Source organism: Curcuma longa, chromosome 4, assembly GCF_044706935.1.
Source record: "Curcuma longa cultivar G26 ecotype Majalengka, Jawa Barat chromosome 4, ITB_CL_G26_1.1, whole genome shotgun sequence".
NCBI lineage: Eukaryota > Viridiplantae > Streptophyta > Magnoliopsida > Zingiberales > Zingiberaceae > Curcuma > Curcuma longa.
Genome location: NC_133864.1, coordinates 14,048,367 through 14,187,098, shown reverse-complemented (window position 1 = coordinate 14,187,098; position 138,732 = coordinate 14,048,367). Strand labels below are relative to the sequence as shown.

Genomic DNA, 138,732 nt, shown 5'->3' with positions numbered 1-138,732 from the left:
ATGCACCTGAAACTACTCTATCTAATATCAAATTAGCCTTAAAACTCAAATTACAACCACTAAATCAGCTTTTTACACATCTGATTCAGCTGTAAAAATATCAAATTAATCTTGTTAAATTCCAATTATCCTAAATTGCATCCATTAAAATATTATTAAATTTTCTGGATCTAACATATATTGTTCTAGTTCATTCTGTTGCTAATTCTGCTGTAGATAAATCTTGAGTCCCAATGCAATTTTGCATGAGTTTGATCTTGTCAGTCTGATGTACTGTAATTTATCCTTCACTATGCGGCTTCCTTGTATTTCATGCTCTATCAAATTGCTGAATGCATATTTGTCCTCCTAGTTGGTTTGTTCTGTTTAATAAAAAATACTGCAGTGTACCGATGGGAAAAATATTCATATAGCTTCCAACTTTATTGATATGGTGTTTTTGACTCGCCAATATATCTTTGAAGGGGCTCTCGTTCATTCTTTCATATGCATTCATGTTTCTTGATCTTCATTATTTCTACTGTTTTCTACATTCATATTCTTTCTTTTGTTCCTTGAATTGCGCTCGTACACATGGATAATCAAGTTGGACATTTGACATTATATTTTAATGTTGCAGTTTGGTGGTACATTGGATCCTGATCTTCCCGGTCACCTCTTGTTGGAACAGTATCAGGTACATCAATCATATTTATTTTCTTAGTAAGAACAATCATTTATTCATGTTTTGTAAGCATAATTTCAGAACAAACTGGAAATTTTATATCCTTGGTTTTGCAACAGTTGACATATAATAGTTGGATAAATGATTAAAGCTACAGCTATGCATTTCATGATTATTGTGCTGCATTTGACTTGCTCTTTTCTGTGCAGGCTCAATTAGTCTCTGCTGTTCGAACTTCAATAAGCACATCTTCTAGTCCTCTTCTCTTGGAATATGGTCTAGAACTAGCAACGAAGGTGCAAAAGTTACAACTCTTGTATCAATCTCATTTACTTGTTTGCTACTTTAAGGTGTTAGAAAACATTGCACCTGAAATTTCAGATCCTGACTAGCGGAATCATTAGTGAAGATCAGATTGCTCTTAATCGCATGTATGCTCTGATTTCTCGTCCACTCGATGATATTAAAGACTTGTACTATCCATCATTTGCTGAATGGGTTGCATGCAAGGTGCTTTGTTCTCTACCACCATGAAGTTTTTTTACTGTTGTTTTATAGTTTGAATTCTCGAAGCTAGACCTAAATTAGAGTGATGACTTGCTAACTAGTTTTTACTGGTCTTCCTTGTAACAAATAATAATAATAGTAATGATTTGGTTCTTGTATTATTAATTTTAATATTTTTATCCATGATTTTGGCTTTCCTAATAGATTAAGATTAGACTTCTGGCTGCCCATGCTTCCATAAAGAATTATGTCTATCAGTTATTGAAGGAGAAGAAAGATATTCCTAATGGGTACCTGCAGTTGGTACCATTATTTTCTTCCAGCTCAACAATTTTGGGGAAATACTGGATTAGCGTTCTTAAAGATTTTATGTATATATCTTTTGGCTTGCATTCAAAATTTTATGTAAGTATACATTTCTTTTGTTTTCTTTTTATTACAAAGGCTGATTGAAACACTTAAGTTCTCATTTATAGTTATTTTCTTGCAGTATAAACCATTCCTAGACGGGATTCAATTTGCGGTGGTTTCTTTCGAGGTGAAAAAGTGTCTAAATGAAGTTTGGGCACTAATTCTGCAGGCAATTGCTCTTGATGTTGTACCTATGAAGTTCAAAACAGAAAATTCATCAGAATCAAATACTAGAGTTTCGGATAAACATCTGTCCTTATCTGGTTACAGCATGGTTGGCTTGGAAAATGAGGAGTTTCATTTTATGTGGGGACTATCACAGCTGATTATGTTTCAAGGACAGCAACCTGTATCAGATATGGAAGTGACATTGTTCCCTCCTGATGAAAAGAAAATTCGTGGTTCTGTGTTGCAAGGGGGGTCTCATTTTATGTTGCCTTCCTATGAGATTGCTCTATCTGTATTTCATTCTCTTTCAACTGAAGCTTTTTTCCAACATGATTTTGTTTCACCAGGTCTCTGCACCGACATCTTTCAGGTAAATTGTTATCTTCTTACATGGTTCATGGTGGGAACAAATTTATTGGATTTGAATTCACTTAGATTGATGTTGGCCATTGCATTATGTTAAAGAATATCTATCAACAGTATCTTGTTAATTTTATTTAATTTCTTTGTATATATGTTGGTATATGTGTTTACTAATGTACATATCTGATTGCCCACATATGCATTTGAATGTGAAAGTACATGGATACCTGTATGACTAATTATGTGCTTGTGTGGTGTCTTTAGGTGGTTGTGTACGATTAATAGGATAATATTCTCTCACAGTCATTAAGCAGTTTACAATCTTCATGAGAAAAAAAAGGGCAGCCTTGTACACAAAACTCCCATCAATGCGAGTTCTGGGGAAGGGTCTATTGTGTGCAGCCTTATTCTGCTTTGCAATAGGTTATTTTTGAGACTCAAACCCGTAACTTCTAGGTCACACAACAACAACTTTACCATTGCACCAAAGCTCCCTTGAGAATAATTAATATATTTTGATGGGGTTTTGCATTAATTGTGCCATAACATCTTTTGGTAACTATTGGACCTATGTCTAAATATTTATCAAAAGAGCGTCCCACCCATAATATGATAATCGAAATACCCCTTTGTGCTCCACCTTTGACCAAAAATTTGGAGCATGCCATGTTTTGACTAAAGATTTGGTAATTCAACTTAGCTCTTCTTCAGCATGACATGATTAGGAGCTCGACAATATCATCATCATTGGTGATGACTATAGGGATTATATAATTGAAGGCTTATCTTCATCAGCACTTCTAGACTAAAGATATAGAGGGCCTTAAGTATTTTCTTGACATAAAGATGACTTGCTTGAAAGAAGGTATCTATATCCCTCAGCGAAGTATGTATTTGAGATGCTCTATATGTGTTTCTTTGACATCATGTTACTGTATCCTCTTAGGATGTAATCTTATTTTTCTTTGTTGAAAAAGAAGCAAACACTGGTGGTGGTGGCTAGGTTAAGTGTAGAGTGAGAATATAGGACTACGGCCTTAGCAAGGTATGAGCTCATTTGGGTTAAGCATTTGTTAACTAAGCTAGAGTACATCCTTACTGCCTATGAAACTTTACTGTGATATTCAAACGACAACACACCCAGCCTCAAATCTAAAGTTAAGGACAAAGCACGTAAAGAGATTATCACTTCTTGAGATGAAGTGATACAATCTAATGAGATTGTGGCATTGTTATTTCTGATGATTGTTTGGCACATTGCTAAATAAATGGTTAAGAGGGCCTAAAGTTGAACATGTCCATAACAAGTTGGGTTCTACAATATATTCAAAAAGCTTGGGGGAGTGTTGGGACCTATGTGTAAATATGTATCTCATAGGAATATACTCGTAATGTTTCATGATATCAATAGCATCTATAAGTAGTGGGGGCTACTTAATGGTTATTCTTTAGAAATACTCCCCCAAAACAACAACTAGCAGTTAGCAATGAGGCATTTATATGTCAGTATTTGACTCCATTAACCTAAATTGTCATGGGAACTGATACTATATATCAATTATTGTCATTTGCCGAGTCTTGTCTATGTTGCCTATCACACTTGAGTGGTATGTGGTCCCTTTTGCCTATCAGCTACAGTAATTTCTAATTCTATGTTCCTCTAAACATAGGTCACAATGATTTCTGGGATTGAGGGTATAAAATGAATTTGTGTGCGATATTGGTTTCTCTTTAGTTTTCACACTCTCAGTCTCCAATTATTTAATCCTCTATTATTATTTTTCCGGTATTTTACCAAAGGGCTTACCTAGATTTCAAAAATTATCAAAGGGTGCACCACACTTTGAAATTTACCAAAGGGTGCACTTCTCTCCCCAAATACCCCTTTCATTAAAACAAACTTCTCCCCATGCGGACCTTTGGCCGCACAGCTAGGGGCCTGATTGTGTGGCTGAATGTCCTTGGCTGTGTGGCCGCCACAGGGAGAAGTTTTTTTATACAACTTTTTATTGAAAGGGATATTTTGGGGAAAAAGTGTGCCCTTTGGTAATTTCCAAAGTCTAGGTTCACCCTTTGGTAAAATGCCCTTATTCTTTTGCATTCATCCAAGTCTATCTTTGTTATTCAGTAACTATTTGTCCTCTGGTGATCTTTTGGTATCATGTTAACCAACGGAGTAAATATTAAAACTATGGCAACACGTACACTGCACTTTCAAGACTCAATGTGTGTGTTTGTATAGATAGATATATGCATATATATGGACACAAATATATGTACATGTATACATGTACACAAAAATATAGAGCAAGAGAGACTGCGACTAATGGCTTACTTTTTAAAATCTTCCTTATCATAATTTGACTGATGGAAGGTAATACTCTCTAATTCTTCATGTTTTTTCTCGAGTGCAGATTCTTGTGTATGCTCAGATACCTTACTCTAGGGGTGGCCTTGTCATATCTTTACTGTCACAGGTAAGTAGAATTGATGCTCTGATTCCAATAGATTAACTACTAGTTGTATACTCGCAATGCTGGCATGAATCAGGTCCATGAAATCTATGGAAATCAAAATTCACAGTAGGCATTGGGTCCTCCAAACTCTAATCTAATTTGCATCTTTTATTGGGAAAAAAAACTGCATAGTGGCAACTAATTGGTGAATAGATATTTACGTCAGCCATATAAAGGGAAGAAACATGTCTCAGTTTTCAATTCAATGGTGTATGTTCACTGCCATTGATTCATTTGTCCAATTGGTGGTTTTATTAATTTCCTCCAAACTTAAATTTTGTCTATTTCTAGTGAACTATTGTTATCTCTTATGAACATGTAAATTACATATACATGATCACAGACAAGGTTAGTTTTGCCTCCTGGGAACACATATGTCCTTTTGCCATTGCTTTCTGAGCTTGTGGAGAAAGTATGTATGGCATATTTAGTTCATTGATGATCTTCCTTTTGCCATTGCTTTCTGAACTTGTGGAGAAAGTATGATGACATATTTAGTTCATTGATGATTTTCATACTCTTGGCAGTGCAAGTATGCATATTTTTTGCTAAAATGTATTTACATATCTCAAAAATATATTATATTTCTCTTAATATAATTTTGCTAGCACAAACATTCAATTTTACAATGATTAATATTTTGAACAGATAGTCCAGTTCTGTCCTGATGCCTTTTTTGAGCTGGAAAATTTTACTACGTCAACAACAGAGCTTTTTCTCAAGTACCTTGTAATAACATTTCAAAGGTAGTTAAGCAACATAGAGCTCAAACTTTTACTATTTCAAGAAAAAGATTGTTAACTTTTCTATCATATTTTCGTAATATCAGATTATGTTCTGTCATCCTTATGACTGAATTTTCATCTTAACTATCTACTTAATTCCAGAAGCAAGAATGCAATTTTTCAGTCCAGCGGCCAGGATCTGCTTGCTGCCTTGTCCACTGTTTTTAAAACAGTAGCAAATAGGACAAAGCAAAAGGTATGTTAAAGTATATAATATTCAATCACTACCATGCTTACTTTTGAGAAGTTCCCATCACCCTGTAGAATTGAACGTATATTTTAGTGTTTCTTTATATATATGTCAAGGTACTCCTTACTTTATTTTTTGTACTAATTGGTGTCATTTCTTTTTACCAGATAAGGTGGAAATTGATAGTGGCAGTTATGTCACTCTTCTATCAATGGTTTATTGAGGCTTCAGATGGCCTAGGATTGTCAAAATTTGCCTATTTTCTTCAATATATGGTGCCTACAATTAAAGATTTGCTAAGATGTATGTGCTATTTGACTTGGTCACGGCCCTTCCATGCACATTAGATCCATGACTTTCCTTTCCTTGACTGCATGCTAGCTTGATGTATAATGTTGTTATTTTAAAACTGAAAATGTTTGTCCAAAACCATTCATTCAATTGGGACTTGGGACGAAATATCCTGTTTTATATTGTTCTATAATGTCTGAGACACAGCATTCTATTTAAGGATGAGACTTAATTGCAAAGAAAAGAGGAAAATTTCAATTGTAGTTTGTGTTAAATTATGCCTGAGCCTTATCTTCCATGGTTATCTGTAATGTAATCTAATGTGATATTGTCGTTTATCTAATATTAAAATAATTTTTTATTTACTCTGGAGGAGGCCAAGTTCCAGCTACTGGAATCTTCCCTACAGGCTAGATGATACAGTAAATTAATCTTATGATCCCTTAAGTGTAGAACTGACTTTGCAGTAGTAACTAAGTAATTCCCAAACTTCAATAGATTGTCATCACCAAGTGTTGATCCTTAGACTGGGACTGCAATAGTACTAATAATTGAAAATATTTTGTTCGTCACCCAACTTCAATGGATTTTCATCACCAAACATGGATGCCTGGGCATTACGGAGGGCCCAAGAAGTAATATGAAGCTAATGGCAGCACCAACTTGAATAGGCCAATGAAACTTTATTTTTTGACGATGGTGATGGTGAACACCAAAAGGCAATTGAGGGATAATAATCCTGCAAGCTAGTTCTTCTCTTCTACTCTTCCCAGATCGCACAAGGGTATTATGTTAATCGAAAACATTGAAAGACATGACACATGTGTCAACCAGTAAACTAGGGACAAACATTTTATTGGAAGCATCTTTATTCTTTATCCAAAGTGTTTCTATTCTCTCAAATAGATTTCCTTAACGTTGGCATTGATTGGATTTGTATTGTGAGACTCATTTGCATTAAGTAAAGGAAACCAATAAAACTTTGCTTTTTGAACAATCTCTGTATAGAATTTAAACTCATGAAGATAGCCTGTTTCTGTTGCCGTAGAATGTGTTCTCTCTCTCCTAGTTGATATAGTGGGTGGTCTAACATCTACTATCAAATTCTTGCTCATTTATTGTATTGGCATAGGTATTGATCCATGTTAAATCAGTTAATTTACTTGATGTGCATACTCAGGTTGTAATTTACTAATTTCTATGAGCTGCAGGCCTGGGTTTTGACATATTTCATTTCTATTGCTTATGAAAATTTGTGATTTACTATTCTCTCATTCTGTGCTTTTGTTTATTCGATGATAATTTCAATTGGATGTTGCATGCAAAAATGGCCATATATTTTACAGGTTGCCTCCTTATTTGCAGTTGATGCTGGAAACTACGATGAGGAAAACAGCCTTCAAAAAACTGTCTTAGGATCCTGGGCTGATGTCCTCTTATTTTTATCTGGTGAATGCATTAAAAGGATTTTGATTGTGGACGACAGGATAAATGAGTCTTCTAAACTTCTAGCCATGATACTTGTGTTCTGTTTAGAAGAAACTGTAGCTTTGGCTAGACTAGTACATGAAGCTCAACACCTCTCAGAAAATAGTGCAATTGATGGTATGCTCTTTTATAGCATCGTGAACAACTGCACCAACTACATCAGCAATATTATCTTTACCAACAATATGCAGGTAATGGTACTTGCTAATCTTTGCTGCCTAAAACATGATAGTTTTAGGGGAAAATTTAGTGGGAGTTAATTGACAGGTTCAGGCTTTAGGATTTCATATACTGAAAACTATTGCACAAAGAGAACTTGCTGAGGACTCGCGTCGGAGGGACCATTCATTTATTCAACTCTTATCTGGAGAATTACTGGGGAATCTTTTTCTTTTCCTTGACAAAACACTCAAGGTAGCTGTTGAACAATTATGGACAAGTAACATACCACTTGCTCATGCCTGACTGAATTATTTGTTATGAAGGAGCCAGTAAAAAGGGAAACTCTAGCTGTCACAGAGGAGTGCTTGAAACTGCTTTTCATCTTTCACACACTTGCACAAGGAAGTGAACATCAGCATCATTTCACACTGCTGCTTCTGGAAGCCTTATATCTTGTTTTCTACCGATCCAATGAATCCCATGCAGAGGTAATTCAGCTAATGATTTGGCTTGACTTAATTACAGGTGATATTGAGCTAGATATGGTTCGTGTAGCCACCCAGATAGCTAGGTCAAACTCAATTTGATGATGATAATGATGATTCTAGTGTTAATACTGATATGTGGGTGTAAAAGTTAATATTTTATTATTCAATTTTGTATTTTTGAAGCTAATGCCCATGTGTGTACTGCCCAATATCTGGCACCGTACCATCTTCTACATCTCAATACATGTGTACACAAGGTGTACCACACCATACCGTGTTATAGACCACCTGCGTTGTAAGTTCCAATTGTCATTCACTTGTTGAACTGGAATCTATGTATCATTCATCCAATACGATGCAATTACTAAATTTTTAATTCCATCATGGTCTGTTCTTCAAATGTCTTTTTCAGTGACAGCTAAACAACTCCTTATGAATTGAACTGATTCTTTCGTTGGGAAGTATAGATTATCAGAGCATCCTGGCTGATCTCTGATCCTTAGGACCTTAGCACAGTTAGACTCTTTACTCATATAGTCATTTACAGATTTAAAGAAGAAAAGGAAAAGCTTTAGGTCTCATCTAATGTTTGGTGTTCTACTGACTCCTTTAAACAATGAAGTTGGGGACAGATGCAGGCTTCAAGTCAAGCAGACTAGAAGTATATCATCACCAAATTATTGGGAGAACAAATTTTAAATTGTTCAAGATACTCTACCCCTTTTCAGACTACATACATATCCCTAGTAACAAGTTCTAATTAAAAAATTATTGGCATATAGACAGGTTGCTATAGTTACTATAGTGGTTTCATCAAGTAGTGCCAGGTTCATATGTTGGGGATTAGGAGGACAACAATCTACCAGTTTTAAGTGTTTAATGATACAGTCTAAAAAAGGGAAAACTTTCATCATTCTGCACAAGTAGAAGTGTTGTCTTATTGTCTTCATGCTTTCTCATTGCACACATGTTGTTTAGGTACTGAGTGGCATTAATAATACTACAAGAAGGATGGTTTCCCATCTTGTTCAGATTCCCACAGCTGCAGCCCATATCAAAGATGCGATGTTAGAAATGCCTGTTCTGCAAAGACAACAACTTCAGGTTCAGTTATTGAGTTAAATTTTTGTTTTTGTTGCTTGCAAATAATCAAAGCTCTGTGTATTCTCTTTCTTGTGGGTTGGTGTTGCATTCTCTTCTCTGCTTACTTGAATGTAACTACTGAGATACTGTTATTTGCATCTTCAGGAGATGATTAGGGCTTCCATTAATCCACAAGGTCAGGTGACAATGCAGGTCAAATTACCCGACAGTAAGGTGCAGACTTTTGATACTATACAAGCACAATCTGAAAAGCAAGAGGTAAATGAAGAACATACTTATGATGGTGACACTAAAGATGAAGATGAAAATGAAGATGGAGATGACGATTGGGATAACTTCCAATCTTTTCCTGCTGATACTGCACCTGCTTCTGCTGTTGAATCACATGATAGCAGAGCAAGTTCAGAGCTAGCTTCACTTGATGATCCAGCCATCAAGAGTCTGCCGCTGGATCAAAATAGAGGTCTTGTCCATGATCACTTGCAGCTTAATATTTCTGAAGAGGTCAGTGATGCACCAAATGCCTCACCTGGTGAAGACAAAGACATTAATGATACACACGATGCATCACCTGTCAAAGTCAAAGAAACCACAAGCCTTGTCATCGACAAACTTAAGGAAGACTCAAGTGTTTCACAAACAGAAATGGTCATACAAGATAGTTGTAAAAGCAGTTATCAGGATCTCCACCAGAGTGCCGAGATAAATGAAGATGGATTTCAAAATATAGGACATAATTCACTGCAACTATCAACTCAAAATCATCTATATGAGGAAGTGAGCAAGCAACAAAGTGAACTCGTCAATGATGATGAAGCTACAAAAGATAGTGAAGCTTACATTGAAAAAAATAGTGGTGATATGCTTTCTGCTTCCGTAGACACTGAAAAGGACAATTACAAGCATCATCAATTCCATGATGGTAAGGTTCAATCGATAGATTCAACCAATGGAGACAACTCCAACCATTCACATGGTGTACCAATAGCTGAAATGGATAAGCAAGATGACGTTGGTGGCACGTCCAATGATGGAACTGGATTCGAAACCAATGCCAAAGCGGAATTGAAAGAGTTATCAGCTGGCTCATTGCAACTTTCTGAGGACATCAAAGAACCAGCCAATGACACGAAAGTGGAAAACACCTAAATTATGGATATAGTCATTTGCTATTCAATTCTTTGTCGTTGCCAATGTGCTAGAATTTTTATATAGTGATTTAATTCTGCAAGAGAAATTATTTTTGTAGCTCCTTATGTATGTATGTATGTATCCTCATAACTGGAATTACAAGGCTACGTAAGGCCAGAGTGACACGAAAGTGTATTTTTGTTTCTCTAAAGCATTTATTGGTTCTTGTAAATAAAGGATGAAATTTCATGTGTATCGGCCAAGGGGAAAAGAGAAGTAATCAAATTTGTATTTAATGCATTTTGTTTCATTTTTTTCTCTCTTTTCAAGGTGAAGGAACGGGTAATGAATGGTACCGAACGCACATCCTTTTGATTTACCTAGCAAAGTAAACACGGTTATACCGAACAAAAGACGATACAATTGTCATGTCTACCAATTTCAGGCAGTTAAAGAATAATGCCATCAATTATGTCAATTATTCAAAAGAGTGTTAGTCAAACTTAAACGTGTTTAAATCTGTTGTTATCTCTAAATGCTTGTAAGTTTAATCAAACTTGAACATGACTCAAATTAATGTCTTTGTATGATTTGATTCAGAATCAGTTATTAGATAATCCAACCCAAATTACAAGCAAGTAGAATGGATGAGTGTACTGGAGTTGATGAATGTATAATTATTATCATTGGCAATTCTATTAGCCGTGGTTAATATGTAATTTGATCATCTGCCGAGCCAAATGCCCCAATTGATTGTTGCCTTATTGTAGATGAGGTGTAACTAACAACATTCCGTGTAAATCAATTCCGATCTTCTAAGATCGAGTCCTTTCTTTGTTGCGGTATTTTGTTCAATTATGAGAAGTGGACAATATTTTCAATCAAATACGAAATTAGAAAATATTAATAAATTTATCTTTCTGGGGAATGCACCTTATGAGAGTGATTCATTACATTAGAACATTTGGTAATAAGTTTTTATGCCATTGCATTTTAAACTCGGCATAATATGTATCTTGCCTCTACAAATTTTTTTCCTTTTTTTATTTCACTGCCAAAAATCTTTCAAGGCAATAAATTTTCCTTTTTTATGGAGAAAATTTCAATCTGATTAAATATATTTTACATTTATTTTTTAAACTAATTATAGTATTTCCCTTCATAATCTTAACAAATATAGCAATCAATGAAGAATAAGATATGAAGTTATATATTTTTTCCGTAATAAAATCCAATAAAAACTTTAAACTATATAAGAGTATCTTTAAAAATTTTAAGCTCCAATTGCTTTTTCCCTATAACTATTAACATCGTTCCATTTATATGATGAGAAAATAAACAACAATTTCTATGCCCAAGTAATTAATTTTCATTCAAGTTTAATTATCTTAGTCCGATCCCGTGGCAGTAAGCAAACTACAACCACGTCTTGGATGCAGTTATCATTTCATTTGATAGATTTTAATTCATTCATTTGGAAAAGAAAAAAAATCTCCATTTGATAGATCTTCACTCAAAATTCAAATTAACTTCAAATTTAAAAAGAAAGTACTTAATCTCATATTATCTTTTATGGTGAGTCAATTTGTACTATTAACCATCTTAATTTGGTCTTATTTTAATTCTAATTTAGTTATTGCAAATTTAGTTTATATTTTTATAATTATTATTTGTAGAAAAAGAAGATTAACAAGCAGACTTATTAAATCTTTTCACCGGAAAAAAATTAAACGAGGGAAAATATTGGCGAAATAATTTTTTTCAGTCAAATATTGTGGATGGTCAAATCATCAATAAACGAATGATCCAACATGTACATTCTCCAAAGGTCATCGATAAGGATGATGCAAAGGACTGAAAAGCACTTCAAAAGAGAATTAAAATAACATCAGAAAGGTCTCGAGAGACTACTCCGACGCTTATATTAGGATTCGCCCTAGGTATCAAAGTAGGAAAAAAAAGATAAAAGAGAGAGCTTAGTAGAATACCTTTGAGCCTCCCCCCTGGCATTTATTTTTTCTAGGGTTTATATAACTGTAAGAAGAACATCTTCACGTCAGACACTAGATTTTCTTTCATCATCCTTGTATGAGCCAATGAAGGAACCAGATTTGACAGTCATTAGTAACCTCTACATTCACCAATCGCTGCATGTTTGATGGAGGGCATCAAGGAAATTAGATTTGATAACCGTGTAACCGCTTTATCATTCACATAATGTTGTGTATTTCAGAATATTCATAGTCATTGTTTGCACCTAGATGACTTCATCAATAAGGCTATTATGTCACTTTCTTGTCTGCACTCCTCTCACATATTCTCAGTGGACTATGTAGAATGTGGGTTTGATCTGAGAAGGGATGAAGATATGAGATCAATGTTTAGTGGCTATAGGATAGATGATGTCAACAATTAAGGTCGGAACAGAGAGGATGTCGACAACTGAAATCAAGACAGTGAGGATGCTGACAGCTGAGGCCCAGACAATTGATGATGTCGGAAGTTGAAATTGAGGTATGTGTCGGCGATTGGAGCCGAGATAGTGATGATGTCAGAGTGAGGCTGATTGAGATATGATGTCGAAGAAGACTGAAACCAAGATGATAGAGATGTCGACAATAATTGTCTGGCCTCCAGACAAGTCCTATTGTTTAGGACGTCGGGAGTAGATTTGATCGAACTTGAATCTCATATGGACGGTTCGATTCTCTTCGGACAATATTTGACTACCCCTTATGATGGACAGATAGTCTGATTTTTAATCATTACGAGTGGGGGCAGCAGCATTCCGCGACCGCTATTTTGGTGAAAGTAACGAAGCAGCCATTAATGCCGCCACGCACACCATCGTGCTAGCCCGCTTCTGCGTTGACTTTTTAGCCCCGAGAACGCGTGGATTAGACGAGTCAACGTTCAACCAAGGAGAACCATCTGTAGCCGACAAAAGCAATTGGGTCGTCTTCCTCTCATCGGCACGTTTTTTTTCCCCCTTTCCTACTAAAATCTTGCGATATATATATATATATACCTCTCCACCTGCGGGGGCGGAGGAGCGCGCTCCGCCATGGGAAGCGAATGAACTAGCACAACGAAAAAGACAGAGTTTTGACAAATTCTAACATAATTCAAAAACAATGAATATAATTCTAAAAAGGAAATATTAGAGATATTTATAAAGAGAATGACACACACTGTATGGAAATAGGAGATATAATGTATTATGTTGAAATTTCATATTGCATTTTTATAAAAAATTTCACTATATAAAATCCTTATCACGACCTGCAGTCTATTATTTCTCTACTATAAAATCCTTGTCGCGACCACGTATCCTATTTTTCTGTCGGATTATATAAGTTTTCAATTGAGTTTCATTATAACTTATATAATTTAACAATTATTGAATATTCATTAAACACAAATAAATGAGCATAACATATTAAGAAATAGTTAGTTATAAAATCTACATTTTTATAAAGATAATAACAAGGAAAAATAGTATTATTATATCAGAAGAATAATAGGTTTAAAAAACATTTGAGATAATTACAATTATTTTTGCACATAATTTTAGAAAATGACTCTCAATGAGAGTATTAAAGCCATTGCGGTTTTTCCAACCAAAATTATTCCGGTATTTTGCTGATATTAAATTAATTACATATTTACAAACAAATTTAAACCTAATTTAATAATATTCTAACCATTTAAAGACACGGATCTTGATGGAGTCGAACCATCATCCTCCCGTGTCATGTGACCTCACGGGGTCATGTGACCGAGCGCTCTACCATTTTGAGCTTAAAGATCCAACGTAAGTTGACTAATGTTATTGGAAGGGAAAGAGGCCTCCTTACCATTCCGTCCAAAGACTAAAAGTTGCCTCATCGCCAGACTCCATCTGAGTTCCTTAATCGCCACATTTTCAAAACACACGAACACTAAAAATTTAGAAAATAATACAATCATAAGCACTTCCATTAAACAGATAAATACATCCTCACTATATTGGACCTAATTATATGTTTAAAAAAACCCGCCCGAATTTAACTACGACAAAAATATTATCAAAATGAATGACAATTGTATACAAAAAATTTGATAAAAATATTAAAAACGATTCACAATTATAATTGGCAAATTGTTTTTAAAAAATAAGCGACTTTTATAAACGAATACCGCCATCAATAACATCGTAAATCAGCCACCCGATAGACACTTCACTTATTTGGTAGGTAGATTGAATTCCAAAAAAATCTAATTTCAAATTCAATTTTATTTTAAAAAAAAAGACAATTATAAAAGTATATCAATAACAGATTGAATCAGCTACTCAATAGTTAAACCGAAATATCTGTTCCGTCATAATACAAGTCAACGAAATTTGCAAAACAACCGTCTCCCACAATCTCCAATTTTACCGAACCATATTCTAAATTGAACAGCGTTGAATCATCAAAAAATACACTTTAAAACATGTTAAATTAAAATATTAAAATAATTTAATTTGAACCGTCAGTTCATCAAATTTATGACAGGAAATATATCCCAACCGACCTAGCGACGCAACAATCTCCAGGAAGAATAGTATGAATCATAATAAATCAACTTGATAAAATATTGAATATATAGCATTACGTCCGCTACCCATTACAGAGACGGGAAGAGCCTAGTCATAATAAAACCAGGAAAGCAATTTATTGTTCCAAGGTTAATAAAGCTCCGTAAGAAAAAAACGACCAAAACGTGCAGTTAAAGAAGATCAAGTCCAATAAATAAAATCAGCCGCAGTTATACAAAATGTAATCAGGGTTAAAACGCCCAGGAATCACTGAATAAAATTTAACATGAAAAATAACATAGCTTGGGCAAAATTGAAAATAAAAAAACGGTATCCGACGTTGAGCAAGAGATATAAAGACTTCGCATTCCTCGAAATTTGATCATAACGCAAATGAATCTGAATCAGGGCCCCAGGTGAAACTTGGATGACTACAACTCGTGAAATTTATCTATAGCACGTCATGATGTTTCTCAAGGTGTTCAATATCCTCATTTCTAAGGACCCAATAACAACTAAAACATATCCCCTCTTAATAGGATCAACTACAATTAGAGAACTAATACATGTTCATAGTAACAATTACATCTAGCTTAACACAAATCATTATGAAAAGTACATACTAGCGGTACGATCAGCAGATGCAGGTACAAACCATATGATGACTGAGCAAGGAAAAATACTGAGGCCAATTACTTGCACAAAACAAATCCAAAATCAAGAAAATGAACAATAAGGAAATGGGAGTCATAGAAACGATAATTAACAAATAGATTGGAACTACTGCATTTGAACAGCGAATAAATTTATACCCTCAGCGATTGCACTGTACCTCGGGGAAATGATAAGCTTTGTTGCCGATTGATATTGTTGGTTAAATCTGGTTGCAGATGGAGCAGAAACCGATAATTGTAGATTTCATCATGTGACATGGGCAGAGAGATAACTTGGCCAGAGGCAATGCGCCAACACTAGGACTCGGATGAGCCTTCCATACAATTCTTCAATATCACTGATCAACTTCATTAGATTCAATTTTCTTGATCTTCAAATCCTTTGACGGCAAGGATGGGGGGCAAACAGAAGCAGCGAGCCAACCCTAGAACTGAATCACAGTTGAGCCATTGTCGAAGCTCTCCCATATCACCCATTGTTTTAACCTTCAATCTCCAAATCCTTCTACGGGCAGTGTACAATCTACAAATACATGTACGACAAGCAAGCAAGCGTGTCCAAATACACACTTCCTAATAACACCATTATCTAGACTTACAAAGCTAAATAAATGTCTCTTTGCAATAACAGTTACATACCAAATTCAAACTTCGTAACTGTGCACATGGATCTCTAAAAAAACAATCATTAATCTGAGGAAAATTATATGCAAAGATTTGGTAAATGTAATATAGATCATATTATTCTTTACTATAAACAAAACACGCATGTCAATGACACTTCTATTGTGGAAATGAACGACGTAGGAACGTTTGGTAAACAAAATTAAGATGACGGAATTGACATTTGCGCTGCTATTTCATTTAATCATAAGCGAAAAGCTATACCTCGATGAATAGATAGATAAAATTGTTTTATACCTTGGGGAATTGACCATGGTTCCCTTGGATATGGATTTGCTGCTATTTCTTTTGACCAAAACCAATAAATTAATACCTTGTTGAATTGGAAGATCGTATTGCTTTGTACCTTGAGGAATCGATCCAGTTTCGTCGCTGATGCATTTGTAGGCGCTGATGCATTTGTAGGTAAAGCCGGTGTACAATGGATCGAGTAGAGAAGTCCAACAACGCAAGGCACACAGGGGGAACCCGGGGCTCAAAACCGCCCCATGCGAGCCCCCACAAAACAAATAAATGTTTTTATTATGATTTTTTTGACCTGCCAAGCGAGCGCACCCAACTTGGCAAAGGTCGTGGTAACAGAGTAGGAAGCAACTAACAAATATCCTAAAATTTACCTTCCATCCATGCAGATCCATAGTTCCCAACGGCACTCACAACATCAGAAAGAATCTCATATTAACATCTCAAGTTCTAAGTTCTTAAAACGAGAGACGTCATGAAATCCGTTCATCCACAACCTCGTGAACCTTCATTCCCTGGACTTGCTGCTCGTAACAGATGGACAACCTCTGCAAGTAGATACCACCAGACGGCCATCCACGCCGTGACCTTACGAGGGTAAGATGCAATACCAACTTGAAAAATCAAAAGCTCGTGTTTTCCAAGGCAACCAACAGATCTGCAGATTTATTATATCCAAAACAGGAATCCTACAAAACAAGCACGAATCAAGATAAACCAAACAAACTTACTCGATCTAGCGAATAGCCGGGAGAAAATCGCCAAAACAGAAGAACAAACGATCCGAATCACCGACGAAACAAGAGAGTACACGATCGAAACACATAGCAGGAAGAAATCGCCGGACTACTCATCAGCGACACAAACGCAAGGAATTGAAGAAACCCTAAAGATGAACGAAGCAACTGCAAAGAAAGGCGTGCCGTCCCGTGGTTATTTATTGACCTGGGATAAGAAGTAGACGGTTGGATGCTAGATCTGTTTTGAGAAACGGTCGAGATGGTTACACGTGGCCGATTGTTATTGGTTGTGCCAGCGGAGGACTTTATTCGCGTGAATTGTACGCCGACTTACTCGCGGGACCACTTCGCGCAATTGCGTCATTGCTTACGCACATCGGATGCCAGGATGCAGTGCGATGGCAATATACCAATTCTCCTTTCGACCGAGGGTTAGGCGTGATCTCAGATGACCGTTCGCAATTTCGTCGAATGTGATAAGCGAGCAAGCTGTTTTGTGTTTATAAACGATGCTAACATCAGACGAATATAGTGGTTGCTTGCATCTACCGTCCATAATTTTTCTTTGTCCCCACGGCAAAGAAAGCTATTTCCTTTTTGCATCCGCAACCAGCGCGGACCCAACAATTAAGACTAATTCAATCCAAAAGAAAACGACCAAAATAATTAAAATTACCATAAATCTAAATAAAAAGTATTAAATATAATTTAATAATATTATTGTAAAAAAATGAAAATAAAAATAAAAGGGGGCGCTGCGAACTACGATATTGGTTAGTTATTAACTTAATTTAAGAATTTGATATACTTATTTAAAAACTTAATTTCGATGGCATGGCAATATATTAAAATTGATTAAATAAAATTGCATAAGATGCGCACAACAAATAAATTGAATATTTTAAATACTCGGAAAAGCATTTCTACGTTCCCTATAAGTCAAAATTGGTGTGTTTTATACCAGTTCGATTATCCATTACCTAGAATACCAATTGCACTCATTGTTAACGAGAAAGAACTACGATGATGGTGGTCCTTAACGGTTAAGATTTAGTTGGAGAGCTTTCAAAAGACAACGAAGCCGAAACTATTGCACTCAATTTTTATCTTCACGGCATAGCTGAGTTAGTTATGACAGAGCAGAAGGGTTCTAATCTCGACGAAAGCCGAGATAATATCTTTCTCGGTCGTAGTTAATTACAGTTTCTCAATTTATCTCTTCACAGATGGTCATAAGGTCAATCGTGTGAAATTGTTGGGATGTCAAATTTCATTTTTTTTTTTTTACAGAAGAGTGAAGAACTTTTTTTGCTCTTGGAGGTGTTGGTTAGGGGAATCAGGTACTGATCTTGAAGGGAGAGTTATGTTAAAAGGATTAATTCGACAAGATTCTTTCCAACAACCCACAGGTGGCCAGCATTTGACCATTACAGATCGATATCAAACATGACAAGGTAATCAATGTGTGGCGAGAATTTAATTACCAATGCAATTTCATAACAACATTGAGAAAAATATAGAGATTGATCTCCTTAGCAATGAGATTTGAGTATAAAGCTATGCAAGACTCTCAAAATTAATATGAACTGTAGTTTCATAAGGAAACTTAAACTTCCAAAAGAATTTTTTAAGTTTCAGCATGAAAGTATATGCAAAGTCAGCAAGATGCGCCTATAGCTAGGAAAAGTATCAAGGTGTATGCCATGGATTAGGGACGATAGCCTAAAGATACTGCCAAGTCTACAGGGAGATAAGATTATTGAAAATTAATTTTCATAACCAATTGATTGAATAGGATATAGATATCCAGTTTATCCTAAAGTGTTTGAATGATTAGGATTTTTTTTTACTACATGTATTCAGTTCTTCTAACTGATTAATTAATTTTCATAATTAATTGATTGAATAGGATATGCAAATTGCTTTTCCCACCCCCCATAACACCGCACCCCCCTTCCCCTCCTCTCTCTCTCCTATTCAAATGACTTTTATACCCCTTTTTCTTTGTTTTTTATTTTATTTTACTTATATATATATATATATATATATTAATTTTAATTAATTTTTATTTAGTTTTATTTTTTAAATTAAATTTGTTTATTATTTTTTCATTAATACTTATATATATATTTTTAATTTTATTTAATTTTTATTTAGTTATATTTTTAAATTAATTTTGTTTATTATTTTTTAAATTTTATTTAAATTTTATTTAGCTTTATTTCTTTATAAATTAATTAAATTTTTTTATAAATAATAACTCCTAAAATTTATAACTAAAAATAAACAAAAGATTATAAATATATAAAAAAATTATTAAAAAAATAAAACTGATAAAAAAATTGAAAAAAAACTAATTAACAAAAAAATAAAATTAATAAAAAAATAAAATTAAAAAAAATAAATTGAAAAAAATACAAGTATTATGAAAAAAATAATAAATAAAATTAATTAAAAATAAAATTTATATAAAATTGAAAAAATATAATAAAAAAATTGATTAAAAATAAAACTAAATAAAATTTATATAAAATTCTAAAAATAAAGTATTGATAAAAAATAATAAATAAAATTGATTAAAAAATAAAATTAAATAAAAATTAAATAAAATTGGAAAAAATATCATATTGATGAAAAAAATAATAAATTAAATTAATTAAAAATAAAACTAAAAAAATAAAAATATATATGAGAGCTATTTTTAAATAAAATTAATTAAAAAAATAAAATTAAATTAAAAATTAAAAAATGAAAAACAAATAAATATAAAGAAAAGGATAAAAAGGTCATTAGAAGAGGAGAGAGAGGAAGTGGGAGGGGGGGGCGTGCGGTGTTGGGGGTGGGAAAAACAGTGCTCATAGGATATAGATGTCTATTTTCTCCCGAAGTATTTGAACGATTAGGATTTTTTTAATACAGGCATTCAATTTTTCGAACTGATTAATTCTAATAATAGGAATGGAGCCAAGAATTTTATATTAAAGGGTGAAAAATATGTATTTACGTTAGAGGAGAAAGCAGTCGTGTAATCACTCTCCATATGGATCTTTGTTTTTATATTCATGCATCTCTTGTATTAAAAAAAATCAAGGGGAGAGTCATCATCGCCCCTACATTTGCTCTCCTTGATCTTAGAGGTAACCAATCCAATCCTACAGAAGTTTCTCATCGATCATTAGACTAAATTCGAGAAGCACAAATGGGTCAATGATCGAGCATCACGAGTGATTCAAGCACCGAACGATATGAAGTATCTTGAGTGGGAATCAAACTTCATTGCATGGAAGCCCCACTTTTTACCATGCATTATGCTTTAATACTTATTTGTTTGATTAGATGATAATATAAGCTTGTCAAATCATACATAAGTATCATCCATGAATATGAACGCATGATCCCTCGGGACTACAGTGTAGCAGTCAGATTTTTTAAGGATAATCAGACATCTAAGGTTCGATACTCAAATGAGCCACCGTGAATGCTTACCCTAACGGCTAATAAAATTTTTTTTATAAAATCAATTGATTCATAGAGTTGAATATTTTAAATTATTAAATAAATACAAGCCCATCAATGAAAAATTTTGAAAGTTACAAAGTCTCAAGAATAATAATAAATTATAATTTTATACTAAAAATTAGCATTATTTAAGTATATACTTAAAGATTGTTTTATTATTTTTGGAGGTGAAAAAACAGTTGCTCCTCCTCCCACCATAAAAAATAACCTAAGTCACCTTAGCGGCAAGTGCTAGCCTTGAATTAGGCTGAAACCAACACAAGCTACCCAGGAGTTCATCAAAACATCAGCCATATAAAACAGTAAATAGTATGTTTTTTTTCCCCAACTTAATTTTTGTTTCACACTACAAGATATGTATCATCCGCCTACAACTATTCACTGTACAATACACACACAATATCAGATTAATCAGCAACATTGATCATTTTTCCAAAGTTTGAAGCCTCACTTGGTGCATTCATCAGCAATGACTTTAGTACCCGCCGGCTTCGTTAAAATCAAATATGCAATATAGTGTTGAGTATGTATTTTGTCCAGTAAATTCGTTTTTCATTGGAATCCTCAGATATTGGGGTAGACTTTTATGGGGAGTCCTCTCGGGAATTCGACGAAGGGGAATGCCAGTGGCTGATCCGGCTCGGCCAATTCCCACCTGTAGCTCAACACGAGGTGGTGCAAGAAGACCGCCAGCTCCAACTTCGCCAGCTCCGAGCCCGCACATAGACGGGGGCCGCCTCCGTAAGGCATGAAGTTGTTCGTCGTCGCCGATGTCACGCCGTTCTTCTGCACGCAAAGTGTTCGTCGCATTGTTTGTTAGACTGACAAGTGCAAAGCACAAGGATAACGACGCTTGGAAAAAATGTCTGCACTTGGTTGTCATTGGTGTGCCTGACTCCCTTTTATTCTCTCAAAAAGCTCAATTAGTAATTGGTACCTCTACGTGGGATGTGCACGTGTACAGGTGGTACCAAAATCTGGCAACTGTGTCATCTTTGATTACAGTTTAGACCATAAGATAAAAACAATCCATTCCTTGGGCAGGTCAACGAGCCACTGGGTTGTAGTATCAAATTTGCTAAATACTCACTCTTTGTTATGTTTCTCCTTGGCAGTTTATGGAGACATTATGTGCTTTGCAAAAACCATGGAAATAAACAATGAGGAATTAGGACTCACCTGCCACCTCCATGGGTTGAATTGGTGAGGATCATCATACAGTGAAGGATCCAAATGAACTGTAGCGAAAACAGGTAGAATTTTCCATCCACATGGAATCTTGTACCCTTAATTTGCAAGTGATGCAAAACACTTGTTAATCTCATCAACTCATGCATGAACATAAACTTATGGATAATCTCTCTATCTAGATGTCGTACCTTTATATTCTACATCTTGAAGAACTTTTCTATGCACGAACCTTACAACATTGCCCAGTCGTAGGGTCTCATTTATCACCTTCATTTATGAACAAAATTAGCTCAAAGGAGAATACTATTAATGAGGTTTAGTTACTGAAAGAGCTTACACATTGAGTGAATTCCATCTCTTTGTAGTCCTCCCAATTTAAACTTGTTTCTGCTCTTTGTAGCTTCTTACGTTCTATTTCTTTGTGCTCCTCCTAACAACATTTAGGTATGTAAATCTATTATACAAGTAATAAGACAGACATTTATATTATATATCATTCGATGACTCCTTAATTACCTGGAGTTTTTTAACAGCTTTGGGACAACTCTCCAAGAAGAATATGGCTAAAGCCAAGGCGACTGATGAGGTTTCATGGCTAGCAAAGAGTAGGCTGAGCAAAAGGTCGAGGATCTGCTCTTTTGACAACTTTGAGTGCTTTAGAACCCAACTAAGTAGATCATCCACTTCCTCATCCCTCTCTTGCTCTCTCATCTCTTGCATCCTTTCTTGCATTTTTTGTTCAATCACATCGAGGATGTTTGATCGCGACTGCAGATCAAAGAGAGCAACTAGTATTTTTGTCAAGGAAAACGAACTGGTTAAATGACGGAAAATTAATACACAGGATGGCCGATCTGCCAATGAAAGTGACCATTGACTTGTTAGCTTCCAAGGAAATGAAAGATATATATACCTTACATTGAATCTTCACAGTCATGTCTAATTATAAGTAGGTCACTGTAGCTTTCCATGTATTAATTATAACAAAAAATTAATTAATTTCAGATAATGTGTTGGCAATTTTAAAAACAGGTGATCATGGCAATGGATGATATGCATGCCTTCAAGGCCTTCCAGTATGGAGTCCCCGGGAAATTCAGAGGTGCAGAAATGACTCCTTTCATGAAGGTTATGTACTCCAATCTCAGCTTCTCTGTCTTTGCTTCGTATGGCTCCATGCTCATAATATTCTTGGCCATCAAATTGAAGGTGAACTGAAGATAAACCCCAATCAAATTAACGAGCACTGCTCAATTCGTGTTAAAGAAGACGAACAGAGGAATCATAAGTACCCTTTTAGCCTCTTCTAGTGCTGAAAAAGGGGAGCCGTGAATCCAAGAGCGAAGCACAAGAAGGGAGTGGCGCTCGACCTCCGGCAAGAGGTGCGATCGAAGCCTGACGCTGCTCATGAAGTTGAGGGAGATAATTCGCATTTCGCGGTGCATGTCGCCGACTAGAACCAGCATGGACCACTTTCCCAGGATGCCGCCGATGCTGCTCGGGTAGCTGCACTCGAACAGCTTCCCCTCGTTCTGCAGTATGAACCTGTTCAGCCCTGCGTCCGCCGACACGATCGTCGGCTCGCCGAAGAGATTCGACCGGTAGATCTTCCCGTACCTGGAAGCTCAGCGCGCGCCTCGTCATCAGCTGCATTCACTTTACGCTTCAGGAACTCGCATTAGCAAGCAATAATACCTCGACAGATGTTTCTCCATGAAGTGGCCGACGGAAGTAGCGGGATGAGGCTTGAGATATCCGAAGGTTTCGCCGACGAAAGGCCATCCTTGGCGACCAGGCGGGAGCTTTAGCTGCTTTCTCTTCCATTTGATGAGTTTAATAGAGAGAAAGAGGGCCAAAGTTAGGAGGATGAGTAGGAATTCTACTGAGAAGTTGAGCATGGACATGGCTAGCTTGGCTCTCACTGAATCTTTGATCGATGTATAAGAAGGACACTAGCGTTGGAGTGGGGAGGGGTCAGATGTCCACTTTATAGAACAAAAATAACCGAGCTCCTTATTGGAATTAGCTGGAAAGTCTCGCGTTTATTTGCTAATTATAATCCAGTAGTTGAGGAAAGGCTTGGCCAGTGTTCCACGGAGGAACAGTTCAAGCTGTGAAGAAGAATCAATCAATAACAACTATAATTGAAGAAGGATTTGTTAGATCACCTGAAAGAATCCGCTCTAAATTTTCTGCTAACAAACTTGTCCATATAAATTCTGCATCAATATTTTATTGGCAAAATCTAGTAAACGATCTATTGAAATTAAATGGAACGTATGTGTCAATTATAATACATGAAAATAATAGCAAAAAATGTATTTCAAATTCTTTTCTCTCTACTTGTTTGATCAGAACCACCTTGCTATATATCATCCTCTCCTAATATACCTCTCAGGCTGTCTATAACAATCGGACTAATCAATCCATATTTTGTTATATATCTCACAGGATGTTGAATGCCTAGCTAGAGTTCATTACAAGACTATGAAATATTTATTTGATATCCAATCTTAAAACAAAACTAGATCATGAATTTATTGAGTCTTGTATTGTGGCAAAGAGATATACTCATATAAAAAAGATTTTGAAGAAACCTTGCTGGCCTTGTCTTTCTCATTATTATCATCATACATATTGATATGAAATGATGAAGTCTCATATCAATGTAAACCAAACATCTTCACCAATTATATATATATACTATATGATTAAAAATCTATTTCAATTAATAAATTCTTTTATTCCAAGATCATTTATTAATTAAGGTGTACATGTTGCCTTCTCATCTGGCAGACGTAATTTGTTTTAAGTATAACTTAATTAACCATTTCCAAATGAACCTTTCAAGATGGACTACTGCTTCATCATCAAAAGCAGCTGACACAGAAGGGGGAAGAATCGATGCCATTCTTTCTTTCCACCTGCTGCCCCACTCCAATCAACAACTTTGCTTAATTATACTTTTAAAAAAAGATTATCGCCGTGTAACAATGATTAAGAGGAAGATAAGAATAATAATGTCCTCTCAGTTTTCACTTTATCCATCCAGTGTCGACAGGTATTAGGTATTTGCCGATCCAGATGAAGGAGCCTCATCATGAGACGGGGAAGTAACTTTGAAATCCACTCCCCATTAATTTGTCTCTTTCTTTCTCCATGGAACAGAGGACCCAGCATGTAATTGCTCCGTTTAGTTTTCTTCAGTTAATTACTTTGGGGAGAGAGGCCAGGGGGGCGCATATCAGCAACCAGCGAGCGAGCTCAGCTCATGCATGCGGCAAACTAAACGTGCCCACTGCGCGCACTGATTGCCTCGTGCCCCTGCGTCGTCCCCACCTACGTGACCGCACGTGCTCCACACATCCCTTTCTTTTTCGCCCTCTTCTCTTCTTTTCTTTATGCTCTTGTTGTGGCTCCAGCAGGTGGCCTGGCCAGCCTCCGCTAGCTCCGCACCTTAGATTCTGAGGTGGGATGCATGTTGACCAACGAATTAAGAATAACAACCATCCCACTAATGAATATTATAGTTATATACAGCATTGTAATTTGAATCATGATGAAATAGCAACTACATTTCTCGATTTACCTCCTATTATTCTACCTTTATACAGAAAAATATATAATAATATTTAATTTAATATTTAAAATTAGTAAAATTAATTAATAATTATGTAGCAGCATATAATAATTTTTAAAACTATGTTGTAGTTATAATAACTTCAACAACTCTTTTAAAATGATTTAGAACCATTTAAAATAATTTTAATTAAATTGATAAATAATATTTTAATATAATAATATTTAAGAATTAAAATTTAGAGCTCAAAATTTTAGAATTTAAGATTAAAATAATTTTAATCAATTTAAAATAATTTTGATAAATTTTAAATTTTTTATTAAATTAATAAAGAATATTTTAATATGATAATATTTTATATATAATAATTTTGATTAAAATAAAATAATAATAATAACTATTTTAATAATTAATCATAATTAAAAGTAAAGATATGATGCTCTTTAATTAATTTATTTAAAGAGAGGCTCATATGTAGATTTAATAAATCTGGCCGTCTTTTTTATGTTTATCTTAGAGTAGATCGAATTTCATCCTCATTTCTGATATATATATTCATCTCCATTTTCATTTCCATCCCCATTTTATATTCAATTTTCATCTCTTTCTCCGTATCCTTCGTCGGCGTCGGAGGATTGAGGCTCACATATATGCACGTCGACATTCCGTCTGCCTGATTTGAAGTATCGGATCCATGAAAGAGACCTGTCATCAATTCAAATGCGATACATGAATTAGTTTCGTCTGCTAGTTTTTGGTGATTAGCTGCGAGCGTACGTTCACGTAGGGCACGAGCCTGCAGGCTTGGCTTTTAGTTTACAATTATTTGTTTTTCCTGCCTTCAATCATGGCAGTCAAGGCAGAAGAGGAAGACCACACACACATACACAGGCCATGCGTGCATGAGAGAAAGTGAAGGCTCTCCCTGAATCACGGCCATGCCATTGAATTAATGAGTGTTCCAGAGACATGGTAATCGTATCATCGCCCATGCCCACCTGAGGCCAACTTTTGCAGTTTTCTTTTCCTCCTTTCAAGAGTAAAAGTTGATACGGTTTCTGCAGCAGTTCGGCTCCTTGGAGAAATCAAGAGATTTGAAACCTGCAATCGTATCTTTGAACAAGCTACCGCATCTTTCTTTGACTGACTGAGGTTTTAATTAAGAATGGGGTTTGGTACTCATGGAAATGGCAAATGGGCAGTTTGGTGAAGATGTGACCTTGTTTCAGAAACTTATCAGTTTACTGTGATTAAGACAAGAAAGAATAATGAAAAAGTTGGTCCTCCAAATAATGACAATTGACAGGACACAATTAGTCAGTGATTAGTGAATGTTTGATAAGTAGTTTTTGTCCACAAATCCCGACGGATCCTGTTACTGCATAGGAAATCTTCATAGAGAATTTCGGTGTGGGCTCTTATGTGTTTGTTTTCCAATGCAACAATAAGAAAGAATCCTGAGCTTCAGATTATAGACAGTTTCTGTTCTTTCTCCTACATGGAGCTTCCAAAGTGCTTGCAAATGACGTGAAGAATAGGACTCACTATTCAGAGTGAGCTTTTCAATTATTTTCCTGATTATTGTGGACTTGCTAAAGTAGCATGCCTTAATTTTTCTGCCACATGTATTTTTATATGGCCTTTTACTCTCAAATCACCCACACACTTTTCCTTCTTAAATACATTAATTTTATTATTCATTCAGTATGTTTTGAGCCTTCATATTTATCTTTAAAATGCTTTTAGTATGATATTGATTCACAATTAGTTATAATGCATATGCTATAAAGAACATTTGCACGTAAATTGAGAGAGAAGGAATGCGTACAAAATACTAAATTTAAGCTCAATGTTCATGGAGAGTTTCTTAGATAGGATTTGGATTTCAGCATGACAACAAAAAGATATATTTGCTTTAGGTAGCTAGAACAAAAAGATATATTTGACTCTGGAAAAAAAACAGTAATTTCTTGTTCTCCTATCGAAACCATGTGACTACTATGTCAACGCATGTTAGCTATTTGCTTGAGAGATTCTCGCGATATATAAAACTTTCGGCTAAGTCTTTCACCTGAGTCAAGATTCTGTTATAGGTACGATTAGCAAATGCAAATAGCATTTCAGGCCTATTGTGTACTCAAGATTGGATGGGTGGACTGAGAAGGAGAAGAAAGAAGATGACCAATCGGCAAAGGACCTAACCACGATTAACAAAATACATATTTTTCGCTTTTCTTGATGTTAATGTTCTTTTAAAGAATTTAAAACAATTATCAGGATGCAATCAATGCTCTTATCACTACAAGAGATTCATGAAATAGCGACGGAATTAGAGACGGAATTTATTTCCGTCGCTATAATTAGAGACGGAATATTTATTTCCGTCGCTAATTAGCGACGGAAATAAATTCCGTCTCTAATTAGAGACGGATATATATTTCCGTCTCTAATTAGCGACGGATTTATATTTCCGTCTCTAATTAGAGACGGAAATTAATATTCCGTCGCTAATTATAGCGACGGAAATTAATATTCCGTCTCTAATCACTATAAAAATAATATGAAATAACGACGGAATTATATTTCCGTCGCTATTTTAGAGACGGAAATAATTTCCGTCGCTATTTTAGCCCCTTCCCCCGGTTTTTTCCCTCCACACGGGTCGGCAAAATTTAATTAATTGACGACGGAATTAAAATTCCGTCGCTAAAATCGCAATTTTAGGGCTTCTTCCGGCCCTTTTCTTCTCCCTCTCCCTCTGCGCTTTCTCTCTCGATTGCCGGCGTTCTCCTCTGCCCTCTCTCTCCCTCGGCTCTCCTCTCCGGCTCTCTCCCTCTCTCCCCCTCGGTTCTCCTCTCCGGCTCTCTGCCCTCTCTCCCCCTCCGGCTCTCTGCCCTCTCTCCCCCACAGTTCTCCTCTCCTCTCCGGCGTTCTTAGCTCCAGCTCCGGCCTCCTCTTCCCGGCGTGCGCGGCTCCAGCTCCGGCCTTCTATTCCCGGCGTTCTCCTCTCCAAATCCGGCGTTCTCAGCTCCGGCCGCTCGCTTTATGGTAAATATTTATGTGGCACTATGATAGTTATATATTTTCATTTTTGCATGTATCTAATAGATTTTATGGATTCCTTTTATGGTAAACTGTTGAGGTTCTCTCTGTTTTTTTTGTTGGGTGCTAGAGTAAATGATACAAACCTCCGTATAGAAAACACCATCCACTATGTGCTCCAACATTCGAGGCCCAGCAATATCTCCTGATTTTGTCACATGCCCAGTCTGAAACAAACAAATATTTCTAAGACCATGGAAACAGCTTACAAATAGCAGTTTTAGAGAAGGTTAGCTTACAAAAAGATTGGGGAAATGTTATGCAAGTAGGAGTTTCTGATATATGATAAAGAGAAAAAATCATTTCTGTCCAAGGGGAATATTGCATTATATCTTTATTTTTTGCTAACAAAATGCATAAGAGCAGTTATATTAAAAAGCCTCTGCACAAGCCACTTATGTGGATGCATTTGGTTATGCAGTAAGGAATTTATAGTGTCTACTTACGGCTATATAAGGATTAGGCAAGTTGTTAATTGGGAATCACATTGAAATTGATGTTGATTTGATTAAACTATTTTTGTAAATAGACAAACAAGAACCGTATTCTATGTATTATTTAGGTTAACTTGTAAATTTTCTTTTATATGGAATGTGCTAGTTGGATCAATAAAATGCATTATAAATGTTATGTGCTTTGCATTATATCTATTTCTTAGATTTTATATGGAATGTGCTAGTTGGATGATTATATCAACTTCGGATTCCATGTTAAGTTATTTGCCCTTTAAAATATGACTATCTTTTTTCTACTTCTGTTGAACTTATAAGCCTATAATTATCATTGTCTGCATCATTAATTTTTCATTTTTTAAGAAAGTTTAGAATTATATATTTTGGTCATCATTACCAGCAGGCTTTGGAATTATCTATCACTTCAAACTAATGGAATTATCTATTGATGTTTTATGCAGGTATTGCTTATTCATCTATTAATATTTCATCTTTCAGAAAGACTTATATAACTGCTGTATATAAATTTAATGGTCGACATTGCAGTATATAAATTTAATGTTTGATGTGGATCAATAGCTGTCTGCAAGGTATGTTATAACTGCTGGGCTCGTTTTTGTAAGATTTTATATTTAGATATTGTATTCAGATATTGTATTCAAATGCGCATTTTTCAAATAGGTTGTTATAATTAAATTATTACTAACCTATTTTTATTGTCTTTTTGTAGGATCTTCTCTTTTGGTTGGGCTTGTTTAGATAAGTTTTTGATATATTATTGTATTTTGTAGGATCAGTGTATCTAAAGATTTGTGTTGTATTCAGATATTATTGTATTCAGATTGTATTAATATTGTATTCAGATATATTGACATGTCGTGTATTCAAATATTGTATTAGTATTTTGTTTTATTATTATTGGGTTATTAATGTATTACTGTTATACAAACAGGAAATTCAAAAACAAAATTAAAATATATAAAAAAATAAATTATTAGCGACGGAATGATAAATTATTAGGTTTTTTTTTAATTTTTTTTAAATAAATTATTAGGATCGGAAATAAATTTATTTCCGTTTTTTAAAAATGATTTTTTAATTTTTTTTTTTTTTTTTTTTAAATAAATTATTAGCGACGGAATTAAAATTATTAGGCTAAAAATATTTTTTTTTAATTTTTTTTTCTTTAAATTAGCGACGGAATTAAAATTCCGTCGCTAAAAATATTTTTTTTAAATTTTTTTTTCTTTAAATTAGCGACGGAATTAAAATTCCGTCGCTAAAAATATTTTTTTAATTTTTTTTTTTCTTTAAATTAGCGACGGAATTAAAATTCCGTCGCTAAAAATGATTTTTTTTTTTTTTTTTTTATTTTTTCCCTTTAAATTAGAGACGGAATTTAAAATTCCGTCGCTAATTAGCGACGGAATTTAAATTCCGTCGCTAAATTTAGAGACGGAATTTTAATTCCGTAGCTAATATTTAGAGACGGAATTTTAAATTCCGTCGCTATTAACTAGCGACGGAAATTAATTCCGTCTCTAAATTTAGCGACGGAATTTTAATTCCGTCGCTAATTAGCGACGGAATTTTAAATTCCGTCGCTAAGATGACGTCAGCGACCGAATTTTTTGCGACGGTCGATTTCCGTCGCTAATCGGTCGTTAACCTCGGTTAGCGACCGAATAGCGACGGAATTGGTCCGTCGCTATTTCCGTTAATTTTTGTAGTGAATTATTAAAATAAAAAGATATACCTAGATAATATTTCAACATTAACTTTCTTATCCATCTATTCGATCTTGCACACTTTATCTCCCATAAATTCTTCTTTATCAATTGACGAATGACCCATGAATAATAGGGGTATAAAAATGGCCAAAATTTAAAAGGTTACTTTTTTATTGGAATGAACGTCTCTTTTTTATTTATTATCAAACAGATCAAATGGATTAATTTATGATGGGACAAATTAATCCGTCAAAAATTTATTATATGGTGGAGCGAAATGGGCTAACTTGCCAACTTAGCGGATTAAAAAACCTCCAATTCAATTCAATACGACTTATCAATTAGGTCAGTCAATGCACGGGTCTGTCAAAAAATATTAAAATTTTAAATTTGAATTATAGTTTAAATGAGTCAAGTTGAAAATTTTAAATTTGGATTACGATTTACACAGATTAGATCCACTAGTTTATTAAGTTTTCTACTTTAATTTTAAATTTTATAAAAAATATAAAATTTTTCACTCCAAATCCACCACGACCGACCCATGTGGATTGCGGATTTAAGTAGGTCAGCCTACCTGAATACAATTTAAAATGGATTGATAAAATTTAACTCAATCTACTTAAATTAGTTGATGGGATGGATCAATTCGACGAACTTAATCCAAATTGACATTGAATGTGATATATATGCAACTGATTTGACCAGTTCTAAATTATTGTTAGACTTTTGAATATACTTGTGATGCCCTTTTTCCTCTCTTTTTTCATATGATTGTGAGAGGCTTCTTGTTGGCCAAACAACAGCCACAAATCTAGCAACTAATAGTGGTGCTGAAAATGAGAGCTTTAACCTCTACTGCATTTTCTATTGTATTAGTTCACAAGTCAGTTAAACTCTTCAAAACTAACCTATCAAAAGAAGAACATCTGACTATTCTTATGTGGAAAATTAAGCATGATGTACCATCATATTTATAAATACATTGAATAACGTATGTGAATATCAAGAGTCAATAAGGAAATCAACTTCCGTGTGGAATTCACTATTTATTTGATGGAAACAATACTGATTGTACAGACTTTCTTTTATTAGGAGAAGACTTATTTTTATAATGATAATAATTTACAGTGGAGGTATGGAGCAAGTGTGAAAATGATATCTAAATTGAATATGCTCCAAATATAATATATATAATTAACTTTAGCAACATTTATAGTTCTAAGTCAGTCATCTCTATAAAACAAGCCTCTCAAAATAACATTGAAGTATTCTTTTATGAAAAAATGAAAAATATATGACTGAAATTCCACTGTTATGCACATTGAATTGTACATGAAGCGTATAATTAAGATTGAACTAACATATATGACATGATAAGACTAAAATAATGATTTGACGGAAGGAAAAAAAATTCTATAGAATTGTATATTAATTTCTTTAATTGTAACGACAGCGATCATTTTACATACCTTTGAACTTAATTTTGATAATATATTATTATTTCATTTGCCATAAAATGCATAATTCTTATTCCGTGGCCAATATGAATTCTATGGATATATCGAGCACAAGCTAGACTCTCTCTATATAAAGAACCTATATCACACAGGATGATTGTGCTTTGGTTAGAGAAACAAAAGGCCTTAAAGAAAGCAAACATGAAAGCTTTTGATGGCAACAACATTTTCTGAATTGTATTACTTTATAAGTCAGTCAACTCTACAACTCTATAAGTCAGTCAACTCTAAAAATTAACTCATTTTCTAAATTGCATAATTCTTATTCCGTGGCCAATATGAATTCTATGGAGCACAAGACTCTCTCTATATAAAGAACCTATATCTCACAGGATGATTGTGCTTTGGTTAGAGAAGAAAAGAGAGCCTTAATCAACCAAGTGACTTGGCTGCCAAGTTTGATATCTAAAATAGCAGAGGTTAGTACTTTCTCCTTCCTCCTCAGTGTCTTAACCAATAAATATTTATTTGCTTTAAGACTGTCTTTAGTACATGTAAATAGAATCAAATCAAAATGGCTTATTCCTTTAATAAGTTTGTTTAGCTGTTTGGAGATATTTTGAATGGGTAGTTTGAAAAAAAAAAGTGATTTAAAAGTATTTAAAAGTAGTTGAAAAAATAATGTGAATTAAATAACTTATGAATTAGTGAGAAGATGAGATAAACTTATTATTTGGTTCTAAAAAAAATAAAAACAACTTTTTTTTTCTAATTTCTCAAACATTCATTGCATTTTCCAATTCTTGATTTTTTTTCTAAAATGTTTTCCAACCAAATTAATTAAATTCATCACAAGAGCACGGGTACTCCGTTTTTGGAAGAAGAGAATAAACATATTGCAACCTCATGATCAATTATGTACAATCAACTAGGTACAAGATTATCCTTGTACATGAATTATGTGTTTTCTTTTGGAGCACTTGGTTTACATATTATATATTATCAATCGTTTAATTCTATTAATTCATTATATATGTACTTTTATTGATAGCTGTTTTGTAGGACAATAAAATGGGATTCGCCGACATATTGCTGCTACTAACTACATTATTGATATCATTGGAGGGTAGTTCCACTAGTTGGACAATGGAAAATCAGAATTTTACTCTTCCTTCCAACTGTTCTGAAACATGCGGTGATATAAAGATTGAGTATCCTTTTGGCATTAGCCATGGTTGTTTCTATGCTGTTGGATTTAATCTTACATGTGCATCTAACTTTGATCCTCCAAGGTTACTCTTAGGGGATGACACTATTCAAGTACGGAATTTTGACATAGAGAAGGGCGTAGTTTACATAGAATCACCATATGTCACGTTGAATGCGGATTCACACAGCAATACAACATTGATCAATCTTAAGAATTTGCCTCTCTCTTTTAACTTACGTTCTATTTACTTTGAAAGACCATATGAATATGTGAGCTATAACAATTTGTATGTGGCCGGTTGTAATGCTACTGCCAATATTGTTGATGTTGTTTCCACTGGTGATATAGATGTTTGTTCTACAATATGCTCCACTACCAATACTTCAACTATAGACCATGGATATAAGTCCGGCAATGGATATTGCAGAATGAATTTGCGTAATGTGAAATCTAACCAGATTTCATGGGCTATTAACTTAACTCGACTTGATGAGAATGAGAATGAGCATACTATGATGGACAATAGTACCTCTAGCGTCATAGCTTTCATATACGATGGGGAGTCTTATAATTATGATGACCTCCACAACTTTGCAAATTACAAGAATAGAACTGGAATGATGGCCTCCCTCGCTTGGTACATCAATGATAATTCCACATGCAAAGAGGCTATGAAGAGCAAAGACACTTATGCATGTCGTAGTCCAAAAAGTGAATGCTACAATGTCATTCTTGAAGATTCATTCTACTTGAATGAAACCGTTGGTTATATTTGTCGATGTTCTTTAAATTATGTTGGCAATCCCTATCTACTTAACGGCTGCCAATTAGGTATGTTTTATTTTCTTGCAAAGTATACATGTTAATTAATTGAATTGAATTGAATAATTTAATGGTGCATAATGTTATAAAATTCATAGACATTAGAGCTAATCATCACTTGTGTGTGTCTGACAGGTAAAAATTTTACATTAGATCCAGACAAAAATTGTAAAACAAAATGTGGAAACGTTACAATTTTCTTTCCCTTTGGGATAGAAAAGGGTTGTTACCGGGGCGAAGGCTTTGCTCTAACATGCAACGAGACCTCCCACCCTCCAACTCTCCTATTCGAAGACTATTATATAGTGAGCAAAATTTCAGTGCAGGAAGGGCAACTAGAGTATAATATTCCGCCTGATAATTATTATGGTTACTACTATTTCTATAGACATTCACCTTTCACTTCCTTGAAAGAGAATAGGATCATGAATTGGGTAGTAGACCACAAATCCTGCAATGATGCTACAAGAGAAATCGACACTTACGCATGTTTCCATGAACACACCATATGTTTGGATGTGAATGATACTGGAAATAATGAAGATATGGGTTATCGATGCAACTGCTCAAATGGCTACATTGGAAATCCTTACCTCCATGATGGATGCCAAGGTATTAATTGAAAGCATCCTTTTCAACTATTTCTAAGACACGCATGCATGTTATGTGAATTTTAGGTACGTGAAAGAACAAAATATAGATATTAAATAACATACATAATATTTAATTACACAAGGATAATACTTTAGAATTGATCATTGTCCCTGCTCTTTTAAAATATTTATAGTTTTCAGTAATATTTGAATTTTTTACTTATGTATTAGCCTTTCTTGCATAAAATTTTGAACTATTCTTTTATATGTGCAAATTTAGTAATACATCATATATAACTTAGATGTGAGAATTGACACTTTTTATGCTTGGTACCATCAGAAGATCATAAACCATACTCGGGGAGGAGCAAGAAGATTCTTTTATTAGGTAAGACCTCAACTTATAAGTAGAATGCATTAATTTTTTTATTAATATTTTATGTCATTATATGATAAAATAAATTAAAATAAAATACAACACAAAAATGAAATGAATACATAGATATATGTGATTATACATCAATAGAAAAAGGCTATTCTGGTTGACATAGAAATTATGAAGTTTATATTGATATATATATATATCATGCAGGGGTTCTCCTTGGTGCAAGCATTGGAACAGGCCTCTTGTTTTTATGCATAACATGGGTCATCCTGAGCAGAAAATGGAAGTCCCATATTGAAAAAAAAATAAGACAAAGGAACTTTCATGAGAATCATGGTTTATTGCTTCAACAACTAATCTTGACAAGTGAGCATGCTAATGAGAAAATAAATATATTTTCTTTAGAAGAAATGGAAAAGGCAACAAATAATTTTGATGAAACTAGAATACTTGGAAGGGGAGGGCATGGAACGGTCTACAAAGGAATTCTATCAGATCAACAGGTGGTTGCCATAAAAAAATCAAAAATTATTAAAAGAAGTGAGATTGATCAATTCATAAATGAGGTTGCAGTTCTTTCTCAGATTAGCCATAGAAATGTGGTCAAGCTATTAGGATGTTGCCTGGAAACTGATGTTCCTTTATTGATTTATGAATTTATCTCCAATGGTACTCTTTCAGAACATCTTCATGTTTCAGAAGGTGAATCTAAATTATCATGGGATGATCGTCTCAGAATTGCCACAGAATCTGCAGGAGCACTTGCTTATCTACACTCAGCTGCCTCTATATCTATTTTTCATAGAGACGTCAAGTCATCAAATATCCTTTTAGATGATACTTTTAGGGCAAAAGTATCAGATTTTGGAGCATCAAGATTTATTCCTTTGGATCAAACACACGTTGTTACTGCAGTACATGGTACCTTTGGATACTTAGATCCAGAGTATTATCAAACTAGTCAATTGACAGAGAAGAGTGATGTCTATAGTTTTGGAGTTATCCTTCTTGAGATGTTAACCGGAAAGAAACCTTCTTACTTGACTGAAAGTGGTTTGCGACAAAATCTAACAATGAATTTCCTTCAAGCAACAAGAGAGAACATGTTATTTGATCTTGTAGAAGATCATGTTTTGCAAGAAGTAACAGAGCAAGAGCTTCTTGCAATCAGTAACTTGATAAAAATATGTTTGAGTTTAAAAGGTGTGGAAAGACCTACGATGAAGGAAGTTGAGTATAAATTACAAGGTATGAGAAAGGCTAAAATGAAAAATAAAAGAGTCTGTATTCCAGAAGGTATTGAGGAAACTGAAAATTTACTTTCTATGTCATCTTACTCATCTTCAGAACAAGTGAATAAGGTAAATCATGACAATTCTAGAAATTATAGCTTTGAGAAGGAACTCATGTGGTCACAAAATTGTCCTCGCTAATTTGTTTTATGTATATGCAATTATTCAATTTGCCTATGTTTGGTATCATCTTTAACTTGGTACAAATAAGTTTGTAAAGATTGATGTATATATAATGTTTCATCTACAATTTATCTTGTCTCTATATATTTATATGAATTTATAAGTTTATCAAACTAGAATACTAGTTTGAAGGTATATTAATACCTACAAGATTTTAGTTTCATTATTTTTGCACTGTGTTGATAACATTTTATCATGTCAATAATATCAATTTCTTTTAAAAAATATATGAAATGCTTTTTGGAACTTTGCTTAGAATATTCTATCACATAAGTATCAAGTTCGCATGTATTTGGAACTACTGTATCTTGATAAGATGATTAGGGATTGGCAATTCATATGATCAGATTTGTCATGATTAAGTATTGAATTTTATTTATTGCAACATTATCCCCCAAAAATTGTAGTTAGATGGGAAAAGAGAGCGTATAACTTGAATGACACAAGGGAAAATAATATTACCTCAACTTAGCTAGCCGATTCTTACAACTTGCAGCAGCATGAGAACTATGATCTCTTAGGAGAACATAATCATCCTTTATATAGACATAAATAAGACGAGCAAACATTCTGTTACACCGAATAAATCTACCTCGTCGAACGAAAATTCGATTAGATTATTTTAAAATTTCAATTATTTTAAAAAAAAATTAATTAATTCGAGTTAATTCCATCCAATTTCGATTTTAAAATTTTTATTCAATTAAATTAAATAAATTAAATTATTAAAAAATAATTTATAAATTCTTAATAAGTAAATTTATAAATCTTCATTAATTAATTAATTATAATATTTAAAATTTAATTATTTTGATTAATTTGATCAAAAATTAAATTAATTGATATTTTATCAATTCGATTTGTTCAATTAAAAAGTTCCAAAATCAAAGTATCATAGTATCAATCCAAATAATATTAAGAAGAGAGATTGATCAGATGCATAATTCATTCACTTTTCAAAGCCTATGACATGCTTGTATAGATCTCCCAGAGCAAAACTTTTAAACTAGGTATTGCATTTAAAAAAAGGTCATTATTAGAGAAATTGTTCATGTCAATTTTCAGAGTAATTACATTGTTATAGAAATCTGCACATCAAAAAATTCCAAACAAGTATCATTAGCTCATGTTGAGTGTCTTCAAATTTAGCACCATATTCAAGTTGCCCAATTGACTTTTCACTAAATGTATGTCCAGCGTCATGTCATAGGTACACTTCATGACCAACACTAACAAACATAACAAACTTTCCATTAATCCTACCAAATTAAAGGGAAAGACAAGAACCTGTGGAGGAACGCCCATTTCAATAAATAAGGGTCCTAATATGAACCCCCCTCCAAGCCCAAGAAGGCCTCCAACAATTCCAGCTATTATTCCCCAGAAACAACAAAAGATGAGGTGGTAGCATCTCCAGTTCATGTCTTGTTTGCCTGTAGAGGCAATTGTTTTCTTTCCTTTGTAAAGACAGATGGCTTCATAAAGTGTCAATGAAGCAGCAATTGGCACCTTCACATAAAAATAAAATAAAATAAAATAAAAACAACCTTAGCACCTAGCAAAATCATTTTAAACGAAACAAAAAAATATTGTAAAATCAGCTCTTTTACTTTGAGTTCATATTTCCAGCATAAACCTCTCAATATTCTGAAATTTGTGTGTTTATTCTATTAAAGGATTGAAAATACGAATTTCTCAAAACCTATATCATATAGGTTTTTCATATAGGCTATATGAATTATGCTGATGTAAAGTCCACAGCCTAGTAATGCTTGTCATTCCCCTATTTTCTTACGTTTCAGAATGTATCTGATAGTATTCTATTTTGTCATGGAATTCTTTTTCCCTGAGAAAAGGAACAGCAAAGACTATCTAAAACCCTTTCATTTTTGCACTGTGACATGGCTAAATATTCAATCTTTAAATTCCTCAACAAAGGATATCATGAAGCTTCTCAAACAATGTCATGAATGTCTGTTTGCCAACAAGATGCAAGTCACCAAAACCAGATAAGAGATCATACTCATCTGACTAAAGATAAGGATCTTATTCTTACCTGCATAATATTAAGTATCCAATATTCAGCAGAGCATATTTTGGTATGGTCCTGCATGGAGACACAAACCTCATGATTATTCAAAAGTGGAAGGGAAAACAAAGGAAAAGGGATGCATATAATATCAAGAGAAAAAAGAATTAAAATTGATATTTTGCTCCAAATGAACATTTTCACTCTTTCAATTTGAAGTTCATTTAAATCTAATCTAAATTCCTTACCTTGATTATATGAATGATGAGAAATCCAAGCCACACAACCAAAAGCATCAAATATTCTTTTAAGTATATATTTTCTCCAATTGGAACCTGGAAGGTCAAAGTTAGATTGACTTTGATTGTTATGCTACTTGAACAGCCAATAAAAATAAATAGCATACACTTGAAACGCCTCCATTTGATGAGGTAGTTGGCTTTTCATTCTCAAGCTGTACCCCAGGGAGAGGTTGATATTCCAATTCTGGTCCATCTGTTAGTGCAAAATATACTTCATGATTTCACTTCGTATTAGGCACCTCATACCCGGTTTATGGCATACCCAGTTTTACAATAAGACATATTACTGAAAACAAACTAATGCTTTGAGAAAGTGTCACTCACCTCTTTGTTTGTTTGATGATGCCATAGGCCAATCTGCTTCCTGAGGAATTTGCAGCTTTCACAATGTCCATAACAATTTCAGCAGTTAGAAAAGCTAGTAAAAGTTAAATTTACCTTCAATAGCACTGATTCCTTTCTCCAGGTCTCTATTCCCTTTAGAAATGCCTTGGTTGATGTACCTCCAAGTAGAACAAACGCGAGATAGGTAAATATTGAGTTCAAGAAAATGAGTGCTTGGGGAGTATGAACATCAAAACATCTTCATAAAGTAAGATGAATTTTTGCAACATAGCAACTTTGATCGAAAAATTAATAATGTGAAAAAAAATTCAGTTTCCAAGTTCAGCAATTCAACAATTCATATAAATCTTTACCAAGGAATAGGATGATGAGGATCATTGTGATCATCCATTCTGCAAAGATGACATTGAAAGCAATGCCAATGCTAATACCCAACATAAGCATAGGCTGGAATAGTAATGCAAGGTCGAAATCAATGATTGGCATATCCAATGTGGGATGCCGAAACCTTAGGTTGTAGTAAACGGTCGCTCCAGCAGCTCCCATGATCATACCTAAAATACCAATCGAGAAGGAAGACTTTCATCAACAGTTCCATATAAGTCAATCAACCAAGACCTGATGGAAGCAATTGCCCGATAAAAAAAAAATCTTTCAATCGACAACAGCTCACTAGCGTAGGGGAACTGTGATTAAAATCGCAGAAATAGCTATTCTTATCCTTTCCTTACACTTGGAGATGGCTGCAGAACTCTTGAGATCGAAACCAAGGATCAAGGTGAGCATGGGCACAAAGATGCCGCCTCCCCCCACTCCCCCGACGCTCCCGAGAGCGGATCCTGCGAAAGCGATTGTGGATCCCAGCGCAACCCTCCACCCGAGCCCCAGCTCCTGCCACCCCAAAATTTGCAAACTTCCAATCTCAAACCAAAGCGGGGAAAAAAAAAAAAGAACGCGATTTGGTTAAGAGAAGAAGGGAAGGTGTTTCATACTGGCCAAGTGTGCGAGCGAAAGCCATTCTTGGAGAGAGAAGTCACAAGGCGACCGAGGAGAGGCTTGTCGTCTTCCATGCGATCACTGCGGTTGCTTCCTGCCTGCGCCGTCGACGATCCGAAAGGCCTCTCTGCTGAGATCGACCGGATTCCTACGATCATACTCCAGCAAAGGAAGAGCACAACAACCACATACCGCCCTCTCTCCAGATCTGCTGCCATGCCTACCGCCGATTCACTGAACCAGCAATAATGGAGCGTGCGGAAGATAAGATCATAAGAAGGTTTCTTTTTATAAAAAAAGCAAAGAGCGTGACCGTGATTTGGAATTTAGGATTGCTGTAGCAAGTCAAAGTTCTAAAACATCACCGTTTTAATCATTGGCTATAGACATTAAGATATGCAGCAGAAATGAACAAGGGAATGACAACTTAGTAAATTCAAGATGTGAGAAACATCAAATAATTGAATATTGAGCAGTGGTCAAGGGATTGGGCATTTTCAGTTCGCCCTCTGCTTTACGACATCCTCCGGCGCTGTACTGCCCTCTTTCCTGACACAGTTTTAAAAAGAAAGTAAAGTTTCTAACAGGAAAGTCATTCTTCAGCTGTTTCTGTCTACAATGACCATCAATGAAAAAAAGGATGTTCTACTTTATGGAGCTTTGATTTGCACAAGCGATGGGCCCAAGTTTCCAGCCCCGAAGAAGGGTAGCAGCATGTTATCGATCCAAGAAAGCAGTAGTTCAAGTTATACAATCCTTTAAAGATATTGAGAAACAAATATAATTTAACTGATCCTGATCATCCAAATGTAACCTGCATTTAACTTTCACCATGTTAAAAATTTGGGATCTTGTCAACCCAGCAGAGCTATGGCAGCAATTAACTTTTGGACTTCCATGTCCCTACTGTATGAGAAAAATGGATGAGATGAGCCATTCAAGCCAATATTTTCATCAGTTTAACTGCTCCTGAAGGATCATACAAGTACACTATACACAAGCAAAATTAATGTCATCGGCTTGCGGAAAAAATAATAATAAACCGTTAGTATCTTGTGAGCATGATAGGTATCAAATTCGAACCTTGTCCGGGAAACAAGCATAATCCAACCACACAACATCCAGGGAGACCTGAAAGCTTTAAAATAAGGAACAAAAAGCAAAAGGTGAAAAAAATACTCGACTCCCTGAGATGATGAGTTGACAATTGAGATAATGAGGAATGTTCGAGCTTGTAAAAGTATCCGACCAAAAACATATTCTGAGCGCGTTTTTTCACATGCGTTTTTTATACAATAATGAGAATAAAAACCAAAAGTAATAGACCTACCAGAAGAGAATGGAAAAACAACTGCATTCCCATCTTCACGGCCGCCTTAGAGGTGGTGGTTGCTTCTGGGTTGCCATGTTAAAAGGTCTTGGGCCAGCGGGACCATATCCCATGGCCACACGATTCACTGGTAGGGAAGCCTGGTTCGCTCTGTGAGAGGAAGGGGGCATACCAAGTCTAGCCGCAATAATTTGAGAACGCTCAACCATTAGTCTGTGTCTTGCCTTCTCTGTCTGTTCTCTCATCCGCAACACCACACTTTCAATGTCGGAGAAAAGTGACAATTTTGTCTCCAACTTGTGCAGCTGCACAGGAGAAATCGCTGATAACTGAAGGTAATATATAACTTCAAATTGGCAAATGGAATATTGTTAACTTATAAATGATATCCATATTTTGGACATTTGATCCACAAATTAGCATGAGAGAGATTCAGATAAGATGTATATTTCCTTGAGTACCTGTTTATCAATAATTAATGAGATGAGTCTCCGCACTTCATCTTCTTCCAGCTTGGCAAGGAGCTTAGCCTTAACAGCAGCAGCTGAGAGTGCAGTAATCGCAGCACGTTTTAACCTATCTAAGTTGTGGCCATCTTCAATTTCAGTTGGGTTGGAGTTTTTCTCTACATTGCCTGCCTCATTCCTTTCGCAATCGTCTGCAAAAGACACGGACTATCATTTCAATAATCCTGACAGCCATCATGACCACTATCTATCATCATGCATGCAAGTACAAGGGTCAGCTAGGTAGCCCTGATATCAATGAATCATTTAAACAATCTGGCTATGCTACAGTGCGTTGCAATTTCAAGCAAATCAAAAATGAGCCTAGGCTACATATACTTGTTTAAATAAATAAGATAGTCCCATCATGTTATCTTATATTTTAAAAGAGACCTCTAAAGATCTACCATAATGTTTTCCTTGATCAATCACCCTGTGTTATTTAATCAAGTATATTCTTTTCATCCAGTAATTTGATGATGTTGAAAAAGTTTTGTTGCCAATTCTCAAAAGAGAAAAAAGAAATACACAATGGTGCAGGCCTAACAAACACCATATATTAGAGTGGGCTTAACAGAGTTTCCAGCTAGGCATTTTCTCACATTGATCAGGGCACTAAAGGGAACCTAGGAGAGTTGCACACTGGGTGTTTGAGTGACTTGGTGAATTTTTCAGATGACAAAAAATCCGCTCAGGTGGACTGCATAAAAAGAGTGGAAAACATAGTTGCAACGGTTCATACTAGAAAATCAATATAATCAATCCACATGGAGGTATAAGATTAACAAACCGAAATGTACTAAATTCACCTGCTTTTTCTTTGGATCCATTAGTTGAAACCCCTGTTTGCATCTGCTCATGTCCTTCTAATACAACTGAAGTATCTGTATTTTCTGTGCCCTTGGATGAATCTGTTTGCTGCGGTATTGTGTCTGTTGAAGCTAAATCATCTGAATTGTCAACATTATTTAGTTTCTCCTCCACTAACTTCGAATCACTACTCTCTTCCTGACCTTTTGCAATTTGTTCTTTAGAAGCCAAATCTTCAGTTTCTTTGGAAGCACTTGGCATTGAGGCTACGGCCAAACCAGCATCTGCTACATCATTCGCATTAGCAGCCAAAGATTTCTCTGTAGACAAAGACTGGTCAACAGAGCTCTGGACAGGACTTCGTGCTTTCTTTGAAGGAGAAGCCTCCTGTGCTGCTTTTTCATCAGTTTGTGTTGTTGAGGAATCTTGCAACGAAAGGGATTTCTCATTCTCTATGGAAACAGAAGCTACATCCTCATCTTTGGATTTGTTAGTGGCATCTAAACTTTGCATTTTCCTTTCATCCGTGTTAGAGTCCTTGATGGCTTCGGCAACAGAACTGTAATTTTGTTTGATAAGTATCAAGTTTATTTTATCATGTCAAGTTAGTCTTTAATCATATTTGATCAGGATGAATACCTCACAGTGGTAGGTGGGTCCTTGCAGTCATTTGGTGGATCTTCAAGGACAAAACAATGCCTGGTAGCAAGATGAATGCCAGGCATGTCTTCTGACATGGCTCCAAGAGAACTGCGGCAAGAGGTTAGAACAGCATCAGGTTCAACAATGCTAGATAAGAATGCTGCCTGCAAAGAGAACATTTGATGATCAAAATCTAAAAGCACATGAAACAATCATATTACATCCAGCAGGTCAATTTACACATGGACTTACCAGTGCCATCACTGGGTTTCCAGCTTCTGCAAATGAACCCAATCCTTGTTCAGGAAAGTATCCTACAGCCTGAAATGCAGCCTTCAGTGCATCAATGGCAAAGTTGGTCTCACCTTCATGGAAATTTTTAGCATTACAAGTATTTCCATCCACCAGAGTATCTGGTTTGGAAGTCATAGGTTCATCTACTGTCTCAAAAGTATCTAGTTTACTGGTTTCAACTCCAACAGCATCTTCACGAGAGGATTCATTTGTTTCTTTCTTGTCTGCTTCCACCACCTCAGAAGTACTTTTGGCTGTTGGTTCTTTATTTTCTGTAATGTGATCCTTGCTATCTAGGTAATTGTCATAGGCAACATCATCATTTTCTATGAAAGAATCCTCAATGGGCATTTGAAGAAAATGTAAGATGCATTGAGCTTTGGTTTTGGTAGCAACATGCTCCGCAATCTCATTCCAGTTCTCCCCGAAAAGCTCTAAGGCTTCTAATAGAAGTAATGTTTCCTGATCTGTCCAACTTCCACCATTCAAGCCAGGAAACTCTGCTGATTCCATCAGAATAAAATCAGCTCGTGCCATGCCAGATCCAAACTTATCATCATTAAAGCAATCAGTGCACAAATCAAAATCTGCCTGTGAAAATACAAACACATTAGGAATGTGACTACAGTAGATGCATTGGTGCAATTCTTTGCAGAATAGAAGATGGGATGATGCCAAGCAGAAAGAGCTCATACTTGTATTCTTCATTAGTAATATATTGCCTTAAAATAACAAACTAGTTCAAGAGTAGCAAGTCTATCAAATGCATTTTTCAAGTCTCTGCAGAATAACAGATGGGATGATGTCAAATAGAAAGAACCTATACTTGCATTCTTCATTAATAATATATTGCCTTAAAAGAATAAAACAATTTTAAGAGTAGCAAATCCATCACTTATAAGTTAAGATTTTTATTGCAAACTGAAGCATTTTTAGGTGGTCAAAGGGACCTTTGGAAGGAAGCTAATGGCTCATGCCTGAGTAAGATGGGAATTTAATTTTTATTTCAATAACATAATCATTGATTAACCAAAACCTGATACTTTATCTACCCTCCCTAGGTAATATAGTCTAAGAAACTCATGAGAGTTCTTAATGTTTCAGTATAATTCAACAAAATCATTGACAAAAGAAGAGGATTGGAATTATAAAAATCTTGTCACTCGATCACTCACTTTAGATGGGAAAACACTCTTATAAAAAGGTAGTCCGGTGCACAAAGCTCCCGCCAATGCGGAATTCCAGAGAAGGGTCTATTATACACAGCCTTACCCTGCTTTGCAAGAAGCTGTTTCTGAGACTCGAACCCGTGATCTCTAAGTCACACGGCAACAACTTTACCGTTGTACCAAGGCTCCCCTTCATGGGGAAACACTCCATGAGACTCCAAAAACAGAGAGAACTCAGAGAGTCCTCTCAGTATACCACCTTACTTTTGTATGTGAACAGCACAAACCTTCCAAAGGTGCAACCTACCTTACTACACTGTCACAAGAACATATAGTCCATTTTAGTCTTGCACGCGAAGGACCCAAAAACTTCTAAAGGATCGACCCCACCTTATCACATGGTTTGACACAAAAAACCCAAACATAGTCTGCATATAAAAATTTTCTGTGAGACCTAGGACAATAGATGGTTCCATGCCAAAGTTAACCCTTTCTACTTGGGCCTAAAGAGTTCAGCATGCAACCAAAAAACTTTCATTCCAAGTTATAATATTGACCTTATCTACCCTCCATTTCTGATGTGGGATTAGTCGAGGCGTGACACCAACCAACAAAAGCAATCTAGCTATTTGGATGCTAACGATCCTCAAATGGAAATTAGTCAATTACTATACATGAGTTGGTTATTACAAATCAACTGAGCTGCATCTTCCATCAATTGTGGAAGTCAAAAGGAGTAGGCAAATAACTAGATGGTGGTCGACACTGGATATCTGCACAAGTGCTTATTTATTGCTTAAAATCATTATAGGCTATTAGTGAAATGGCATACTGGAGCCAATATGTCTTAGGCACGGTCACTCCATAATTACTGCTTTCAATCCTAATGTTTCACTAATACAAAGAATATTCATTAGCAGTTGAAGTCTGCCAGCCAAAAGCTTTACAACCCTCATATTTTTATTCATCTCCTCTAGAAACTCGGAACTTACAGCTTTACGATGTTCTGGAAAAGATTGAACAAACTGCAGATCAGACACTTTAAACGTCTTTTTTTTTTATCTTACACTCTAACACCTGAAATTGACTAACGCATCATCACAAGCATTCAAAATCTTGAATGTTGATCTAAATCTATAATCTTGTAGTCAAAATGATAAAGTTACGGATTTATTCGATGAAGAAAGTCGACATTTAAATGAGCCTATCAGCATCTCAAGTTACTACTTAGCAAATTGATCATCATCCCTGGTTGCAAAAGAATACACTCATTTATATGGTCATGCTTGCTCCCTTGCTACAAGGATGACTTCTATTTGCATCTTAATTTTCTTACATTTAGTTTGACGATTGGCCTCTCCACCAGAGAGACACAGAATGTTCTTTTCTAAATGATGACTTCCAAGAGAAGGTTAGAAACAGCCACCAACTTTTCTTGTTCCAGGATGAATGGAAAAGCAAGCAAACTGAAAAGAAGTCTATGATTTCAAACAATCTCCTCAGGCATTAGTTGGACAATAGCTCTGCTCATAAAATTTAGCATGAGATTAATATAGTGCTAATCACAGCCTTTACATGAAGAACACTTTTAAGTGGACTACGTGGATGATATTGACATTGGAATGATAATTGAATATACTGCAAGAATTCAATCTCACACGCAATGTCTAACTAAGGAATTTTGGATTAAAGATCTAGATAGGTTGTGATGTTCGCTTCGGTTGAGGCCACACAAAACAATGAGGAATTTCCATTTATATCTCCAAACAATAATCTAGATATGTTAGGATACACCAAGCAATCAGAATGCCAAGATGTTACCAGATGCAAGAGAGCTTTTAGCTACTGCAAGAACCAAGAAGTTCTAGGAAAATTAATTTACATGATTTAGAGAAAAACCAAGCATCTCCTTTGTAGTAAGCCTTGTAAGTCAGTCCCTAAGTGCATGTTTACATGGAAATAGGAGAAAACCAGAAAGGGAAGGAGATGAATTTGTCGATTTCTTGATATACCTGGCAGGTAGAGGAGAGAGAGAAGAGAGATTTAATTTAATGCAATTTCCATTTTATTTCCACTTGAATCGACAAAGGTGAAAGAGATGAATTTTGAGTCTCCAATAGATATAAGTAGCATTGCTTTCTTCATTCAGGTTCCATCCAAGTTCAAACGGGGTGATTGAAAATGGACAGAAGTAAAATAGTATGATCTTGTTCTCTTTCCCTCACCGAAACTACTTCCTTTATCTACTGCTTCCTCCTCTTTACTTAAGTAACCCCGACATATGAGCTCTGGGAGACTCATTGACAATAAAACTCATAATGCATGCTAATTGTTGCATCGACAGATTCTCAATATCATTGACGATGGAAATCAAAATGTAATAGTAATCACTAAATACTACTATAAAAGCACTCACTAACCTGTGTTTGGCAATGGTAACGCTTTCTAGAGCAATCAGCTGAGCAAGAGTTGCAATGGTAATCAACACCAACTCGCCTAACCAAATCATCGCTTAGGCTAGATTCTGGAAGCAAAGACGGTGGCTTAGGTAGCAAGGATTCATATTTAGAAGCAATCTGGGGCAATGACTGAATTGTTTCAAATTGATACAACTTATCAACCATAGACGATGTTTTATCTTCATCATAGGCATTAGCTATGATAGCTTCAGATTTAGCTGGTGGGAAAGGATGGAAATTTATCAGACCCCAGTGGTCCAAGAACTTGAAGACCTCTTGCCTAGCATCCATATCTCCAACGGAGAGCTCAGAAAAATCTTTGAGTTCAATCTGTGTCTCTGGATCAGAATGAAATTTCTTCATGATAGCATTCCTAATCTCCATGTAAACTTCAGGCGTCCTGTTCTCAGACTTCCCATCGAAAAAAGAAGGCAGGGTATGCTTCTCCACAGGATGAACCATCTGCCATGAGAACCATCCTACAAAAAGTAGACAATGCTCCTATCAGTCCAGTACACAATGCAATTTCCAGTCGTGGTAAAAGCAGTTCATTGGCAGAAACCAGTACTTCACGAGATTTTATAGAATATATAAAGCCTCGGAAAGCAGAAATCGCAAAAAATCTTGAGGATGCTGTTTGAAAAGCAGAAACATTTTCAAGTAAATAACTTTTCTAAAACTACAAAAAAAAACGGAAGTAAAGAAACAAAATAGATGAATAAAAAAACGAAGAAATTTAAGAACCAAACATCAATTACGTAGGTTTACCAACAAGAGGTTTGCCAAGCATAAAATCCGCGACTACACTAGTGGTCAGAGGCCTCACCAGCAGGAGTAGGAACAGCATGAACCTTGGCACCTCTTGATCGAACGGCTTCGAACTCCTTATCCACGAGTTGCTCCTGAACTACCTCCTCCTCCGCTTTAATCGAGCCATCAGCAGAGAAAGCGTCCTTACCCCCAGCATCCAACGCCAACGAGGACTTCGAAGCAAGCTGTTGAGGCCTATTTCCGGCGGCGGTCGCGTGCTTGAGGGGTGATTGCCGCGCTCTAGTACATGGGCCGTTATGCACGGGCAAGACGTGATGGAGGAGACTCCTCTCCTTGGCCGGGCGCTTCGCGGGCGCGGAGGAGGAGGAGGCTGAACCCGAGGCTTTTCTCTTGTTTCCGCCAGTTCTCCTCCGAGGAGCTTCGATTAGGGTTTCCGGAGGAAGTGGCGGAGCAGGCGCCGGCGCAGCTGTTGAGTTGGGTGCAGATGCCTCTGCGCTGGCCGGGGATGCACGGTCGTTGCCGCCCTTCGGCTCCATCGCATCCTCGCTGCCCTCCGATGCTCGATCCAGCCGTGCGCAGTGCATCCCCAAGTAGAGCAGACACCATTCCCCTCGCCTTTTATTTTCCCAAACCACAATTCTAAATTGTTATATTGTTTGTGGCATTTTATGCATTATGTTAAATAAATATTTTTTAAAAAAATGGTAAATCGACACCAAAGAGCAATTTAAGAAACTTAAAATTATTTTGGAGAAAATATACGCATGTAAACGATAATTCTAATTCAAAAAAATATTAGAAAAAATAAATTTATTGGTTTAAATTAACCATCTCAATTACAATAATATGACAAAGACTCATGATCTCTGTTATAAAAAAACTTGTTTTAGACAGTATAATCTATTGATAAATGTTTATTGGATTTGTTCAATTAGTTTTTTTCGAAATATTTCTTATATTACTCATTATCTTATTATAGTATTCAAATGGTTAGGAAAATATTTTTATTTTCTTCTAATAAAAGAATAGATTTAAAAAAATATCATCTTAAAGTTGGGAAAAGAACTATAGAACCATTTTAAACTCTTGATCCTTCGTTATTTTGTTTATAAAAGTATATCAAATTTGTCCCAATTTGAACTCCAAAATAAATATCTCGATAAAAAAATGCATGTGAAATAGCATCAAGTAGATATGAAGACAACATTTACATAAGATCAATTGCGTCAGGATCCATAAGTACATATTATATTTAGTACAATTCACCAAATGTAAATTATTTTCAGCGCTTAATATCAAATCTTGTGCAATAATGAAAGATTAGAGTTCTTGATGAGCAGCAGAATTTCCATCTAATTTGCATTTAATAAGCTGCAATTCCCAATCACATTTAGATGGATGAAGCGTAACCGTCGATCAACTGGAGGCCACGGGAGTCACGGGAGGGACGGTGCCGACGTAGGACACGTAGTCCTCTTCGTGAATCGGAGTCGGGCCGTCGAACCGGAGCTGCCTCACCCGGCGGGTCTCCAGGTCGACCGCCAAAACGCGGCCATCCACCCAAAGCACCACCTCCAGATTCGTGCTCTCGAATCTCAATGGCCGAGGCGTCTCCTTGCACGCGATCGGATCGCCGTTGTCCCACTCCACGGCGTCATCGCCGCCGACGACGGCCAGCGGGAAGGAGCCCAGGACGGCCCACTCGTCGGATTCCCGGAGGCAGTATACTAACACCTCCGCCCTCGTCACGCAAGTGCAGCACAGGCCTCCCTCGCCGCCGGCCTCGCCAAGCTGCCAGAGTGCACCGGCCTCCGCGCACCCCGGCGGTGGCCGAATAACCCTCGCCTTGTCGGTGGCTGGGTCGTAGGCGAGAACGGAGGGGGCGGAAGTCCGCCAGTAGGCCACGCCAGCGGCCGAGACTCCGGAGCCAGGTACGATGGCGTCCACGGAAGAGGCGACGATGGACGCCTTCCAGGCACTGGAGGCGGAAGAGAAGGTCTCGAAGCGGTACCCGTTGTCGCCGACGGCGAGGCCGCAGACGACATAAAACTGCGCCGGGTCGTCGGGGCGCACCACGAGGGCGAGGGCAGGGACGGCGTTAAATTGATGGGGGCGCGGGGGAAGGGGGATGCGGCGGCACTCGGCGGTGGCCGGGTTGCAGACATAGTATGCAGACCAAGGACCGCGGAGGAGGAGCAGGCCGCGGGAGGAGGAGCGGGCGTAGGCGGCTGGGGGAAGGAAGGAGAGGGAGGGATCGGGTAGTGCGGGGAGGAGGCGGCCGAAGGGAGCATAAGAGAGGCAGGTTCGGCGGCGCCCGGCGGTGGAGGGGTGGAAGAAGACCCCAGCGACGGCGCCCTCGTCGCCGTCGGTGACCACCCAGTCGACATCGAGATCCTTGGCGAAGGGAGCGTCGGCGAGGACCCACTCGGTTTCATCGAACGCCATCGCCGCGGAGGTTTCCATCGCTTTCTTGCAGGACACGTCGAGCAGGAGGAACAAAAAAGATCGATTTCCAGCGAAGTTGTTGCGTTTTCGGCTTCCTTTTTAACTTTTGTGGTCCACCGCTCCTCGACCAGATATAGAGAAGACGGATCGACGGCCTCCGTCACGGATAAAAAGAATGCTCCGTTAAGAATTCCCACCCGCCATTCTATTAGTCACGGGAGCCATGGAGCCCACAGAAATAGGCGGTCGGACAACCAAACCACCAGTGACATCGCGGGTAGCATGGTGAATGAAATTTCCAGGTATGACAGCATTTTTTCCAAGAGATCCCCGTAGCCACGTTTCCAAGCATGAGCTGCAAGGAGTAAAGCAAACTAAACGTTGTGGATCACATATGTTGCCAAAAATAAAAAGTCAGCCTCACCAAAACTCGTTACCAATTTCCTCACCCTCCGACGTGGCTTCCAGCAGAGCGCACTCCATAACCGGGACCCGCTGCGGGTAACGAAAGTGAGCTGCGGAAGAGCAGTAAAGGACACGGGTTGTTGCGGCGTCTGCGTGCTGTAGCCTTCGCCACAAATAAAATTAGGCCTGCCCTCAATTAAGTTGTGGTGGGGTCGAGCCGAAGTCCTCCTGGTGGAGGAGGAGCCATGCCGCGTTAGCGTGGGCGGTGAAACTAACGGCGGTTGCGATGTCGTGGCTTCTAAGCTGGTAGTTTACCGGTCAACATAAAAGAGCTTTTAAAGGGTTCATTATTAATTAGCGCATAAATAAACAACAGGCATCACATGCCCGTGAAAAATACATATACATTTCATGGATGCAAGTATGTAACACGTGACTGGCTTGAATTTAATTAAATTTTCTACATTTATTTGACTTCATTAAATCAGATTAAAATAGATTATTAAAAAAGCGGGGAGGGCAATGGAAAGCGAGGCATATCCATAAATCGATATGAGTGGCAAATTAGTTTTCCTCCTTTTTTTTACAGTTTATTTTGGAGGAGGTCAATTGCCTAAATGTTTAATGCTGGTAGAAGTAATCAATTTGAGGACTTTACAATATCCTTTATGCAGTTGTAATTGGAAGATGATGAAGTCACGCAATCCACAATCCACGTGGACCCGAACAAGTTGCTTCTAGATCGTCTTTAAATATTTTGCTTTTGAAAAGAAATAGAATTTATTATATATATATATATATATATATATATATATATATATATATCATAATAATATAGAATTAAAAAGTAAAGTTGAATTGAGAAACAGGTGTTGAAGTTTGAATTATCAAAACCTTCCTTTGACATACTGAAATTTCTTTGAAAAAGTCCGTGGTGAAAATTTAAAATCAAGTTGATTGTTCTTTTACTATGAAAGCTTCAACCTTCAACTAGTCGTGTACCTTTTTTTTTCCTTTGACAAATTATACGATAAGGTCCTAGTTGGTTGGTAAAGAAAATTCTTTAGTTATAAGTTGTGTTTGTTTTCGATAAATAAATTAAAATGAAGTTCATCTATCTTTAGAATTAATCGGATGAAATTTAGATGTCTGAATTGTATATGATCTGATCCAAAATCAAATAGGATGCCGTGTAAAAATCTCACCACAATGACACTGTAGCAAAAGTCCACCTCGCATCCAAGAGCGAGCGATGATGTTGAAACTTTATTCTCATTGTCCTTTTCGTAGCAAAGTCGAATCAATACTAAATATCAAAAGGTTCGTCAAGAATTACCACGACAAAATCAATTTGATATCTAAATCATTATGATGTTTGATGAAAAAGTGATAAAATAATGAGAGAGATTGAGTTTGAGAGAGCCCAATGTAGAGCATGTACCTGATCTATCCTTATGAGAGGAGTAAGTACCTATGGAGGGCATGAGAAGGCGGGGAGGAGACACTCATGTCTTATCGTGTTTGGTTAACCAAATTCAATCGATCTTACAGACTCTGCAACCCTGATGGCTTGACAAGTCGGATTACCTTAGTTGATCAAGAGGTTGGCTCGATCCGTCAAGAGGTTGACTTAGTCCGTCGGTGAGTTAGGTCGGTTCGTTACGTGAAATCTATATTGATCGAGTTCTAATTACGTCATTTGAACTCTTTACGAGATGGATCCATCATCAATTGATAGACGACAGAAATAATAAATTAAAAGAGGTAAAAGGAATTCTCCGATGAACTAATTGCATTCAGAGTCGGTATTTGATACTTCGAACACTCTGCTTTCAGCATATAAGATTCCAGCTTAATAATAAAAATAATACTTTGCTTTCACAGACACACCACGTGGTGACAATTCGCAAGTCGTCATGCAGATTCTCAGTCTGACTATTCCTCGACGAGTTTTCAACGCGTCGAAAGCAATTGCAGAGTGTGAATGGAAGAACAGAGAGCGTTGACAGTCGAACCAGAGATCGAAATTACGTTCCGCCATATCATTGAGCTTTCACTGACGACGATGGTGGTTTGGATTTCGGCAGAGCATCTCCGTCCTTCTGTTTAATCTCCTGTTCAGGATTCTGAGATGCAAGCGATTCGGTAAGGTGTTGACGTCAGACGTCACAGGTGAGGAGAGTATTTTATAGGAGATCGATGAAGAATTTCAAACCTTGATGGTGGGCTGTGGAGGGGGATGGAGGTCGGCCATCCGCATGGACAGCCTGGCGATTTCTGCGATGGCTGTGTCCCTGGAGTCATCGCCGGCGAGCTCCTGGTAAGCCGCCCCGAAGGCCTGCTGCCAGAACTTGGGGAGGCGGCCGGAGCTGCGGTAAACGTCCCACATGCGGCGCACCACCTTCTGTCTCTCTTCCATCTCCTGAATCATTCAGCGATGAATCGGTTTGTTACTAAAGGGCGGCGAGGGGATGATTAAGCAGAAGGGGCGAGGACGAACCAGGACGTCGAGGTCGTCGGGATCGAGGCCGCCGAGGTCGTCATCGGAGGGGCGACGGGAGGAGCGCTTGAGGGTGACGGTGCCGGTGAGCACACACCAGAGGGCTAGGAGGAGGATGGCGGCGAGGGCCCAGAGTTTGTAGCGGCCGGTGGCGGGGGAGGCGTGGCGCTTGGTGCTGGCGGCGGTGGTGGAAGGGAGGAGGGTGTCGGAGGCGGCGACGGGTCGGTTCATGGTGGGGTGGGAGAATTGGAGAACGAGGGAAAGGAGATGCGGTTTGGCTTTGCCGTCCCCTCTGGTCAATAAATGTGGAGTGGGAGAGTGAGTGGAGTGGAGTGGGGGATTTCGCGTTTGGATAATTTTTTTGGTGCGATTAATAATTAAATATCTTTTTGTTGTCATTACAGAGTGCAGCGGCCGCATAAAAGAGTTTGTGTGCGCTATCAAATTGATCTTCTTTGCCTATTGTTAGTAGTAACAAGTTATTAGGACATAAATGAGTTAACTATGACGGAGTAGAATTATTGAAATGAACAAAGGTCAAATTTTAATGAAGTCAAGATAATGTCCTCCTTCATCATGATCAATTATAATTTCTTGATTTACCTTTTAACAGATGATCATGAAATTGACCATGTGAAGTCACTAGGATGGTGAAGTCCACTTTTTATTGAAGTTAGTAGCAAATACAAACTCTTGAGGCATAATTGAATTGATTATTATATGATAGATTTATTAAAGTAGACGAGAGTCAAATTTCGACAAAGTTAAAATAATATATTCTTTTATAATGATCAACTACAGTTTTTCAATTTATTATTCATATATAGTTGTAAAATCGATCGACCACTTGTGTGATAGATATTATCTTTTACTGAAATTAATAATAAATACAGATCTTGATCAAGATTGACTAACAAGACAACAAGAATGTCCATTCATTCTTTCCTGAAGATATGATCTTCTTCACCATGGCGAAGTGATTCACAAGGTCATGTACATATCCGCTATGCCAAACTCACATCTTCCATGGCCATGCCTGATATATAAAAACATATGACAAAAAGAGACATCACTTTCTTGTTCAATCTTCATTACATTATGTGGGAATCCATCGTCGTCTTGATGCTTGCAATTATCTCTGATTCCATTGAATACAAAAATTCATCTCTTGGAAAATTTTCTGCAGAGCTAGCACTTTTCCTAACTAATTATCAGTAAAAACAAAGAAAAATTAAACCTGTCAAAGTATCTAGCACAAATTGAGCCATTGATCGTCATCAATGAACACCTTTCCGAGGTAAGGCCTTGCCTGCTCATAGCTGAGCGATTTCGCCCATGGCGCCCTCCCTTTCAAGTTACCGCCGTCTCCTTAATTTGCAGTTGTATTCTCCAAAGAAAACAGTGCTGCGGAAGAAGAAGAAGAAAGTCAAGTTGTAGCACAAAGTCGTCATTAACCTCAATGATCACCTTCTCTCGTTCTCGTCATTCAAGTCGCTCCACCCTTCAGGAACGATGATGTTCTCCAATTGGCAATTGGAATACACCACCGTCAGGTACCTCCCCCAGGCTCTCGCCAGGTAGACGCTGCCGGTGCCGGTCAGCCTCGATTTGAAGAAAGATAAGCCGAAATTATCGGCAATGCTGTTCCTCTGAGACGCAGCAACAGCTCCGTAGGGTGCTGCAATCGAGTTCAGGTGGCATTCTCGATCGTACAATGACCTGCCACTGCCGAAGATGAAGTCGATGGAACCTTGGACGAAGTTCTCGAGGAAGTAATGCGTGCCTCAGTGGTCGAAAAGAGTGTCTTGTGCCGCCATGATTCTGCAACGATAGATCACGGATCGCTCTCCGGTCAACCGCATACAGAGCCATTGCTTGCTTGCCCTCCTCGCCGGGTTTCGCAGCCGGAACTCAATTCTGCCGGCCGGTAATTGATGAATCAAACCGACGATATGAATTGAGCTCTAACTAACAAATGCGTGATAAATTACCTGAAAAGTGAAAAGTAATTGCATTGGCACAGTGGTTGAAGAAAGAAACGTTCTTGTGTGATTCCAATCAAATAGAAATGTAAAGAAATGAGATTATAGATTGAAATGAGAGTTGCGAAGCCCACGCTCTTTATAATTTCTCTCTTGTTCACTTGGCTCTAGTGTTTACATATTTTGATTTTATAATGCAAAATATAATATGATACATTAACATTAAAGCTAATCAACTATATTAACTTTCAAAGAGTTTTTTTGACCATGCAGTGAATCAACTCTTTAATTTGTAATCTTGAGTTGTTTTTTAAATTTGTTGAACTATCAATGGTAACAATTTTTGTCATGATGTTTGTTGGTTGATCATGTCTTGATAAATTCTATACTTATTTTTCTTTGATTAATTAAATCTCAAATGAAGTGATTCAATACGCTTGGATCGTGCATGAAAGATTAGATTCTTTGTTATTACAATTGCAAACATATTATCAGAATTATTATTGGTTCATCTTACTAAATTTTAAATCTTTCAAAATTCTTATGATCCAAACTACCTTACAAGTTGCATCTATTGTAGCTATATATTCTGTTTCTGTCGAAGATAATGCTACAGATTTTTACTTCTTTGAATTCCAAGATATCACATTAGATCCTAGATAAAAGATATATCCAAAAGTACTTTTTCGATCATCAATCGATCCAACCTAATTACTATCTGTTCACCTAATAAACTTATAGTTGTTTTGTTTTTTCAACTCAATGTCATGATTCTTTGCACGTTTAAGGTATCTTAAAATTCTTTTTGTCGCTGTTGAATAAATTTTGCTTGGTTCATTTAATAATCTAGAGAGCAAACTTACTGAATTAATGTGTGATATCTGGTCTTGTGTTAAGATAGATCAAAGAACTAATTAATTTTCTATAGAGGATAATGTTGACCTTTTCAGTATTATCATTAACTTGAAAATTTTCATTTAACGCCATAGGAGTAGAGACCTACCTACATTGACTCATGTTAAAATTTTTTGAGCAGGTCTTCAATGTATCTTTCTTGAGATAGAAAAATGCTTTCAAGATTTTGCTTGACTTGAATTCCAAAAAAATATTTCATAAGTTCCAAGTCTGTCATTTCAAAAAATTTCATCATTTTATTTTTGAAATTTTCTACCATAGTTTTATTGGTCCCAAAGTAGATGAGATCATCGACATAAAGGCATGTGACTAAGAAATCTTTTTCAACTATCTTTACATAGAGAGATGATTCACTTATGCTTCGATTGAAGCCATTTCTAATAAAGTAACTGTTGATTTTGCTATTCCATGTTTGGGGTGCTCCATATAATGCTTTTTTAAGTTGAAAGAGTTTGTCTTCTTTTCCTTTGATCTCAAAACCCTCAAGTTGTCTAACATATATTTTCTCTTGAATTTCTCCATTCAAGAATGTTGATTTAACATCAAGTTGAAAAACATTTGCCTCCAATTGAGCTGCTAAAGCTGGAGTAATGTGAATTATTTCTATCCTTACAATTGGAGCAAATGTTCCTGTGAAGTCAATTCCTGATTATTGAGAATATCCTTTTGTGACAAGTCGAGTTTGGTGTTTTTGAATCGATCCATCTTCATTATATTTAATTTTAAAGACTCATTTTAGACCAATGATCTTCCTTCCTTCAAGTAAGTCAACGAGCTCCCATGTTTTGGTTTTTCTTAATTGTTGACATTTCATTCTGCATTGCTTTTATCCAACATTCTTCTTTAGATGCTTCTACAAAAGATTGAGATTCACGAGAGAAAAATTCAACCTCAATAGAATCATATATTTTACTTAGTAATCTAGATTTCTAGGGGGATTTTTCAAGTCACTTTCTTCATTAATTGTAAAAAATTCTAGTGCAGAAATTTGATCAGGCTTACTGAAGATGGACTAGGTTGAGATGATAATGTATTATCAAACTGAGATACACTCGAGTCAACAACTTCTTTCCCTTTCCAATCCCAAGTAACTTTTTCATCTAACATAATATCTTGAGATATAATGAGATTGTTTGTTGATCAATATAATAGATGATATCCTTTTGATTCATCACTATAGCCAATGAAAAGAAGTTTCTCACCTTTATTCTTATCAAATTTCTCAAGATGTTACGATGGTATAAGTGCATATGCAATGCTATCAAATATTCTAAGATGATCAACTCCTGATTTTTTCTTATACCAGGCTTCGTATACGAGATTTTATTTCTGACAGCTTTAGTTGGTGATCAATTAAGAATATATAGTTGTATGTAAAGTTTATGTCCAATAGAGATTCTGAATTCCCTTGCCTTTTAGCATGCTCTTTGCCATTTCCACAATCATGTGATTTTTTCTCTCGGTCATATTATTTTGTTGATGACATTGACTAACTGTCAATTGTCTTTTGATGTCATTATCTTTACAATTCTCCTGAATGAATTATAGAGAAATTCACTGCCTCGACCAATTCTTAAAGTCTTCATAAGAAAATCACTTTATCTCTCTACAAGTGCTTTAAATTGTAGAAAAATAGAGAATGCTTCAAATTTTTGATTGAGGAAATAAATCCACATCATTTTGGTGAAGTCACAAAGATAACAAAATATTTCTTGTTGCTAGGAGTAGGAGTTTGCATTAGTCCACAAATGTCTGAATAAATAAATTCTACTGGTGCTTTTGCTCGCCATGACAACTTCAGAAATGAAAATTTAAGCATCTTTCCGTAGACACATCCTTCACAAATTAAATATTATTTGCTATTTGAATATTGGGGAGACCGATCATCATATTTTTCTCCTTTACCAGATGAAGATCCCTCTGATTATAAGATGACTAAATAGCAAAGTTATAGATGAGATAAATCTGCATCTTCAACTTTAAATGCACAATTGTTGTTTAGTCGCAACATGAGAAAAAGTTTTATTTTTTATTTCAATATCTGCCACAGTAGTATTTTTCTTTCTATCAAAAAATGGTGCAGTTTCCATTATCAAAATGGATTGAAAAATCTTTTTGAATAAACTGTCCAATACTTAAGACATTGTATGAAAGACTCAGAACATAAAGAACATTAATAATGAGATTTTTGTTACCTCCTTTTGTTTGGACAACAATCGTATCTTTTCCTTTTGTACTCCTATTGCTTCCATCATCAGGAATGATGCTTGAGCTAATATTTGGATTGAGCTTCACAAATATATCTTTGTTTCCAGTCATGTGGTTGCTAGCACCGCTATCCAAATACCATTAATGTTTTGATGCATACCCATGTTTCTTCTATTTGGGGTTCATTTTTTCTTTCCCTTTTTTTTGCTTATCTTCTTGAGTTTGTGGTAGTTATCCTTGATGTGACATTCCTCATCACAATTGAAGCACCTTACTCTTCCTTTCTCCTTTCTTCTCAGCAATCTAGGCCTATTTCTTATTAAACTTGTTAGATGTAAAAAAAACTTTTTAATTTTTCTTACCATATAGGCTTCTTAATCTCCATCCATTAAAGATTTTGAATCTGACTCGCTTTGCCTTGCTTTTAGTGTTAGGTTGTGATTTGTCTTCTCTATTTCTTTTAAACTTGCACATCTTGATTCGTGTAATTCCATAGTAGTAAAAAAATCTTCTAAACTACTTACCTCGAGGTTCTTGGAAATGTAGTGAGTCTACTATGGATACTCATTCTTGAGTGTGTGAGAAGACATTTAACGCACACCGTAACGTGTCCCGATTTGTAATAATTTCTTCGAGATTGTGGAGATTTGTTAAGATCTCCTTAAGCCTACCATGTAGTTGCGCCACTTTTTCTCCTTTTTCCAATTGAAGATTGTTGAGTTGATCCCTTAGTAGAACCCATCTGGCTAGTTTTACCTCTGAGGTGTCTTCAATGAGCTTTAGGAATTTTTCCCAGAGTTCTTTGGCAGAGCAATTATAGGTGTCAATTTAGTTCGGTTCCTGCACTGGTAAGACGCTTAGTAGGTGGAACTCTGCTTTACCGTTGACTATGAACTTGTCTTATTGCTTTTTGATCCATCTGTGTTCTTCGAGTTCATCTCCGTCTTCATTCTTAGGTGCTTCAAAATCATAATTAATACATAATATAATTTCAAAATTGATTTTAAAGTATACCTCCATTTTCTTTTTCCACATGAAGTCACATTCGAACTTTGGTGGATGAATACTTGATCCGGTCATTCCTCCTGATCTAGTCGCTGAGTTGGTGGTTAGTCTTTCTGAATTGTCCTACTCTGAGACCAATTGTTAGCACAACGGAAGCAATTCGTGGATCGCTAGAGGGGAGGGGTGAATAGTGACTTGCAATAAAAATAATTTAATTTCTCTTACTAATGTTTTAGCAAGGACACGCACTAATTAAGATAAAAATATAACATAGAAAATAGTATGAGGCACAAAGTTTACTTGGTTACAATCCTTGGATTGTTAGTCCAAGACTATGAATAGCACTATTCAAAATCTCCTCATCAGAAATGATCTGAAGGCGGAGAAACCTCATACAATGGTTGAGTGTAATATACTTAAAACAGACAGAACGAAAATGATTAAATAGTGTGTTGCCTTTCTTCTTTGAGCTTCAGTCTATTTATAGTGTTCAATTCGATTTGACCGTTGTCTGACGTTGCAGTTCTAGGTGCATGGAAGCTTTTCGAGTGCTTAGATTCATAGAACTCATTCCACTCTTGCAACAGTCCGCTAACGACTCTAGATGATTCTTTGCGATCCAAGCACTTAAAAACGATCCAGGTGCTTAAAATAATATGGATGCCTAGATTTCGTTGACGTGGATTCCATCCTAATCCATCTCAGCAATAGCTCGTGCTGACCTGGAATGGGTATCCGAGCACTCGAAATGGATTCGAGTGCCTGGAGTCTGGGGCGCTCGGAATGGATCTGGCGCTTCCAAGTCCGAGCGCATGGAACAATTCTAAGCGCTTGGGATGGTCAATCTTGTGTTGATCATTTTCCTCCTGTGTTTTATCTTGGTTGACTTGCACAGTCTTCCTTCCAGCTTTTCATCACTCAAATGCACCGAGCCCTTCTGGCTTGCTCCCATGCATCCTTCTCACTCCATCGGAGAACACTTCCGCAGCTCTTCGTACCTCGGATGCACCGAGTCTGTCGTCTCCTTTCCCGTATTATCCTTCTCACTCGCTTGCGTCTTCTATCAAGGTTCGCCATCTAGAACATGTGTGTTCTCTTAAATCCCCGTGCACTTAAATACATGCATCGAACATAACAATAATCTAATTTTAAACTTACCACACATCAAAACTTCATTGGGTACTAACATAAAATGCAATTCAAATTTAATATTTTTAATATTTTATATTTTTTAATAGGTCTAACTTGCCTAATCCGCAATCCATCTTGAATTAGATTAGAGATTTTCTAATCCATTAAGTTAGTGGACCGGTTCACATCCTGCCACACTATATGATAAATTTTTGATGGATTAGTTGTCCCTATCACGATTTCACCCGTTTGACAGCTAACTTTGACTTTTGCGTGATCTTCTGGCAGCCATATAAATTTAAATGTGCTTGATTAATCTTCGAATTAGACAGTGCGATTACAATCATCATGTAATCATCATTCAACTTAGGCTACGTTTGGTACGACGTAATGTAATCACGCTTGTAATGTAATCAAGTTTGTAATGTAATGTAATGTAATCTTGATTACATTACTATGTTTGGTTGAAGGAATGCATGTAATCTTTGATTACAATAATGATTACATTACAGTGTTTGGTGTACATTATTTTCAGTAAGGAATCTAATTTTTATTATTATAAAATACCAATAATACCCTCCTAATTTTTAAAATAAAATAAAAATAAATGTAATAATAAAGATTATTTTTATTATCTTTAAAATAAATTATTTTATTAATAATTAATAATTAATTAATTTTTATTATTAATAAAATTAATAATTTTTAATAATTTTTAATTAATAAAATTAAAAATTATTAAAATATTAAAAATTAATTAATAATTTTTAATAATTAATATTATTATTAACTATTAATTTTTAAAATTAAATTAAATTAATTAAAATAATTTTAAAATAATAGTTTAAATAATAATTAATTAAAATTATAAAATAAAAATTATTAAAATAATTAATAAATATTTTATTAATTAATAATAATAATAAATAATTTTTATTTAAATTATTAATAATTATTATTAATAATTTTATTATTTTAATTATTTTATTAATTATAATTATTAATACTTATTTTAATAATTAATAATTATTATTTTATTATTAATAATTTTATTATTTTATTAATTATAATTATTAATACATATTTTAATAATTAATAATTATTATTTTATTAATACTTTTATTAATTATTTTAATTAATTTTATTAATAATTAAAATTAAAAATTATTAAAATAATTAATAAATATTTTATTAATTAATTAATAATAATAAATAATTTTTATTTAAATTAATAATAATTATTATTATTAATTTTATTATTTTAATTTATTTTAATAATTATATTTATTATTTTATTTTAATACTTTTATTAATTATTTTAATTAAGTTTATTAATAATTAATTATTAATTATAATTAATAAATTATTGATTTTATAAAATTATTAATTTTATTAATAAAGTGGAAGGGTATATTTGGTACGATAAAAATAGAATCTGTAATGTAATCGGATTACATACTATTTCCTTTGTAATCCAGATTACATATCTTGGCTCCTCTTTTGTAATCCAATTACATTACATTACAAGCTCTAAAATGTTACCAAACAAAGTAAATCATCTTGTAATGTAATCCTGATTACATTACAAGCCTGATTACCCCTTACCAAACATGACCTTACTAATAGACTATGACCGTTAAAGTCAACTCCGAATTAAACGTGTCTGCGCCTTCAACTGATAGTAAAGTATACATGTGCATGGCATGCACATTAATTGGACTTTCGTGACCTGTAACTTCTAGTTTGGTGGAAGACTTAACTAATTTATATATTAGACACCTTTATCGTTGCATTTAACTTCCTCCATTGTATGTCCAGAGCGATAAAACGAAAAGCATTTGCAGTGGATAATTTATTAGTTCAATAATCCAATATTTTTAGCTTCATCGTCTATTAAAAAAAATTTATATATCATTTTATCAAAATTAATGTTCGATCTTTAAATGTTTGAGAAATTAAGAAGGCACACTCTGCCACTGCACTCACGGGTATAAATTGTTTGATGGAAGAGTTGTTTAATTAACTTCACGTTGAGTAATCAAAAGTTATCTAATATAAAATGAAAACCCAACAACATTAAGGTCTATTATGCTTTGATAAATTCCGGTGGGCCTCCCAAGATTTTCATTTAGTAATAAATTAACTTAAGCATTTAAGCAAAAAAGATGTTCGTAATTGCTTCATAAACACACATTTGAAGGCACCGGTGATCTAACTTTGACTTTTGTGTGATCTTCTGGCAGCCATAATAATCTAAATGTGCTTGATTAATCTTCGAATTAAACAGTGCGATTTCAATCATCATTCAACTTACTAATTGATTATGACCGCCATAGTCAACTCCTAATTAAACGCGTATGCACCTTCAACTGATACATAGTAAAGTACATGCATGGCATGCACATTAATGAAACTTTCGTGAGCTGTAACTTCTAGTTTGGTGGAAGACTTAACCAATTTATATATCAGACACCTTCTTCGTTGCATTTACCTTCCTCCAGATCACCAGAGGTAGCAGCATCTCAATCCACTCACGAACGCAATGTCAGGGAAGGTCAGCTAGCTAGCGTTTCTTCTCCTGCTTTTAGATTTTGCAGACTTAATGTATCCTTTTTTTTGGATGCTTATCTTTTTGTTGTTATCGTTCTTATTTGATCAGAGTCTGTCGAGATTTCATAAGATCTGGTCTCTGCAGGAATTAGCTAGTTCCTCTGTTCTTCATTCTACTGTTAAATTTCTCCAGTGAAATATTTTGTTCAAACATATATATATGAAAGGTGCCTTCTATTTCTAATTAATCTTCCTATGTATGAACGATCCAATTGCATGCAGATCTCGACGTTAATTTTGAAAGTTGATCTCGAATGCTGCCACTGCTACAAGAAGATCAGGAAGGTTTTGTGTAATCTCCAAGGTTTTCGATCAGATTAATAAATTGAAATTTTTGAAATTTGTAATTCCTTTGTTTTTTTGGTTTATGGAACTGAAATTTGATATTTTCATAATGATTAATTTAGAGAAGGTGCACATCACGTCCATCTCCTACGACGAGAAGAACGGAACGGTGACGGTTGCCGGCGTCTTTGACCCCGACAGGCTCTCGAAGAAGCTCCGCTGCAGGGCCGGCAATGTGATCGAAAAGATTGAGGAGAAGAAAGAAGAGGAGAAAAAGGAAAATGAGGAGAAGAAGGCGGCGCCGGAGCCAGGGATCAAGTTCGAGCCGGTGGTCGTGACGCCCTACTTCTGGCCGCCGGGGGCGGCAATCTGCTACCCACCGGCTGCACCCGCCTACTACCCGACGCCTTACAAGAGCTGCCAATTCGTCTGCGAGGAGGAATCATCACCCGTCTGCTCCATCATGTAATTATATATATATGCATGCAGTCGCAAGCATATATCGTTCTGACCTTTGGCTCTCATTTTTTACGTCCAACTTTGTATCTGCAAATAAATTATGTAACAGAAACACCGTTATGATCTTAAACAGAAAGAAAGGTATCTACTGATCAGATTCAACAAAAATACATTTCCTTCACTGAACAGAAAACGAATATTCTAAACTACATAAATACTACTGTTAGAGATCAGATATCAAAGCAGAGAAAGGGTCTTATATATTAATCACCTTCAACCTCTAACAAAAATATATTATATATATATATATATATATATATATAATATATATAACTCGTAAACTCTCAACGCTCCCACCCGACCTAGCCCTGCTCCAGCCAGCCGCATCGCCGGCCGCCGCATCACGCCCGATGGACGCGCAGATCGCCGGCGCACAGCCTGGCACCGAATTATATAATAATCACCTTCAACCTCTAACAATATATCGCGTCTGTACACGACAGTCGATTTCCAGCCAAATCGCGGCTGAATCGTTTCGGCCACTCAATCCGGTGCGAGCTGTGCGCCGGTGAGCGACACGTCCATATATATATATATACACGTCACATAGGTTTGCTATTCTGCACGACAAACTCGTGCGTGACCCGCCCGTCCAACCCCCCCGTTGCCGTAGCCCTCGCCGCGCCGTCCGGCCACCTCCTCGGTCGCAATCGACGCGCCACTCGCCGACGCTTCGGTCGGCGCCGGAATCCGACGCAATTTGCCCAGAAAACGCCGCCCCCCACTATGCGCCACTGTCGACAGTGATCGGGCCGGATTCTGACCGAATCGCGGTCGGAGACTGACCGAGAAAGGATCAGCGACAGATGCCGGTTCTTCTTCAGCAGATCTCCGACTGCGATTCGGTCGGAATCCGGCCCGATCGCCGTCGACAGTAGCGCGTGTCGTTTCCGACCAAATCGCGGTCGGATTCCGATCAAATCGCGGTCGGAGACCAATCAAATGGCGGTCAGAGACCAACCAAATTGCGGCCGCAGACTGGCCGAGGAAGGACCGGCGCCGGTCCTTCCTCGGCCAGTTTTCGCCGGCATCGGATTTGGTCGGAAACGACGCGCGCGCACTCGGTTTTGCCGATTATGACCACTATCTGACCGAAATCCGACGCCGGCCAATGCGCCGACGAGTGACGTGTCGATCGCGCCTGATCCGGTGGCCGATGATGACCGGACGGCGCGGCGAGAATGGCACAAGTGTCGCAAGCGGCGGGGATCGGCTGTGTCGCGCATATATATAAAGGCAAGGAATGTGTCTACCATGCTTGAATTCTTAAACAAAGTCGATTATTGGGTGACATTGCGATTCACATATGATTTATCTAATAGAAGTCCACCTCCAATACTATATGATTTATCTAATAGAAGTCCACCTCCAATACTATATGATTTATCTAATGGACAAATCAGAAAGTAGATAGTCCACCTCCCTAGACTATAATCGGATTAGTATGGAATGGTAAAGATTTAGACATTTGGATTATAAAAAAATATTTATTATTTTTTAAAATAATTCTAATGTTTAATTAATATTAAAACATTCTAATTTTTATGTCATTAAAATGCTATTTTTAATAAATAAATAATTTATATAGAAATTTAACAGAGTAAAATTGATCGAAGAAATTGTCAAAGATCGATAATCGGTCAAACTCGAAGAGCATTTTAATCTTAATCAAGCCAAACGGGCATTTCCGATTTACTCAGCGTAGTAATTTTACGGAAGAACCGATGAAAGAGCCACCCTCTGCTGCCTCGACACGTACCCTCCGAGGCTTATTCAGTGGTCAGTGGGTTACTGTTGCTGTGGACGTGCGTCTTCCCATTCGTCGACCGGACGACGCACTGTCCCATCCATCCGTCATCCGTCTTTGCTCGTTTTGGATTCTCCATTTCTTTTCCGGATATCACTAGCTATTGCTCTCCGATCTCGCCAGATGGTGCGACAATCATCTCGAGGACGGTAAGAGTAGGGAGAGATCAGCCCAACGATATCTGTCTAGGGTTTGTTCTTGAGCTTTTGGTGCACTCATGGGAAGGGGGAAGGTGGAGCTGAAGCGGATCGAGAACAAGATAAATCGGCAGGTTACCTTCACCAAGCGCCGTGGTGGGCTGCTCAAGAAGGCGCACGAGCTGTCGGTGCTGTGTGACGTCGAGGTGGCGGCAATCATCTTCTCCGCTCCCGGCCGTCTCTTCGAGTTCTGCAGCACTCCCTCCAGGTATTTATTACGTTTTTCCCTCCTTTTTTTTTCCTCTGATCTTGTGATTTCTGTTTAGCAATTTACTGGTTTTGTCTTATCAGATTTTTTCCCCCAACGTTTGTTAATTTCTTAGGTTAATCACTTTTGTCATCGATTAGGAAGTTCGAAACAAATTATGATAGTACAATTTGATGGGTTTTTTTTCTCTGTGAGCAATAACCAACAAAAACACTACTCCTTTAGGTTTCGACGATTACTTTAGGCTTAATTTCGTTTAAGTTTTGTACTGTTCCATTAGTATATCAGTCACAAGATTTCTTTTTTTCTCTTGCTGCGACGATAAATGTTGATATATATATAGTACACTGACCTATTCTTTCTAGGTGCTATTTCAACTCTTTTTCCTCGCCGTACGTGAAACTATATATCCTAATTAATTCCCTTGTGCCTCTTTCCCCTAAAACTTTCCCAAGTAAAATTCATAGAATATTAACTTTGATCTTCCATTTCCTATGCGATTCTATGACAAGCAATTTAACAAAAACATTATAAATAAATTTCATGAATAACTACGGTCGGCACAGGCAGAGCTAGATTTTTGTGATTTTATCTTGTATTTTTAGGGTTAAACGATTTAATTAATCCCAATCAGAAATCATGAATTTTATACTGCTTTTTGATTTTCTTTTAGTACTTAAAGCTAAAAAATTCAGCAATATTTGTCATCTCTAAGTACTAAGAACATAAATGCTACACGAAATCTCTAAGTCTTATACTGTGGAACATGTTCAACAGTTTAGGATGTGCAGGCAATAAGAATGATACTATCACTTAAATTAATATTTTTTTACTTAGAGGTTATACGAATATTGTTCAATAAAAAATGATTACTTGTAATGATAGCATCATTGATTAATTTAATAAATAATGTTATTAGTGAATTTAACAAACAACATTATTCTACAATTTAACGAAGTTAAAAGAATATAAATTAATCCCATTACGTTAGATCAAACTAATTAGGGTGGAGGAGAAGGTTCTAAGGCAAGGATGAGCAGTATTTGATAACTTAGGTAATTTTTTGTTGATAATAAAAATCAACTTTTCTAATTAAGTAGATATTATATGATTCCCGAACAATTATAACAACATGTAATTGGTGAAATATACTTGGCTACTGCATCAATTATAATTGAGGATTTGAATTACTTGGTTAAAGATGTTGTTGGTGAAACATACATCAATTAATTATAGAAAGATCTGAACCACGAAACGTTCATGGTTTTGTTATATGGAGCTAGCTAGCAACATGTTGTTGCCTAATGCAGCCGAAAGTAGCGAGGAGGGGCTCGGTTGGATTTCCAGAGGTCCATGAATAAACAACATGTAATTTGTGTGAAAGGAATTGATAAAACTACTTGCTTTCATGATATATTTTGCTATGATTTTGAATCTGATTTTATTTGTTTGGCTCTGCCTTTACATGCTTTGATTGATCTCAGCATGCTGAAGACAATCGAGAGGTACCGAAGCTTCAAAAATGATGAGTTTAAAGCTACAACTTCAGCAAATGAGACGCAGGTATAGACGACAAAATCTATAATGAAAAATATATATACATACATATAGATCCTGCAAAAGATCTTTCTGTTTCACCAGATGAATTTTAAATATTTCACATGTTCGTTAGAGCTGCAACTATATGCTTAAACAGATATGAACTCTTATTGCACTGTCTAAGCAGAACAATTATCAAGAGTATCTGAAACTAAAAGCGAGAGTTGACTGTCTGGAGCATTATCGAAAGTAATCAATTTCAACCTACTGAATTTTAATATAATTGCATTTGTTTTTGTTTCTGCTAATTAATTCCTTCACTTTTTTACTGTAGCAGCAATCTTCTAGGTGAGGACCTAGAACCACTGAGTATCAATGAGCTAGAGCAGCTAGAGAACCAAGTAGAAATGTCTGTGAAGCAGATCAGATCAACAAAGGTAATTGAGTGCGAAATTACTAATATAATCAAGTATGAAATTACTAGTAACACAGTGATAATCAGTGTGTATTCTGTTTATCCATTTAAAATTGTAATGTCATATGTTCTTGTTATATTTTCGGAACTCCTTCCATAAAAAAGTGATAACCATGCATCTCTACTACTACAGATGCAAGTCATGATCGACAAGCTTTGCGATCTTAACCGTAAGGTACTGCGTGACTTCTAAGCGACAATTATATACTGATCGAAATATACTGTTCGTTTCAGATTTACTGTGCAATTATCTTTGTGCAGGAACAAATTTTGCAGGATGCTAATCGAAATCTTAGAAAGAAGGTACCATTATAGTAGAAGGAATTTGAGGACATTTTGTTTTTCCTACTGCAAAGAACATATTTGTGACTGCTAGCCTCTATTAGTATATATCTTATACATGATATCGATTGGACTAAGGCAGTTCCATTTTTCTAATATATGAAAGGTGCAAGAAGCTGTTATCACTGTTGCTGCTGAACCTTCTCAGCCAGCAGGATTATTGCAGCGTAGCCCGATAAATGACCGATCTTTGCAAATCGGGTAATGTCTATCTCTCAGACAACAATAACAACTAAGTCTTATCTTATTGGATGGAGTCGACTAAATCTTCCATGGGAAGAACTGATTTAACTTTTATGTTTCATGCAGAGCGTCTCTTATGAGTAATGGCTTCATCCCAGGATGGATTTGAACATATATCTTACTTGTTAACACTACTATATTGGAACATAGAGATGTAGGATTGCATTTTTATTTCTTATTTTTGTTTTACTCTCTGCTGTAGAAGAATAAATGAGAATAATGTGGGCATGTTTATATATGTACGCATGCTCTTCATTATATATATTTCTCAAATTGATTGTCTGTCCATGAATTGGTCTCAGTTGGCATGCATATCAGCTCTTGTGGGCGAAGACTGGCTCAGGGCTGGCAGGAAGGCATGTGAGAGTTACTCGCCTGCTTGGAACAGTGTTGATCTATATATTCTCCTCTCTCTCTCTCTCTCTCTTGCAGTTGAATTTTTAAAGAGATCGTAGAGGAGACAAGAAGAGATGGCAGGGCCCCCGTGGGGACCTCTGTTTTCTTCGTCTTGTTCAGTGGCTTTGTCGCTTGAATGAGTGGGGGAATTTATGCTCCTTATCTCCAACGAAGTTAAGGATATTAAATCTATAGAAGACAAGATTGTATACTCGTGGAACTTGAAAAGAGAAGCAAATTAAAAGTATTTTTTTAAAGAAAATATTCGCACAGCCTAATCTCTACTCAAAATAAATGAACTTTTACAACACTTTTGGACCTCTAAACAATAAATTATTTATTTTAGAGTAGACACCTTTATGAAAATCGAGGGAAAAAGACAAGAGAAGGCCATCCACTGTACCGAAAAGACAAAGAATAATGTAGTCACTTGGCCTGAGGGAGTCCCAAAAGCCAGCACCTTCTCCTCTTTTGATTGGCTCCGACTTGGTTGGCTTCCATTTGTTCACAGTGCCGTGACCCATTTCGTATTCGTGTGATGTGAACTCGGTGGACGCTTGTCTTCCAATTTTGTGCCCGTCAAGATCTTGCGCTGTCAATCACTGAATAATAGCAAGCAAATAATAAATGCAAATCCTTCACATCGGCCACATTTTTTAACGGCATAAGGAATAATGTCAATTTGAAGAGAAGGCAAATGGTTGTAGAATTAGAATGATATTTACATTCAAATGAACAGGGTACATTCACCGTAGCATTTTTACACTGATAGTTTTGTTTCCTTGCTGTGATCTGAGTAAAAGAAGCAAAGCTTCTGCAATCATTTCCTTTGTGTTCCTTCTTTTGTCAGGGTGGAAACAGTGTGAGTGCTAGAGCAATGGCAGGGTAATTATGTACATGATGAACAAACTTAAGTGTAAGGCCTGATTAATCCAAGATTGTAAAGTGATCTAGACTTGAATAGACCACTAAACAGAAATCGACTAGGAGCATCATTGGGGGATTGGAGCTGATCAGAAATGCCTTTCACTTGTAGTACTGTCTGGCCTATCTTGGCTCGTATGTCGTCTAAGGTCTTTGGGTCGACTGAGTTACCAGTAGCATCGCGGACATAGAACATGTTGACAGCTTTGCAATCTCTTGTAGCGACTTCAGCTCTTGTCACAGTCAGGCCATGCTCACGGAATATTCTTGTGACATCGGATAACAGACCCATTCGATCACTTGTACACAATTCCAACTTGAGACCCTGTGAGGATTGCATGTCCAAAAATGAGCAATGCTTCAGGTACATAAGGTATCAGAGGTGATTGAACTAGGGATGCAATTAGAAAGTTAAAATTCACATTATAACATGCAAGCTGATCATTACCTCAGAGACTCTCCTCTCGATAGCTGCTTCAAGGCACTGAACAACTCGTTGTCTCTCAGCTTCTGAGTTCACTGGAGAACCATCTATGTGTCTGATGTAGTACTCCTACAGGACGATAACAACATTTGTTCATCAGAATCATATGAATTGTCGTATGTGTCTTATTTTCATGAACTAGATGCAAATCAATGATTAGCAGAAGGTACCTGATAAGCTTCAGGGCCCTCTGCATCCACACTTCCATGGAAAACCACATATTGCATATCTGTCAAAGTGCAAACTGTATCGAAAAGAAGCTTCGGCCTATCCTTGCACCGTATTGTGACCACAGAATAATCCTTGTCAAACCAATTGACAACAGTAACCTTTGTCCGGCAATTTTCGCTCCCACTATCTTCTTCAGACCTCTCGTAATCCCTATCATCAAGCATCAACTGGTGAAGCCTTCTCTCTGTGTTAGTGATACCCATGGAAACTGCAGTCTTGGCTCCCCTATGCCTATTGTTCCCTTTAAGCACATTGCAAAGTAGCTGTTTGATTCTAGAGAGTCTTTGAGGGTCAGTTATAGCTGAATTCATCTCGTCGGTCACCTGCATAACTGCTGCGGCTCTAGTGTTGTGTGTCCAGACCTCAGCACTCACCACATTGCATTTAAGATCAGTAAGAACAGCACTAACTTCAGAGAGGAGGCCTGGCCGATCTGTCCCTGTCAGCTCGATGGATGTGTGATTGGATGAAGGTTTGAGATCCACAGATCTCCTTCGTGAAGGTGCAGCAGAAGAACCTTCCCCTATGGACTATAAAACAACTCTTGGCCATTTCAGACGCTGGTACATAATGAAATAAGAGAAAGCAGGAAGATGGAATTGAAATATTACCTTTTGAATGCACTCCTTTATATTATCAAGGTCCTTTTGCCTCTCAATTTTCTTTCCATCTGGATCAGTCACATTGAAAACTGCAGAGATCGAAGAAGCGGAACTCCAATTAGAAGAAGAATTGAGAAGAGTATCTGAAACATAGAGTAGATATCAAGCTCAAAACATACCATCCATGAACCATCCTCCATCAGATGATATATAAGCTTTGATGACAATGAGATTAAGGTCCATAAGGACCTGAACAACTTCAAGAAGGATTCCATATTTATTTATGCTATCGACCTATGTGATTGCAAAGAAGAACAATACCAAGCTAACGTTAACCACAACGCCGAGGACTTCAAGGAGCAATCCTTACAGCATCAGAAAATCAAATATTACCTTAATAACCGTAGCATTTGGACAAGAACTGTTATCGACAACAACCCTAACAGGAGTAAAAGATCAGAAAAATTCCCGACTCAAAAGCGACTATTCAACGATTTAAAAGATTTGTATACCGTGGAGGGTTCATTTTTCGGATGAATTTCTCATATTCATCATCACTGTCCCAAGAAGAGCTCAAATCTCCACCTGCAGAACAAGTTGGTTTTCGAGAAATTAGCAACCTAATCATCCAGTAAACTGCTACATAAGCCCTAAAGTCCACTCTTTTCCATCGAAGAAAGCAAAATCGCAATAAAACACCAGAAAGAAACGCAGGAATCCAGCAAGGAAATTGAATCACAGAAAGGAAATCCGGCACCGGCTAATGCTCGAATCTAATCCAAGCCTAACAGGCTGAACCAATTAACAGACATCCAAGGGGGAAAAAATCAACACTACCAAGACATCTAATTCAGCAAAACAAAACAAAACGGATGGAGAAAACGAGATAACAAAGACGAAAGAGATAGATAATCCACAGAACAAAATACGAATCCTGGGGAAGACAAAGATTACACAAACCCATCTCCGCGGCTGAGTGAAGGGTGCGCAACCCCGCGCGGATTCCAAACAATTGGGAATTGGGAAGCGACTCTCTCTCTCTCTCTCTAACCTGCAGTGGGAATTGGGAAGCGACTCTCTCTCCTCTCTCCTCTCTCCTCTCTCTCTCTCTTATAACCTGCAGTGACGTGGTACATGCGAGAAGGAGCTCTTTTGGCGTAGGCGTATAAATGTACGTATAAATCATATATGCAAATTAAATCCCCTACCCGGGTCATTAATATGGCTTAAGGCTACGTAATTACTAATTAGCGAAAACTCCCACGTAAGAGCTTATTTACAATTTAATCAAATATAGACAAAAAATCTATTATTGTGTTCAATCATGTACATATTGAAGAAGTTTAACCTTTATAAGTTATGTTAATTAGATAAAGTTAATTACGCCTATTAGTGCATAATAAATTGGATTAGTATGTAGTTGAGAAATTGATGTCTTTATGCACAAAAGACAATGGGAACTTATCAACTCTAATCGATAATATTAGAAAGATATAGATAAGAAAAATTAGTCATCAATTTAAGATTTGCATCTACTTAGGATCAAATTAGGTAGCTTAAAATGTTTAGAAGTTAATTAGTGATAAAAGAGCATTTCATTTGTAAAATAAATTCTAAAACTATAAAAAATATGTACTTTTATGATATTAAATTTGGATGGAAAATTAATTTATTTAAACTATTTTTTTTAAATGTGCAATGCACTAGCTTTTAGGTATGAACATGAATGTGCATTATCGTTTAGTAGTTGGCTTCCTTCTTCAAAGGAACGTGGAAATGATGGGGATCCCTCATCAACATTATTTTTCATGCAGTTTTAGTTGTCTTAATAAATTAATGTTAAGCTTTAATTAATGATTCAGATTATGTTAGCTAATTATCAATCTCTCTCTTTAAAAACTTATCCATTTTAGTTTAGCATGAGATCATTAGTTTAATCAAAATATATATAGGTGAATGATGGAATCTAATAATTTTTTATATTATGATTTGTTCCAAGATACACACTATTGTTTATAGTGTATTTCGATATACACGTTCCTGTTGTCCATGTCTTCCAGAATATTTTTTTAATTCTTGAAAGAAACAATTTTAGAGTTTCATGGTATTTGTGGGTGAACCCAAAGCTGAGATGAAGTTGGCGCATGAAGATTGATGTCAAGCCATGAAACCGAGTAGAGGGCGAGGTCCGGATCCAAGGCTTGAGGGTCGAGGTTAGGGCTTAAGGCTTGAGGCCAAGATATGGGTCCCGAGACCGATCAAGTAGAAGTCGAGGTCGGGACCTAAGGTTTGAGACTGAAATAGGGATCTGAGACTTGAGATTGAGGTCGGAGCCTGAGACTGAGTAGGTCAAGGCCAAGACGAAGATGAGGTCAACCTCCTAGACGGAGATGAGGTCGACGCTTGAGACGAAAATGAGGTCGACATTCGAGATGGAGATGAAGTCGACACATGAGACTGAGTAGACGTTAAGTTGGAAGCAGAAGTTTGAAGCTAAGGTCAGGGCCAAGGCTTGAGGCCAAGGTCAAGCCCTGTTCTGAGATCAATCTTGTTAATGTGTCTTTTCTCTTAATCTGGTCTAGTTCAATCTTGTTCATTTATTGAGTATTATTTTAAGTACTATCGAACTCCCTATAAACATTGTCAAGCTCCCTATAGATATTATCGAATGCCCTATAAGTACTATCGAACTCTTCTGAGATCAACTTGACCCATCTAATCCAAATTACGTATAGTTGAGCCTTCAAGTTACTAAGTGACTCGATTGACCGACTCAAAAATATGCTACGTGGCATTTATGTTACCTAGCTAGTCCAAGATATACCATATGGAATCTATATTGATGAGTCATGGATCGTGCCATATAAGACTATTATTCACCTTTGCATCATAATCCTGGGTCAAATGATTATCCCTGAGGGTGACCGGTCCGGTCCCACGGAAGTTTTTCACTAGCCACCAGGGGTAAATCGGGAAGTGCACGTAGCGGCCAGCCCAGATACCCAGTATCCTTTGATTGCGCTCCCCATTTGGAGGAAAATTTCTGTAAATATGCCGTAGCTGGGGATCAAATCGCAGGTGTCTGGGTGACAACCTGGATGTCCTACCGCAGTACCATTGTCCCGGGGACCATATAACTACTTATAGAAAAAAATGATAAATCTCAGTCAGTCTCATGGACTCAATTCCTGGGGGTGACCGACCCGTATGACACAAACAATTAATTATGTTTGAATAAAAGTATTCGAAAGAGAGGTTTTAAATGGATAATGAAGCTCGATTGATGTAACAGGCGGGAAAGTAAAGTCAAATAATAAAGGAAGAGATATATAGTTGGTAAATTTTTTTCTTAATAAGAGTTTAATGACACCATAAAATAATAATTAGTCCTATAAGACCCTTTCTAATCTGTGACAGTAGTATTGTTGTAGTTTAGAATATTTGTTTTCTGTTCAGTGAAGGAGAATGTATTTTGTTGAATCTACAGTAGATACCTTTTCTGTTAAGATCATAACGGTGTTTGTGTTGCATAATTTATTTGCAGATACAAAGTTGTACGTAAAAAAAGGGAGCTAGCCAAAGGTCAGAACGATGATCCATATTATATGTCTGCGACTGCATGCATAATTACATGATGGAGCAGACGGGTGATGATTCCTCCTCGCAGACGAATTGGCAGGTCTTGTAAGGCGTCGGGTAGTAGGAGGGTGCAGCCGGTGGGTAGCAGATTGCCGCCCCCGGCGGCCAGAAGTAGGGCGTCACGACCACCGGCTCGAACTTGATCCCTGGCTCCGGTGCCGCCTTCTTCTCCTCCTCATCTTCCTTTTTCTCCTCTTCTTTCTTCTCTTCCTTCTCCTCCTCTAGTTTCTCCTCAATCTTCTCGATCACCTTGCCGGCCCTGCAGCGGAGCTTCTTCGAGAGCCTGTCGGGGTCAAAGACGCCGGCAACCGTCACCGTTCCGTTCTTCTCGTCGTAGGAGATGGACGTGATGTGCACCTTCTCTAAATTAATTAATCATTATGAAAACATCAAATTTCAGTTCCATAAACCAAAAAAAAAAAGGAATTACAAATTTCAAAATTTTCAATTTATTAATCTGATCGAAAACCTTGGAGATTACACAAAACCTTCCTGATCTTCTTGTAGCAGTGGCAGCATTCGAGGTCAACTTTCAAAATTAACGTCGAGATCTGCAATTGGATCGTTCATACATAGGTAGATTAATTAGAATTAGAAGGCACCTCAAAATACTTCACTGGAGAAATTTAACAGTAGAATGAAGAACAGAGGAGCTAGCTAATTCCTGCAGAGACCAGATCTTATGAAATCTTTACAGACTCTGATCAAATAAGAACGATAACAACAAAAAGATAAGCATCCAAAAAGATTAAGGATACATTAAGTCTGCAAAATCTAAAAGCAGGAGAAGAAACGCTAGCCAGCTGACCTTCCCTGACATTGCGTGAGTGGATTGAGATGCTGCTACCTCTGGTGATCTGGAGGAAGGTAAATGCAACGAAGAAGGTGTCTGATATATAAATTAGTTAAGTCTTCCACCAAACTACAAGTTACAGGTCACGAAAGTTTCATTAATGTGCCATGCACATGTACTTTACTATATACCAGTTGAAGTTGCAGACACGTTTAATTAGGAGTTGACTATCACGGTCATAATCAATTAGTAGGTTGAATGATGATTGTAATCGAACTGTTTAATTCGAAGATTAATCAATCACATTAGATTCTGCCAGAAGATCACACAAAAGTCAATATCGTGCCCTGTGCATGCACTAATAGTGAGAGAAGTTTGAGTGCGCTGTGGGGAAAACTTGCTGTCGAAATTTTAATGCAAAATTGGGATGTTGCTCTCGAGGAGCTCAATCGTCTGAAAGAGATAATTGATTCAAAGGTACTAGCTATTTGTTATTTAATCCATAGAGTTTGGTCTTAGAAGTGTTATGATATGCTTTGAGCACATGATGAAGGCCCAATTTGCTTAAAGTGTCTAGAGGCTTAAAATCACTTTGAGAAGACATTTTCTATGCACACTTATGTATTGTTGACTTGGAGGGAAATAGGAGGAAAATAAATATAAACAATAAATGAGTTAATTTGCCAATTTTTTCTCTTGAGAAGAAGTGTGGAGTAAATAATTTAATTATATCCGAATTCTTCATTCCATTTCTTCCTGAATCGGGTGGAACTAGAGTGAAAGGGAAAGGTTTAAGTCTTCCACAAAACTAGAAGTTACAGATCACGAAAGTTTCATTAATGTGCCATGCACATGTACTTTACTACCAGTTGAAGTTGCAGACATGCACGTTTAGTTAGGAGTTGACTATCACGGTCATAATCAATTAGTAAGTCGAATGATGATTGTAATCGCACTGTTTAATTCGAAGATTAATCAAGCACATTTAAATTTTATGGCTGCCAGAAGCTCACCAGTGCCTTCAAATGTGTGTTTATGAAGCAATTAATTACTTGAACATCTTTTGCTTAGATGAATAAGTTAGTTTACTACTAAATGAAAATCTTGGGAGGTCTACCAGAAAACATAATTAGAATGATGCAGTGGTATCGCATCTCTACCTATTTTTAGCTACTTCCCCATGAATTAAGTAGGTATTAAGTTAAAAAAATAAATCTAAATCTTAAACCTTAAATACTAACGGATTATTTAGTGTACAGTGATCATTCTTATTCTCCAACAAATTTAAAAAAAACAATTCTTAACTCATCTTAAATTTTTTATATAATATTATTTATATTTATCATTCACGTTGTCAATTATTGTCATCTTTATAGTAACTTTCTCTGTATCAATACTTCATGATCAACAATTTTTTTGTACCGATATAATACACCCTCTAGACTTTCCTCTTCCTATGTTTTTTAATGATATACATTTATCTAAAATTCAGTTCTATTTAATCGAATTATGAATTTTATAATCAAAATTAAACCGAATAAATTGAAATAATAAAAAATGTAAAATAAAATAGATTTGGTCAGTTAATTAGATTTAAACTAGATTTTAAATTTATTTAGTTACGATCATCCTCTCTCCTTATAATATTGAATCTCTTTCTTCAATGGAGCAAGAAGCAACAATAGTCCTGACCGTTGGATAATAAAACAATCTCCGACGGCTCATCCTCGCTTTCTCCTCCCTCGTCCCCGTCACCGGCCTCATCCCCTCCCTGCGCCAGCGGCGCATTGCTGTGGCGGAGCATACGGTGGTGGTAGTGGGGCGGTGGGGTGCTGCATGTTCCAGGTCGCAAGGCGCCTGCTGCTGCTGCTGCTCGGGTTCAACCTCGCGCTGTGCGAGGTGTCAGCGGATCAGATCGAGCTCCTCAGCGACGGAGGTCCCCGGAGGCGGGAGGAGCTTCCGGCATTGTTCATCGTGGGAAGACGGCACCTTATCGGCGTCCATATCACCGGCGAACTCGTGCCCATCTTGCGAGAACAGGGGCGCTCTAGCATTAATCGATCCTGTTCTGTTTTTTTGTTTAATATATAAAAGATGCTTTTTATCAGTTAGATTTTATAAACTAATCGCAAGCTTCTTCATCAGCACATTGAATCAGAATTAAAGCACTTAGAGATTTTTGTTTGAGCTTTAATTTGATAGATTCATCCACTAGAAACATTATGAACACCTTATACTGTCAATTTCTCACTTCTTTTGCACATGAAAACATACAACCTAATTAACCATTTCTTCCAGAAAAAACCAGTCTTCCTCCTTCAGATGTATGCATAAACACAGCTATCGAAGCCTGCAACAGATAGGATTCAGAGCAAGTTAGGAGACAAAACTATAGCATTCGTCAATTTAATACATCAAAAAGAGATTCGACTCACTGGGGTCGGTCGTCGTCACCAGCGCGGAGTTGTTGAAGAAGCAGTTCCAGTAGTGCCTGCCGGCGGTCTGGTAGTAGAGGTTCATGGCGACGGAGGCGTGGGAGATGAGGCTGTCCGGGCGAGCGCAAGCGCAGCCGATCCGCAACACGCTGCAGTCCACCTGCAGCTGCGAGCAGGCGTAGTTCAAGTTCGCCATCAGCGTTGCAGCGTCCGACGAAGGCTTCGCGACGCACCAGGTTTTCTGCGAACAAAAGCAAGTACAAACTTCTGCTTTATATGCACATTCGAGATCAATCAAACCTACAGAAGATGAGGAAAATTGTTTACGTCTGCTTCCGCCTGCACGAGATTCGCAGCTCCTGCAATGGAGTAAACGCATGAGTGATTTGAGAAAAAGAGAAAGATGTTAAATGAGTGATTTTGGATTACCAGAGAAGAGAGAAAAGAGTAACAAACTAGAACAGAGAGATGAGAAGAAGATCTCGGCTCCGAGTTTGCTCGCCATTGCTAGATCATCCACCTTGTTGCCGAGTATGATCGGGCGTGGAGTGGGCAGGGGATTTATATGGGAGAGGAAGGAACAGGATGAATAATTAAGCGGTGTGGATTAATGGCCTGATTAGGGCTGTAATGTGAATGATAATAAATCGGTTTATTGCCATAATTATCATTAAATATAACCATCGTGGATCAGTTTTGGAGCGCCATTAAAGGAAACTAATATTGGAGTTAATTTTCGGCTAAATCGAACTAAACAATAAATGTATTTTAGAAAATTTCATTCGATTAATTTAAATTTAAATTTTGATTTATTCATTATAATTGAATTAACCGATGTTACATCAGTTAAAAAGATTTTGATGTATTCCGGCTCGGCTTCGGTTCGGTCGAATCGATTTTAACCGAATACTTTCTTTCAATTTATCCTGCTCCTCGTTTGGAATCCCGTGTTTTGCCTAAGCCCGTTCCTGGGATGCGGTGGGAGGTGGTGCACGCGGACGCGGGAGAGGGAGAGGTTGCCGACGGGCGGACATCAGAGGCGGAAGGGATTTGTGGCCCCGGCGTCCGGTGGGGTCACAGTTGCAACACCGTCCAGGGAGGGAGGTACCTGTACGTTTTCGGTGGATACGGCCACAACAAACGCCAGACTAACGATGTCCATGTCTTCGACACCGGTAGGTGGTGGTTGCTATAGCGGGAAGACCCCGCTCTCATCTTTCTCTGCTTACCATTCCTTATTGCACGCTTTTGATGTCGCATGGTGCTCTGTTTCGAATGCTCTGCAGAGAGAGCCCTGTTTGCTTCTTTTTGTCCCGAGTTAAGTTAGTGTATGCCATTAATGTGGCCGTAAATTTTAGTTGATGTCGCAATGAAGGTGCTTGACGGTGTGGACGCTACACTAAGCATATTATTCATCTTCTTTTTCATTTTAGATTTGCGTTCCTGATGTGTTCCAATGCATTTTAGATAAATATGCCTGCGACGTTTTGCTTATGTGAAAAGGGTAATATATTTGGTTGAATTTGCTGGACAGTTGTCAAATTGCATTGTCATTCTGTCCATGTAGCGGATCCCATGTAGGTTAAACATACATGACTACTTCTCTAGGATTGTACTTCATCTGAATGCATCATATGCCATCTTATCCTTCATCTACGCCTATCTTCTCATTAAAAATTTAAACTTTTGGAAAAGGTAGTTTTCACTACTTGTAAATGATTGATTAGGGAATTGATATTTGGACACACACAAGTTTGATAATGAAATAATGGATAAATTCATGATATGGTAGCTAGATAATGGATAGAATATTTCCACCAAATTGGAGATGCTGCAACATCTTCAGTTTGTTTTGAGCATGGGCAATGATGGTTAGAAACCAAAATTTCCAGATTACCAAAGCAAGATCAGATTGACACCCCTGGCCTATGATGACTTGTAGCAACTTCGAAATGATGAGATATTTGAAACATGCCCGTAAGTCTAGATTATCATAACACAAAATTAGACGACCCACATGGTCCTAGGATGATCTGCATGTTTTCCGGAATAACAAGGCAACTTCCAAAGAAATGCCCAAGGTTGGAGTGGCTAGTGGGGTTGGATCTGACTGTTGTATCAGATGATTGTGATGGTGCGTGGTGGAGCAGAAAACCACAGCAGGAGACATGAGGTGTTATGGCAGAGCATGAAGCCATAGAGCGACTCAAGGTGTCATGGTGGAGCAGGAAGTCACGTCAGGCAATGTAAGGTGTCGAGCAGGAAGTCACAATAGAGGTGCTGTGCTGTAGTTGCAATAGGGAAGGGAAAGGCAAGGTTGCAATCACCCCAGAGCTTCCCCACCAATCAAAAACACAAAGGAAATTGGTTTGCTCATTGATGTTTCAAACACAGAAACAATAGTCGCATATATAATGAGGACAACAAAGTGGCTCAGATACCATGTAAACTTTTGGAAAAAGGTTCTCACACTCTATATTCCTTTGAGCAACAAAAATCCTATATATATCACAAATTTGTACATGATTGATTAGGGATTTGATATTTGCAAATACACAAGTTTGGTAATGAAATAATGAAGTATTTCTGGATATGATAACTAAATAATGGAGAGAATATTTTAAATTTTGTTGTACAGCCATTAACAAAATGTTTTCTGCATTTTGTCATTGTTGTACTCCATGTAAACATATTATTTGTATATGAAAATGTAGACACTAAATCTTTCTGTTAACTTACAAAGGAGTGTTTTTGTAAGTTTTGGATTTTATTCCTGATATTTTGCTAATTATGTATCAATTTCTTAATGCCTATAGTTCTAAAAAGTTGGAAAGCATCTGAAGTTTGATTTATGTAACAGAGAACTAAATCAATCATATCTCCCCACAGTCCACCAGTAGTCATATTTTTTCAGTGAAATATGAAAACCGGGAGTGAGACGGTTTCAATTATATTGTTTTGCAAAGTCATGTAGGGAGGCTGGCTTTTAGTTATATGTTTAGTAATATTCTGTTTGTTCACCTTTTTTTCTTTGATGTATCAACATCCACATCTTTTGAGTTCAATAGGTTTTCAGTGTATAGAATGTAGTAACCAAATCAATCACGAAGATTTGAATTGATAACTTAGTGCTATTTGTCAAATTGATGGTCTAGTGTCTAGACAAAACCCAAGCATTTCAGTTAATTTTCATGGATATTTAAGTTCTGTAATGCTGAAGTCCTTTCTTTTCATTATTATTGTTCTTTCATTAACATATACCACCTTTGTAACTGAGGTGCAAGAGGCCAAATTTATCTGATGAATTTGCAATAACATGTTTTTCACTTTTCCAATAATTGTCATTTAAATGTCTTTTCGTATGTTCTTATCTGCATACATACTGTTTTGTTTCTTTATCTAATTGAAAGGGAAAAAAAACTACTTTCAAGAACTATAAATGACTTTTGTACTTTTATTAACTTCGCAGCTATGAAGTCATGGAGTAAACCAACATTGAAGGGTATTCCGCCCTCACCTAGGGACAGCCACAGTTGCACCACTATAGGTGATAAACTATTTGTTTTTGGCGGCACAGATGGAAAGAATCCACTCAAGGACACACATATTCTAGATACATGTGAGTATATTAATTTATACACTTTGAATTCTGTATTAATTTATACATGTGAGTATCACATGATTTTCTTTGTTTTTTGTTGGTGTTATATTTTCAGAAAATGCCATTGAAATTCTTATTCAATTGCAAAGCTATGCAGTTCACCTTAGTTTGACTAATTTCTCGACTTATTCAACTGAAAAAGATGCTGCATAAGCATCACTTCTCCTTCAGAATAGTTTATGCGCTAAGATTGTTCATGCTCCATTAAAAATAAGTTTTTCATTGATATTATTTCATCCCTTTGGTTATGTCTGCAGTATCAAATACTTGGATAGCACCAAACTTATTTGGTGAAGGACCAGATGCACGGGAAGGGCATGGCGCTGCACTTGTTGATAAGAGGATTTTCATCTTTGGTGGCTGTGGGAAATCGGAGACTCAAGAAGAGAAGTATTATAATGATCTTTACATATTGGATACAGGTAGTTTTCCTCATTTATTTTTTCTTCAAATTTGTATGGAAGTCAAGTTTTCCCTTGTCATGGTATATATGGAATCATCATCATCTTCTTTATAGTAGATATACTTGTCTATCATTGATTTAACTATACATCTATACATATTCATTTCTTGAACCTCTGATGAACTAATTATTCCTTTTAATTCCTTATGGAAATAATGTTGAAGAATCACTTTGCCTTGGCAAGCAGTTGTCATACCTGTTAGATTTTGTTCATTTCAAACGCTCTACATATTGTGCCTTTCCATATTACTCTTGTTAACAATGTAATATTATGCACTTTAAAAGCTCAAGGACTCTATTATAATAGCTTCCATTATCTTAAAACTCATGAGTTTGTGATTTTAGATCAAGCACAAATTTGATAATGTTACTTCATGTGCTATGTAATTAATGATCATTGTCTTTCATGTTATGACTCATTGTCTTTTGCATAGAGAAACTAACTTGGGAACGTGCTGTAACTTCTGGCTCTCCACCTTCTGCACGTGATTGTCATAGCTGCTCAGCATGGAAAAACCAGATCATAGTCCTTGGTGGTGAAGATTCTTTGGGTTTCTATTTGTCTGATGCTTACATCCTAATTGCAGGTATATTTCGTGTAATATTGTCAAGCCTAAAGTAATTCCAAAGCTAAGTCCATATTTAACATTTGTACTAAAAAACTAATGCCAGTATGATCTCCCCAGCCATGTATTCCCCTAATTAATATTATGACTATGGGTCATAATTCTCAAAAGTAAAATTTGTTTTTTAAAGGTATCTTGGGATCTATAAGTTGGTTGGTGTCAAAATCATAGTTTGAAGAATCATTTTGTGTCAGTCGTCACATGTAAGACATTTCGTTCTATCCAGATACTGACACATTGAACAACTATGATACTGCAACACTGCCCCAATTGATGAGACTGCAACATGACAGGCTGCATGACACCTTCCAACGTGCAATGAGTATGCAATGTGATGTGACAGTGTCGAGGTTTCATGAGGCTTCGTTGAGGCTTCACAACTTCTTTGTGACACACGGAAAGCAATGCGGCATTCTCCTCCTCTCTCTAGGGTTTTGCTAGACATCAGCACTAGGCATGACTGGCGCATCTTGTACTGGTCGAAGTATGAAACCCCAGTTCAGAATGAGATTTTAATTCTTGGTCAAAATAACAATATTTGGTGATAATTTCTCCTTCAAACTTAGGTTTGTTTTTTTGGCAATTTGTTGAAAATTACATCACACTACAAACATTGAATAAAAAGGTCAAATCTCTCTGGAGAAGCTCAAGTTGTGTCATATCCAATATTATTTAGAACTTTTTTTTATTCTTCTGTATGTCAAAGCGACGCCCTGTATTCTGTAGGCAACTAATATTCAGTGCATAAAACAGACACACTTGTGTGGGAGCCACTGAAGACTTTCGGAAAGATCTTTCCTCCACGCGCTGGTCATACAACTGTGCCACTTGGGAGTAATTTATTTGTATTTGGTGGTTTCTCTGATGCTAAGAACCTTTATGATGACCTTTATGTCCTCAATGTAGGTAAGTACATTGTGAATATATTCCTGTGATTGTTCTTTATCCATTTTGGCTTGGTTAATCCATGAAAGTTTCATCTTCTGCAATATAACTATGAAAGTTTTGCATCCTTCATTCCTTTGTAAAATGATATTGCTAGTTCATTATAGCTTGCTAAACCCTCAATTATTTAAGAATGGACATCAAACCTGTCATTGTGTTTTAAAATACTTCTCAAATAGCTACTGCTTGAGATTCCTTGTTGCCTATGGTCACTGTACCATGTGAAACTAATTTCTTGTACTCTAATAGGTTGATGGAACTAGTTGAGGTTAAAATGTTTATTTTGTGAGTCCATGATTTTGGCCCATGTGATTTTGCTTTAAACACCTGTTTTTATGTCCTCTCCATTTGTTGACGATCAATTTGATTGGTTTACCATACTACTGATCTTTGATCCTTAAAGAAATTCTAAGTGTTTAGCACAGTTGATGTCCAAAAGGATTTTTTCATCTTCAAATGTTCTATTTTCACAATTTCTCTTTGTAAAGTATAAACCCTTTGCCAACATTCAGTTATTTCTTAGTATGCTAATCCTCTTATCTACATGGTCTATGCAAAAGGTGTAGCCATTCTAGCACTACAAAGTCTGCCATTTGACTTTTATTAGTACATTCTGTATATATAAAAAATATGTTTCTACTCCTACTGTTAAGTACAATTTTGCATAATTTAACATATGAAGTTCTTGTAAGTGTCAAAGTGCATGAGAATGTATACTTTATTCTTGTTGTAAATTCAAGTCGTGCTTTGGATTGAAAAATATTGTTTTTTGATTTGATTTTAACTTTTTGGTGGGTTCTAGAGAGCCGGATTTGGAGCAAAGTTATACCAGAAAACCAAGGTCCCTGTGCTCGTTTCTCAGTAGCTGGTGACTGCTTAGATCAATGGAAAGGAGACCTTGTCTTCCTAGGAGGATGTAGTGAATCTCTTTACGCCTTTGATGACATGTACTACTTACATACAGGTATGTTACAGTGATTATATCTTTTTGGTCTTTTCCCCTCCTATCACAAACATGACTACATATAGGATTTCTTTTGCAACTGTTGCTTGGAGTTCTTTCTGTAATGTATTCTAACCAATTAGTTAACGTCTAGGGCTAGTGGATAGGATTTGATTGCAGAAATATTTCATAGTATTTGCATTTTTTTTCTTTGTTTTTATTTGCTGTGTATAATGCCAGATATGCCCATTATGAATGGGTTATATGATAGGAGACCAGAGAAGCTCTCTATAAGGAGGGATTTGAAGAAAAGGTATCAGCAAGAGGATCTTCTCAATCCAGGAAGCTTAAAGGATAACAATTTTTTGAAGCATTCTAACCATCTGCATGAAATTAACCAGGCAGGTATGAATTTTTATGTGAATATCCTAGTTTTTTTGTTTTGCCTCAGTACATTTGATTTTAAGAAAATTCTCAAGCAAAGCAATTTGTTGTGTTGTTCAACTGGCTGGTGTGAGGAAAAAATAGTTCTGCATTGACATTTTTTGGAACCATTGATTAGCCTCATTTATCTTCCTTTCTCTATCGGACTTCATAGTTGTCTCTGATCTAATGACTGCTAGCAGTTGGCAATGCTAAAATGTCTTCTCTTGTGCACTCTTCTAGGTACCTTTTGAAGTAAACACCAAAATATTTTGATCAAATTTGAACTTTAGGCTTCCATAGGTACAATTCTATGATTGAAATTCTTGTCTAATTTCCTGTGCTCAAAAAATAAAGTAGAGGATATGACATTTACCATTATCCCAATTTTAAAGACCTATAGTAGCTTTTTGCAACTATCAGTTATCTACGTACCTTGCTGTAAGGTTGTCATAAGTAACTTTGCTTCCGCTTGTAATGTTGTTGCTTTACTAACTATGCTAGGTATATCCTTAACTCAAATTAAACCATGTTAGGAAGGCAAAGTTTCCTACAGTTGTATATGAAGTGCTTGAATTTAATTAAAACTATTGCTCATATTTAATGTTGTACAGACTCAAAATTATCTGATCATAAGTCTGCTGGAAAGGTCACGTTTGAGGCTAGGGTGATAAATGTAAACAAATTTGGGTATGTAATTGAAACAATCATCGACGGAAAATTGCTCCATGGCATGTTGTTTTCTTCCACATCAAATATTAGCAAAGATAATCATGTCCATTGGAGGTATTGAAATTTCTTTGGTTTTTTCCCCAATTGTGAAGCTTCAAATGATCTGATTTTCTTTATTGGTCAATTTGTTCTGATGCTAACAGAATGGCCGATGACAATAGTAATAAGGGAAACACCGACCTTCCTACTCATGTGACCAGTACACCTGTTGAGAGAGGAAAAATATCAGATCAGGAGCAACTTGATAGTCTACGTGCAAAAAGGCCAAGAAATTCCAACCCATTTATTGATATTCTTGGTTCAAATTTGACCAATTTAACTCCTAGTGTTAAGGTAAGAAAATTGATCTTGCCATGATTTGACAACTATTTAATTTAAATTCGCCTGAATTAGTTTGAATTATTGATAGTAACTGAAAGCTAATAAAATCTGTGAATTTCTATCTTTGCTTAAACAAACTCTTCTTTATCATTGATGCTCTTAGTTGATTCTAGATTAGCCATGTATTCAAGGTTACAAGCTTTCCTGGTGGCATAATCTCAAAAGTTCAAAATATTTCTCACTTCAATAGTTTGAAATTCTTAAATTTCTTATTCTCCATTAGCCTTTGACACCTCCAAGTTATTGTTTTCCATTTCATTTAGCCACGACAGTTTCCTATTCTTCTTTCAGAATTTGTTCTTTGTCCTTACTCCCAACAATGTGTTTGGGAATGAAGAATTGATGCTCATAATAATTCTATTAAACTGCAGAAGTAATGTTCAAACCTCTTCCATTGAAGAGGTTCAGGAATCAAACATCAAATTTGTGTTCCAATCACTAAAACCGCTCTTCTATACACCTATGACACAAGCATTCCACTTTATGCACAAATATGGTCTGTTTTAGATTCTTCATTGGTGTAATACAAAGATTTTTCTTCAATGATTTGCTGGGCCGTTGATGCTTTCTAGCAGCTGGAGCAATTCGTAATGGAGTGGCTTCTGATTAATGAACTAGTGTTTGTCTTGAAGTTGATCTTCAGCTTCTTTGAGAAGGATTATATGATTGATTTAAGATGCACTAATAATAATTTAATGTTAGATTGATGTTCTACTTTGTGGCATTGGTAGCCGACTTTTGTGGGTTTGGCACTCAGTGATAAAATTCTCCCATGTGGCTACTTTTCCCAAGTATACTGTTCCTTAAGTGGGAGTTTTGTGTTGATTGTGGTCATTCCAACTAAAGCTTATCTATAATAGTTTCAACTCAATTCAATGCAGATAGATAGACGCCCGTGTTCATTATCTTGTGTCTATTTTTCAATTTTTTTTTACAGAAAGTCTCAATCTATATATGTTCCATTTTGGTTATTCTCTATATCATCAACATCTGTCTCATTGTGAATGTGATCTTTTCTTTTATAAGTTTTCTCAAATGTTTGAGCCCTCTTTTTTGTGTTTGAGATAAGTGCTGGTTTATAATTTTAATTAAGTAGAATATTTGGGAAAGAATTACAAAATGGTGGTTGAAATTACTTTTTAAATATTTAATAAGACTTGTATTTTACTCATTTCCTTCGCTTCTATGAGATTTGTTTACATTTAATGTTTCACAGCGCGCTTGCAAAGCACACATGCATCTTTCTCATTGTAAATGTGATTTTTTTTTCTAAATGTTCAACCTCGCTTTTGTGTGTTTGAAATAAGGGCTGAATTATATTTTTGAAGCAAAATAGAAAACTCAGTGGTTAAATTAGTTTTCTAAATACCTGATGAGACTACCTTTGTTATGTTGTGTGCTTCTATGAGGTTTGTTCATATGTAATGTTTCATGAACTGGAATTCTATTGTCAGTTTTTTTAGCAGCATTATATTTGACTTTATCATCATGCATGCTTAAATTGCTGATCAACTCAAGTAAACATGATCTGGAGGACTCAACAAAATCCAAGATCACATTGCTTTGTCATGCATGCCCATCAGAAGGTAGAAAAGTAATCCAAAAATGCAACATTTTGTCTGATTTAATTAATTAGCCATTTGATTGTTTTTTATGTAACTATTGGTAACACATACAGAAAACATCAACTTATTTAATATTTCATATTTTACACTGCACTTTCTATTTGAATATTCTTAGTGATATAACCTCTAAAAAAACGTCTATGGTGGATAAGATCCATGTAGGTACTCAACTCCAACCAAATAATTGCAAAAAACCAAACTACTTGATGAGGATGATTATGTTTTTCATTGCATGGAAAAAAAAGATTCTTTATGTTTCTCTGATCTTTTGTTTCATTTTATGCATATTGTAGAGTTTTACTTATACAATGTCATGATTTTCATTCAAATTATTGATTTTATCTAATAGAACTGTTATTTGATATTTAGTGTTCGCAATTGGCTTTTAGCTGATAAGTTGTTTGACCGAATATGCTCATTAGTTCACTATATTGTCGGCAGAGTTTAGTTTTCTAAGATGAAGTTGACTTTTACTGTGATCCACAGGCAGCCTGGAATGTAGAACCGGTGTCTAGAGTATTTTTAGACCTGGAATATGATGATTCCTCCGATGTACCAAAAGTTCCAATCGATCAGACCCTATCTGGGATTTTCTCTGCTTCAGCTCCAGAATCCTCATTTCTGAATGAAGGTAAGGTATTCCTTGTTTCTTTCAGTTTTCTGCACAATTTATCGACTTTACTAGCTGCAAAATCCATTGGCATTTGAAGTTGTAGTAGTATTCTTATTTTCACCATGCACCAGGAATTGAACAATGGAATTCAAGCGGCCGGCAAATGAGATAAAGATGGCATTTGAATTGCTAGTGCCAGAGGTCTTTAACAGCTTCTGAAGGTGTGTAAAATGGTGCAGCATGCTCGCGGTCGGTTGTTGGATCTCCATAACCATATAAAGCATCACAAGCATGATGGACTACTTAACAAACTGAAGATTTAACACCCAACTACGATACACTTTGGCATGCTGACAGTGGATTTAACCAGGAATTAATAACCTTCTGTCCTTTGCTGTCATCAGGCGTGTTCAAGTTTCCCCTTCGAATCGAGTTAGCAAAAGCTCTATCATGTGTCTGAGCATAAGGCTGGACGTGCAGTCTTAAGATGTCACTTGTCAAGGACAATAAAGAACCAAGCCATGTAACATAGTCTTTGTTTATTTGGTAGCTGAGGTGGGCAATTGATGCGTCAACTCTGCTGAACATCTACAGTTTGTTAGCAATTGAATTTGTTGTCCTGGTCAGATGCTGGATAGGGAGGATTTCAAATTATAAAGAGTATTTATTCCAATTATTTCAGAAATAACTTTTTTTTGTAAATTGGGATAAGACTGCGTATAATAAATTCTTCTTTCGGATTCCGTATTGATGAAAATTTTGTGCATCAGACTCTGTGAATCTATTCTGTAGCTCCTTACATTCTTTCTTAGATTGATTGTTTGATAAACCATCTGGTTTCGTTAGGGGAAGGATCAGAGTTCAATTGTTGAAGTGCCTTGTCCAAGTGGTAAGCATGGAGACATGTATTGCTTGAGGTTCCGGATTCAAATCCTCTTAGTAATATGTAACTGTTGACTGAGATGTTGTTTGGACAGTAGACTCTTATCAACATTGTAGTACCGTACTTTCAAAAAAATTCCTTTTTGACATTCTAATAAATTTATTAAGTACGTTACTCATAAAAAACTATATATATTTTTAAACTTAAGTTACATAAAGCATTAGCTTTATTATTTTCTTTAAAATTCACAATAAATTGATTTTACAAGTGTTTTTTTAATCATGAGATATTATATCACATTAATGTAAAACAATCCTTTTTTTTAAAATTTAACCCTTCAAATAAAACTGCTCGGATATATTTTGTTTTATATATTTCGCTGAAAATAAAAATTATCTGATATCCTAATGCATTTATATACTCTCACATGTGATCCCATCACAGAGCAACTACTTGTCAGTTCTTACGTAAATTGCGAGATTGTATACATTTATTTTATATACAAATGTTGTTTGTGTACTATTATTTTAATCAAATATTAATTATTAAAATATATTATATGATTATGATACTTGAGCTCAACTAATCCTGAAAAGGAGTGACTTTCCTAGATTCAATCTTCGGATAAATCTGAAAATAAGAATAGTTCCTCATTTAACAGTCAATGTCCAAAATTTTTTATTCTGCTAAAAAAAATATCCTACAATACGTTATAGTTGTGATTTGAACCATAAGCGCTTTGGTATCCTATTGAGCGTCATAAAAAGTAGAGTACAGAAACACAGCTACTTCTTTTACTGTTGTGTTCATTTCGTATCATTGAACACAATTGGAACTAACAAGTCGTGGGTGCAACAAATAGTGCTTCTTCTTACAAGCAAATGGTAGAAGAAAGATTAGGAAATTGAAATGTTTAATTTCCCTTCTTTTCAGATTACTACATTTAACTCGGAAATTTTCAGACGACTGACCTTTTCTGCTGCTTCAAAAAATAAAAGCATACTTGAAAACTTTGGGAGGAAATCAGTGCCATTTAAGATGTAGATAATTGCTATACACTATATACAGTGTTACAGTAAAGTCCCTATATAGTCAAACACAAGTAGGCACTCTTGAAGGACTTTATTCCCAATTAACAGCGACCCAATCTCCTATGGAAGGAACCAGTAATATTGAAAGATCAGGATGATAACAGACCAATCAGTGTCCTCAGCATTCAAATAGGGAAGCACTAGAGCTAATCAATAAGCAAAGAACCATAAAATAAGTCATCAAGGTATTAAACAGGAATCATATTTTCATGCATTTAGATGAAACGGAAGCTAACATAGTAGCAAATTAAATGAAGTTAGCAGGAAAGTATGACTTACCACGAATGTTTTCTTGGGCGGATATGGAATCTTGGATCCCTTGGGATTGTTTGAGGTTTGTTTGACCTGTTACAATATTAAAATACAATGTGAAGTTAAGCTAACAGCATCAACAATTAAGAAAAATTAAAGTTAAAGAAACTAACGATTTAGGTAGGATTATTGTCCATTAACTTGTTAATGGTATGAACATGTTGTTCAAAGATAATCAATGAATTTATAACAAGTAAAATCAAAGGTGAGGTACTGAAAAGTTTTAGTTCCTGTAATATAGAGTAACTTAATTGATCTTAATATTACTAGTGATTTATCTTTGTATAGAGTTAATAAATAACGATGGTTACATCATTTATCATGTTAGAGTAGTTTGGAACTAACATGGCTTTGACACCAACAATAGGAATGATAACAGCATTTATCAGCTTCTATCAACTTTACAAGAGTGGCCCATAGTTGTGGTGGGCCTTGGTAGCATCACCAAGTCTACGAAAACTTGAAACAATTATAAATTAGGTATAATGGATAGAGAGACCAAAAAGATTTCAGTTTTACTGTAAGAAAAACTAATTTAAGATTTCCTTTCATAAACTTCAATGGGGGATAAATAGCTGGTCCCAAATATCACAAAGGGAGTCATTTTGGAGAGAAATTTATTTCATATTATTTTCCACTTCTACCCTCCATTAATTACTTTTTATTTTAATTACATTTCTCATTGTTGTTTCTCTATGTGGCTCTTAAATTCTTTCTAATTCCCAATACACTTGGGGTTGGATAGGGGTAATTTAGTATTAGCTCTATTATGTGTCAAAGAGTAAGCATATTAATTCTTTTTTAAGAGGTGAAAAATTCTAAAAGTGTCTCTTCGTGAAATAGTTGGGAATAAATTGTTTGAAGTTGTGGTCAATGATGATATATCATTCATTAACTTCAGACTAGTTGACCCATGGTTGTGGATCTGGTACACCAAATCTGGGAGAGACCACAAACTTCCTTCTAGATTTTTTTTCATCACTTCAACATCGATCAAATTACAAAAGAAATGAGAGCAAGTGTTGCAGAGTTCAGGTAAAGTGTGGAAATAAGAATTTAATTGGATGAAACTTGGCAACAAACAACAAAATTAAAAAACATACTACTAGATTCAACAAGCCAATGCCAACAGATAAGAGGGATGTTGGTTGGGAAACATGCCTTACAAACTGCATACGCTGTTAGCAAAAAGAATGGATAGGTTCTGCAGCAAACGTACCTTTTAGGGACAAAGGGTCGATCAAAGTATGGCATTGGCTGAGCTTTAGGCACAAGTTCTCTTCTGAGCCTCCGTATTTCTTCTTCCTCCAACTGCAAGAATAATTTAAATGTACAGACAAAACATGAATTGATTTGAATATTAGAAAGCAAGTCACAAAGGAGAAAGATAAACATACCTTCTGCTGCATCTCCCTTTTTAATCTTAGCTGTTCAGCAAAGCTCATCCGTTCGGCTACCTGGCAAAAGTGTAAACAGTTAATCAGAGGCAAAATGATGCAGGTTTCTAATATAGATTGACTTTAGCACTATACTGCAGTTGTGCTAAAGAGTTTTCTAGATGATAAAGTCTACGAAGCTTACAAGATTATCAAATTCAGCCCTTTCTACTGCACGAACATCGCTGTGCAAAACAATGTCTAGAGGCTCAGTGCTTTCTTTGGCAGGAGGCTTCAGCAAGTGCTAAACAATATATCAATAATACCATAGGTTAGCAAAAGGAGAGACCCCATAGCAGCAGCACAGAAGTGAAGACTACTGACTTGGAGATTAACATAAGCAAATTATCCAAATGGTTAATGATCATACCAATAATGCAGTTTAAGTATCATATCAGTGCATATTTTTCAAGCATTGTTCAACTTTAGCACAAGTTAGTCAAAAGGAAAAAAAAAAAGAAACTGATTACTCTGCTAAATAAAATGAAACAATTTTTTATCATAACTTCCATAAAAAAAATCACAAATCATAATGAAGAATATTTATATACTCTCTGAAACATCTTGCCCAAACCTATAACATGATAAACGTGAGGATATCATATATATAGCTAATACTTCAATAAAAAATTGACCAAGTTCATTGAAGCATGCCTAATATCTTCTTTCTCAGCACATGTCATGCTCTATTCAAACTATCAGCTATGATAATAACTAAAATCGCAAGTATCTACCATCTGCTAATCTTGATAAAAAGTTGTAGGAAAATAAGCATGTTCAAATTGAACCAATGTGCATATATAACAGCTTGTTGAAAGGGAGCATGTTTTAATTTTGTTTCATTTCTATTGCACTATATGATTGGTCTTGCCAAGTGTAAAACATCATTCACTCAGATTTCAGCTATTTAAAAGTTTTCCTAAAAGGGACTTTTTTTAGTGAGATGAGGGAGAAGTGGGTGCTTATAGATAGCAATGTAGTGGCATACAATATTTTTGATTTTTTAATACTGTTCCGTAAATTTTCTTTTTTAATGTAGACCAGTATACATGAATATAACAGAATACAAGCTCGTTTGGTGTTGAGTTACTAGTATGATTTTGGTAAAGATAACAAAGAATTTTGTGTTACCATAGGAAGATTGTGGTTAGCCACTAACATCAACAAGATTACAAGAAGGCTAGAATCAACTGCAATGCACAGTTGTTAGAATAGGTAAACTTCAGGAAATGAAAATTAAAATGTTATCATTTTAACAGTTCATATGTTTTTTGACCTATGAGCTTTGTCATGTTTATACGTGCAAATTATTCTTGATGAACTTCCTTTTGAGAAAGTAACAGTGAACACTAAATGCTGGAGAACTCCCAGCATAGTTACGTATGCTTTTCTCAAGCTTCTTCATGCTTCACAATAACGACAAGGGCACTTAATAAGGGAAATGTTCTAAGAATAAACTCATTTATCAAATTTATTTGCATCACACATAATAATATTCAACTTTGAACAAATATCTTCAGTTGGAGATGCAGTAACTTTAAAAACTATCAAGTAGTATGATAATCTGGGTTATACTAAAATTGCATGCCACAAATTAATTTGACTGATGAAATCTCAAATCAAAACATAGTCATTGATTTCTGAAAGAGAATTTTCTTATTTCTGTAATAAGATTTATCCAAAAACCCATCAGTTTGTGTTATTAAAGAATAATAAATAGTAAGAAACAAAATTAATTTTTATACAAGGATCACTTCAAAGAAGCATATATACTTTTTCATGAAACTTGAAGATTATCACCTCTGGTTCATCTGTGGTCCATGGAAGACCTTGGGCAATAGGTATGTGCTGTTTCTCCTCCTCCATCAACATTTCTTTCACTTTCTTGATAAATTGTTCTTCCTTAATCCTTCCTCTTTGCTAGAAATATCAAAATAGATAATTCAATATGAAGCTTAACTAAATGGTGCTGTATTAAATGGGATATTAAAATTAAGAACAGGCATCTTAAAATGCTTCTATTTCTATCTCTTATCTTTAAATATGTAGTACAAAATTAAATTCCTAGACAAAGCCTAATAGATGAGTGGACTGTGTGCCTGGTTCCAAGGATAACAAACTTAACTGCATTTCCTTTGATCAGTGAAATATCTATTCCTTACTAATTAAATAAATTAACAATGTACCTCAGTCCTAAGCTTGAAAGGATGTTGGCTTGTCACTTTTAACATCTTATTCCAGCTACTCCTAAGAGAATCAGAAGTCTGTCAAGGAGATATCATTCTCATTATAAAACACCTAAAACAAAACTCCAAGAAGAGTTCTCTAATATCACTGTCACACAGACTCCAAATCTTACAATACGTTTTTTTCTTCCTTCATTGCAAGTCCTTCTCCCCAAGCTCAACCTAGCATTGTTATGTGAATAGTGTTCATTGAGTGTTGACCGAGATATTATATAAATGGTATAATAAGGGGAGAAGACACCAAACTTCGACAGTGTAAGAATTCTAACCTTTGATCGCTGCTATCTATCAAAGAGCACAATTTTGAGTCTCTTGGAAGTTCTCTAGAAGGTAAAAACTCTTCAGAAGAGACAACATAAGCAGAAGAAGTTTCAGCTGCCACAGTCTTGGATGATTTCTGCAATCCTAGCAATGGACAATTAAATGGATTCAGGTTCCTATACACGCATTTCTCAGCTTCATCGTCATTTGAAATTGAAAGGAGGCTCTCGAATGCTTTAACCAAATGCTTCACGCGGCCAGACTCAGGCTCCGGTATTATGTTCATAGCGTCTTCCATCACCAAGTTTCTCGTATTTTTATCCTCTGTTCCGTACGATGGATTTTCAATACCAGTATCCAAGATCTCCCTCATCCCCTCCATTCCATCCTTCTCGGTTCTATCTATAGATCCTTCAACTTTGCCGATTGCGGGGTTTGCGACTGCGGCGGCAATGGAAGGACAACCTTTCCTGAAAAACTCATCCTGCGACGCTCGAAGGGCCTCATAGGCTTCTTTTCGGCATCTCTCGAAATCCAACCCGTTCCCTACCCTCCTCGAGCCCTTCTTGGCGACGATGAACTTCCTTGCTGGCTCCGGCGGAGGCGGCGGAGCGACGATCCGACCGGCGGTTCTGGAGGCGGACTTATTCGATTGGGCTGACCTAATCGCCGTTGATTTCGCTGATTTCTGAGAAGAAAGAGGAGATGAAAAGGGGACGTTAGGATCATAATTCTCGGAAACCTTCAGGACACCAGAGACCCGAGATCCGGAAGGCTGCAGTTTCTTCGAAGGAGTGGCCATTGCAGGACAAACCGGTGGAGGAAGGAAGGAGGTCGAGAAAAGGGAGACGACGATGATCTTGATAGGGAAGTATTGGAAAACGAAGAAGTTACAGGACGGCGCCGAGCGATGTTTCAGCGACTAGCAACGAAGTTACAGGACGCCTTGCAATGGTTCTTGTACCGCGTCATTTATGCGCTGGGCTGATAATGGCCAGATTGAACCGGATTGTATTCCTAATTAAACCGCTTGAACCAGTTGATCCGGTCTAAACTTTCTAAAAGTGATCACTCGTTGCTTCGTTCTTCTCGTCTCTCCGGCGAAGAACCCCAGTTGCTTCGATCCGACGGGCTTCGCGATTCCGCCCCTAATTAAGCGCGTTGTTTGCTTCGGCTTTATTTCGATTTGTTCAGAGGTTGTCCTGGTACGATCTGCTGCTCCTGGGGTTTGGTTCTTCTCCCCCTCTTCCGTCGAGTCAATTCGATGAGTCCTTGTCTTGGACTAGGGTTGGGTGCGTCGTTTTAGACTTCCATGATGTCGATTTTCCTTTTTTCGGTTTGGCCCAAGCGTTGATTGCAAGTGTTTGCCGCTAGGGCTTAGGTTTCGTGTTGGAAGGAAGTCTGTTCCATTTGTCGCGCTTGAATGTCTGCTAATTCGGTGGATGTGAAATGGTTGCAGAAATTATTGTATATAGCGTTAGCAGAACTAGCGAGTTTTATGTCATCTTATGTATTTATTATTTCTCGACGATATTGGTGTTTTTGCCACAAAAAAAAAGCACTTCGTATTTTACATCTTGCTAGTTAATTACGTCTTTTGAATAGTTGTGCTCTATTTGTGACAATTTTAGTAATTAAATGCCATTTGAGTCTATTTTAGTCAGTTACTTTCATGTTTATATTTTTGCTTTATTTTTCAGTAGGAATCTTCCCATTTTCTTTTGCCATCTGTTCGTATTTAATAGATCATTCATGCTAAGGCTCAATTAGAAGTGTATGTGTATGTATGTATGTATGATTAACTTGTTTGGCATTTTATTTGTGCAGTATCAGGATTATTAAATTGGCATTTTATGATATTGAGTTTTTCCAGAAGTTAACACTTCTTCATTTTTAGATTTTTTTTTTCGCTCCAAGTTGTTTATTATGTTTAAGCCAAAACTTCAATCTAGGTATATCAATATCACAAGTGCTTTTTTTATGTTCTCTATTGTATGCAGTATATTCCAGATGACCCTTGAATTTCTAAGACGAGTATGGTGAACACATTGAAGAAATTCAAAGAAAGAGTGGTGTTACTGCAGCCAGGGTTGGATGAAATTGGAGTCTCTGCCTGTAGCTAGGATAGGATGCATATCGAGGAAGTGGAGAGGGAGTTGAGGAATTGCTATCAAGAGATAGGTAGATAATTATCATTTATCAATTTTTTAAACTATTCATCATCATATTGTTTTATGCTAGGAAGTCATCTTGATTATGGGTAGGTGTGCTCAAAATACCATTTACTTTAAGCTACTTATTATAATTCAATTTACCTTTTGGCAGTAGTTTATACTTTATACACAACTGTGTGCCTGATTTTTCCTAATAGCACTTCAATACTCACTTATAGCATTAATTAAAAACCACACAGAATATTTGCAGGATCAATTGAATTTGCGGAATGTTGAAGCAAATTTTATGGCTGAGCAAGTTCAGAGTCTTGAACTAAAGCTTGCAGGAGCTGAAAAGTTAGATGATAAGCTAAAGATAGTTAGCAATGAATTAGTGCAAGCAGATTCTCAGTGTTTGAGATTAATGAGGGAGTTGAAAAATACAAAGGAGGAGCTGATAATGTCTGACCTGCAAAGAGAGAATCATGAGGCAGTGATATTGGATTTACAATGTGAAATTGAGAGTTTGAAACTTGAGATTACTGCTTTAGAGCAGAGATATGTTGAAGCTGAAAGGCTAGGGCAACAACTAGCTGAAGAGAAAGCAAGAATGGATGAATGTTTTGTGACATTACAAAATCAACTCAAGGAGAAGCAACACGTAATTAGTTATCTGGAAGATGAGAACACAGTTCTACGAGAGAGGATGACATTATTTCATGAAAATGCTAACCAGTCTCCCAATGATGTTGAACTTGACAAGTATTTGAGGTATTACAGTAAGGTTATTACATCAATGCTTCTGCTTCGTTAGTTAGCAATTTCTCCTATTTGTTTTTCATGGAACTTCTAAACCTTGTATTTTGCATATGGAATTATTACTAGGGTTTCTAAACTTCATGCAAGAGATTGCTGAATTTCTATTTTGTATCGCTAGATCATGGTACGTGCTTAAAAATGACAACCTAGAAGATTGATCTGTACCCTTGAAGACTTTAAGACATTTATGCCACATGCTGTGATTTTAAACATCTACATAGAAGATGTTTGCTGCTCTGTCATCACTATAGTTCTAATTAATAGATGTTACACTTGGAAACATATGCAATTTTTGCTGTTCCTTACAGAGATGTTTCAGGGAACAGATCTCATTGAGAGTCAATTCATTTATATCACAACCTTGTGAGTTTATAAATCTAATAAAATGTTTTTTCCTGATCCATTGTAATTTGTTCTGGCTAGTGGATATTTCGTTTTTATTATTTTTTTCTTGCTTTTTATGCTTTCCCTTTTATATAAGTTCAGTTGATTTATCTTGTGCAAAATCTCTGCAGCTCCTACACCTAACAACTTCACTTTAAGTAACAATAAATCAATATGTCATCTAATGAACTCCTGAGTTAGATTGTTTTATAACTAGGTATGCATGTGGAAGTTGAGATTGTACTGTATCCTTGTCATTTCCCCCATTTTTGGAGCAAAGCAATTGCAATTTTAACTTTATTGTCAACTCTTGACTACACTTTTGTTTAGACACAAATGTTGTTACCTGGTGACTTGGATGAAGCATTGGTGCAATCCACATGGAAGCATGTCAGAGGTGTATGCATGATAGGCTAATTTTTTGGCCTTATAACATGATCTTGGCATGCCTGTCATATGATAAGGAGATTGTATAGCTTTACCAACTGTAGGTTGATGCATGCACTGCTTAATATGCATCCATATGTGCCATGCATCTACTGAGGCGATTGGGGATGGGAATATTCCAGCATGCCCTGTAGACTGTAATTGTTTGTGGTCACTTGAGGAACAGTTTTGAATACTATTTACTATTTACATTTTTTTATTCTGTTTAGTTTATCTATTTTTTTTTTCAAAATACTACCCTTTGCTAGATTTTGTAAATGTCAGTCAGAAACATGCTGTGAGATTATTTCCAATTTTTTCAACCCTTGAGCTTTAGTAACAAAATTGCTATTATGAAGTCCTTCCTCAGGGACTGTAGTGCCATCCATGGCTAAGCTAACTGCAACATCTCAAGATGAAATTGTGACGGATGAGATAGAGAAGATGGCTAAACAGATCCATGAATCTGGACTTCTAGTTAAGCAGCTCAAGGTCTGATGGTCAGTTAATTGCCCTTTTTGACACCTTGCAAATTCTTTCTTGATGCATTTTGGTTTGATTTCTAGGAAGAGCTAAAGGAAGTCAAGCTCAAGGCCAATGAAGAAGCAGAAGATCTTACTCAAGAAATGGCTGAATTGAGATATCAGTTCACAGTCATGCTTGAAGAAGAATCCAAACGGCGAGCTTTTGTTGAAGAAGCATCTATTAGGAGAGTTGAAGATTTAGAGTTGCAGGTATACTTCAAACCAAGAAAGAACAATTTTTTGTATGTTTAGTTTTGTGTTTCTCCTACTTACAAATTATTCTAATTTTTCCTCTTTTCTTATTACATGAATATATAGGTGCAGAATGAGCAAGAAAGATCTGCTACAGCCATGAGGCGTTTCCAGGAAGTAAATGAACTTGCTAAAAAGCAGTCCACTGAAATTAGCAAATTAAAGAGGGCATTGGAGGTCTAACAATTTTCTTTGTATAATGTTCATTTAATCAACTGCCTTTGATATTTTTTCTGCTTAAAATACTATTTTCATAAGCAAAAATGATTTACATTTATTTTCCAAATTAATTGAAAGCTCTATTGTGGTTGTTATCATCACTAAGAACTGAGAAAGTTTGGTTTGGAAAGAAAGTAAAGTACAAAACCCAATGAAAGAGTATTTGCTCACATGGTATCTTGGAGCTACCATGTAGGCAGCTTTGCTATTAGAAGCAAAGATGTTTTCTAATCTGATCCATAGTCATCAAAATCATGAATTATCTACTCAAATCTAATACTTTTCTGCAAAAGGTGGAATCTGCCACTCCAGCGGCCCCACGATCATCTGTGAGGAGGTAAATCGAGAAACTACAGTTGGCTACAACGGAGGAGGGTATTGTCTCAGCTTCGTCGAGATTTGAACCCTTGCCCTCTTCTGCAACTCTGTTCAGTCATAATCAACTCAGCTATGCCCTGGGGGCTACTCAAATCTAATACTTGAAGCTCTCTTGGTTGGCTTGCCAATTTATTTCTAGCGTAATTCAGAGGTAGCTTGACAGAATGAAAGTTACATGTAGATTTGCAGGATATTTAGTTAAGATATCAGATGTGGATTAACACCTTGCCAATTTATTTCCAGCCTAAGTTATAACTACCTGAACAAAATGAAGTTATACACTTAAATCCTTGGAGGATATTTAGTTCAAAATTAGATTTGAATTATTAACTTCTTCCTTTTAAAACTGATATTTCTAAGAGCTGTGATTTAAAATAAGCAGGGGGAATTTGTAAATATGATCCAAACTTCAAGAGTTTTAACTAACAGGTTGGTGCATGATAATTATTTCTGCTGGCTGATGTTGTTAAGATCGTGTTTTTTTCAAAAGATATATACGGAGGCAAACCTACAGTCTTTTAAGATTGTTTGTGACCCAAGTTTATTAATGTTGGTGATGGGGAAATATGAACATGAACAAATCTAATGCTATTCTCAGATGTCCTAGGTCCTAGCTAATCTCTTCAGTTAGGTGAATAAAGGAAATGACGAGAAAAAGGAAGTCTATGGAATAGGAGCAATGGGGGAAAGGGGAAATGATGAGAACATAGAAAGGCAAGGAAAATAGGAGCAGAATGAGATCATGTGAAGCGAGGAGAATGTTTCTCAAGGAAAATTGGGAAGTGAGGTATATAAAAGAGGAGAGTAGGAAGTAGTATATGTTTATCATGAGCATCCTTGTGATTGCTGCTATATACAAGGTTTTGCTCTGAAATGATTTTTCTTGATTGCAAAATATTGAATCCCTCTGTTTCTGTAAACCGAGGCCTTTAGAGTAACACTGGCTCGAACCACTTAATGGCTATGCTGCTGCACAAGCCATTGCTGAAACATCAAGTTCTAGCTAAACATCACATAAGCCTCAAACCTTGTATCCACCTAGGAAACAATGCACTGTTCAATTGGAAAATCTCTCTCCGTTGCTCTTTAGACCAAAATTTAAAGGATTGTGCTCTTTAATAATTCCAATTTCATGCCTTTCTATTACTTAATCTTAACCAATTATTTTTAATATGATGTTAGTTCATGAATGTTTTATATACTGATTGGTTGCTATTTAATCTTCTTTCAGAAGCTTCACCTGGAAAAGTTCTAGCGAGCAATAGTGAAAATGGTAGAGTACCTACTAATTTGTTAGGTTGTCTTTGAAGCAGTATTATTCAATGCGATAATGATGATCACGGATTCTTCAGATAATTGAAGCAACAATAGTCAAGTGCTTGGCTTTTTTTCTCCCCCGAATAAACTGCTGGCTAGTAATTATGATTTTGCTAAGCTCGTCTGAATTGCAAATCCCAAGGGTGATGTGGAGATATCAGCCAACCTCTGATTGAAAAAGAAGTCCTTTTTTTTTCAATCATGAATCATTCTGATGTGGAAATTTCTAAAAAAATTCTTAGACAAATTGACAGCAGTGTAAAATATTGGGAGAGATTTTATTGACATCGGGCAATAAACGTTCTAATGATGGTTTTTTCTTTGAAATTGAAATTAATGTGTCTGTCTTGTTTTGTAATGATGTTTCAGTTGGAAATTGGATCAGCTGCATTTAAGCATCGGTTTACTTGGCGGTGGAACGACTGTACAGTTTCAGCATATGAAAAACTGCTGCTGTTGCGTTAAGGTAACAACTATCTGATGGTCTAGTAACTTGTTATTTGTTTGTGTTTTGACTTGAAGGAAACATGGTGAAAATGTATAATTTCTCAAGTACTTGTAAGGAAAAAATACAGGGGTTAAAGGAGTAAATCCAGGCCATAAGACTCCTAAAAATGAATGCTAAATCCAAATATAAACTCTCAGACAACAGTGTCTATAAAATATTATCAATTATCCAAGTCAATTTACATGCGTTAGCATATATTCAGCTGGCGGTAAATCAGCTAGCAGACTACACTAGCTAAACTTACCAGCTTCATGTACACTTGACTTTATAAGAGCTCATTTCCATGTCTCCTAGTTATTATACTTGCGAAAGCACTAAGTCTCCTATAGTTAAAACCTACTTCTATTGATTATTGCCTTTGCCATTAGCAATTCGACAATGGATGACACACCAGCAAGTGAATTTAAGTTGCAAATGCTATTTTCTTATTTCGGAGAATGGAGAGAAATCACCGTTTCAAATGCCCTCACCAATGCCTGCACCTTTCTGTTTCTGTTCTGGCCAAGTTTGCATGCAGTTTCTTCGATCACATTATTGAATAGACCAAGCAGGTCTCTCTTTTCCTGAACATCTTGATGCCTCAGCACAACTGCTGTTGCTTCAGGATCAAGATCGTTTGGAACTTCCACCGTTAGCATTTGTTGGAAATCTTTCCTAACAACTTGACCACAATCGCCACTCTCAATCTTATGCGGAATGCTTCTTCTGAACTTCAACATGTGAGGTACAGAAAGATTTTCTTCAGGATGAACACTGGCAGTTTCTTTCAACCTCGTTTCTCTGATCATTGAAGTTTTGGTATCGATGCCACTTTTGATTCCCTCCACTTCACTGAGTTCGCTGATTGCAGAATCTGATTCGTCAATTATGGTGTCACTGCTAGTTTCCACTTCCTCAGTTTCATCCTCTGGTTCAGTTAATTCAGTAATTGAAGAATGTGATTCCTCAGTTTCTTCATCATATGCCAATGAATGGGATGACCAGTAATCCTGCTCTATGCAGTTTGAATAATTCTCCTCATCCATTGGGGAACTTAGCTCGGCTAAAGAGAAGTCAACACATTCTGGTTCTGGGGATTCAGCCTGTGAAGAATCTTGAATGCCTTCCAACTTCCATGCTATCTGAGTTAGAGAAACAAAAGCATAATTCTCCTTTTTTGATCCTTGTTTAAGATCATCAGAGTTACTATTGAATTTTGGCTGAATAGCAAAAGTTGTTTTAGCCTCATTGTTTTCTTCATCAGGCTTCACCATTCTAAATTTTTGGTTCTTGATCATTGCCTCCAAACATGACTCATTATTGTCAGCATGTTTGTATGAATGCGAAGGCATTTGCAATTTCACTGACTCCTTTTCTACCATCCTTGGCGTACCGGTAATATTCCTTCTCATATGTGCTTCATTGCTTGAACTATTTGAGCTCTTAATAGCAGGTTGAGATTCAATCCTACCCGTAGTTGTGTTTGCCTTTGCAAGATAAGTGGCAGTATCAATCTTATGGGATGGCAATGAAGCCGTTAGCTTAAATCTGCAATTTTCATAAGATTTAGTGCTGCCCTTTGTAGGTGTCTTCTTAAGCATGTTGCGTTTTCCAGGAGAATATGTTTTCTTTAAGGGGAAAGCAGGTTCTTTGGGTTGATATTCAGACTTACTTCCACTCTCACGTTTCAAATTTTCATTGTCCATTTCTCTACCTTGATTACCTTTACCTTTGGAAGATACACAAGCAATTGCGTGCTTCACATTTGTAATTCTTTCGAAGTTGACAGATTCTTTCATCCATGTAGACTCCTTAAATATTGGAGTAGTTTTCTTCTTAATGACATTCAGTTTATCTACATTCAGCAATGGCTTCGTACGAGCATGTCTATTTCTCGTCTCTTCTAAATCCAAGTTATTCACTTGATGTGGATCTTTATGCTGCACTTCTTCACCCAAACTATCATTAGAGGAACCTTTACTATCATCTTCAGTGACATACTTGATTCCATACTTGCAATAATCATGACAAGAGCCTTTAGGAGTTCTTAAGTAGGCAGGAAGGGACTTTCTATGACTGTCAGAAGCAAATAGTGGACCTCCAGCAATTGTTGGACCAGTTAATTGTCTTCTTGTTCCTTCCTTTGATTCTACAGTTACTCTATTTACTGAGTTCAAAAACTTCTCCATCCCTGTAAGTATAGGAATAGTTTGGAATCTTTAGAAGACAGCTATCACCAAATGCCTGCCTACTATGAAGCATATAAGCAAGATGAACATCTCATAGAAAAGAGAATTGAAAGAATTTTGATCAAGATGAGGGAACTACTCATAAATTCCATCACAAAGCTTTTTGTAAACTATGAATCTATAAAGCATGTAAAGAGAAAATGAACCTATTATTCCAGTTCAAAAACGAAAAGGAAATATCAGTAACTTCTGAAAAAATGTATCTGATGAATTATTCAAATATGAGTTGGTGATGAGTGCTTCGATCCCAAATCACTTCTTTCAACCTGAGTATAGTTAAAGTCATGAGAAAAATGAAAGAACAGGAATTTGCTAGGGAATCCATCCAAATCTACTTGAGACCACAACTCATAAAGATACACCATCAACTCAACACGCTTACTTTATATTGTGAACATAATCATGGTGTCAATTGGTGAACCAGAGAATATTATGCATCAACTATTAGATGATATTATTTAAGTGCATCCATCAACATTGATGGAAGTATATACCTCTCGCACTGGCGTTAAGAAGTAATTGAAAATGAAGAAACGGCAAGTGCAGACAAGTGAAAACATGGTAGTTTACAAAGAACAGATACTAAAGTAATGGCTCAAGTCCACATGAAAGTTGAGATAGGCACTGCATAGGTACATTGCATGTAAGGTTTTGGTAAGTTGCAACGATATTCTTCTCATGAGTGCATGTTAAAAAATAATGGAAAATTGCATCGATGATTACAGACTGATCAGCACTATATTGTCAATAGTATAGATTGTACTATCCAAAAACAAGGAAGACAAGAGACAGATAAGTTAAGCATTCAGAAAAAAGAAATGGATAAAAACATATAAGGACAAATTAAGATCATTCACATCAGTGCATCACATAGAATCCAAGCAAGAAATAAGAGTGGCCAGCACAAGCACACACAACAAGACCACACCTTCCATGGACGACGACGGAGAGGCATAGATAGATAGAGAAGAGGAACATGTATCTACATGCATCAATAAAGTCGAGCCGCATCTTACCAATAAAAATGGTACCTTACATCCCCATCTAATTCAACTGAAGAAATCGCCATCATCTTTAACATTAAAATACTTACATACAGACATATACCAAAACCCAAGAAAAAATAATGACTCCTATAATCGAAAGCGTTCGATCTTTGAACCAGGAAAAAAAACATGCACAAGAACAACATTCAATAACGAACTCCGATGCTTAAAGAAGTCACCTTTAGCGGAACCCGAGCATCCAGAGAAGAAGGGGATGTGGACGTCGACAAGGAAGAGCCTTGCCAGTAAGTGAGGGCTGCGATCCTCTTAAAGACCGCGTGTTTGTTCATGGTTGGCGGCGGAGGAGCAGAGCGCAAACTGACAATGGCGTGAAGGGAGGGTTGCGCCATGAATGAAACGGTCCGGTTCGGCCGTCCAAAAATAATTGATTTGCCGAGACGATTCATTTCAGTGATCCGGATAAAATTGACGCAAGAGATAACCGAATTTGGTATCCGTTACGCTGACGATCCACCCATGGGCCCCACAGAAACGGCAATGCATGCTCATCCGATTGGTTATTAATTTTTTTTACAAGTTTAATTATATGTGACAATCGAATTTAAAATTTCTTAAATTGAAGATATTCGTATTTTATAAATTAAGTTAATTGTTCTCAATAATCAAATTCCAAAACAACGAGCAATTTTAGCGGGCCCCCTCAATTTTAGATTAAATTAAACATAATTTGTTATTCCAGCTCATCCTTTTTTTTCCCCTTAAATCCAAATTCTGAGTCAGTTTAGTGGGCGAATTTTAATTAAAAATGGATTACGATCACCGGCCCTGCATCTCGCCGCCGCCGCCGCCTACGCCATGTCCGAAACGCAAGCACCGCCACGGCCATAGCCTCGCCTCATGCTTTCGCACCGCCGCCGCGGGCGACGGCCAAGAGCGGGCGGAATCCCCTCGCCGTCCACCGCGACTGTTCCATTCCAAGGCGCGTTTCTGCTTCGGCGGGGGGAAGCACCGCCACCGCCACTCGTCCGAGTTCAGGTACGATGCCCTCAGCTACGCGCTCAATTTCGACGAGGGCTCCGACGCGGATTCCCCCACCGGCGCTGAACTGCTGCGGCTCCGCTGCGACTCGTCCAGGCCCCGGGCGTTGTCGCCGCGCGACGGCGCTGACGGGTTCGATGACTAAACCGGGATGGATGGAAATATGGAGATTGGATGCTTTCCTCCAAATCCAATTCTCTTGACGCTTGTGTTCTCTCGATCTGATTCAGTCATAACATATTTGAAGAACATTAAGAATCTGCCTTCTACTCTCCTTCATTTCTCTTTGTTTAATTTCCATAAGAAATTACTGAAGATTGTACATGAAGTTCTATATATATAGAAGATGATACCCTGCTCAGGGATCTTTGTATAATAGAGCCAATTGCAATGTGGAACAGATCCTTTATAAGCAAATTATTAAGTAATATCAAATATGCAATTATACTATTAACCGCTATGTTTTACAATAATAATATCGAGTAAAGAAATAATAATGACTTTATGGAAACTTCTAAAACTTTAATTTTAGACTTCGTAATTTAAAGCTTCCAATTCAAACATTCTTATGGTAATCCTATTTCAAAATCACATCATCACCCCCTTATTTCAATTTCCAGTAGTGAGGGAAGACCTATCAATGCAATGGCCCGCCTCGTTTGGCTCTAACCAAGAGGGTGATGAGGCATCTTGGGGGCAGAGGCAGGGGAGACAGTGCAATTTCACTCATCAATTTACTATATTAGAGACAATTTTATTCCTCAATTTACTATATTTTTTTAAGTAACTCTAGTTTGCCTAAATATGATCTACACTCCTTTAAAATGCATTCTTTAAAGGGTAAAAATCAAAATGACATCTTTTCTTTTTCAAATCATCAAAGGACATCACACTTTGAATTTTTTTATTAAAAGGATGTCTCACTCTCTTGTAAAATGATATAATTATTTTTTAGTACTGATCCTATTACTATCCCATCTAAATCTTGAATTAATCAAACGCGTTGTAGCAGTTACGATTTCATAGTTGCTACAATTAACAACTAATTTGTAGTTTCATAGCTACTACAACTACAACAGTTGTAGCTTATAGTTTAACAGTTACAATTTTGTAGTTGTTATAATATGAAAAATAACATCAATAAAGAGGACTACAATTTTTCAGAGCTTCCAAAAGATTTTAAATGATATTTTTTGACTTAAAACTGGATCGTTACGGGTTACACCGATAACAAATGTAGATATGTGAATGAATTTTGATTTGATAAATTATGCGTCTTGATTCTCGATTCAAAAGTTATTACCTTTTAAATTTATCTAATATTCACGTTGTAACAATTACGATTTCGTAGCTGCTATAATTGAATTGCCACACAGTTATAATAGTTACGATTTCATAACTGTTACAATACGCTCTCGATTCAGGATTTAGATGAAAAATATAAGAAATATATAATAATAAAAATAGTATAATAGAAAGTAGTTGAGTAATTGTACATAAGTGAGATTCCCTTTTAATAAAAAATTAAAATGAAACGTGTCTTTGGATGATTTCAAAAATAAAAAATATCTTTTTAATTCTTAAAAAAATCAAAATAGGACGATTTCAAAAATAAAAGACACCTTTTTTTTATTTTTACCCTTCTTTAAAATGCTTCAATCACTCAACTTCGTTAAAATGCATTCAATATGATCGAGACAACATTGCAACGTTGTATTAGCGGTTGTGGTTAAGCAAATTAAACTGATGAATCTAATGAAACTTCTCTGAAAATTCAGTGGTCGAGTTGAGCAGAAAGGTTCTTGAAATGCTGTGGACGTTTTGCTTAATTAAAAGAATACATACATAATTAGGAATAAATAATCATGCTCAGTCAAATAACAAAGGAGTAACTATAAATAATTGATAAATATCAATCTTCTTCCATAATCGCCGCCGTCAAATCATTTATTGTTTTGATAATTATAACGGAACGGATCGTTTAAATTCGATGACGTCAACGTGAATCTGAAATGTATCTAAGCGAATCAAACCAGTAGCGACATTTGCAGCGGCGGTGACACTCCGCCCAAGAAAAAGGCAAGCAGCTTGCGATATCGCTGTCAATGATTCCTATTATTTCGTCAACGCAAGCTCTGCAAGCATGGGAAAGGATTGGCATGGCAGCCAATCTAATTCATAGAACACCAAAACCATAAGAAGGTGACAGATTTGACTGAGTTCCTACGGTTCCATCCCTTTCAATCGTTCTCATGCGCTTCCATTGCGAGGTCCTACCGATCGCCCCATCCACCGCTAATCTCGCCAGCAGGGAGAAACCCTAAAGATTGCACCCCAAAGGTGTCGTTTTTTTTTCCTATTTCAAGGGTGCTTCCAACGCTTCCGGATCTCCGGGCCACCCGATTTTGCCTCATCTACTGGTTTGGGTTGCCTCCTCCCCCTAATTTTCATCTCCGTGGGCTCCTTCACCTTCCCTAGTTTTCCTTGATTCGAGGCAATTTTTTTTTACCTCCGACGGCCTCGCTAATGCTGTAGGACCCGGCGATCATGGGCTGCGTTGCATCGAAGAATGCGGTCTCGGTTACGCCGGTCGCTGATTCCTCCGGCATTCTAAAGAACCACCGAAAGCGGGCGGGGCCGACCGTAGCGTCCTCACGGCGGCACCGGATAGGAGAGGGAACAGAGAACGGCCAGCCGGAGAGGGAGGAAGAAAAGAGTCGCCTTGAATCTGGGGAAAATGGGAAGGTGAGCTCGGATAATACTAACTTGCAGAGCCTACGGTTGCGGAACCTTCACAAATACATAGAAGGGGAGCAGGTCGCTGCAGGGTGGCCCTCTTGGCTCAGTGCCGTGGCCGGCGAAGCTATTCAGGGTTGGGTGCCTCGTAAAGCTGACTCCTTTGAGAAACTGGAGAAGGTAATCCTGAGATTATGACCAGTTATCCATCTGCATTTCATTTTTTAACAACTCATATCTACAATTGAAAAAGCCCCATCTTGAGTAGTTTGCTTGTATGGCGTATATCATTTTCTGGTATGGTCGACAGATACGTGTTTGAAGCACTTTTCAAGCTGTTTTCATTTTTGTTGCTTCATTAGTAGGATCAAGATGTTTCCTTAATTTTGCTAGACCAACTGTAATAGTTTAATTGCAAAATTATCGGTTGGAATTCAGGTTCACCAGGCTTTCCTTTGTTGCTTCTGAATTAATTGTAATTTGATCTCATTCTAGCTGAATTTTTGCATATGTAGGTTGGACAAGGTACTTATAGCAGTGTGTTTAGAGCGCGTGATCTTGACACTGGAAAGATGGTTGCGTTGAAGAAGGTGCGCTTTGACAATTTTGAGCCAGAGAGTGTTAGGTTTATGGCCAGAGAGATAAAGATACTGCGCACGCTTGACCATCCAAATATTATGAAGTTGGAAGGGTTGATTGCTTCTCGATTATCATGCAGCCTTTATCTTGTATTTGAATATATGGAGCATGATCTCGCGGGACTTTCCACTTCTCCTGATATTGTACTCTCTGAATCACAGGTTTGATTATATTCTTTGAATGCTCAACAGGAAGTGTTTCCATAAATTTCCTAGTGGTAACATGTTGAAGTATGGACTTTAACTATCTGTCCATGATTTGCAGGTTAAGTGTTACATGTATCAGTTGCTATCTGCACTTGAGCATTGCCATTCACGTAGTGTTATACACCGGGACATAAAAGGAGCAAATCTCCTAGTTGATAATAATGGAATTCTGAAAATGGCTGACTTTGGTCTTGCAAATTTCTGTCGTCCTGGGCATAAGTATCCACTAACCAGCCGCGTTGTGACTCTATGGTATAGGCCACCTGAACTACTGTTGGGTTCGACTGACTATGAAGCTACTGTAGACTTGTGGAGTGTCGGTTGTGTCTTCGCAGAAATGTTTGTGGGAAAACCTATTTTGCAAGGCAGAACTGAGGTAATAATCTCTGGAACTCAAGGTTTTCCAGTCAACTCTTATGTGTTATTAGATCTGCAAAACAAGCAAAAAGGAAATGGATCACCTAGACTGAAAGAATAATTACCAAATCCATAACGGCCTTATAATTATCGTCATCCCAATTAGATTTTGCTTGTTGGAAATACTTTTTCATTAGTGTTCTTGGACTTAGAAACTTGTTTCCTTGATTTTCTAACTCTTTATCTCTTTGTTTTTTCTATTTGAAGATGCAAGATTATTGTTCTTTGTCAGGTTGAACAATTACATAAAATATTCAGGCTATGCGGTTCACCACCAGAAGAATATTGGAAGAAGTCAAAGTTGCCTCATGCTACAATTTTCAAACCACATCGTCCCTATCAAAGTAGCCTCTATGGGACATTCCAAAATCTACCAAGAACTGCTGTTAGTTTGTTAGAGACTTTTCTATCTGTTGAACCTTATAAGCGTGGTAGTGCCTCAAGTGCCCTTGGATCCGAGGTGAGTATGATTCTGGTATATGTCCTATGAGACGGAGACACTGCTAATCGTTTTCTCTTAGCCTCTCGGAATGATTATTTTGTTTATCTAACAAACATTCAATTACAATACCATTCTTGCCTGTTCAAACACTAACAATGGCGCAATAAAGAAAATGTCTTCATAACAGCCCTTTTCCTTATTTTCATCATTGACTTAACTATAGTAAAAACAATGTTGTAATTGCATGTGTAGAATCATAACAGAGTCCAGAATATCATGAAGATTTTTGGAACTTAAATTGTTTATTAGAATTATCGATTACACTAGGAGAAAAGGAATAAAGTCAGGTCACCATTGGAGACTACCTGCGTATCTGTATGATCCTTCACTACTGTACTTTGTAGCTGAATGCCTTCCTTTCACTTAAATAAATTTAAGCCATTCCCATTCCTCCTATATTTTAAAATTTTCTTGGTTAAAATCTTAAAATGCATTCTGCTATTTTGACTTTGGCTTACCTTTTAAGTTTTCATTCATATGTTTCCTTTCAGTATTTTAGAACAATGCCTTATGCCTGTGAATCCTCAAGTTTGCCAAAGTACTCGCCCACTAAAGAGATGGACATAAAGAATCGAGAAGAAGCACGCAGGTAAATTCTATTCATAGTGGAGGTCAATAAGTCAATTTCATTAGAAAAAGTACTAGAAAGATATGTTGCAATCTCATGTTTCTGAACTGCCTCTTTTACGTACAAACCCATATATACATACAAATGTTTGCATGTATACATGGGTCGTGTTTGGCCTGGCATGGATACGGCTCATTGGTACTTCTATCCTAGAGCTGTTCGTTTGTTATTATTATTATTATTATTATTATTTGGCTTTCATGAAGCTATTTCGATGAGTTATTGTCAATAAAGGGCCTCCTTACATTGTAAATGTTGGATGTGTTTTGCTTGTCTCTTAGAAGAAGAGTTGCCGGAAGACCAGAAGCCATGAGAAGACCATTAAAAGCAGATAGAACTTCACGACAATCAGGTGGCCTCAGCAAATTAGCAGATAGCAAAAAGGTAATTCATCTTTTTTTGGTGTGAAGGCTTTTAGCAAGCGGAGGAAGTAATAATGGTTGAAGATTGGTGAATAACAATAACAATACTGTCATATTTCAGGATAAACAGCTCAATGCTGAAGCCACTGAACACAATGAACACAAAGATCCCCCAAGAGTAGATGGCGAAGGCAGACTGTTTGTAGATCTCCAGTCAATTCCATCAATTAAAAAACCAGATGAAGGTCGTCACATGAAGCACAACTCTGAGCAGGATATTGTCTTTTCAGGACCATTACAGGTTTCTACTTCCAGTGGGTTTTCATGGGCAAGGAGGCAGAGAGAAGATGATGCACATAAAAAATCTCACAGTAGACGCAATTCAAAAAGAAATTTGTCTACTGCAAGAGATCCATCCGGTATTGAAAATGTCAAAAGTAAGTTGGAGTGCAAGGGTCCGCAAGATGGTGATCTTCATCATGCTGGTTTCAAACACCACGAGTCGCAGGAGTTGGCTAAAATTGCAATGCTGAAAAGGTGGGCGCAACTAGAACATCCAGGATCGTTTGACGCATCGGAAGCATTCCCTTCTCAAGACTTCTCTGAAGCCTTATACAATGGAGATCCATCTTCACTGCGACATAACCTTTTGGTATGAAGCTAGTCTGACATGGTCAGATGTGTCTGAGGTTTACCACTTTTGCCTTGACGACTAACTAAACTCATTCTGATAAATCTTAGGGGTTTCACAACCAAGACAGAGTTGAGTTTTCAGGGCCTTTGCTGTCTCAGACTCACAAGGTCGATGAACTCCTGCAGAAGCATGAACGCCAGATTCGACAAGCAGTTAGAAGATCATGGTTCCAGAGAGGTATGCCAAGGCCTTTTTACAAAATGTTGTCCAAATCTTTAGATAATCCTTAAACTAGGAAACAACTTAGCATTAAGCCTGAATCTAACTAGCCAAAGTTCACTTGTTTCTTAATGGAAAGCGTTGGTATGTGCCTTATCACAGCACTTATTTGAGTTACAGAACTGTGCACATTGCAGCAGGTTGATCGGTCTGCATCTATAAACTTAATACACTTAATTGAAAGCTCTATTTCAGCATGAGAACTGATATTTTAATATAATTTTCTCCTAAATATTTCGAGTTAATCTTGGACAGAGTGGTGCGGTGAGGCATGAAACTTCATTTAACATTTTTTGATCAGTTTTAATGTGGTCTGCTGATATTCAGTGACAGGGAGAAGACTGAGGAAGTAAAAGTTTGTTTGTCAGGATGAGAAGCATACAGAAGCAAACACAGTTAATCAACAGAGTTTCCCAAGGTGAAAGGACCTGCCAATCCAGCAATGGCATCTGAATTAACTGATTAGCTGCTATAGATGTTAATAATTGTTTCTACAAGTCTACTACTTCCTGTATATAACATTGTCAAGAGAAGATGCATTTATAGCGGTGTCTAACTCATTCATCTTTTTCTGGTGGCGATCTAAGATCTAAGCTCTTCGTTGAAGAAGTTCAAATGGTGACATCAAATAAATTCCTAACAATTTAGTTTGGGCACTCTGCTAAAGCCTTGAATTGGAGCTATTCCCTTGTAAAGATATAGAGCCATGAATCCCTTGTAAACACATTATTTTGCATGCATTTTCTGATGTAAAAGATACATGTATGCTGAAATCCAATACTAACATAAAACATTCTTTTTCAGTGTCAAGAACTATCATGTGTTGTGTTTTCATTGAAAGCATAATCCTTCCGTGATTATCAATCTCAATAGTCAATAGAAATGAAAACAAAACATGATGGCCAACATCAAAGCTTTGGTTTGTCTGGTAAAAACTTTTTTTGTTCCAACTTTGGGGGGAAAAGACATTAAACCTGTGGTCAGAGAAGGTTTTTTGCTTAAGCTGCTGTCCAAGAAAATAGATACGATGGAATAAATAGACCTTGGAATGGCTTCCTAGAAGCTTATACAACCTTTCTTTTTTTCTCTACGAGTGTCAAATTGACAGTTCCTCAGCAGGCTGTATAGCCTCTAGCCTTTTTTGAGTTTGCACTGCTCTGGGACAATCAGTTCAAGGGTACGAATGAATCAATCATCTTCGGGCGTGACAATAGTTGGTATCTGTCCGTGATTAATGAAATCAATCTTGTTCAATCTCAAGCAGCAGAGAACATGCTCTGGCAGCTCATCCTGCTTTTGCACCTGCATTTTTGAAAGATGTACACTTAAAACTACAGGAAAGTTGAGTTGGATTGTTGTCTCAAGATGGCAATTGTTAAGTCGTAGTTAACAAGAACACAACAGTTGTTTTAGCCGAGCTAAGAACTTTGTTCAGCATGGAAGAGCTGCATTGCATACACAACAAATAGGAATTTCTAACCAAATCAGAGAAAAACTCTGCTCTAACCTGGATGGTGAGCCCCAAATCAAGGATTCCATGTTTTAGACGTTCCCGAAATGCTTCAAGACCCTTTCTTGATATGTAGCTAAACCGATGTATATCAAGATCAATCTCGAAGTAATTCGTACCCTGCAACAATAGCCATACTGTTAAATACTTACAAAAGAAATATACACACTAGTTTTGGGTACGTTTTAGCATATCAAATTGTGCTTTGAGAATATGCAGAATAGCAAAATTGTGAACATCAAAATTTCAACATTTCTCCAACTGTGACAGCTTTCTCACTTCATCAAGTCAGATGCAGAAAGAGGAACCTTTTATTTACCAAGTAAAAATTGTGCTGAGGGCGCGAGAGCACTGGTTTTTCGTTATACGCTTGAACTAGCTTCCTTTCTGCTGCACTCAGGAAAAGATCCTCAGGATTAACCACCCCAGTCACTATTTTCAATCTCTCTCGAAAAGGAATGCTAGAATCCATCGCAAAGCCTTTAACCTTTTCAGTTTCATTATCAATAAACCTCTGCACAAAAGGTAAGAATAGTTCAGTATTGTGGCAAATATTAAAGTACATTAAGAAACATTCTGGCAAATAACCTTTATCAAATCCTGGAAACTAGAAGGAATTTCTTTGTCAAAACATTCAGAAATCTTAAAGTACATTACAAGGCTCATTCCTTCCCCATCACTATCACCAAGAAACATTGCAGCAGGATAAGTAGGCATCTGCAGGAAAGTGCAAATTTTCATGGCATGTAGAGCTGAAACAGACATTACCAAAAAATCATGCAGCCTCATGATGAACTAGTGAAAAAAGTTCATTATAGTACCTGAATATTGACAATCAGAAGTGAGGGAATTTGGTCATGTGGCTTAACAGATGGAAGGTCGATATGTTGAGCAATATGATGTATCTTTTGTGGACATAAAAACAAATCTACACCTATTGGATAATATGGTGCATAGTTTGGTGCAGGAAGCTTCCTCTTATCTCTGCGCATTCAAAAGGCAGCTCAAATTAGTGAAGTAGAAAATTGTTGTTAGCAACTAGCAGTGACAAAGTTCTGCATAGTGCAAAACCAAACAAAACTGAGCAGTTCATGCCTGAAATAATTTTGCCCACGAAGTTTAAAGGTAGATGGTTCAAGGTAGGACCAGCAGCCAAGCATTGATTTCTCCCCTGAAGAACGTGGAATGACCACTCCTCCTTTGGGGCGATAAACAAATTTGTTTGATGCACCTAATACATTAAATAGCCAGATATCAGTTTGCAGCATCACCAAGGAGACCCCAAAAAACAACAAAATTGAAATGTGTTGCTTACAGAACTCAGTTTTGTCTTCTCCATCGTAAGACTTTCTTTTATACGAAAGCTTGATGACTGAGGATCTTTTATTTTGACTTGGCGGGCTACCATTTGGAATTTTCTGAATTCTGTTATTAAAACAAACAGAAGGAACCAACTTGCAGATATGTGAAGATGCCTTGTTGACATGAGATTTGTCATCCATCTCATGCACCTCCTTGGAACCTTTGAAACCACCATGTGAATCACTTAAATTTGTTTTCTTTTTGGTGTAAATGTCTGTTCCATGAGTTCTATCTCTAGCTTCATCAACCTTACTTGAGGAAAGCTCATCAAAGCTTGCACATGAATTCACCAATCTGTCAGGTGGATCACAGTTGCACAGAACCCTATCATTTGGACTTTCTATTTTGAAATATTTTTCAGGTGCCATTGTCAATGGAGTGATAAGATTAGCATCCTCCAACTTAGACATGGCATCCATAAAGCATGAAGCAGTTTCATACTGCAATGTCTGAGTCCCTACTGCATTTGCCGATGGAAGGCAGTCTGCAAGAAAATGAAAATAAAACCATCCCTATATGGAAGGTATGCTACGTGATCGTGATGAACAATTAAAGTGTAAACTAATACTACCTCCATAGACACTTAGGAAATCATCATCAGAATCAGATTCCAAGATACTGACAGAATCAAACCATGCATCTTCCTGGCACATCACTGCAAACACAAAGGAAGATGAAATCTAGAAATAAAAATGCAGCATTTTTCACCTCTCTGAATATCACTAGAAAAACAATATAAACTAAATAAGATATTTTGGGTGCCAGAGATGAAAAATATACCATTACCATCCATCTGAGTATGATGCCACTGTAACTGAGTGAGATGGACTATCATATTAGAGACCTCAGATTTTCCATAGGTTGCAGAAGAGTTCTCAAGTTCCACAGAGTGTTGCTCATCACCCCGAATCTGAGCTTTAGTGGCATCAGGAATCGAAGCCGAAATCATTCCGCGGGATCTTCTGTACCAGTGAGAACCCCACCTCCTTCTGGATCTACAATTTGGTTTTGATGCACATGCCCCCATGATATCACCTAAGCATAGAGGGAGTGACACCAAGGAGTTTCCTACAGAGATTGTTTGAGCAAAATCAATTCATTGTGAATTAAGTTGAAGTCTACTTTTGAAGTCTTGAAACCAATCATATGTGTAATTTAATATGTTCAGCATGATTAGACGTAAAATTAGATCTACTCAAAACTTTGAAGTCAATAGTATTAATATGTTCAGCAGGAGACGGCTGAAGTAGGAACACCAGTATAAGAGAGATCCCAGTAGTTCAACCAGCCTACAAAGGAAGTAAAAGCGAGAGAAGTAAAGAACAAGAAGATTACAATATCTTCTCTCTTCAGGAAAAAGAAAGATTTACTCGGATACTTTAACTAGTTTAATCAACTAAGTGCATCATTATCATGAAGCTGCCTGCTACATCCTACGTTATGGAGCTGCCTGTCTGATACCTCCAAACAAATCACAGCCAAACTAGTCCAACATCAATGATTAAAGTAGTGGAAAAGAAAAAGGGGAAGCTTTAGAAAAAAAAAAATTGAATAAATGGCGGCATGGCAATAGCACTATGTTTCAAAGCGGGCAAGCCAAGCTTCTTACATCACTTGGTGGTTTGGCAAGTTGTTGGCTTTCAACAAGAGAAATTGCCTAAAATACAAAACCAGAAAGAGAGGGAGAAGGAAAAAAAAGAAGCTAAGCAGCAGTTCTACCACCCTTTAACTCTTTAAAGCAAGATGATCTTGCAAGAACTAGTAGGCTAAGTACATTATAATTGCACCAACCTGAAGCAAAAGCCAAAAAGACTTTGACCTCAAAAAGAGAAGATGGAGTAGGACAAAGCTAAAGAGAAAAACGACATGTCTAAAGACTAACAGCTCCGTTAACCCACAACACCAGATATTTGCAGGAAAGGGGATAGTGCAAATGCCCAAAATCTATCAGTATCCCAAACATTTAATTAGATAGACAGGAGAATGAGACTCAACAGACAGAGAACAGATCGCCATTATTATGAAGACCGACCGACGAAGACCATGCATTGATTAGGTATCTTTTGCCCCGGAAAAAAAAAAAGATTTTGATGACTTTTATCTTCAAAAAATCACGATTTTATCTTCGTCGCTTGATTAATCGAATAGAAAAACAAAGTTCGAACAACAAGACCAACCTCTAGCTATTAATCAAAGCCTAAAAACTGGGACAATACATCCTCTTAACTCCAGGAATACAAACGGAGGAAGAGAAGACAAACCAAACCTGTCAGAAGCTGGTTTCTACCCGCATTAGATAAGAGAAAGACGAGCTACACGAGCCAGGAACAGGCGAAGAATGGGAATGGCACTCGCATGTAATAGAAGAAACTAGACTAAAGATTTTACCAAAAGATCTCTCCTTTCCCGGTAAAAATAATTTTTTCAGTAGGAGAAGAAGGGAGGCGAGAGACGATGGCAGCAGCGTTCTTCGCCTATTTATAGTTGGCGAGGGAGATGAAAATGGCAATGCGGCCTCCCTGATGATTGATGGAGACTGAGAAGAGTCGAAGTCGGGACGCGGTCGCTCTCCTCACGTGAAGCAGAAGATGTGGAAAGGCGAAGGCCAAGAAAGAACTAAGCTGACGTCGACCCCGAATTCCTCTTCCCTGGTCCATCTTCCTGTTTACCCTCACAAAAAGATATTGCCCTCTGTATTATTTTTCCCGGGAAATCTTCTCCCTAACCCATCATCTATTAAATCTCATTCAAAATTTAATTAAATATTAACAAAAATTAAATATTTTGATCTTGACAAATACCTAAACTTTAAAGATCAAACTCATCTTCTTGATTTGTCTCAATTTCTTCTGTTGCTCCACGTTGTTCCTCCATGACTTATCTTGTCAATATCATTACAGCATTTATTAGAGGTCTTTTGGCCGTTCATTCATTTCCCAATTCCTTCAATGAGATCTCTGTAGCTCCACAACACATCTGATAATAAAACAATGGTCAAAAGATACTAATTGAAACACCAGAATTGAAGTCGTCAGCAAGAAAAATACATGAGCAGAGAACAGAGCAGAGCAGAGCAGGTACGATCGCTTTCATCCTCCTTCCCCGGACTACAATTACGTGTAGGCACTCATCGGTCCTCTGTCGGCTCTCCTTGTCTTCTAGCTCAGCTACTGCCACTACGTTTTTCCAGTGGGTGGACATGCACGCCAGGGTGCTCGCTCGCTCGCTTAATTTGTTGTCGCTTTTGGGCGATCCAACGCCTGTTGCTCTGCCATGACTTCTTCTCCTCATATACTAACTCGTCCCCGTCGCTGGTCCACGGAAATGAATACTTCTGTTGGCGATTTGCTGGATCCCATGATGAATTAGGAGGAGATGCCTGAGGTGACTCGACTCGGCGCTTGATTGCAGGTGTAGAGCATTGATGTGGATGCTCTTTGGAACTTCTTTTTGCGTCAGAAAAAGTGATCGTGGCGACCTGCATGGCTGTGTTTACGTAGATTATGATATTTTTCAGAAAAAATTAGCCATTAATGTATAGCATAGGCTTCAGCCAGAGTTTTAATCGATTCAAATCATTGCTCTTTGATGGTAGTTGTTTCCAGAAACTCGGCTTAATTAGAATGATTGCCTTTATGCTTAATTAATCAACGTCTGTGATTAGAGGTTGGCTTTAAATGTTTTGTGTTTAGCGAGAAGGAAGACTTCTTCCAACAGCAATGATGGAATGGAAGAATGGAACCTAAAGAATTTAATCGACCTAATAGTTTGTCCCCCCACCAGACGTGCATCTGTCTAATTCATGTATAAATGAATATTAATGGACAAAGTTATAGACCGCTTTTAGAGTTGCTTGGTTGATCTTACTATTTTAAATCATAAATTCGCATGATCAATTTGTTCATCTCCCTTGATATAATAATACAAATATATAAAACCTAAATTAGTTTGTCGTATAATGGTAAGTTTGTTTGGGGCACTTCATGGCATATCATTCTATCCTATCCTATTGTTTCGGTTGGATGTCATAGACGGTCAAGTCATCAATCAACAAACGATCCGACGTATGCGACTTCCTAGCAAAGTTCGAGGGAGAGGATAATAAGGACTTAAAATGTACTTCAACAGGGGATGAAAATGGTGCCGGAGAGTCTCGACAGGTTACTTCGACGTTCAAGTTAGTATTCCGTGAAAGAAAAATAAAATTGCTGAAGAAGAATAAAAAGAGTTTTGAAAGTCGAACCAGCCAGCGGAGGAGGAAAAGAAGAGCCCCCTTCTGAGAAAACTTTGTTTGAGATTTATGTAGTCGTCAAAGGCCTTCCTACGTTTGCTAGAGCGACATCATTATGTAAGTGTATGAGGAGACCATATCTGACGGGTGTTCATTATTTCTATTTTTTTTTTGACATTATGTGCAGAAAAAAAGGAATTCAAGAGATTTGACAATTTCATAACTACTCTTTTATTCTTATGTTATTATGTGTCTTAAGAATATTCACAGTTTGTTCATGAATCCATAAATGACAAAGATTGACACTTAGGATATGGGATGCGTCTGAGGGTGTGTGAAATTGAGAACCCAAGACTGAGATGACATCTGAGCCTGAAGTAGTGAGATGTCGAGGTGATGCCAAATTGCTAAGATGGCCAAGATGGTGTTAAGTCAATTATAGACTAATCCCTTAATAAAAGAACCAAGTCATCCATTGCTCCTACATCACCTATCATATAATATAATTAATGTACTAATTGGATATGTGATCTGTTTCAAAAGGTAGAACGCACTTCACTTGTGCAGCTGTAGCTGATTTGCAGGTATCTTCTCCATATGTTTAAATGGACAAACATTCCTATCATGGGCAATTTTAGGGCTCCTGGTTATTGTTGAGGGCCTAACTATATATAGATATACAAATAGATAAGGGTTGATAGAAAATAAATGATTTGGTGAAAATCTACTGAACCTTGATGTGAAAACTCTTTCATTGAACCTTGATGTGAAAACTTCCAACGTGCTGATGTGGATGGTGACAGAGCCCTCCAGCAGAGTGGATAGTGACAGAGCCCTCCACGTCCCCCCTTGATTTAATTGACTCACTTATTCTAACGGGATGCTAATTTTTAGGTTGGTTAGCACATGGAGGCGACGTGGATTGTCATAGCAGGTGGAATCGCTGATACATCGATACTGTAATAGAACATTTTCTTTACAAGGACATGATGTGTCATTAGGAGTCGTCTAATAAAAGGAGCTCGCTCATCAATTCCTATTCCTCACTCTATTTTCCAGAGATTTAATTTGAACGTTGAAATAGTTGAGCCAAGGTACCTTGATTCCATGCTAACTCTTTCCTTTTTGAAAAGATTCGTAGGCAGTGCTCTGCAACCTCGTCAACATTCATCCGGTGGCTCGTTCAGTAGCGATCTCAAGAAGGAACATGTGCATATGAACTTGTATAGATTAACACATGTTTAGGTGTTAAAGTGGTCTAGCAACACTCCCTCCCTCCGATGCTTTAAGTTAGACTTCAAAATCAAAGAATCACTCGGGAGATCAAAATACTCTAAAAATTTAAGGAGGGCTTGGATAACTAAGCATTTTAGAGAAATTGGTCTTGTATAACAGAGAGTATATAGCTCATGTGACTGTTTCGATTTACTTCACCTATAAATCCCCATCTACAAGCAACTGAACCATTTATTTTTCCGGCGAAGGGGGGAAATCTTGATTGTATCATGCAGGGCAGGAGACTGGTAATTGTAACTCAGGGGGCGACGAAGGCCAATTCCACCTCCTCCCTCCACTCCACGCTCCTGGTGTCGTAGTAGCCCGTCTTCACCTCGTTGGCCAAGTAGCTCACCCACACTTTTCCTCCCACTCGCCACCGCACCACGCGCCCTTCCATCTCCCGCCCCACCCTCCACTCCACCGCCTCCGCCAACTCATCCCCCGCAACCACCACTCCTCCCCCCTTGCTGAACGCCCTCCCCCACCCGCTGTACCTCCTCCGCATCCCTCCCCTCGGATCCCCGCCCCCGCCCCCCGGTCTCCACGCCGCCACCTCCGCCCCCGTCGCCCCGTCGCACAGCACTCCCTCGAACACTCCCACCCCGCCCTCCGCCTCCTGTTCCCACCGCCAGCTTCGCCCCCGCGCCCTTGTGGCCGTCCGCGCTGTGGCCTTTACTCCCACTGCCTTCCCGCCCCCGAACCTCCCCTTCACCGTCCGCGCCGCCTCCAGCTCCCGCTCCGGGTTCCCGCTCGACCGCCCCAGGCTAGGCCCCGTCGCGTAGCTTGCCCCCAGCTCCGGCCCCACCCACACCCGGGCCCGCGACGGGAAGTGCCGCTCGGCCTCCACCTCCAGCTTCTCTTCCATCTCCTCGTCGTTGCGCCGCCCGAACCGAAGCCGGACCACTTGAAGGCGCACGTTGTCGACCCGGACGCTCACTCGGATGAACCGCGGGTCCCGCAGACACACGGCGTACTCCAATTGGACTACCGCTTCCAGCTGCTGGTGAGCCAGCGCGTAGCGCAGCACCGAGTCCTTCGCCTCCAGGCTCTGGCCGCCGGTGGAGGCGGTTGCACCGTACCGAGCCATGGCCGGCACCGGCGCGAACCCCTTCAACACCCATAGCCCGTGCCTCTCCGCCGCATACGAGGGGCAACACCCGGCTGGGCCGCCGCCCTGCAGCTCGCGGAGGATGCACCACTTGCACAGCATGTAGCCGAGCGAGCGCATGAGCCTACCCTCGGCATCTGGCCCGAGGGCAAGGAGGACTCTGCCCAGGGCGAGGCGGATTCCAGCGAGGGTCCGCTCCAGTGGGCCGTCTAGCGAACGGAAGAAGAGGAAGCCGGCGTCAGCAGGGGCCTCGCTGGCGCAGAGCCAGAAGAGGCGGAGCAGTAGAACGAGGCAGAGGAAAGACGCGGCCTGCTCCTCGTCGTCGTCTTCGCCGCTAAGTGCGACGAGTTCCTCCTCGAGCGTCGCCGCGGGGAGCGGGAACGACGACGTCGACATGGAGATGGACTCGGCGAGGAGCTGGAGGAGGAGAGAGATGTGAGGGGAGGAGGGAGTGACGGGGTCGGAAAGCCAGAGGGTGCGGGATAGGCCGAAGGGGTGGAAGCCGTGGAGGGCGAGGGAGAAAGTGAGAAGCGCCTCGGAGTCAGAGCCAGCGGTGCGGTCTGCGGAGAGGCAGATGGACCTGCCGTCGGCCGACGAGGCGAGGGTGAGCGAGGGGGGAGTCGAAGGCCATCGAGAAGGATCAGGGAGAGAGGATAGCCACGACCACACGTCGTCCATCGCTGCTGGTGTAGTGGGCTTGTGGCCGTGGTGAGGGCGAAGCGCTGCTCGTCGTCTAAGGTTCTCTTTGGCAGACACGATCTATATACCTTAGCCACAGCCACAGCCACAGCCACAGCCTCCAGAAGATAGATAGGCATGCGGACGATATGAACAAGAGGTAGCAGAAGAAGTTGATGTGGCGGCTGTGAGACCCGCGGAATGAAACCGTTACAGTCTGTGGACGTGAAGCGTTGGCGGATGAAGCAGAGCCACGTGGAGTCGCTCCTCCTCTTCTACGTCATCATGGTTTGGGGGAAAATAATCTAGATTAGTAATCCATAATTAAGTAATTTTGTGTCTAATAATGTATAATTCATCCAATATATAATTTATTAGATTCCAGGGTCATTTGCGAAAATCAATAAGACAAGTTATCAAATTACATTTGCCCCTCTCGATCGAGTAAAGAGATTATTATAATTATAATAAATGAAAATCAATAAGACAAATTTATCAAATTACACAATCAATTTTAAATAATACTCAAATATGCCTAATTTTGTTGCACACATTAAACTAAAGCCTTGAATTGGTTGTTTTTATTAAACAATAGAAGTGGTCTTTTTAACTTTTGCCCTAAATTTATTATAAATAAGAGTTAATTGAAATAAAGAATAGTAATCCTATTTTCTTTCACAGATCCTTTATACTTAATTCAATAGTTTATAATTTTTTTATCTTATTTTTTTAATAAAAATTTGATGATTTTTTTTGTTTTGTGGATTCACAAAGGGGGCAAAGTTTTACCTCAGTGAGGAATTTTTTTTGACATTTAGATAAAAACATTGAGTTAATATAAATATTTTATTATTATATTATGTTTATTTATTTTGTTGGTATAAAATCTCAAAATTCTAACATATGCATAGTATATTCTTTTCAACTTCAGTAAAAATAAAATCCATTACTTCAACCATTTCATACAATTAATTTTATAATCATTTATAAAAAAATAAATTAAAAAATTATAATTGATTACGAAAATCAAAAATATTTTCAAGATTCCTTTTGAAACCTAAGCCTTGACGCAACGGTAAGGTTGTTGCCATGTAATCTAGAGGTCACGATTTCAAATCCTGGAAACAGCTTCTTCAAAGTTAATGAATACTTTCTTCAGACTAGATCCTTTTCTCAGACCCCGCATGGGAGTTTCGTGCACTGACTTTTTTTAAACCTAATGTTTTGGTGGCTCAAGGCCTCAATATCTCTCTTCCGGGTCTCATAAAAAGATTTATTCCCCCTGAAAAAAATCTACCACATTTTATTTAACTGCTTAAATCAATTAAACAACCCCAACAATGAAGCCCACATTTGTACACCAACCATAATAAACAAAGGTTACGGTCAGTGTGAGATAAGGAGAGAGCGGTGGCGGTGGGTCAATCCGTCTGCGTGCCATTAGAAAACGTACTTCTCGCCGTACAAAACGACTCCAAGACAGAGCGGAGAACAACGAAGCACGTCGTCACGTTTGCGCAGCGTATCGATCTCGTCTCCAAGTCTTTGAACCGAGGAAGACGCAAAGGCCTGCACTTCCTTGGATCACTCAACGCTCCAATCACTACCGCCCTTTTCCATTATCTACTCCACCTCTTCTCCTGCATTGCTCCGGTTCTAGGGTTCCTCCGTTGCGTCCTGCGATTTATTGACGGTCGCTGCGAGTTGCTCCTGATCCGATCAGAGGAAGCTAGGGTTTTCGTTCTTGGAGGGGAGTTCGATATGGGGAGCTCGGAGGAGAGAGTGGTGGCAGTGATTATGGTCGGCGGACCCACTAAAGGTACGATTTTTGAGATCCCTGCAAACTCTCTTATGCTAGATTGAATTTTCGGTGAATTATGGGGATCTTGACTGAAAAGACGATCTTTTTCTGCAGGAACTCGCTTCCGACCTCTTTCATTGAACATTCCGAAGCCGTTGTTCCCGTTGGCTGGTCAGCCAATGGTCCACCACCCGATATTGGCTTGCAAAAGCGTAAGTTTCTCATTGATTCATTTTTCGATACTCATAACCTCGTATGTCCTAAATGACTTATCTTACTATCGTTGGTTCTGGTTTAGATCCCTAATTTGGTACAAGTATATCTGATTGGATTTTATGAGGAGAGAGAGTTTGCGCTTTACGTGTCAGCCATCTCCAATGAGCTCAGAGTCCCTGTTCGGTACTTGTTTCTCACTAGCAAACGAATTTTTAGAATGAGCGTCTTCTTGTCTATTTCTTTACTAATTTATTTTCCTGTTGTTTTTTAGGTATCTGAAGGAAGATAAGCCTCATGGTTCGGCAGGAGGGCTTTACAGTTTCAGAGATCATATCATGGAAGATGATCCAGTTTGGCCTCTCTTTCCCTTGTCTATTCATTTAGATTTCTGAACTTAGGATTGGAAAAGTCATTGTTCCTTCTGATACTCATGGTGTCTTAGTACCATAAAATTAATTAGTTTTGTTTGGTTGCTTATGTTCTAAACTGGTGTCTTGTGTTGGCAGTCGCATATAGTTCTTCTGAATTGCGATGTTTGCTCTAGCTTCCCTTTGCCAGATATGCTGGGTAATCCTCTGATATTACTCTTTCAGTGTCTAATCCTATCTGAAACCGTCAGAAGTTTCTTGTTATTTGTAACCTCAATATCCAGTATGAAATGACTTTTCAATGTAAAGTTTTGCAAATGCATGTGACGCAATCACACATAGTATTGGCCATTTTCTGTTTCAGCTAAAATCCTCCATTTTATTCATCATAATTTTCTTAATATTTTGAAAGTAAAGGGCTCAGGAGAAAACACCTTTAGAATTGTGTTCCTATATGGAAGATTACTAAGTCACTAAGAATAATTCGTTTGTGAAGCATGAAGTAGTTTGTGATTCTCTGTAGTTAACTTGGGGAATAGGTTGGTAAGAACAAAAATGTCACTGTGTAAAAAATGTCACTGTGTTGGATCTGTGCTATAAAAGATTGAGAGACCTAAGGAAATTCAAATAGGAAGTTAGACCTCCTTTTTTTTTTTTTTTGATTATTCATTAGGCATATGGAAGGTATAAGATCTCCAGACGGGAAAGGAAATAATTACAAGATCCTTTGTTGGCTCATTATTTTGGTTGCAGTTCAAATAAGTTGGATTTAATGGACCTTTGAAACCATGGGTTGGATACAATTCTGCTAGATACCACTTGAGCTGTCTTCGCATCAAATTAATCATTCCATGAAACATTATGATTCTAACACTTACATGTCTCTTTTGTATATTAATTGGATGCTTAATTTTCTTGTATTGTGTCATGTTGTTTTCTCTTTGTTAATGCAGAAGCTCATAAAAGATATGGTGGGATGGGAACAATATTAGTAATTAAGGTTAGAACTATGCTAACTATTAATTTATTTGGGCTTTTATTGTTTTCAATAATCAGAATTTCAAGTTTTTTTTTAATTTTCATGTGACTATTTTTAGGTATCTGCTGAATCAGCCAATCAGTTTGGTGAGTTGGTTGCAGATCCTGTGACAAATGAACTCCTACACTATACCGAGAAACCAGAAACTTTTGTGCGTATGCTCTTTCTTCTTTCTCATTGCTCAAAAATGTGATTGAGACAAATCCCATTTTAGTGCAATCAAAACTTAGTTTTACATGTAATTATGAACTAGTCAGGGATGGTGGCAATGATAAACCTCTATATTGTAGGTGAGTGACCTCATCAACTGTGGTGTCTACATATTTACACCCAATATCTTTACCGCAATCCAAGGTGTATTTACAGAAAGAAGAGATAGAGGTTGATATTTTGTTTCATCTTTTGTATTTTGCAGATGATTGGTTCATGGTGTTTATATCTATCTTTTGCATAATCATCAAAGTAAACCTTTTGCTAATACTTGTACCATCTTGATCTTCTTAATAAATGGGGTACCTTGAAGATGCATGCACTTGTTTTCTAGACTTTATGTAGCATACTGTTGTCCTTGTTTTATGAAACTGAACCACCACCAGTATGTATCATAAGATGGTTTGAGATCATTTGGTCATTTTTTTCTATGATGATCTTTCTTGAGTTATAAAGCTTTCTCTCTATTGAATGTGCAAATGTGGATGAGCTTTTAGAGCCAAGACTTATGATTGGTGTTCTTTTGCCTGATAGATTTAAATTAAGTTGCCCAATGTATTCCTCTTGCCTTCAGTATATGTTTTCTGACAGTTTTGGTGGTACATTAAAGAACTAGATTTTGGGATGACAATTAGTTAGAGAAACCTGTGGGCGTAGAAAGCAATGGTTAGGAAGTAAAACAGGTAAACACTAGAGAGACATCTTAGAACGATTCAGCATGATGAGCTCAACTTTTTAGTGTTCTACATCAAGGTGAATTTAAGATACAAAAGTTTTACATTCTGCTAATTGTTTGTTTAATCATTCTGTTCATGTAATCAGAACTTCATAAGTTTTTTTTTAAATGGCCCCTGCGGAAATGATATAAATTTGGACTTGTAGGAAGGGTTTGCTTGGTAAACATAAAATCATTACCATATAACATTTATGATTCTTTGATACCTTCTAATATATTTTCCATCTTCGAACTCTTTAAGTGACTAGAGGACCCCGTATTTCCGTATAATATTTATCACTTATTTAGTACTCATTATGCATTTTGGATAATTTCTTTATACAATAAGGCTGTGTTGTTTCCAGCTAACTTACGGCGTATGAACAGCTTTGAAGCTCTCCAATCAGCAACAAAGTATGAACTGTTCCATTTTCACTTATTAGTGCCTTTTACAATCTATATGCCTATCATTTAGTTTGACGTGAACTTATATTCTAATTTAGTAGCTGATAGTTCACTTATTTTCTTTAAATTGAAAATTGTAATTATGGTTTATTAAATGTCTGAGAGAAAAGTAAAGGGTGATTTCCCCATTTGAGATTTATTCTATTTCCTGAAGTGCAAAAATGGCTGGTTAAGATGTGAAATTAAACAATGAAAACTCAGCTTATCTTCACACATTAGTCCAACTTCTTTTTTTCGATAACTTTCTCTGATATTTTGTATGGAAAACAGTATTAAGATTCTCATATTTAGGCGGTGGGTGTTATTTTTGTTCTTATTAATTAATTCTTGTTGTTGTGATGTGAAATTATATATGCAACGTGGGCCATTAGGGAATTTCCATTTTCATGAGATGTATGTTGGTTTCTTCTACATATATTTATATTGGGGTTTTAGGAGATCAAACTCACATGCCACTAAAAAATATGGCAAATGAAATTAAAACAAAAAAGACCATGCAATTCTAGAGATACAGCAAGATATTGCCATTTCTGCATTGGTATAAATACTTGGACAATCATTCAATCATTTGCTTGTGATATTGTCAGTTCAACAAGATTTTCATCAACAAGAGCCATGACCATGGGAAGAGTGAAATTGTAGAAATCCACTAGGCATCTGGTTAGAGATCAGTGTGATTAATTGTAGGTGCTCCAATGTGCCAACATCCCTTATTGCTTGAGACACAACATTCACTAAGGCACTTAGTTTTAGAAATAAAGGAGAAGATATATGAAACAAAATATACCTGCTATGCAAAATACTGAACATGCTCTGTCACTTTGAATTCTTGATAATGACAAGCTTCAGTACAAAGATGAACATCACACAGTTTTCAATCTTTCTATATGGTTATGAACATTTAGGACTGCACACAATATGCATCTAGGTATTTAGTTTCTTGGTAAATTGCTTCATCTGCACTTATTGGCTTTCCAGAAGGGTAATCTCCTTGATATGTTTGTTTTGAGCAGAGCACTCCCTGTAGACTATGTTAGGCTGGATCAGGATATACTGTCTCCACTTGCTGGGAAGAAGGAACTGTATACTTACGAGACACTTGACTTTTGGGAACAAATTAAGACCCCAGGGTGAGTAGCTGTCAATATAAAAAGTTCTTTTTCTTCTCGTTCAGAATTGTCTTATACTAACTTCTTGTTGCATTCATATGATTCATTAGGATATCTTTGAAATGCTCGGCCTTGTACCTGGCCCAATATCGTTATACTTCTCCAAATCTTCTAGCTTCGGGAGATGGCACTAAAACTGCTTCTATTATTGGTGATGTGTATATACATCCATCAGCAAAAGTACATCCAAGTGCAAAGGTTCTTTTATTGACACTCCTGATGTTTTGCTTGGGAATGGTAGCAGCTTGAATGAACAAACTATTTGTTTCTAGAAAAAAAATAATTTATCAAGCCTGGTTCATATATCAAATATTTGAGTATTTTTTTAAAAAAAAATAGTCTATCAAGCCTGGTTCATATATCAAATATTTGAGTTAAAATTATTTCCATAGTTACAAATGGTATTCAGTTTTGAGAGCCTATATATTAATAGGATTCTTTAAGAACTCTTTATGCTTGTAAAATGGTGATCTTATTAAACGATTGCAAACAAATAAAAACTAACTTTGCCAAATTAAGCTTGTTTTGCCACATGCACAGATTTATTTTGGTGTGACTCCTTGGTTATTTGAAATTGCTTTTTATTTTATTCGTGGGTCTACATTTGTACTAGTATGAATCAAAGTGAGCTGACTGCATGCAAGATGAGTTTTGATTTTTCTTTATTTTTTAAAAAAATGAAGAAAGAACAAAAGCTAAACAAAAGTACGAATTGCTATTTTGTCTCAATATATGTTATGCTGGAATTGGGATTTGTAGACAATTTCCCTTATGTATCAGCTAATGTTGTTGCACTTACTGGAACAGATTGGTCCTAATGTCTCTATATCTGCAAATGCTCGTATTGGAGCTGGTGTGAGACTAATCAGTTGCATCATACTGGATGATGTTGAAATTAAGGTTTGTAGTAATTTATTTTGGAAGTTAATAGAAAATTTATATCCAAACAATTAATGTTGTCTGCTACTTGACAGGAAAATGCTGTTGTTATACATGCCATTGTCGGTTGGAAATGTTCTATAGGGAAATGGTCACGAGTACAGGCAAGTTTCTATCTTCCTGCCGTTTCCTTTTCATTTAAACAAGCTGAAATTGCATGTCAGCAATCGGGTCACCATTGGACCCATTGGCTCTGAGTGGATTATTCATTACACGATGTAACTTCATTGTAGAAGACTACCTACAATTATGCAGTATCCAGACTAGAAAACTGCTATACGTAATATTTCTCATGTCAACCTGAGAAAATGTGGAGAGATTTCATACAAATTATATATATATTTTTATTTTTTAAAAAAGTTGTAGGCTACACAGAAAGATCATCTAAAAAGCCTACCACGTTGTCAGAGACATGCTGTTAGAAGACAATTGATTAGGAATCTTAATCTAAGGCCAATTTATGCAATTTGTAAGTACAGATTTGAACAATTATTTATTATGGGAGAATATCATTTTAGTATTCTGGTATGCTTTAGGCCATGCCTCTGCTGCTTGAATTGGTGTTATATTTGGTTCATATCAGACTTGCTTTATTGTGTTAGCTTCCTGTTTGTTATTGCAGGCTGTGGGAGACTACAACGCCAAACTTGGTATCACCATCCTCGGTAGCTCCTCCTCTAGTTCAAGTTACTAATCATGCAACCCTTAAACATCCTACTTACCTGTTCTTCTATTCTCTCGTCAATTCAGGAGAGGCAGTTGCAGTCGAAGATGAAGTTGTGGTGGTTAATTGCATCGTTCTGCCAAACAAGACGCTCAACGTCAGCGTTCAAGAAGAAATCATCCTATGATAACTTATTTATATTTAAGCTGCTTCTGCATGCCTCATTTGTTATTCCCATGCTAAATTTTATCAAACGTTATTCTTTATAAGATCTGTTGTCTACTAGTGTTTTAGTGAGTGAGAGAAAAACTAAATCAGGATATGCTTTTGTATTAGTGTGGTACAAGAGCAATGTTGTTTCCTCCCAAGATAAACATTCAAGGAATAAGCACTTCTTGGTAACAAGTATTTTTTTTCTTCGTCTTCTGTTATTCCACGTTGTTCCTCCATGACTTATCTTGTCAATATCTTTACAGCATTTATTAGAGGTCTTTTGGCCGTTCATTCATTTCCCAATTCCTTATCAAGGATCAACGTGGCCTGATCATCGCAGCTGTCGTGTCGCCGTATACCAAAATCATACGGCTGGGATGCGAAACCTTATCAAGGATCAATGGTTGGAAGTGAACGGTGCATTTCAAGTGAGGAGAGAGAGATGGCAGTGCATTTCAAATGAGTAGAGAGAGATGGCGGTGCATTTGAAGGAAGAGAGATGGCAGTGGCGTGATTGGTTGGAATTGCAGCGCCGCTTGACCGTGTAGATGTAACAATTTGCATCCAACGGTTCCTTGGACCAACACGCCAGCCCTACTACGCATCCGAGGGTGGGCTATAAGAGGGGAACAGGACGATTATGATGGGGGACCGTCGTTCGTCTCTTAGCTTCCGGGCTCTCGCAGAGCGAAAGCTCGCCTTCGTCACCAGTGGCCTCCCTCTTAGCGGTCGCCTTTGACCTTCGTCATCTCGCTCCTCATCTTTCCCGCGATCGTAAGTTCAATCCTTTTCCCGTCGTCCATCGCTACTTGTTCCTTCTGTTTGCTTTCTATCTCTTCGATGGGCCGCTGATATTCCGTGGTATAAAGACGCAACATTCCTTATATGAGAAAGATGAAGCTCCACTTCTACGCCTCCAATATAAAATCCCTACTGACCATACTATCTACATCCCTATTTCAGAACACCGACCTCATGAACCCCTTCCTGGCTATATAACTTGTTTTTATAGCCAACTGACCAGCGGATTGAGGTTTCCAATCCCATCTTTCATGCAAGATTTGGCCACATTTTTCCAAATTAATCTTTCTCAGTTGGCTCCAAACTCGTATGGTTTGATCTGCGGTGCTGTCATCATATGCAAATTATATCAAATTCCGTTGAACGTATCTCTTCTTCCATGCTTTCTTTCAGCTTAGGCAAGCTGAGTGTGGCGTTTTTTTCTTTGCTGCTCGGCCAGGTTATGCTTTCCTCGGTGACTATCCAACCTCCCACAAGGGTTGGGAAGGACACTATTTTTATATCAAACCTCCTTCACCCTACACATGGCCAACCCGCTGGTGCTCAGAATTACCCTCGCCTCCTTCTTTAGGCCAATACCGACTGTCACGAACCTATATGGATGCAACTGAGATACTAGATGGTTTGAAGTTCAGTGTGAATAAATTAGTAGATAACGAAGCTCTGTTATTTCGAGCGGGGCTGAGTCATATCTCGATTGCCTTAGAAGATCAACTGTGTAAGATCTTCATCTGTCTTTGTTAATTCCTTCCTATGTACTGACTGACTTTTTTTCTATTCTGCAGATTCAATCATGTTGAAGGCCTCAATGAATAAGAATCTGAAATGGGACTTAACTTCTGTTGAGAGCATGTGGGCTGAAGAAGACACAGCTGAGACTTTTTCTGAACTATCGCCTACTCGACAGTCCCTGGTAAGTGAAGTCCCGAGCACTGAGGACAGAGCCAGCAAACCTCCTTTGGGGGAGGTTGAACGCGACGATCCGACGTCCAACCAAGCTAGCAAGCTTCTTAAGGCCCGACCTCATAAAAGCGACCGTAAACATAGGAAGACCCACGCCCAAGGCTCGACGCTGGTGCCGAGCTGTCCAAGAAACTAAAACTGGATTCTTCTTCCTAGGAGGGTGGACCCGTCGCTTCAGAACCCTCCCTCGGGAACCCGAGACAAAGGCAAAAAGATATTAAGCGATGACGCCGCGGCCCTGCCTTCGCCTGAGGAGGCGACTTCTCCTACGGCCGATTTGCTCTCGTCCACTCCGAGTAATACGGCTGGACTCAACCACCAGGGAAGAACCTGCTGACCCAATCGCTGGGAGATGACTTTTGCTAACTATCTCTTTTCCGATCTTATGTAACTTGGGCATGTATGGAAAGGAAATTTTGACGAATGTAAAAACTTTTTTGGGCTCAAGAAATATTTGAGTGTGGGCGACCAAAATTAAAAAGGGTACTATTGGATGAGACCAAGAGAATCGCGCCTTAGGCGACCGAGGTCGAGAGAGTTATCAACGAGTTGCATTACGTTGGGAAGATTGAGTCGTACGAGATTGAGGCCGAGAGAGTCATTGAGTTGCAAGGACCGAGCCATAAGCAGGGCTATCAAATTGTGAGGACCGAGCCGTCGACGACTGATGCCGAGGCTATCAAGGTGGGAGGACCTTTTTTTTTTTTTTTGTTTATTCATTAGATATATGGAAGGTATAAGATCTCCAGACTGGGAAGGAAATAATTGCAAGATCCTTTGTTGGCTCATTATTTTGGTTGCAGTTCAAATAAGTTGGATTTAATGGACCTTTGAAACCATGGGTCGGATACAATTCTGCTAGATACCACTTGAGCTGTCTTTGCATCACATTAATTTCATTCCATGAAACATTATGATTCTAACACTTACATGTCTCTTTTGTAGATTAATTGGATGCTTAATTTTCTTGTATTGTGTCATGTTGTTTTTATCTTTGTTAATGCAGAAGCTCATAAAAGATATGGTGGGATGGGAACAGTATTAGTAATTAAGGTCAGAACTATGCTAACTATTAATTTATTTGGGCTTCTATTGTTTTCAATAATCAAAATTTCAAGTTTTTTTTTTATTTTCATGTGACTATTTTTAGGTATCTGCTGAATCAGCCAATCAGTTTGGCGAGTTGGTTGCAGATCCTGTGACAAATGAACTCCTACACTATACCGAGAAACCAGAAACTTTTGTGCGTATGCTCTTTCTTCTTGCTCATTGCTCAAAAATATGTGATTGATACAAATCCCATTTTAGTGCAATCAAACTTAGTTTTACGTGTAATTTTGAACTAGTCAGGGATGGTGGCAATGATAAACCTCTATATTGTACGTGAGTGACCTTATCAACTGTGGTGTCTACATATTTACACCCAATATCTTTACTGCAATCCAAGGTGTATTTACAGAAAGAAGAGATAGAGGTTGATATTTTCTTTCATCTTTTGTATTTTGCAGATGATTGGTTCATGGTGTTTATATCGATCTTTTGCATAATCATCAAAGTAAACCTTTTGCTAATACTTGTACCATCTTGATCTTCTTAATAACTGGGGTACCTTGAAGATGCATGCACTTGTTTTCTAGACTTTATGTAGCATATCTTTGTCCTTGTTTTATGAAAACTGAACCTGCCAGTATGTATCATAAGATGGTTTGAGATCATTTGGTCATTTTTTTCTATGATGATCTTTCTCGAGTTATAAAGCTTTCTCTCTATTGAATGTGCAAATGTGGATGAGCTTTTAGAGCCAAGACTTATGGTTGGTGTTCTTTTGCCTGATAGATTTAGATTAAGTTGCCCAATGTATTCCTCTTGCCTTCGGTATATGTTTTCTGACAGTTTTGGTGGTACATTAAAGAACTAGATTTTGGGATGACAATTAGTTAGAGAAACCTGTGGGCGTAGAAAGCAATGGTTAGGAAGTAAAACAGGTAAACACTAGAGAGACATCTTAGAACGATTCATCATGATGAGCTCAACTTTTTAGTGTTCTACATCAAAGTGAATTTAAGATACAAAAGTTTTACATTCTGCTAATTGCTTGTGTAATCATTCTGTTCATGTAATCAGAACTTCATAAGTATTTTTTTAAATGGCCCCTGCGGAGTGATATAAATTTGGACTTGTAGGAAGGGCTTGCTTGGTAAACATAAAATCATTACCATATAACATTTATGATTCTTTGATACCTTCTAATATACTTTCCATCTTCGAACTCTTTAAGTGACTAGAGGACTCCATATAATATTTAACACTTATTTAGTACTCATTATGCATTTCGGATAATTTCTTTATACAATAAGGCTGTGTTGTGTCCAGCAAATTTGCGGCGTATGAACAGCTTTGAAGCGCTCCAATCAGGCACAAAGTATGAACTGTTCCATTTTCACTTATTAGTGCCTTTTACAATCTATACGCCTATCATTTAGTTTGACGTGAACTTATATTCTAATTTAGTAGCTGATAGTTCACTTATTTTCTTTAAATTGAAAATTGTAATTATGGTTTATTAAATGTCTGAGAGAAAAGTAAAGGGTGATTTCCCCCATTCGAGATTTATTCTATTTCCTGAAGTGCCAAAATTGCTGGTTAAGATGTGAAATTAAACAATGAAAACTCACCTTATCTTCACACATTAGTCCAACTTCTTTTTTTTGGAAACTTTCTCTGATATTTTGTATGGAAAACAGTATTAAGATTCTCATATTTAGGCGGTGGGTGTTATGTTTGTTCTTATTAATTAGTTCTTGTTGTTGTGATATGAAATTATATATGCAACGTGGGCCATTAGGGAATTTCCATTTTCATGAGATGTATGTTGGTTTCTTCTACATATATTTATATTGGGATTTTAGGAGATCAAACTCACATGCCACTCAAAAAATATGGCAAATGGAGTTAAAACAAAAAAGACCATGCAATTCTATAGATACAGCAAGATATTGCCATTTCTGCATTGGTATAAATACTTGGACAATCATTTGATTGTGATATTGTGAGTTCAACAAGATTTTCATCAACAAGAGCCATGACCATGGGAAGAGTGAAATTGTAGAAAACCACAAGGCATCTGGTTAGAGATCAGTGTGATTAATTGAAGGTGCTCCCTTGTGCCAACATCCCTTATTGCTTCAGACACAACGTTCACTAAGGCACTTAGTTTTAGAAATAAAGGAGAAGATATATGAAACAAAATATACCTGCTATGCAAAATACTGAACATGCTCTGTCACTTTGAATTCTTGATAATGACAAGCTTTAGTACAAAGATGAACAAACAACATTTCAAGTTTTTTTTTTAAATTTTCATGTGACATTTTTAGGTATCTGCTGAATCAGCCAATCAGTTTGGTGAGTTGGTTGCAGATCCTGTGACAAATGAACTCCTACACTATACTGAGAAACCAGAAATTTTTGTGCGTATGCTCTTGCTCATTGCTCCAAAATATGTGATTGATACAAATCCCATTTTAGTGCAATCAAAACTTAGTTTTACATGTAATTTTGAACTAGTCAGGGATGGTGGCAATGATAAACCTCTATATTGTAGGTGAGTGACCTCATCAACTGTAGTGTCTACATATTTACCCCCAATATCTTTACTGCAATCCAAGGTGTATTTACAGAAAGAAGAGATAGAGGTTGATATTTTCTTTCATCTTTTGTATTTTGCTGATGATTGGTTCATGGTGTTTATATCTATCTTTTGCATAATCGTCAAACCTTTTGCTAATACTTGGACCATCTTGATCTTAATAACTGTGGTACCTTTAAGATGCATGCACTTGTTTTCTAGACTTTATGTAGCATACCGTTGTCCTTGTTTTATGAAACTGAACCCGCCAGTATGTATCATAATATGGTTTGAGATCATTTGGTCATTTTATTCTATGATGATCTTTCTTGAGTTATAGAGCTTTCTCTCTATTGAATGTGCAAATGTGGATGGGCTTTTAGAGCCAAGACTTATGGTTGGTGTTCTTTTGCCTGATAGATTTAAATTAAGTTACCCAATGTATTCCTCTTGCCTTCGGTATATGTTTTCTGACAGTTTTGGTGGTACATTAAAGAACTAGTTTTTGGGATGACACGTTGTAGGTTACACAGAAAGATCATCTAAAAAGCCTACCACGTTGTCAGAGACATGCTGTTAGAAGACAATTGATTAGGAATCTTAATCTAAGGCCAATTTATACAATTTGTAAGTACAAAGTTGAACAATTATTTATTATGGGAGAATACCATTTTAGTATTCTGGTATGCTTTGGGCCATGTCTCTGCTGCTTGAATTGGTGTTATATTTGGTTCATATCAGACTTGCTTATTGTGTTAGCTTCCGGTTTGTTATTGCAGGCTGTGGGAGACTACAACGCCAAACTTGGTATCTCCATCCTCGGTAGCTCCTCCTCTAGTTCAAGTTACTAATCATGCAACTCTTAAACATCCTACTTACCTATTCTTCTATTCCCATGCTAAATTTTATCAAACGTTATTCTTTATAAGATCTGTTGTCCACTAGTGTTTTAGTGAGTGAGAGAAAAACTAAATCAGGATTTACTTTTGTATTAGTGTGGTACAAGAGAAATGTTGTTTCCTCCGAAGATAAACATTCAAGGAATAAGCACTTCTTGGTAGCAAGTATTTCTTCTTCTTCCGAATCAGTGTTTCTCTTGTGAATATCCTTCTTTAGCATACAGTAGCTTGTTTTCATTTAGTTTCATCAAGTTTCGAATCTAATAAATTGGCAATCTTTTCATCTTGTTCTTCTGCAAAAAAAGTGAAATCCGCCACCTTAGCGGTTCTACACGGTCGGTCTCACGATCATCTATGAGAAGGTAAATCGAGAAATCATCTATGAGAAGGTAAATCGAGAAATTGTAATTGGTCACGACGCAGGAGGGTATTGCCTGACTTCGTCAGGATTCGAATCCTTGTCCTTTTCTGCAACTCTGCTATGTTATAACTAACTCAACTATGCTCCGGAGATATCAATCTCCTCATCTTGGCTTCTTCAGTCGTGTGCTCTACAAAATTTATTCCAAGTCGTGTGCTCAACCATCCAAAATGCTATCTAAAACATAACTGAAACCTATTAGATTGTCCTCGGAATTTCCGACCCTCCAAAGATGGTTCAAAGCTCACTAAACATGTAATGTATTGGACAAGACTAATAATCATAAGGTATCGATCCATTCTATTGTTTACTGCGACAACGAGTCTGATTTGTAGTCGTATAAAGGACAACAAGACGTCTGTTTGTTGAAGAGTCGCTCTGCGATTTGGCGACCTCCAAATCGCATGCAAATTATTGTTGCATCGCCAAAATATAATTCGATCGATCTAGTAAGAAACAAACAAAAACAAACAAGTCCCAGGCAGCGGCTGGTAGATCTGGCGGGCGTGGAGGTAGGCAAGGAATACGAGCTGGTGATCACCACCTACCCCATCTGAACAGCTACCGTGTGGGTGACATCCTGAGGGTGACCAGGTTCTATAACGCGGCGCCGCAGTTCCGATTCGTCCGCCGCAAGAGCGTGCTCCTCAGCATCCAGTCCGACGAGACCGACGAGGCGGAGCTACATCTACTGCGAGCTGCTCGCCAAGGGGTACTTTTGGTTTTTCAATCTTTTATTGGCATCACTCTGCGTAACGCTATAAGTACCCGATAAAATTAAATAAGCAAAATAGGTATTTGCGCTGGCACGTGCCGCCCAAGCCGTCTCCATTCCGTCCAGTTAGGCGCCGCACATGTGCTGCTCCCCGATGGTGATCAAGCGAGATGACTCACTCGCGGTGACTTCCTCCTCTCCCCGCCTTGGGCTTCAGCCTCCAGTGAAGTGTCTGCCGGGATGATCAAATAATGTTACAGGAGGTGATCGGATCTATCTGAAAGAGTGAAGCTCTTGTCCGTACGCCTGTTACCCATATGATGAATCACATTACAGGTTGCACCTCCCATGTTTTGGAAATTTACCATTTGCCCCATCGC

The 138,732-nt window shown here is 37.1% G+C and overlaps 20 protein-coding genes, 2 long non-coding RNA genes and 1 pseudogene across 28 annotated transcripts in view; 9 read left to right on the top strand and 14 right to left on the bottom strand.

The window, feature by feature from the left end:
- The window catches only part of LOC141826461 (protein SWEETIE), an 86,356-nt gene extending 75,814 nt beyond the window's left edge, over positions 1-10,542 (top strand). Inside the window, 14 exon segments of the mRNA XM_074713708.1 lie at positions 620-676; positions 874-960; positions 1,046-1,174; positions 1,376-1,576; positions 1,662-2,120; positions 4,528-4,590; positions 5,278-5,375; positions 5,517-5,610; positions 5,772-5,907; positions 7,261-7,574; positions 7,651-7,797; positions 7,869-8,033; positions 9,012-9,137; positions 9,282-10,542. Of these exon segments, the coding sequence (XP_074569809.1) occupies positions 620-676; positions 874-960; positions 1,046-1,174; positions 1,376-1,576; positions 1,662-2,120; positions 4,528-4,590; positions 5,278-5,375; positions 5,517-5,610; positions 5,772-5,907; positions 7,261-7,574; positions 7,651-7,797; positions 7,869-8,033; positions 9,012-9,137; positions 9,282-10,286 (3,081 nt within the window). The 3' untranslated portion in view covers positions 10,287-10,542.
- Positions 10,543-15,537: 4,995 nt separating this feature from the next.
- On the bottom strand, positions 15,538-17,327 carry LOC141827982 (uncharacterized). Its single transcript, XR_012601727.1, has 2 exons — positions 17,162-17,327; positions 15,538-17,088 (listed from the first exon to the last, which is right to left on the bottom strand). It is a non-coding gene; the product is annotated as an uncharacterized LOC141827982 (long non-coding RNA).
- Positions 17,328-21,178: 3,851 nt separating this feature from the next.
- On the bottom strand, positions 21,179-23,784 carry LOC141827854 (steroid (22S)-hydroxylase-like). Of its 2 annotated transcripts, none has more exons than XM_074715184.1 (8): positions 23,576-23,784; positions 23,173-23,497; positions 22,942-23,094; positions 22,397-22,648; positions 22,218-22,310; positions 22,069-22,147; positions 21,869-21,975; positions 21,179-21,475 (listed from the first exon to the last, which is right to left on the bottom strand). In XM_074715184.1, the coding sequence occupies exons 1-8, from the start codon at positions 23,782-23,784 to the stop codon at positions 21,254-21,256; spliced, it is 1,440 nt and encodes a 479-aa protein (XP_074571285.1). In that variant the 3' UTR covers positions 21,179-21,253. The 2 variants fall into 2 exon arrangements, with proteins under 2 accessions (XP_074571285.1, XP_074571287.1); XM_074715186.1 differs by having other exon boundaries at positions 21,179-21,472.
- A 4,559-nt stretch (positions 23,785-28,343) lies between these two features.
- LOC141828629 (uncharacterized) lies at positions 28,344-29,880 on the top strand. Of its 2 annotated transcripts, none has more exons than XR_012601786.1 (3): positions 28,344-28,508; positions 29,418-29,604; positions 29,745-29,880. It is a non-coding gene; the product is annotated as an uncharacterized LOC141828629 (long non-coding RNA). The 2 variants fall into 2 exon arrangements; XR_012601785.1 differs by having other exon boundaries at positions 29,415-29,604.
- Positions 29,881-33,275: 3,395 nt separating this feature from the next.
- Positions 33,276-36,658, top strand: LOC141828628 (wall-associated receptor kinase 5-like). Its single transcript, XM_074716088.1, has 4 exons — positions 33,276-34,245; positions 34,372-34,848; positions 35,170-35,217; positions 35,422-36,658. Exons 1-4 carry the CDS (start codon positions 33,276-33,278, stop codon positions 36,645-36,647), a joined length of 2,721 nt encoding a protein of 906 aa, XP_074572189.1. The 3' UTR covers positions 36,648-36,658.
- Positions 36,659-37,649: 991 nt separating this feature from the next.
- Positions 37,650-40,661, bottom strand: LOC141828627 (sulfite exporter TauE/SafE family protein 3-like). Its single transcript, XM_074716086.1, has 9 exons — positions 40,358-40,661; positions 40,097-40,256; positions 39,719-39,919; positions 39,459-39,523; positions 39,345-39,384; positions 39,125-39,213; positions 38,967-39,053; positions 38,746-38,796; positions 37,650-38,198 (listed from the first exon to the last, which is right to left on the bottom strand). Exons 1-9 carry the CDS (start codon positions 40,577-40,579, stop codon positions 37,809-37,811), a joined length of 1,305 nt encoding a protein of 434 aa, XP_074572187.1. The 5' UTR covers positions 40,580-40,661; the 3' UTR covers positions 37,650-37,808.
- Positions 40,662-41,577: 916 nt separating this feature from the next.
- On the bottom strand, positions 41,578-48,917 carry LOC141828626 (SWI/SNF complex subunit SWI3D). The gene is made up of 7 exons (XM_074716085.1): positions 48,398-48,917; positions 47,533-48,050; positions 43,902-44,534; positions 43,647-43,813; positions 43,007-43,566; positions 42,153-42,349; positions 41,578-41,996 (listed from the first exon to the last, which is right to left on the bottom strand). Exons 1-7 carry the CDS (start codon positions 48,876-48,878, stop codon positions 41,727-41,729), a joined length of 2,826 nt encoding a protein of 941 aa, XP_074572186.1. The 5' UTR covers positions 48,879-48,917; the 3' UTR covers positions 41,578-41,726.
- Positions 48,918-49,510: 593 nt separating this feature from the next.
- On the bottom strand, positions 49,511-50,880 carry LOC141828275 (uncharacterized). Its single transcript, XM_074715672.1, has one exon. It carries the CDS (start codon positions 50,803-50,805, stop codon positions 49,759-49,761), a length of 1,047 nt encoding a protein of 348 aa, XP_074571773.1. The 5' UTR covers positions 50,806-50,880; the 3' UTR covers positions 49,511-49,758.
- Positions 50,881-53,061: 2,181 nt separating this feature from the next.
- On the bottom strand, positions 53,062-53,936 carry LOC141828431 (uncharacterized). Its single transcript, XM_074715859.1, has 3 exons — positions 53,693-53,936; positions 53,408-53,614; positions 53,062-53,318 (listed from the first exon to the last, which is right to left on the bottom strand). Exons 1-3 carry the CDS (start codon positions 53,921-53,923, stop codon positions 53,235-53,237), a joined length of 522 nt encoding a protein of 173 aa, XP_074571960.1. The 5' UTR covers positions 53,924-53,936; the 3' UTR covers positions 53,062-53,234.
- A 1,005-nt stretch (positions 53,937-54,941) lies between these two features.
- LOC141827128 (pectinesterase QRT1-like) lies at positions 54,942-58,908 on the bottom strand (annotated as a pseudogene).
- A 4,567-nt stretch (positions 58,909-63,475) lies between these two features.
- On the top strand, positions 63,476-64,297 carry LOC141826008 (uncharacterized). Its single transcript, XM_074713265.1, has 3 exons — positions 63,476-63,487; positions 63,766-63,847; positions 63,951-64,297. The coding sequence occupies exons 1-3, from the start codon at positions 63,476-63,478 to the stop codon at positions 64,295-64,297; spliced, it is 441 nt and encodes a 146-aa protein (XP_074569366.1).
- A 1,913-nt stretch (positions 64,298-66,210) lies between these two features.
- LOC141825920 (MADS-box protein EJ2-like) lies at positions 66,211-69,431 on the top strand. Its single transcript, XM_074713183.1, has 8 exons — positions 66,211-66,559; positions 68,044-68,122; positions 68,286-68,347; positions 68,436-68,535; positions 68,707-68,748; positions 68,835-68,876; positions 69,022-69,116; positions 69,225-69,431. Exons 1-8 carry the CDS (start codon positions 66,372-66,374, stop codon positions 69,265-69,267), a joined length of 651 nt encoding a protein of 216 aa, XP_074569284.1. The 5' UTR covers positions 66,211-66,371; the 3' UTR covers positions 69,268-69,431.
- A 735-nt stretch (positions 69,432-70,166) lies between these two features.
- Positions 70,167-72,837, bottom strand: LOC141825919 (ACT domain-containing protein ACR4-like). Of its 2 annotated transcripts, XM_074713182.1 has the most exons (8): positions 72,750-72,837; positions 72,308-72,380; positions 72,189-72,234; positions 71,975-72,089; positions 71,805-71,884; positions 71,133-71,723; positions 70,927-71,031; positions 70,167-70,803 (listed from the first exon to the last, which is right to left on the bottom strand). In XM_074713182.1, exons 1-8 carry the CDS (start codon positions 72,757-72,759, stop codon positions 70,465-70,467), a joined length of 1,359 nt encoding a protein of 452 aa, XP_074569283.1. In that variant the 5' UTR covers positions 72,760-72,837; the 3' UTR covers positions 70,167-70,464. The 2 variants fall into 2 exon arrangements, with proteins under 2 accessions (XP_074569283.1, XP_074569282.1); XM_074713181.1 differs by lacking the exon at positions 72,750-72,837 and having other exon boundaries at positions 72,308-72,449.
- Positions 72,838-75,422: 2,585 nt separating this feature from the next.
- Positions 75,423-76,254, bottom strand: LOC141825921 (uncharacterized). The gene is made up of 3 exons (XM_074713184.1): positions 76,243-76,254; positions 75,904-75,985; positions 75,423-75,796 (listed from the first exon to the last, which is right to left on the bottom strand). The coding sequence occupies exons 1-3, from the start codon at positions 76,252-76,254 to the stop codon at positions 75,423-75,425; spliced, it is 468 nt and encodes a 155-aa protein (XP_074569285.1).
- A 2,291-nt stretch (positions 76,255-78,545) lies between these two features.
- On the bottom strand, positions 78,546-79,324 carry LOC141828618 (major pollen allergen Ole e 10-like). The gene is given in 5 exon segments (XM_074716071.1): positions 78,546-78,577; positions 78,663-78,903; positions 78,990-79,021; positions 79,092-79,282; positions 79,284-79,324. Coding segments are annotated over 5 exon segments (537 nt in total).
- A 311-nt stretch (positions 79,325-79,635) lies between these two features.
- On the top strand, positions 79,636-89,727 carry LOC141827907 (protein GLUTELIN PRECURSOR ACCUMULATION 3-like). Its single transcript, XM_074715247.1, has 11 exons — positions 79,636-79,837; positions 82,132-82,281; positions 82,581-82,745; positions 83,221-83,373; positions 84,166-84,318; positions 85,160-85,321; positions 85,541-85,705; positions 86,338-86,509; positions 86,599-86,788; positions 88,948-89,092; positions 89,206-89,727. Exons 1-11 carry the CDS (start codon positions 79,636-79,638, stop codon positions 89,244-89,246), a joined length of 1,698 nt encoding a protein of 565 aa, XP_074571348.1. The 3' UTR covers positions 89,247-89,727.
- A 1,219-nt stretch (positions 89,728-90,946) lies between these two features.
- LOC141827992 (microtubule-destabilizing protein 60-like) lies at positions 90,947-96,155 on the bottom strand. Its single transcript, XM_074715339.1, has 9 exons — positions 95,312-96,155; positions 95,156-95,204; positions 94,983-95,060; positions 94,597-94,716; positions 92,942-93,040; positions 92,758-92,817; positions 92,580-92,671; positions 91,328-91,393; positions 90,947-91,194 (listed from the first exon to the last, which is right to left on the bottom strand). Exons 1-9 carry the CDS (start codon positions 96,103-96,105, stop codon positions 91,167-91,169), a joined length of 1,386 nt encoding a protein of 461 aa, XP_074571440.1. The 5' UTR covers positions 96,106-96,155; the 3' UTR covers positions 90,947-91,166.
- A 1,147-nt stretch (positions 96,156-97,302) lies between these two features.
- LOC141827577 (uncharacterized) lies at positions 97,303-102,108 on the top strand. 4 transcript variants are annotated; one of them, XM_074714863.1, is made up of 7 exons: positions 97,303-97,484; positions 97,717-98,227; positions 99,445-99,577; positions 99,652-99,819; positions 99,928-100,038; positions 101,690-101,731; positions 101,811-102,108. In XM_074714863.1, the coding sequence occupies exons 1-6, from the start codon at positions 97,433-97,435 to the stop codon at positions 101,711-101,713; spliced, it is 999 nt and encodes a 332-aa protein (XP_074570964.1). In that variant the 5' UTR covers positions 97,303-97,432; the 3' UTR covers positions 101,714-101,731; positions 101,811-102,108. The 4 variants fall into 4 exon arrangements, with proteins under 4 accessions (XP_074570964.1, XP_074570966.1, XP_074570963.1 ...); XM_074714864.1 differs by having other exon boundaries at positions 97,350-97,378; positions 97,427-97,484; positions 101,690-102,108; XM_074714865.1 differs by having other exon boundaries at positions 97,728-98,227; positions 101,690-102,108.
- Positions 102,109-102,708: 600 nt separating this feature from the next.
- LOC141827127 (uncharacterized) lies at positions 102,709-104,451 on the bottom strand. The gene has a single exon (XM_074714388.1). The coding sequence runs from the start codon at positions 104,449-104,451 to the stop codon at positions 102,709-102,711; it is 1,743 nt and encodes a 580-aa protein (XP_074570489.1).
- Positions 104,452-109,091: 4,640 nt separating this feature from the next.
- On the top strand, positions 109,092-113,589 carry LOC141827575 (protein IMPAIRED IN BABA-INDUCED STERILITY 1-like). Its single transcript, XM_074714860.1, has 9 exons — positions 109,092-109,472; positions 109,808-110,092; positions 110,196-110,513; positions 110,787-111,014; positions 111,548-111,645; positions 111,966-112,068; positions 112,168-112,698; positions 112,788-112,917; positions 113,287-113,589. The coding sequence occupies exons 1-9, from the start codon at positions 109,104-109,106 to the stop codon at positions 113,310-113,312; spliced, it is 2,088 nt and encodes a 695-aa protein (XP_074570961.1). The 5' UTR covers positions 109,092-109,103; the 3' UTR covers positions 113,313-113,589.
- Positions 113,590-114,147: 558 nt separating this feature from the next.
- On the bottom strand, positions 114,148-116,858 carry LOC141827574 (uncharacterized). Its single transcript, XM_074714858.1, has 9 exons — positions 116,612-116,858; positions 116,403-116,486; positions 115,785-116,315; positions 115,565-115,700; positions 115,291-115,453; positions 115,058-115,186; positions 114,789-114,983; positions 114,467-114,589; positions 114,148-114,261 (listed from the first exon to the last, which is right to left on the bottom strand). The coding sequence occupies exons 1-9, from the start codon at positions 116,856-116,858 to the stop codon at positions 114,148-114,150; spliced, it is 1,722 nt and encodes a 573-aa protein (XP_074570959.1).
- A 4,559-nt stretch (positions 116,859-121,417) lies between these two features.
- On the bottom strand, positions 121,418-123,234 carry LOC141827576 (uncharacterized). Its single transcript, XM_074714861.1, has one exon. It carries the CDS (start codon positions 123,124-123,126, stop codon positions 121,597-121,599), a length of 1,530 nt encoding a protein of 509 aa, XP_074570962.1. The 5' UTR covers positions 123,127-123,234; the 3' UTR covers positions 121,418-121,596.
- A 1,403-nt stretch (positions 123,235-124,637) lies between these two features.
- LOC141826525 (uncharacterized) lies at positions 124,638-131,122 on the top strand. The gene is made up of 15 exons (XM_074713777.1): positions 124,638-124,945; positions 125,042-125,139; positions 125,226-125,326; positions 125,415-125,493; positions 125,650-125,710; positions 126,465-126,511; positions 126,609-126,701; positions 126,841-126,931; positions 127,841-127,889; positions 128,954-129,070; positions 129,160-129,307; positions 129,917-130,009; positions 130,084-130,152; positions 130,671-130,713; positions 130,799-131,122. The coding sequence occupies exons 1-15, from the start codon at positions 124,888-124,890 to the stop codon at positions 130,897-130,899; spliced, it is 1,248 nt and encodes a 415-aa protein (XP_074569878.1). The 5' UTR covers positions 124,638-124,887; the 3' UTR covers positions 130,900-131,122.
- The last annotated feature ends 7,610 nt before the right edge of the window (positions 131,123-138,732 follow it).

Bases quoted from the DNA above. Each gene is read 5' to 3' on its own strand.
- LOC141827854 (XM_074715184.1), bottom strand. From the start codon at position 23,784: ATGTCCATGCTCAACTTCTCAGTAGAATTCCTACTCATCCTCCTAACT. The intron at 22,649-22,941 runs GCATGCATATCA...TTTGATCTGCAG, and splicing joins CATACTGGAAGGCCTTGAAG to TCGCGATCAAACATCCTCGA. The intron at 22,311-22,396 runs GTAATTAAGGAG...AAATGTTGTTAG, and splicing joins AAGCTGTTAAAAAACTCCAG to GAGGAGCACAAAGAAATAGA.
- LOC141828628 (XM_074716088.1), top strand. From the start codon at position 33,276: ATGGGATTCGCCGACATATTGCTGCTACTAACTACATTATTGATATCA. The intron at 34,246-34,371 runs GTATGTTTTATT...TGTGTCTGACAG, and splicing joins ACTTAACGGCTGCCAATTAG to GTAAAAATTTTACATTAGAT. The intron at 34,849-35,169 runs GTATTAATTGAA...TGGTACCATCAG, and splicing joins CCTCCATGATGGATGCCAAG to AAGATCATAAACCATACTCG.
- LOC141828627 (XM_074716086.1), bottom strand. From the start codon at position 40,579: ATGGCAGCAGATCTGGAGAGAGGGCGGTATGTGGTTGTTGTGCTCTTC. The intron at 38,797-38,966 runs GTAAGGAATTTA...GTCTCCATGCAG, and splicing joins TCATCATTCATATAATCAAG to GACCATACCAAAATATGCTC. The intron at 38,199-38,745 runs GTAAGAATAAGA...TTTTATGTGAAG, and splicing joins GGATACTTAATATTATGCAG to GTGCCAATTGCTGCTTCATT.
- LOC141828626 (XM_074716085.1), bottom strand. From the start codon at position 48,878: ATGGAGCCGAAGGGCGGCAACGACCGTGCATCCCCGGCCAGCGCAGAG. The intron at 44,535-47,532 runs GTTAGTGAGTGC...GTATTTTCACAG, and splicing joins GTTACCATTGCCAAACACAG to GCAGATTTTGATTTGTGCAC. The intron at 42,350-43,006 runs GTGAATTTAGTA...TGTCTTTTGCAG, and splicing joins TGGATCCAAAGAAAAAGCAG to ACGATTGCGAAAGGAATGAG.
- LOC141828275 (XM_074715672.1), bottom strand. From the start codon at position 50,805: ATGGAAACCTCCGCGGCGATGGCGTTCGATGAAACCGAGTGGGTCCTC.
- LOC141828431 (XM_074715859.1), bottom strand. From the start codon at position 53,923: ATGAACCGACCCGTCGCCGCCTCCGACACCCTCCTCCCTTCCACCACC. The intron at 53,615-53,692 runs GTTCGTCCTCGC...TGAATGATTCAG, and splicing joins CCGACGACCTCGACGTCCTG to GAGATGGAAGAGAGACAGAA. The intron at 53,319-53,407 runs GTTTGAAATTCT...CTTGCATCTCAG, and splicing joins CTCCACAGCCCACCATCAAG to AATCCTGAACAGGAGATTAA.
- LOC141826008 (XM_074713265.1), top strand. The intron at 63,848-63,950 runs GTTTTCGATCAG...TGATTAATTTAG, and splicing joins GGTTTTGTGTAATCTCCAAG to AGAAGGTGCACATCACGTCC.
- LOC141825920 (XM_074713183.1), top strand. From the start codon at position 66,372: ATGGGAAGGGGGAAGGTGGAGCTGAAGCGGATCGAGAACAAGATAAAT. The intron at 66,560-68,043 runs GTATTTATTACG...GATTGATCTCAG, and splicing joins TTCTGCAGCACTCCCTCCAG to CATGCTGAAGACAATCGAGA. The intron at 69,117-69,224 runs GTAATGTCTATC...TGTTTCATGCAG, and splicing joins GACCGATCTTTGCAAATCGG to AGCGTCTCTTATGAGTAATG.
- LOC141825919 (XM_074713181.1), bottom strand. From the start codon at position 72,423: ATGATTAGGTTGCTAATTTCTCGAAAACCAACTTGTTCTGCAGGTGGA. The intron at 72,235-72,307 runs GTATACAAATCT...TACTCCTGTTAG, and splicing joins CGAAAAATGAACCCTCCACG to GGTTGTTGTCGATAACAGTT. The intron at 71,724-71,804 runs GTAATATTTCAA...GTTGTTTTATAG, and splicing joins TAAAGGAGTGCATTCAAAAG to TCCATAGGGGAAGGTTCTTC.
- LOC141825921 (XM_074713184.1), bottom strand. The intron at 75,797-75,903 runs GTTTTCGATCAG...TAATTAATTTAG, and splicing joins GGTTTTGTGTAATCTCCAAG to AGAAGGTGCACATCACGTCC.
- LOC141827907 (XM_074715247.1), top strand. From the start codon at position 79,636: ATGCGGTGGGAGGTGGTGCACGCGGACGCGGGAGAGGGAGAGGTTGCC. The intron at 83,374-84,165 runs GTATATTTCGTG...TGCATAAAACAG, and splicing joins TGCTTACATCCTAATTGCAG to ACACACTTGTGTGGGAGCCA. The intron at 85,706-86,337 runs GTATGAATTTTT...AATGTTGTACAG, and splicing joins GCATGAAATTAACCAGGCAG to ACTCAAAATTATCTGATCAT.
- LOC141827992 (XM_074715339.1), bottom strand. From the start codon at position 96,105: ATGGCCACTCCTTCGAAGAAACTGCAGCCTTCCGGATCTCGGGTCTCT. The intron at 95,061-95,155 runs GTAAGATTTGGA...TCTCCTTGACAG, and splicing joins AAGGAAGAAAAAAACGTATT to ACTTCTGATTCTCTTAGGAG. The intron at 93,041-94,596 runs GTGATAATCTTC...TATATTGTTTAG, and splicing joins GGACCACAGATGAACCAGAG to CACTTGCTGAAGCCTCCTGC.
- LOC141827577 (XM_074714863.1), top strand. From the start codon at position 97,433: ATGCATATCGAGGAAGTGGAGAGGGAGTTGAGGAATTGCTATCAAGAG. The intron at 99,820-99,927 runs GTATACTTCAAA...ATGAATATATAG, and splicing joins TTGAAGATTTAGAGTTGCAG to GTGCAGAATGAGCAAGAAAG. The intron at 100,039-101,689 runs GTCTAACAATTT...ATCTTCTTTCAG, and splicing joins AATTAAAGAGGGCATTGGAG to AAGCTTCACCTGGAAAAGTT.
- LOC141827127 (XM_074714388.1), bottom strand. From the start codon at position 104,451: ATGGAGAAGTTTTTGAACTCAGTAAATAGAGTAACTGTAGAATCAAAG.
- LOC141827575 (XM_074714860.1), top strand. From the start codon at position 109,104: ATGGGCTGCGTTGCATCGAAGAATGCGGTCTCGGTTACGCCGGTCGCT. The intron at 109,473-109,807 runs GTAATCCTGAGA...TTGCATATGTAG, and splicing joins CCTTTGAGAAACTGGAGAAG to GTTGGACAAGGTACTTATAG. The intron at 112,699-112,787 runs GTATGAAGCTAG...GATAAATCTTAG, and splicing joins CACTGCGACATAACCTTTTG to GGGTTTCACAACCAAGACAG.
- LOC141827574 (XM_074714858.1), bottom strand. From the start codon at position 116,858: ATGGGGGCATGTGCATCAAAACCAAATTGTAGATCCAGAAGGAGGTGG. The intron at 115,701-115,784 runs GTAAGCAACACA...TTAATGTATTAG, and splicing joins AGAAGACAAAACTGAGTTCT to GTGCATCAAACAAATTTGTT. The intron at 115,187-115,290 runs GTACTATAATGA...ACTTTCCTGCAG, and splicing joins TTCTGATTGTCAATATTCAG to ATGCCTACTTATCCTGCTGC.
- LOC141827576 (XM_074714861.1), bottom strand. From the start codon at position 123,126: ATGGACGACGTGTGGTCGTGGCTATCCTCTCTCCCTGATCCTTCTCGA.
- LOC141826525 (XM_074713777.1), top strand. From the start codon at position 124,888: ATGGGGAGCTCGGAGGAGAGAGTGGTGGCAGTGATTATGGTCGGCGGA. The intron at 125,494-125,649 runs GTTTGGCCTCTC...TTGTGTTGGCAG, and splicing joins ATATCATGGAAGATGATCCA to TCGCATATAGTTCTTCTGAA. The intron at 127,890-128,953 runs GTATGAACTGTT...TGTTTTGAGCAG, and splicing joins GCTCTCCAATCAGCAACAAA to AGCACTCCCTGTAGACTATG.